This window comes from Thalassophryne amazonica, chromosome 12 (genome assembly GCF_902500255.1).
Source record: "Thalassophryne amazonica chromosome 12, fThaAma1.1, whole genome shotgun sequence".
Classification (NCBI taxonomy): domain Eukaryota; kingdom Metazoa; phylum Chordata; class Actinopteri; order Batrachoidiformes; family Batrachoididae; genus Thalassophryne; species Thalassophryne amazonica.
In genome coordinates, this window is record NC_047114.1 from 30,529,387 (window position 1) to 30,673,565 (window position 144,179).

A 144,179-nucleotide genomic window follows, 5' to 3' on the forward strand; every position below is an offset into this window, starting at 1 on the left:
TCAGGTTGTGAGCTGTGATCACGTCCTGTTTTTTTTTGTGCCATTTACGATTTGTGTCTTCATCTACCATAGAGCTGTCAGATTCATTAGCATCCAACTAGTATCGCAACTCTTAAGCAAATTTTCTTTAATGCAGCAAAAGGAAGAGTGTATTTGTGCGCTTTTCCATCCACTTGTTATGCGCTTTTGTTTCACAATTCTTTGGAATTTAGAAGCATCATTTCATGCTTCAGTCATTTGTGGTGTCTGTATTTCACAAAGTAAGGCTGCACCACATCGCAAAATTAACTACACTTACAGAGTCCCAGCACACACAAGAAGCTGTGCAAAACAGTTCTTTTTCGAGGGTTTGAACTCTCCAGCCCCACTTGCAAACCTAACAAGGTAGTTTAAGACCCTGGAATGACTTGGATTTTCTTTTCCTGGCCTTGACAAAAATGTTCATCTTTGTGTAGCGGGATGAAAGTCCCGGGTCCCAATTGAAAAGACGTTCCCGCTAGCTTGGCTAACGGGGAGTTCCCCTTTGGCTGACATGGTAGAGGAACGGTCTTTTGGTGCGAGCCACGTGGGTTCAATCCCCCACCGTCGTCCCGGCCACGAAGGTCCTGCTGCTTCGATCTGGCATCACGAACAGGATGTGGGTCACAGAGTATGCTAACATGCACCTGTGACTTCAGGACGAAGTCAAAAATGGTGGGGAGATGTGTAGCGGGATGAAAGTCCCGGGTCCCAATTGAAAAGACGTTCCCGCTAGCTTGGCTAACGGGAAGTTCCCCTTTGGCTGACCTGGTAGAGGAATGGTCTTTTGTGCGAGCCGCGTGGGTTCGATCCCCACCGTCGTCCCGGCCATGAAGGTCCTGCTGCTTCATTTGTAACAAAACCAGGTCCGCGAAGCAGAGGAAATTAAAGTGATGTCCCCTATGTGTGTGTGAGATAGAGAGAGAAATTCAAATGAACAATCCAAGCTTGTTTCTTTACTAAATTATGAATCAATTAATTTATACAGTTATCTATATGCAGGGGTGCACATAACTGGTAATCAAGGTGCTTGTGTGTGCTAAACATCATTGATGCACAGCAGAGGAAAACACTTTTCCTACAATCCATAATTGCTTTCCTCTTATGAAGCACTTCCCTTTGTTTTCTGCTGCGCATCATTTGCTTTTAGCATGCACACACACCATGAGTACCAGTTATGTGCATGCCTATATATATATATATATATATATATATATATATATATATATATATATATATGCATGTCATTTTTTTCAATTCAATTTATTTTCATTTATATAGCACCATCACAACAAAGTTGCCTCATGGTGCTTCTCACAAGTCTATGTCTTTGTTAAAGAGCATAAGACAAAGTCTTTCAGCAAAAAAGTATGTATTTTAAATGTGTGACAGCATCCTGTATCGTAAATGAATCTCTGCTGGTTCTAACAAACCAAACCGTGGGAAAATCAGGTAAAAGTTACGGATTATTGCACTGGGAAAGCAACAGGGAACCCATCCAAGATGGCGCCGTGTCTACGTATATAATCTCTATGCTCAGGAGTGCCACTTGCTTAGTTTATGGCAAGCTAAAAGTGGACGCTCTCGTTTGGGCCGAACAACTAACCAGTTTTTGGGTATTCTGTGTTAGTATGCGCCAGCGGCCGACGTGCTTGATGAATTCCTGCGCAAAGAGTAGTTCCCAGACCTGTGATGACACTGACAGTGAATTTTCATGGGTAACAAAAACACCAGGCGTGTATTTGGCGCAAGAACTTGTGTATCTCGTGTGTTTTTACGCCTAAATGATCGTTAGTCAATGCTCACACTCATCCAGCAGCATCTTCTCATGTCGGCAAATTCAGCGCTGGGTCAGGCGAAAGTAGTCCGGCGAGCTATCCCACAATGCCAAAGTAGCAGAGATGTTGCTCCCATAGACATCCGTTTGCTCCAACGAGAGCGACACGCTGAGCAGGGTGAAGAAGTGGGGATTTTTAGTCAGGCGCCAGGGGCGGTCTCGGGGTCCTAGCAATCGAGTTCATACAGATCAGTGGTGCTCCAAAATGTCGGTAGAGGTTTACCTTTTGTGGCTTATGTTGCTTTTACATATGGTAAGTTTATTAAGTTCACATGCTACAGTTGTTATTGACGTGCTTCTGGGGTTATTTGATCATTAATAGCAGCTGCGGTGAGCAGACGGTGTCTTGTGAGTCGTTTCCTGTTTTGTTTTTTTTTTTGTTCGCTTCGGAATGAGTAAAATGACGACGTGGCTTTAGTTTAACCAGCGAGCCGGAAAAGTGAAATAAATGGAATGTTAATATGTGGTGAAGCTATTCGACCGTTTCTGTTTAGTTAGTACTTGTTACATGGAATAATGTAATGAAGGCAAAGCCTTTGACCGAGCAGCGTTTTTCTGTATGGAAAAATATTGAAGTTGTTTGATAGAAATACTGTAAAAAAAATTTGAAGATTCAATTGCTCCATATTAATAATTTTCTTCAGGGGTTGATGGTTTCATTAAAAAAGTGATGTTTACACAACAAAAGATATTTGTTCTCCTGACTTATTTGGCGCTGACAACATGTATAACGTATTAAATTGCAATTATAAATATGCTGAGAGATATTTGATGACTAGCATTCTGTGTGTATTTGTTGACCCATAACTAACTGAAGGAAAAAAAAAAATCTCGTTTCTATGAACCTCACCTTCATATCAGTGCTGGTAGCAACATTTCCTGTTGGTAATAAAGTGATGCTCCTCATGACGTGTCACTTCTGAAACAGATCATAGATGGATCAGAGGGAAACGTGTTTAATAAAGCAGATTTGATTGGCCCAAAAAATACCTTGATCGGGTAGCGATACCAATCTGTGAGATTGGATTGAGACATCCTTATTAACAAGTGATTCTGTTAAACATAAGTGCCAGCTCTGCTACATACTGGTTAGAGGTGGGCGGATCGATCCTAATATTGATACCAACGTTGGTATTGATATTGAACGATCCTCATGTAAAAAGATCGTTACTCAAGCTTTTTTTTTTCTCTCCCGCACGCACTGACTGCTGCGCACGCAGATTCATCAAAGTCTACTCTCTGTAAGAGCAGTACTGCGCTGTGTCAGACAACACGGAGCAGCGCACCCTTGTATTGTGGTTTGTCAGCCCTCTACCTCAGGCGATTTTGTTTGAAGTTCTGTTGAGTGATATTTTTTTGACAAAATGTTGATTGTGATAATAAAATATTCTGTTGTCATGTACAATGTTTGGCAAAATTCTATCCTAGGTCTTTTGGATCCTTTGGATCTATGAAGCTTAAATATGAAATGGTATCGATATCGGCGATACTGGGCTTGTATTTACTTAATATCGGATCAATACCAAAATTCCCGGTATCGCCCAACTCTAATACTGGTGTCCTGTTGGGTATACACTGCCTCAGGCCTGTGACTGCTGGGATATGCTCCCAGCAGCATAAACAAGTGGGTCTTTTGCTTTGATTTAAAAACATCCACAGAGCCTGCCAGTCTAATGTCCACAGGAAGATCATTCCACAGATCATTCCACAGCCTGGAAGGCAAAAGCTCGTTCACCAACAGTCTTTTTCTTGACCTTCAGAACAACCAAAATGCCAGTTCCCTGAGAACGGGGGTTATGGGAAGGTTTATAAGTGTTCACAAGAGCCTTTAGATAAGAAGGTGCAAGTCCATTTACAATTTTATAAGTTAGCGAAAGCACCTTTAAAATCAGCATGAAACTGACAAGGAAGCCAATGGAGAGAGGCCAGTACCATGGTAATATGCTCATATTTCCCCACTCTTGTCAGAATATGAACAGCAGCATTTTGAACCATCTGCAAGGCACAAAAGCTTTTCTTCTGGAGTCCTGACAGAATCACATTGCAATAGTCCAGACAAGATGTCACAAAAGCGTTAATGAGGACTTCTGCATTCCTGTCAGACAGGATTGATCTAACCTTAGAGATCCTAAAATGAAAGGATGCTTTTGACACCTCCTTGATGTGTTTGTCAAACACAAGAGTCTGGTCAAATGTAACCCCAAGATTTTTTTTTTTTTTTTGACTGCAATGAGCCACACAATCATCCAGAGAAAGAGTAACATTTTCAAACTAGAAGCATTCAGAGAGTGCAAACCTCCGCCAAGGCCATGGGATCACTGACGCCATAACATCTACACGCCGTGGAATCATTGAACCTAAAAAAGTCTAACAATGATGTTTGCTCGGTAGTAAAAAAAAGTTTCATCTGCTGTGACTGGATAGCATGTATTCTTAGTGCTTGGCATCACAGTTTATTGCAACTTGCACCTTTCCCAGAAGCTACTGTCATCTGAGCACTGATGTGCTTATAGACAAAAACAAACAAGAGACAAAATTCAATTTATTATTCAGCTAAACTGCAAATATATGAATTTTTTAACATTTGTGAAACACTTCTCTAAACAAGGCAATAGGGTCACTGACCCTAAAGAGATTCCCTCCTTGGCACAGTGATCTATTCAACAATTCAGTGTTACAACCAAAACTATGATACATACACTTTTCTTTCCTTTATATTTGACATCCTTGACCATGAAAACATACCACTAGAACTTGGAATCACTTTTATTCTTTATTAGTTCAAAAGTTATTGTATAAAAACGATTTTTCGGTAATGGCGGTTTTCTTCTGGATCTAGCTCCATAACATTTGAAGCTACATCAAATCTGACACCTTACTGAATCAGTACAGATTCAGCTACAATTTGGTGTTAGTTGTGCATCTCTAGCTTCATTTGTCACCTCACACTGACACATTTTCTATTTTCCCTATATTTTTGCATATTCTGGATCACCAGATCCAGAATCCGGATCCGATCATCACCAAACTTTGTTGTTTGATAGAACATTTGACTATGTTACACCCTAATTTTTTTCCAAGCCTTTCTGCCTTGTTTTTGTGGAGTTAGAAACTAGAATGTCAAAATTTCCCCTATCCCGCAATGGTGAAGAATCCTTAAAAAAAATTCCTGGATCCGGATGGTGATCTGGATCACCACTAAAATTTAATCACTTGTTCCTCTTTTCATTTCCAACCACTCCACAAAATTTCATCAAAATCCGTTCAAAACTTTTTGAGTTATCCTGCTGACAAACAGACAGACAAACGCGACAAATGCGACTAAAAACATAACCTCCTTGGCGGAGGTAATAAATTTAAGAAATATTACAATTTGAAAACAAATGCACCCGAACATGATGACAGCTGCAACTGCTTAATGCTAACTTTTAACATTGAAAATGCCATAGACATGCTAACGCATTAGCATCGGGATCCGGATTGTGATCCGGATCACCACTAAAATTTAATCACTTGTTCCTCTTGTAATTTCCAACCACTCCACAAAATTTCTATAAACAAAACTAAATTTAAGAAATATTACAATTTGAAAACAAATCACCTGAACGTGATGACAGCTGCAACTGCTTAATGCTAACTTTTAACATTGAAAATGCCATAGACATGCTAACGCGTTAGCATCGTGATCCGGATAATCACTCGTTCCTCTTATCATTTCCAACCACTCCACAAAATTTCATCAAAATCCGTTCAAACCTTTTGAGTTATCCTGCTGACAGACAGACAAACAAACAAACAAACGTGACCGAAAACATAACCTCCTTGGCGGAGGTAATAAATGATGTCAATTCTGAGGTGCAGTGATCGTCATTTCAGTCTTTGTAGAGTCAAGGAGCAAAAAATTGTTAGAAAACCAGCTCCTGACAGCCAAAAGACAAAGCTCAAGTTTGGACAAGTTAGACCTGTTTTCACGACTTACAGGCATATATAGTTGCAAATCATCAGCATAACAGTGAAAACCAAAACCAAAAGAATGTAATAATTGACCTAAGTGGTGCGAGATAAGAGAGAAAAGCCGTGGACCCTTGCCTTGAGAAACCCCATGACTGACTGCGTAAGGCTCAGACAGAACATTATTAAATAGAACACATTGAGATCTGTTTGACAAGGAAGATTTCAACCACATCAGCACCTTGCCCAAGATGCAGAACCCTTGTTGTAATCTATCCATGAGAATACAATGATCGACAAAAGAACAGGTTGTTGAGCATGCTGATGTAACAATCTTTGACCATCCCGGTAATGAAGGGAGCTGGAAATATGTCAGTCCTCATCCACTAGTAATAGGAGGAGCAGCATCACATGGTATGTCTTAGTTTAGCGACTGGGGTATTTGCAGTCTGATGTCCTCAACCCTGTCATTTAAAAAAAAAAATGAAAAAGTTGTGCGCTGTCAGTTGAGAGCAGCTGGCCACCTGATTGGTCTGGTTGAGCTTTGATACTGTATCAAACAGCAGCTTTGAATCATGCCTATCACTCTCAATTAGATGAGAATAGAATGATGCCATTGTAGCTGACATGGCAGACTGATATGCAATCAGACTATCCTTCCAGGTTTGATAAAATACACACACTGACGCCTCTGACGCTCAGTCTTCCTGCATTTTTTTAACGACAATATTCTGCTTTAAAGACAGTGTGTACATGCAAATCTTAACTTTTTTAAATTGAAAAGACACTTATAACTATATTTCAACGTAAAGACAAAACTTGCGTGGGTTTTCTTCGGTGGTGGAGCTCAACTTGATGGGTGAGGTTAGAGAGAGATGTAGACAAGTGCTGAATGTCTAACACTTTAGTTCATAGTCATTAGGAAAAGTGTGGAGCAACGTATAACGTGTAAAATTCAAGTGTATTTTTGTTGTGTATTTAAACCCCCCCCCCCAAATCTCACCCTTTCTTTCTCCAGCTGTCAGCATATGGAACTGAGTTGTCATCAGAGGTCTGCAGGGAACTGGGCTTTTCCAGCAACCTGCTGTGCAGCTCCTGTGATCTGCTTGGAGAGTTCAGCCTCAACCAGCTGCAGCCGGACTGCCGGCACTGCTGCCAACAGGAGGCTCAAATGGAAGCTCGCAAGGTAGGACCACCAGCGGGAAAATCAAACATAACTGTACATCCATGTTCATCTGTAGTGTGGAACACATGAAAAACACATACTAATAGGACATCCTAGAACAGATTGTAACCACAAACGTAGCTGTGGCTGAACAACAGAATGCAACTCACCTACAGTTACTGCATCTAGACTTAGAGAAATGTTGACACAAAATTTACAACAAACAGTTTGTCCTTTGTGTGTTTGAGCTCATCTACATGACGTCTGTAGTCATTTGCTGTCAGTTTCCTTAGTGGGTCATGGTACAATTAGCATGGTACAATTAATGGGTGCAGTTAGCTAAACTTAGCTGCTAATGTTAGCTTAACGAGCTGGTTACAGCACCATCTGTCATTGCTAACCACCAGTGGTGGGCACAGTTCCGCTAACCGCTAATTATTGAAGCTAATGTTTTCATTGTCGGATTAGCTTTTCAGATAACTTTGAAAATCATCGGACCAATTATCTTCCAATAAGTTTAGACCGCTAACATATGTTTGCAGGCATGGTGAAGAAAGGCTTAACAGTTACAAACATTTATGAAGTCTAAAATCAGTTGAGTACCTACCTGTTAAATGTTTTGTAGTAGATGTGTAGTTCTATCCTCTGCAAACAGAGGAGAGCTGGTTCCAGAAGAAACTCCTCTATCCTCTGCAGGCAAAGGAGAACTGGCCACAGTAAAGAAAAAGCTAATTTCTTTGACCCCATACTGATATGCTGGCAATATCACCCAAGTCATCCAGAGGCATACAGTTTTAACTTATGGTTAAAATTTTAACCAAACTAATTTTGGACAAGTTATTTAAATTAACATCACATCTGAAGTTTTATAAAGTTTTCCATGCATCTTAAACATCACAGACATGAATTATCTGGAATTTTGTTTTGGCAAGTTTTCACAGTCTCTACTACCATCTACTGGCCAGTAGTGTTCATGGCACTATGAGTGTCTGGATGCCAGTAGATGGCAGTATTCTATTTGTTTTGACCCCGGTTATATCAGACGGTTGTCAATAACAACTTGAATTTTTGGCTTTTTGCACACATTAACTTGTTGGTTTTTACATAGAATGAATGAGTCAACCAATCAGTGTTAGTGGAGGCTCATTTACTCATAATCCCTTTGACATCTGTCTGATATTGTTACAAAACTTCAAAATTAGTCCATTATTTAAAATTAAAAGATATGTGTTATATTTTAACTTTGTACAAATGACAGAATTGACATTGAGTTATTCTATCCAGAATAATTTGATGATTTTAAATCAAAACCATAACTCAAAGCTGCTTTGTTTTCCGAGACCTCTGCCTCACTGCGACATGGCTGTATTCGGTTAAGGAATAATGATTGTTTTGTGTGTGTAGAGTTGAGATTAGCTCCTCTGAGCCGCTTCACTGCTGCAAAATATGTATTAAGCAGGAGCTTCCAGCAGTGGGCAGGGTGCACAAAGACAGAAGTGCTGACTCATTGTTTGGGTCTGTGGTCGCCTTTGATGCTACCAGAAGCAATCGTGGTGTTAAAACTCAAAATCAGCTTATTAGTAGTTGCAAGTGTATTGGAAGCAATACTGAAAGTTATCGGTTAGCTGTAGCTTCTGATAAATATTTTGGTGGTTTATCGGTTTAGCTTTATAAAAGATAACTTTTCAGGTAACCGATTAGCTGTTATCGAAGCTAACTTTTTGGTTAGCTGTGCCCACCACTGCTAACCGCATAGCTGGTTCTCTTTAAGTTAACATTAATAGACACTTGTTTACGTTTGTTGTTATATGTACGTATTGGTTGTTACAATTGTTTGGTGTAGTATTGTAGGGTGTAGTGACACTATTGTGCTTTATACTCTAGTTATCGGCTTTATTTAGCTTTCTTGCTTAGCAAGGTGTGCTAGGCTAGTTATAGGCTAAATTATGGTAGCTCCTCTGGCTATAGTTAGCCAACTTTCGGGATTTATACTCTTTTACAATGATATAGATTTTTAGTGGTTCTTCAGTTTAAACGGTTCTTTAATAGATATCAATAGATAGTATCTAAGTTTGGGGTGTCCATTAGAAAGCATGTAGAGTATGGAATTTGTCTTTCTATAGTAACTGTCCATAACTTGGCTAGCAGGGTGAACTTTAGATAGGAACCTAATACATATTATATCATAGCTTTTGTTTCTATAATAACATAACCAGATTTATATCTTAGCCTACTAGCCATAACTTTGTTTTACAACAAGTCTGCAGACTAAGTAGATGTATATTTCAATCTTTTCTGTAGGAACACTTAGGTTTCAGGTTCTAACTCCTATAATATTATGTAGTCATTATATTACTTGTATATGTTGTTTACTGCCCTGTTTGTGTAAATGTCACTTATATATATGCTGTCCATATTCTTGAGCCGCTTGGGTGAGTTGGGAGAGTTCCCATGGGATTAAAAAAAAGCTTTTAAACCTACCATCCCTGGTTCTCAAGACCAGGCACCTAGGTGGCTCTGTCCTTTCTTCTTTCTGCCTCTTTTTCATGGAAGATCCTGATGACCTTGTTAAAGTCCCACAGATGTTATCAGGATTATGTGTGAAATATCTGAACTAGAAAGAGAAGCAGCCTTGATTTAGGGTCCTGGCTTCTACCCAGTTCCCAGCAAGGCACAGCACAGTGCAAGTGTCCTTGCTGTTTCCAAATAGTGCAATTGTCATTTTTGTTTCCACTTTCTTTGAATAGCAAGTGCACATGCACCCAGCAGCGTGTGGTCTTAAAATGAGATGTGGTCATACACTGTGCTAGTATGTGCTATTGCAATTAAGCAGAAAGCGATTGCACCATAAACCACCAACAACCTGCCCTGAAGCAGAGCACATAGTTTTCCTGCTGTTTAGCAAAATTTAGGTTCACCAAACACAAGCATATTTGCACAATGTATGTACACTCTGGTTGTACACACAGGTATTCACATAGAAAACAAAAATTACAAATGAGTATATGCAGTAACAGGGGAGATAAAAAACATAACTTTCATCACTGCGGTTTATATTCTATTTTTACGCTGGTTGACAGGACTGCCTTACGGGATCGTGCAGGTGCAACAGGGTGGAGGGTGGGGGTCAGATGTTTGGGTGAGTCGCATTGTGCTTCTCCACAGGAAGCTGTGGTAAATGATTGCTTGTCCCGCTCACACACGTTCATCCTTTGTGCACAGAAACTTTTCCTCACCAGAAAACCTGTGGATTTGGACCCCCCCCCCCCCCCCCGCCATGCATTTTGCTTTAAAATGTACATGCTTTAAAATGTATATTATCATTCATCGTCGTCTTTTTGGCACTCATCTGTTGCATAATTTCGCAGAGCCACTGTTGCGTTGCCTCGAATCTTCCACTCAAACAACCCACAGCCATGTTACGACGTTTAGAGTTGGAGCTGTGCTGGTGTAGCTCAACGTGCCATACAACCTTTCACTGCGCCAGCATTGCAGTGGTGATTAAAGAAGAATCAAAAGATCTCCCTACTGTGCTGTGACAGAGACACCGACTCAAGTGATGATGGAAAAACATTGTCATCTTTCTTTGTTTAGGCAAAGCCCCCCAGAGCGCGTGTGGTATCCTAGCAACATCACCTCGAATAATGAAGAAGTGCACGCCTCATTACACGTCTTAATGATAACTGTGTTTCAGACAGACACTTAAGAGAAAGATTATTTTACTTCACAGTCGGTGGGAGAATGTCACTAAGGAGACCAGTTGCACGTCTGAAGCTGTTCTGAGGACACCAGAAGCAGCAGCAGCATCGTGACTTCGAATGCTCGCTCAGCCAGCAGTAATTATTTGCTTTAAGAGTTCTTTCAGCCTCACAACTGAGTAAACTCTCTGAGGAGATTATTATGCAGCCAAGTTGGACAGTAAGAGTTGATTGTGGCCAGTGGGGTTGGGGTAATTATTCACATTTGAACATGCTCCTCTGCACAGCACCTTTGTGCAGCCTCCGGTGTCACAGTGTCTCTGTGGAACAGACTATCTTATCTGTGAGCAGCTTTGAACTGTACACTTAATGAAAACACAGCAAGCTTCCATTTCAGGTCTCTTCAAGCCACCAGTTTAGTGGATACAGAATACATAATTGTGCCTGCATGGTGTGTCATTAAAGGTTTGTATTAGGGCTGTCAATCGGAAAAATACTTACTCACGCTTAATTGCATGATTGTCCATAGTTAACTTGCTATTAATTACACATTGACCTTCAGTACTATGCGGCTTATAAATATTTGTAATGATTTATTTTTTAGAAATTAAAAACTTATTTTTTGTGTCTCATCAGTTCCAGTTTGTGCAGAATTGTAGTAGTAAAACTAGGACACTCAGTAATAGTGACTGATGTTGTAGTTGTTAAAATATGTCTATTGTCATTGTTGTATGTAAAAAGTTGTTTAAAGTGTCTTCAGAAGTGGACCTTTACTCTAACAGGGATGGGCAGGGTCCTTTCGACTCGTATGTGTGGCTCCACACCTGTGTATTTTCTGTAAAATGGTTAAGAGGATGACAGAGGAAAAAACGTACCCATTTTTTGTGGAAATTGCCGCATGATTGGTGGCGTAGAAGGTCATGAGACACATGCTGTCAGTCTTAGACTTTCTGTCACTTGTGTTTTATTAAACTTTGTAACACAGTTATACAAAACAACTTCAACATGAACACGTCTGGGTAGCATATAATTATTAATTATTTTTGCTTCAACACTGTCTTTTTTTTTTTTTTTTTTTTTTTCCATTTTCCTGTAGTCTCAGTCTGTTAGTTTTTCCATTAAGAAGATGGCCTCTATTGTAACTATCCATTTGATGGGGCATCTGTCTCCCCCCACTTCCTTGTTATACTTTTTTTTTTTTTAAGTTGCTATTAGCATTATCTTTGCCAAATACTCATCACATTTATGAGAAGTGACATCCCAAAAATTATTCAATTAAAGAAGTTCGGGTTTCAGTGGAATTGTATAAATCCAAAAACTTGGCACAGGACATTCCAAATGTTTCCAAATGACATTCCAAATTCTAAGAGTTTTGGACATTTCCAAAACATATGAGACTGGTCATCAGCCATCATCCCACATTTTCTCCAGCATTTCTGGCACATCTGTAACTACTTACTTTTTTTTTACTTAGGCGTAATAAAGAATCGACTAAGATTTTTCCAGGCAAACGCCCTCCATGTCTGAGAGCTAGTAGATGTATGATGAACTTTGCACGTCTGGTCAATCCATATGATCAGTTTCTGTGTTTTCCCATTTTATTTTCAGTTCTTGGGTTGTGTGCTTATCAGCATTCATTATTGCTTTATATAATGCTAGGATTATCTTAATATTACTCTCAATGAAGTAAATTACTGTCTGTAAACTTGCCATTGAAAATGGTCATGTCTCATGTCATGTACAGTCTACCACGACAGATAAAAAGAATTCTGATATAATGACCATTACGAGTGTTTTTCTAATGCTGACATGTGAACACAGTATTACTCCTATGGGGGGGCCTTCTATCGTGTGCCCACCATTTTGGGGGCGGCACTGCAGTTGGATACAGACGAGTACTGAAAATATTTATTTTGTCATATTTAAACATTTGTTTGTGATTGATGTGATTAAAGTAAATCTGAATTAGAGACATGTTGATGCAGAAGAAATAACTGAAAACATGTCAGATGTCTTGCATCTTGTAATCATTTTATGGTTGCAAGATTATTTATAATTTCAACGCAACAAAGTTGTGGCTGGGTGTTCGATGGAAGAGTTGTTTCAGAGGGATTGTCATTCAGTTATTTTCTCTGTGGTTCAGTGAATCCACCATGTGATTAATACTGCTAATAATGAAGCTCTCGTTGGTATAGTCATTCATACAGGTACCATTTTCTTGCTCAGATAAGCCTATAAAACTATATAAGAGCACAATGTAATTGTTACAACCCCTGGCAAAAATTATGGAATCACCGGCCTCGGAGGATGTTCATTCAGTTATTTAATTTTGTAGAAAAACAGATCACAGACATGACACAAAACTAAAATAATTTCAAATGGCAACTTTCTGGCTTTAAGAAACACTATAAGAAATCAAGAAAAAAAATTGTGGCAGTCAGTAACGGTTACTTTTTTAGACTAAGCAGAGGGAAAAAAATATGGACTCACTCAATTCTGAGGAATAAATTATGGAACCACCCTGCAAATTTTCATCCCCAAAACTAACACCTGCATCAAATCAGATCTGCTCGTTAGTCTGCATCTAAAAAGGAGTGATCACACCTTGGAGAGCTGTTGTACCAAGTGGGCTGACATGAATCATGGCTCCAACATGAGAGATGTCAATTGAAACAAAGGAGAGGATTATCAAACTCTTAAGAGGGTAAATCATCACACAATGTTGCAAAAGATGTTGTTCACAGTCAGCTGTATCTAAACTCTGGACCAAATACAAACAACATGGGAAGGTTGTTAAAGGCAAACATACTGGTAGACCAAGGAAGACATCAAAGCGTCAAGACAGAAAATTTAAAGTAATATGTCTCAAAAATCGAAAATGCACAGCAAAACAAATGAGGAACGAATGGGAGGAAACTGGAGTCAACATCTGTGACCGAACTGTAAGAAACCGCCTAAAGGAAATGGAATTTACATACAGAAAAGCTATACGAAAGCCATCATTAACACCTAAACAGAAAAAAACAAGGTTACAATGGGCTAAGGAAAAGCAATCGTGGACTGTGGATGACTGGATGAAAGTCATATTCAGTGATGAATCTCGAATCTGCATTGGGCAAGGTGATAATGCTTTGAACTTTTGTTTGGTGCCATTCCAATGTTATTTATAAAGATGACTGCCTGAAGAGAACATGTAAATTTCCACAGTCATTGATGATATGGGGCTGCATGTCAGGTAAAGGCACTGGGGAGATGGCTGTCATTGCATCATCAATAAATGCACAAGTTTACGTTGATATTTTGGACACTTTTCTTATCCCATCAATTGAAAGGATGTTTGGGGATGATGAAATAATTTTTCAAGATGATAATGCATCTTGCCATAGAGCAAAAACTGTGAAAACATTCCTTGCAAAAAGACACATAGGGTCAATGTCATGGCCTGCAAATAGTCCAGATCTTAATCCAATTGAAAATCTTTGGTGGAAGTTGAAGAAAATGGTCCATGACAAGGCTCCAACCTGCAAAGCTGATCAGGCAGCAGCAATCAGAGAAAGTTGGAGCCAGATTGATGAAGAATACTGTTTGTCACTCATTAAGTCCATGCCTCAGAGACTGCAAGCTGTTATAAAAGCCAGAGGTGGTGCAACAAAATACTAGTGATGTGTTGGAGCGATCGTTTGTTTTTCATGATTCCATAATTTTTTCCTCAGAATTGAGTGATTCCATATTTTTTTCCCTCTGTTTGGTCTAAAAAAGTAACCGTTACTGACTGCCACAATTTTTTTCCTGATTTCTTATAGTGTTTCTTAAAGCCAGAAAGTTGCCATTTGAAATGACTTCAGTTTTCTGTCATGTCTGTGATCTGCTTTTTTTCTACAAAATTAAACAACTGAATGAACATCCTCCAAGGCCGGTGATTCCATAATTTTTGCCAGGGGTTGTATTCATTAGCCTGTTGAAAACCATCACAAATAAAGAAGTGAACAGCCTCCATGCCCAGATTACAGTACTCACGCTTTCATTAATTTGGCAGCGGAATCAGAATATTTGCACAACTTTTGCTCTGCCTTCTGTACGCACAGTTGTTGACATTCCAATCCTAGTGCTGCCCTAGTTTTAGCTCTCTTTGAATTGAATACTTTCTTTAATTGTAAACACATGATCTCAGACAACAGAACAACATTCACATCTGTACATCATGGAAATACATGTTGGGGCTGATCAGAGTGCTGCAGATCTACCAAAATGAACATTGATGATAATTACAGATGAACTGTCAGGAAAATGATGGTCTGAGATGATGGACAGAGAGGTATTTACTGGTTGTTTAAACTGTGCACATTCAAGTGGTCGGGAAGGTGGTGCTCATTTAACAAGTGGAGACTGTGTGTGTGTGTGTGTGTGTGTGTGTGTGTGTGTGTGTGTGTGTGTGTGTGTGTGTGTGTGTGTGTGTGTGTGTGTGTGTGTGTGTGTGTGTGTGTGTGTGTGTGTGTGTGCGCAGCTCTACGCTGGAGCCATCCTTGAGGTCTGTGGATGAAAATTGGGGAGGTTCCCTCAAGTTCAAGGTGAGTCATCTTGAGAACATGTTGGTGTTTTTTGTTTTATTTGTTTTTTGGTCCGCAGTGATATGTTTATTTGAGATCCCAGCTTTGTAGCAAACAAACACCTGCTTCCTGTGAATCCACACCAGTCAGAGGAATATGTTTAAAATTTGACCTTTGACGTCAGGAGGGGCTGAGATTACTTTTTGCAGTAGATGGTCTGAGACAGCCTGAGGTCCAATTTGGAAACAAGCCTTTGTAATTTGGCACCCTGCAGGTTTCAGGGGTAGACCTCCCATCTTTGAGGGTAACCATTGCGTCTCTGAGAGTCGGGTTACGTTTATGGCAGTAGGTTGCAGCCTCGTTTGTGCCTCACGGCTGTTTCATTACTGCGGCCGTCCTGTGTTGTCAGCTGTCTCCTGGTGACACTGTGTCCTCAGGTGGCCGCTGCAGTCATCACTAATTACTCAGTAGTGATGTTTATTTGGTGACATTTGTCTTTATCTCCACAGCTTTTGTCAGGAGTGAAAAGCCGAAGACATTTCGAGGTCTTCAGATCAAGGTTTGAATCACTGATGTCCAAATGTCTGCCAACTTCTAATGATGAGACATGTTTAATAGACCTCTCCTTAATAGACCTTAGTTATAAAATGAATGCACATGCTCAGATGTCTGTAAATCTCACACAACTAATGCCTCGTTAAGATTCCATGTTGCATGTACAGCTAAGAGCCTCATGAAAGGTATTGAGTCTATTGAAATTGAACAGACCCCCCCCCACCCTGGTTTCACCCTACAGTGCATTCAGAAAGTATTCACAACCCTTCACTTTCTCCACATTTTATGTTACAGCATTATTCAGAAATGATGAAATCCAGTTTTTCTTTCAAAATTCTACATACAATTCCTCATAATGACGATGTGAAAAATGTTTGAGAATTTTAGAAAATTTATTACAAATTTAAAAATAAACTAAGAAATCACATGTACAACCCCAATTCCAATGAAGTTGGGACGTTGTGTAAAATGTAAATAAAAACAGAATGCAGTGATTTGCAAAACCTCTTCAACCTATATTCAGTTGAATACACCACAAATACAAGATACTTAATGTTCAAACTGATAAACTTTGTTTTTGTGCAAATATTTGTTCATTTTGGAATGGATGCCTGCAACACGTTTCAAAAAAGCTGGGACAGTGGTATGTTTACCACTGTGTTGCATCACCTTTCCTTCTAACAACACTCAATAACCATTTGGGAACTGAGGACACTAATTGCTGAAGCTTTGTATGTGGAATTCTTTCCCATTCTTTCTTTATGTACGACTTCAGTTGTTCAACAGTCCGGGGTCTCAGTTGTCATATTTTGCACTTCATAATGCGTCACACATTTTCAATGGGCGACAGGTCTGGACTGCAGGCAGGCCAGTCTAGTACCCGCACTCTTTTACTATGAAGCCACGCTGTTGTAACACGTGCAGAATGTAGCTTGGCATTGTCTTGCTGAAATACACAGGGACGTTCCTGAAAAAGACAATCCTTGGATGGCAGCATGTGTTGCTCCAAAACTTGGATGTACCTTTCAGCACTCCACCAGGTGATTTCACTGATAAACTTCACAGTGAGCAGATGGAATCAGTTGATCACTTTCACCAAAAGGAGTTTTTCTGTTATGATTGGTGACCTCTCCTTCAACTTCTCCTCTTTGTTGTGGAGTGCCACAGGGTTCCTTTCTTGGGCATATTCTAATTTCTTTGTACATTTTACCATTGGGGTCAATTATAGCTCAGCACACCCTGTCCTTTCATTGCTATGTGGATGATCTGCAAATCTATCTTCCTATGAGGACTAATGAGTGATGCATTGTCATCATTATTTAATTGTACTTGTGATGTAAAGCAGTGCCTGTCCCAAAACCTCCTTTACCTGAAAGATAGTAAAACTGAGATCATTGTGTTTGAGGGGTCTGGCATACCGAATGCGGTAACGCCAAACTTTGGGTGCTCTGGCTAATTATGTAGAACCACCTGTCAAGAATTTGGGAGTGATATTTGACAGCTGCTTGAGGTTTGATCAACAGATAAACTCTGTTGTCAAAGCAAGTTTTTTCCAGCTTCGTCTTCTGGTTAAAATAAAGCACTTCCTCAGTAGACGTGATTTTGAGACAGCCATTCATGCTTTCATCAGCTCCAGACTTGATTATTGTAATGCACTTTATTCTGGCATTAATCAGTCTTCTCTTGCACGTCTCCAATTGTTGCAGAATGCTGCTGCTCATCTTTTAGCAAACACTTCTAGATGTGAGCATATTACATTTGTCCTGTACTCACTCCACTGACTTCTAGTTCATTTTAGAATTGATTTTAAGATTTTAATGTTTGTTTTTAAAGCTATTTATGGCTTTGCACCTCCTTACCTGTCTGAACTTTTAACTTTGCACACTTACAGTAGGACATTACGGGTGTCTGACCAGCTTTACTTAGATGTTCTGAGGTCGAAATATAAATTCTGGGGTGATCGTGCTTTTGCGTTAGCCCGCCCCAGACTGTGGAACAAGCTACCTCTCGACTTACGCTGTTCCTGTTCTAGCAGTTTTTAAAGCTAAGTTAGAGAGTTATTTATTTAAGCTGGCTTTTAACACCTAGTGGGGAGGTGACATGTTCTGTTTTAATGTGCCGTTTTAAATTTTATTGTATATGTGTTTTATTTTTGTGAATCTGTGTTTTTACTGTTAAGCACTTTGAACACCATCTGGTGCTGTAAAGCCTTTTATAAATAAGTGTTGATGGCAACACTGTACACCTTTCCTTGTGTCATAGAGTTCATTAACTTTAGATTTCATAAGGCACTTTTTTCCATCACTGCGTTGAAACTAGATCTTGTGCACATAGCTTTCACAGAAGAACTTGTAGTCTCATATGCATGAACCAGTAATCCATCAAACATTTTTATCTGTGTTCTCCATGACGTATTAGTTTATTGTTGTCATCGTGCTATATGGGTCACCCCTACATTCAGTCATGTTGGTGTAGCCTACACAGAGAACTCATCTGACAGCTTACTTTAATGCTTTACACCCCAAGATGTTCCACCCTCGTGCCTATCAGAGTGCTTATCGTGCATGTGCCAAACAGTACAACAGCCAGGGGCGTAGCACCAAATTCTGGGCCCTAGGTACTGGCCATATTTAAGACACACACACACACACTATGTTCTTTTTTTATTAATGCAAACACCAAAAGTGTGTAGTCAAACCAGGTCTAAATCATGTATACCTTCAATCACACCTGGGAGTCAGAACCCGTTTTAAAGTTGGGGGAGCAATATTGAGTTGGGGGGTCTGGGGGACCAAATTGCACCATTAGCTTTCAAGCTCACCTCTCTTTTCAAATAATTTGGTTAGCAGCTGCTTTCCCTCATTTAGTTTTCTTTCCCTGTCCCTTTTTTCCTCTTCTTTTTAGAAATCCGGACTTTGATTTTTTTTTTTTTTTTTTTAGGAAAGACATATTTTATTTCAGCCTAAACACTATGGGTGCAACTAACGATTTTAGCAATCAATTCATCAGTCAATTATTTTTTAGATTAATCTTACTTGCATGTGAGTTTTGCCGTTATTTCTTTGAGTTATTATTAAAAGGCCTTTATCACGCAACATCGTTTGAGCTTGTAACATAGTTATGTTATATTCTCATTAAAAACATACCTGGAGGAGTGTTTTGTTTTATTTTGCACATATATACATCACCGACCACAAAGAGATTTCCCTCAGGTTTCACCCGATTATGAGCATTTTTAGATGCCTACAGCAACTATCTCAACCACTGACAACATATTACAGCAAGAGTCCACTAAACTATTTTAAAGGCCTGACTAAACTGTAATATGCAATCTTTAAAAACATATTTTCATGAAAAAAGACACGTGCAGTTTACTGCATTTTATTTTTTCTTGTGTAAAAACACAGCTTAGATGTGGTTTGACCTAAACAAATTGTCATTAAACTTAAATAAAACAGGGGTGAAGTAGAGGTTTAAGAGTCACTAGGTGTTCACAGGAAACAGTTATTTATTTCTACATTTATTTATTTATGTTCATTGTCGGTTTATCTTTTCTGTTGTGTTTAATCGGGTTCTTTTCTTTCTTTCTCTAAAATTGTATTGTAGCATTACTGGTTATTATTACTATTATTGTTGTTGCTATTATTACTAATATATAAATAAAAAATAAATTAAAAAAATATTACAATTTGTAATACATTTGACTCTTAGCACACAAATGTGCTGACAGCTGCAACAGCTTAATGCTAACTTTAACATTGAAAACGCCATAGACATGCTAATGTGTTAGCATCTGTCCCGTTTTTAAGTTATAAAATACATCGATCAACTGTTTCAGAAGACCATAACAGCTCAGATTAACATAAAAAGGTAAATATTACTCATACACATATGCTCTTTGGGTTTTAGTGGGGAAAATTAAGCTAAAGTGAAATAAAAAAATGGAATGAATCAACAAAGCAGCAGCTTCGATCTGCGAATCATTGCTTTGATTGGTTCAATGTTCAAAGCAAAGCTGCGCTGTAGAAACGGTTGATTTATATGGAAGAAACAAAACATATGCGGTAAAACAAAGTTATTTAACAACTAATCGATGACTAAATTAGTTGACAACTATTTTAATAATCGATTAAATCGATTACTTGTTTCAACTCTACTAAACACCTCCTCTTTCTGTGAGATCCCGTGTGTGTGTGTGTGTGTGTGTGTGTGTGTGTGTGTGTGTGTGTGTGTGTGTGTGTGTGTGTGTGTGTGTGTGTGTGTGTGTGTGCGCGCGCTCACGCGCGCACCAGAGTGCTGCCTGTGCACCTGGACTAAACCATTGTACAACTGCGCAGGGGTGGGAAGGGCCCTTAGAGATCTTTCAATATTATTGTTAGAGCAGAATTATGTTTCACAACATTTATACCTTCATTCTAATTCTATTCTTTTACAAAATGAGTTGTATGAACATTAATGACATGCAACACAAAAATGTATTGAATGCCAGTTTTTTGTGGGCCCCCCCATGCTCTGGGCCCTGGGTACATAGCACCCTTTACCCCCCAGTCCGATGCCCCTGACAACAGCTGTAAATGAAACTTGTTAAAGCTCATCATGGATAGTGCTATGAAAAATAAAGATTTTTTTCCATCATAGTGGAGATTAACTTTAATGAATGTTGTTCATTTTCTCTTCAGTACGTCAGAGGCTCTGATCCTGTGCTAAAGCTTTTGGACGATAACGGGAACATCGCTGAAGAACTCAGCATCCTGAAGTGGAACACTGACAGCGTGGAGGAATTCCTGAGTGAGAGGTTGGAACGGATATAGAGGAGAAACAGCCAATCCTTTTTGGGGAAAGGGGTGGGGGGGTGTCAGGGTGTTGGTTTGTTTGTAGCCAGACGGGTGTCATAGCATTTGTTGAATAACCGCTCTGTGCCATCATAGAAAGTAAGCCCAGGAAATCAACATGCCTGAAGCTGTGAATGTTGGTTTTCAGAGGGCGATGATTTGCTGATTAGTTTTCTATGTGTGGAAGTGTCCTTCCCCACCTGTCTGACATGGTGTTTTTGTTTAAAGCTTGTCGTCTGTGATTTGCATAAGGAGGAATGCTTTCTAGTTTCACATTAAATGCAGATGAGCTGAAGCGCACATTAATGACGACCCCACAGTAAACCAGTTCTGGGATGTCGGGTCTGATGCACATTTGGGTTTTTGCTTTTCCTGCTTTGAAGAGAAACTGGATTTGCTTTGGAGGCTGCTTTTGATGGTTTAAATATGCAACAATAAACATTTGTTTTTCCATTAATGGAGTGTTGTTTGTGATTCTTAACACAGTGAAGTAAAAGCACACACTTCTGTTTATTTATATAAATTGCAAAACACTTCATACTGTAATTTGACTGCAGGCTGAATAGAAAGCAAAGAGTTTGCTGCCACCTAGAGGTGTTAAATGCTTTTGATGGGCTCAGCGTTTCTGAACATGATGCTGATGGAAATAACATTTTCCTGTTCACCATATTCAGATGAATTAATTTTATCTGCAGTATTTGTTAATGATTGGGATCCCACCACCACCACCACAAGGATTAGATCCATCAAAGAAACCTGTTTTTAAATTTCTGTCAATCAGTGGAAAATAATAGACAAAACCGAATTCTGTACAATGTTATATTTGATTTTTGGAGAACTCTCAAAGTAGCCTGTGAAAAATTGATTCAACTGGAAACAATTTCTGAGCTTTTCTAGAATACGTATTTACTTCTTCAGCTTTTGTTTTTATTCTCACTTTGAATTTCATGTGTGTTCTGTTATTCCAAAATGAAAATAAATGTCAGTATGATCTAAATCTTAATAAAGATCAGTACTGAGCTTTTGTAAGATCACATTTCCATGTGAACTCTGTGGAATCTGGATACTCTTCGTGCCGCACAGAAGCTGAGTGAGGAATGTGTCTGGCTTTGCAGATTGTCTAGGATCAAGACAAGTGATTTCTTGCACTCCGCCTTCAGAAGTGTATCTGTGTGCGGTAAAAGTCAGTTTAATACACTGTCACTTCTTCCAAGTTTGTGTGGGTTGTCTTTCGGAATAGACAGTGTTCAGCACAAGCTCTTAAATTCTTGTCCTCACAGTTTATGCGCTTAAAGACAAATAATTTCCTTGTTGGTAAACAATTCTGAAATACAGTTTAAATTATTCATCGTACAGTGTATTAATTAAATGCATGTCTGGGGCCAAAATGACCCTAAAGGGCAGATTTGGCGTATTGGTCACATACTGTAGGTCATTGAGTGTGTGCGTGTAGCATTGTGCTCGTGAAGCACTGTGGGGATGCTTCTCCACTGTAGCTTTGTTGGACAGATGGTAATATGCAGCAAAACATAAAAATCCTACAGGAAACCTAGAAATGGTCTACATGACACATGAAGATGACTGGAAAGAATATCTGCTTTCCAACAAGAAGAAGAAGAATGGCCTAACAACATCCAAAAACCTAACGACTAAGACTTCCAGACACCATCATTCAGCACTGAGGCACAAATTAACACTTTTTAAAAAGTCCAACAGGGCCACATGGTCAAAACAAAGGAACTGACCAATCGTCTGAAAGAAATGTGACATCCATCAAATAGCACCCTCTATCACCTTGATCTGGATGATCTGCCAAGAAGGAAACCACTTATCAATCAATTCAATCAATTTTTTTTTTTATATAGCGCCAAATCACAACAAACAGTTGCCCCAAGGCGCTTTATATTGTAAGGCAAGGCCATACAATAATTATGTGAAACCCCAACGGTCAAAACGACCCCCTGTGAGCAAGCACTTGGCTACAGTGGGAAGGAAAAACTCCCTTTTAACAGGAAGAAACCTCCAGCAGAACCAGGCTCAGGGAGGGGCAGTCTTCTGCTGGGACTGGTTGGGGCTGAGGGAGAGAACCAGGAAAAAGACATGCTGTGGAGGGAAGCAGAGATCGATCACTAATGATTAAATGCAGAGTGGTGCATACAGAGCAAAAAGAGAAAGAAACAGTGCATCATGGGAACCCCCCAGCAGTCTACGTCTATAGCAGCATAACTAAGGGATGGTTCAGGGTCGCCTGATCCAGCCCTAACTATAAGCTTTAGCAAAAAGGAAAGTTTTAAGCCTAATCTTAAAAGTAGAGAGGGTGTCTGTCTCCCTGATCTGAATTGGGAGCTGGTTCCACAGGAGAGGAGCCTGAAAGCTGAAGGCTCTGCCTCCCATTCTACTCTTACAAACCCTAGGAACTACAAGTAAGCCTGCAGTCTGAGAGCGAAGCGCTCTATTGAGGTGATATGGTACTACGAGGTCCCTAAGATAAGATGGGACCTGATTATTTAAAACCTTATAAGTAAGAAGAAGAATTTTAAATTCTATTCTAGAATTAACAGGAAGCCAATGAAGAGAGGCCAATATGGGTGAGATATGCTCTATCCTTCTAGTCCCCGTTAGTACTCTAGCTGCAGCATTTTGAATTAACTGAAGGCTTTTTAGGGAACTTTTAAGACAACCTGATAATAATGAATTACAATAGTCCAGCCTAGAGGAAATAAATGCATGAATTAGTTTTTCAGCATCACTCTGAGACAAGACCTTTCTAATTTTAGAGATATTGCGTAAATTAAAAAAAGCAGTCCTACATATTTGTTTAATATGCGCTTTGAATGACATATCCTGATTAAAAATGACTCCAAGATTTCTCACAGTATTACTAGAGGTCAGGGTAATGCCATCCAGAGTAAGGATCTGGTTAGACACCATGTTTCTAAGATTTGTGGGGCCAAGTACAATAATTTCAGTTTTATCTGAGTTTAAAAGCAGGAAATTAGAGGTCATCCATGTCTTTATGTCTGTAAGACAATCCTGCAGTTTAGCTAATTGGTGTGTGTCCTCTGGCTTCATGGATAGATAAAGCTGGGTATCATCTGCGTAACAATGAAAATTTAAGCAATACCGTCTAATAATACTGCCTAAGGGAAGCATGTATAAAGTGAATAAAATTGGTCCTAGCACAGAACCTTGTGGAACTCCATAATTAACTTTAGTCTGTGAAGAAGATTCCCCATTTACATGAACAAATTGTAATCTATTAGACAAATATGATTCAAACCACCGCAGCGCAGTGCCTTTAATACCTATGGCATGCTCTAATCTCTGTAATACAATTTTATGGTCAACAGTATCAAAAGCAGCACTGAGGTCTAACAGAACAAGCACAGAGATGAGTCCACTGTCCGAAGCCATAAGAAGATCATTTGTAACCTTCACTAATGCTGTTTCTGTACTATGATGAATTCTAAAACCTGACTGAAACTCTTCAAATAGACCATTCCTCTGCAGATGATCAGTTAGCTGTTTTACACCTACCCTTTCAAAAAATTTTGAGAGAAAAGGAAGGTTGGAGATTGGCCTATAATTAGCTAAGATAGCTGGGTCAAGTGATGGCTTTTTAAGTAATGGTTTAATTACTGCCACCTTAAAAGCCTGTGGTACATAGCCAACTAACAAAGATAGATTGATCATATTTAAGATCGAAGCATTAAATAATGGTAGGGCTTCCTTGAGCAGCCTGGTAGGAATGGGGTCTAATAGACATGTTGATGGTTTGGATGAAGTAACTAATGAAAATAACTCAGACAGAACAATCGGAGAGAAAGAGTCTAACCAAATACTGGCATCACTGAAAGCAGCCAAAGATAACGATACGTCTTTGGGATGGTTATGAGTAATTTTTTCTCTAATAGTTAAAATTTTGTTAGCAAAGAAAGTCATGAAGTCATTACTAGTTAAAGTTAATGGAATACTCAGCTCAATAGAGTTCTGACTCTTTGTCAGCCTGGCTACAGTGCTGAAAAGAAACCTGGGGTTGTTCTTATTTTCTTCAATTAGTGATGAGTAGAAAGATGTCCTAGCTTTACGGAGGGCTTTTTTTATAGAGCAACAGACTCTTTTTCCAGGCTAAGTGAAGATCTTCTAAATTAGTGAGACGCCATTTCCTCTCCAACTTACGGGTTATCTGCTTTAAGCTACGAGTTTGTGAGTTATACCACGGAGTCAGGCACTTCTGATTTAAAGCTCTCTTTCTCAGAGGAGCTACAGCATCCAAAGTTGTCTTCAATGAGGATGTAAAACTATTGACGAGATACTCTATCTCATTTACAGAGTTTAGGTAGCTACTCTGCACTGTGTTGGTATATGGCATTAGAGAACATAAAGAAGGAATCATATCCTTAAACCTAGTTACAGCGCTTTCTGAAAGACTTCTAGTGTAATGAAACTTATTCCCCACTGCTGGGTAGTCCATCAGAGTAAATGTAAATGTTATTAAGAAATGATCAGACAGAAGGGAGTTTTCAGGGAATACTGTTAAGTCTTCTATTTCTATACCATAAGTCAGAACAAGATCTAAGATATGATTAAAGTGGTGGGTGGACTCATTTACATTTTGAGCAAAGCCAATAGAGTCTAATAATAGATTAAATGCAGTGTTGAGGCTGTCATTCTCAGCATCTGTGTGGATGTTAAAATCGCCCACTATAATTATCTAATCTGAGCTAAGCACTAAGTCAGACAAAAGGTCTGAAAATTCACAGAGAAACTCACAGTAACGACCAGGTGGACTATTTGTTGACCTCTTATACAGAAGAGGTCAACAAATAGTCACCAGGACAAAGGCTGGGCCTTCTAGAGGAATCTTCTCTGGTCTGGTCACATGGTTTGCCCATCATGATCAAGCTAAAAACACTAAGCTCAGCCTGAAGCGTGGGGTCAGAGCACCAAACACAGAACTGAAGGTCCCTCACAGGTTTCCTAACTGGACAACGATCACAAACGTGCCTCTTTCAGATAGAGTGGCAGTGAGTCACCACTCCAAAGCCCTGACCTAAGTCCCACCAAAGTAGAAAATAATAATGTCCACATAAACTCACAATCATAACTCATTAAAATCAGCTCTGTTAGAAGAAATGGGCTAAAATACTGAGAAATTAATGCTCAGGAATTAACCAATACAGTATACTGTACAATCAAATGCTAACTAATGGATGTGAAGTTTTTGCGGTAGTTTAAATAAATCTCTTAATCAGTATTTGGACATTGACACAACATAATTGTGCCTCGACAACACCACAATGGATTTAAAATGAACCAAATGAGATGTGCTTGGAGTGTAGTGTGTAAATCAAGGGGTTTAACAAAAAAGAGTGAGGGAAGCCACAAGATCACCCAGACAACCCTGAAGGAGCTTTAAGCTTATGTGGCGGTTACTGGAGAAATTGTGGATAATGTAAAATTTGTCTGATGTATCACCAGTTACATTTTTATGGTGGAGTGGCAGAGAGGATATTACTTTAAAAAAAGAAAACATGAACTTCAGCCCCAGTTTGAAGAAGGCACATGGGAAATTCAAGTCTGTTACATCTGTTTTTGGGCCGTGACACCATGAAATTGTGAGTGATTACACAACAGACAGGCTGCACTTTGCACCATTTCTTCAGTCACGGCCACTGAAGCCTATAACTCTTTCAGATATGTCATTGGTGTGTTGATTGCTTCCCTCACTAGTCTCCTTGTTGAACAGTTGGTTTTTGAATACTGCCTACTTGGTTTGTATTGTACTTTCCACCATCTGTCCCAAGAAAAGTGTTTGTAAAAGTGATGATTTGTGTAAAAGAAGGAAAATCCTTATATTTAATTACTCAAACCACTTATGGCCCCTGAAAATAGAGGAATTGTGTCTAAAAAAGGCTGTAAATATGAAATAGGTAGTGTTATATTTCACTGGTCTACAGCCAAAATGCTTATGAAATAAAGATAGCCAAAGTTTACTAATCTTGGGCCACCGAGAATGAAACTGTTGTTTGAAGTTGTTGATTGGCTGTAGTTTTAAGAAATGCTACTACTGTGCTACTAAGGATTAATATATAACCCTTTTGCTGATTTTAAAAGTGTTACAAAAAGAGAACAGGTAAAATATTATACAAACAGTCAGAGAAACATAAAAAAGAACTCTGTTTATGATTTTTCATGAATACTCTACTGTTAACACAATATAATTATGTAGACGCAAAATGTAATGTTATTGCCATATTTGAATTCAACATGCCAAAATCCAAATAAATAGCACATTTTATTTCTGAAGGAGACAACGTTTAAATATTTGTATACCAGTGTTTTTGTTAAACCCTTTGAATTAGCCTTAAGCTACATAACAAACAATGTTTCATTAAAAGGATAAATTATAAAGATTGTTAATACTTGAGGGAAAATATAAAGTAGGCACCTGTGGAGTCTGGAAAATCAGGTTTGAAAGGAGCTAACGTTAAGAAAGTAATTTGTTTTTGTTGTTGTTTGTTTTAAGAAGTACAAATGCAACAATTGAGCAAAATGTGTAAAAAAAATTTATCTTGGGTTGCCAGTTTGGAGCATTTATGAATATGTAGTAAGCACTGACATGCACGTGCAAACTGAAGCCGGTGTGACTGCTCCTGTGGCTCCCCTCATCCCCTCAGTAAGCAGCTTGGAAGGTCAAGACTGGAACAGTTAAAGCAGGCTGCTTGTGTGAAGGTAAAAGCTCAGACATAGTTGTGGTCTTTCTTTGCACCCACTGAATGGTGATCATCTTGGTCGACTTTACCGCGAGCCTGCGCTTTGTAAGCCACGCCTGGGTACCTACAAGACAAAAAACACAGAGTGTGGCTGTGACTGGAGACCTAAAAACTACATAGCTGACAACAAATGAGACAGTTGGAGTTGCTTGTCTTCAGGCACTATTCTCCTTCCCGCTTTCCAAATGCTGTATGTCCAGTTTTGACCTGCAACTAGTGGGCACTGCCCCTCCAAACCCCACCTTATAGCCGCCTGTGCTTTTGTTTCTCTTTCATTGTTTTGCAGTTCTGTGAAAGACTCACTGTGACTTTTCATCTTTCATTATTTCTCTGAAAGCCAAAGATTTCAGGATGCCTCCGACAAGGAGGATCCCTCCTCCAATCCAAGCCACAAAAAGGGCCGGGCCAAATGTGTATCTATGGAGACGGAAATGCAACAACATTCAAGTCAATGAAAAAAGGTCTAACATATGAATAATTACAAATTCACATAACTATATGTAATACCGCTGTGCCCCCATTCCTCCTCCCATTCCTCCTCCCATTCCTCCTCCATAGTTTCCTCCGTAGTTTCCTCCGTAGTTGATGGACATTTGGAAAGAAGCCACAATCTGGTTGGCATAGATAGAAGCTCCTGCAATGCCACACACACCTGTGGAAGGAGTTCAAAGTGAATATGGTTGAATCTCCAAACAATTTGTTCAACAATAATGCCTGGAAAAAGTCCACCCCTTCCCCCCTGGATATCCAACCATGAGTTAGGTCAACTGATGAAGCTTTTCTGGATGAAGAGGGAATAAACTAAACATATTTATTTGACCTGACTGAACCTACTGGATACCATCAATCAATCAATCAATCAATCAATCAATCAATATTCATTTCTATAGCCCTTTACAGCAACCAAAAGGTGACCAAAGTGCTTTAAAGTAAAAATCAAGGAACAAAATTCACAGAATTCAAAGCAAACATACAATAGAATTAAAAAGGCACATAAACACAAGACATGTCACAGCAACAAATAAGACTTGAGCTTTGATTTAAAAATGTTTGATCAGAAATAGTGCATAAATCAGGGGATAACTTGTACCACAGTTTGGGCCCAGCTACCACAAATGCTTGATAACCCCAGACCTTGTATTCTGACCTTGGGACTTCTAAATAAATTTGACCAGATGACTGCGGTACCCTTCTGCAGCTGCAGATAGATACAATTTATGACTACTAAGATGAGGTAAAACCATTAATGGCTTTAAAAACAAACATTAAAATTGATTCTAAAGCAACCTGGAAGCCAGCGGAGTGAGTAAAGTACAAGTGTAATATGCTCACGTCTGGAAGTGTTCATTACAACATGAGCAGCAGTATTTTTGCACAAGTTGGAGATGTGCAAGAGAAGACTGGTTAATACCAGCATAAAGTGCATCACAGAAATCAAATGTGGAGCTGATGAAAGCATGAATGGCCATCTGAAGATCACTTCTACTGAGAAAGGGCTTTACTTTAGCCAGACGTAGCTGGAAAAAACTTGCTTTGACAACAGAGTTGATCTGTTGATCGAACCTCAGACAGCTGTCAAATATCACTCCCAAATTCTTAATAGCTGGTTTAAAAAGATTAGCCAGAACACCAGTTTTACAGTACCGCATTCATCATTCCAGAATGTCCAAACAAAATTATCTCAGTTTTACTGTTATACAGGTAAAGTAAATTTTGAGACAGCTACTGCTTTACATCATGAACACAATTAAATTATGAATTCAATGCGTCTCTTCCATTAGTCCTTATAGGCAGATAGCTTTGCAGATCATCTATGTAACAATACAAATAAAAGGACAGATTGTACGTGATTTATGATTAACCCTAAAGGCAACACATACATGAAAACAGAATAGGGCCAAGAATATAATGAAAATAGAATAGGGCCAAGAATAGAACCCTGTGGTACTCCACTAGAAAGAGGGCCATCTGATGATGACAAGTCACCAATTACGTATAACAGAACAAAACTCCTCTCAGCCAAATAGGATTAAAACTAGATGACTGAAAATGTCCATAGACATCTCCCACTTGGAATTGATCAGACTAACATCTTCTGGCTAAGCAAAGCTTTACATTCAAGTTGTAGAATATCCCCTATTAAAAACACAATTTAGGCTTTGACCATCTCAATTAGACTTCTCTAACAGTATGTCATATATAGTTTACGTTTGGTGGGCCTACCTACCTATGTAGACATTTGTTTTCATTTTAAGGCTCAAAGGCACAGTCTTTACATTTTGTGCAGTGTGTGTCTGTGTATGTCTCAGAAAAGTCTGAGATATGTTAATAACAATTAAGGTGAACTTTGACTTAGTACATAGAAAATATTTATCATCCCACATCTTTTAAATGTGGTTTTAACATTTCTGCAGAAATGTAGGACATCAATATTAAAGAAAAAAAAAGAAGTTGTGTACCAGCTATGATGAACATGATTCCAGCAGTGAGGCTCATCTTGGCCTTGGTGGTGTCTCCCATGCTGGTCATTGTGAGGCACTTTAAGGAGAAAACTGAAATCAAAGTTCCAAGGATGCTGAGCACCACGCCCACGATCATCAGCGCCCTCACAGCCTGGAAGGAACCTGATACACACACACACACACACACACACACACACACACACACACACACACACACACACACACACACACACACACACACACACACACACACACCTTCAGACTCAAACAAAACACAACTCACTTCTCTTTTGAATACTCTTTGAAGGGAATCATATGGCAAATGATATAGACCAAAATGACCTTACGTCTCCATGACAATGCTTTAAACCTGCACAGAAGATGTGTGGTGTGAGTATGCTGTTGGAACCTGCCCTCTGCTTATTGTTTCTTCCCTTTCTGATAACACTATTGACTGTGGACCCACAATGCACTGCTGCTAGAACAAATACTGATACTGTGCCTGATGCAAGAACAGGAATTAGTGTGAAGATGACAGAATCTGACATACAAGAAAATTTGAAAGCAATATCATTGAAAATTAGATTTAAGATGATTTGTACAAAACCAGTGTGAAGAGATTTGTGTTTGATGCCCCATTTTAAATTAATGTTCTCACACACATTTGCTCGTCACAAAAAACAAATGTGTCAAATTGCTTAAATACTTGTAATCAAAGTCAGTGTGATCTGTATGACTGAAATATTCAAATCTAAAGCCTCAGGGTTTTTTCTGTTGTGGCACCAATAAACAAAAAACTAATACATTTCCATTTGTACATATCACTTTGTTTCCTTACTATATCTTCAAATCTGGCTAGACTTCAAGATCAGGAGTGTGTAAACAACTGGGGGTGGAGAACTTAAAGATGTGGACACAAGTGGTGACCTAAATCAAATGTGGCAGGTTTTTTTTTCCACAGAAAGACCCTGAAAATTGCCAGATATTGAATTGTTGTCACCAATATCGTCACGAAGAGATGTTTAATCTCTGAGGGGACTCTGAATATCACCCAAAGTAGTCATAGTGTATGCCTTGGTGAACATTCCAAACTACAAAGTACCTGAGACGGTGACCAGTGATGGCACTGAAGGTAGACAAAAGAAGATTTGTTAGAGGAATCAGGGAGCCAGTGACACACCATCTGTGGTCTAGTGTCCCTTAGTCTGCTTACAGAGGAATCAAAGCACTATAATGTTCTTCCAAACGTACAGCTGTGAACCACTAAGGATGAACCAGGTAACAGTGAGTAAATTTTGATGAATCTGTGGGATCAGGACTAAACCTCCTGCTAGGTGGAGATGCTGTTTTCATGGTGTTGCAAACAATCATTGCTTCCATTTTGGAGACAGCTGTCATTCCTAGACTGGAAGAACTGCAAGGGATTCATTGGGATGGTGGATACAGTGACACACCACACCAACACATGCTTCTGGACCTGACCTGTTTACCAGAAAGCACATTGAAGACTCATATTGGTTCCACAACATCAGGAAGCTGTGATTGCACTATGCACAGTTTTTCCTGGTAAGGCTACAGATACAGCTGTTCAAACCACTAGAGAGCTGCGTGTCGTCAGAGCGAGCTGCAAAAAGTTTGTACCTGAGTTTTCTGAGGTGGTGTTTGTAGTTGCCATCTGCCACGCCGGTGTTTGCCAACCCGGACAGTGGGAATACCACCTCAACCGGCAACTTAGCCCCGTGACTGGACAGCAACAACGTCCGAGGCCCGCCCAACGTGGTGAATTCACTGAGGCCGCGCGCTGCGTCATTAAAGCCGCGCGTCACGAGTGCTGCTTCCCCGAGGCCTCGTGCAGCCACCGCGGATCCATCAGCGCGGAAACACCGAGGCCGCGCGGCACCAGCGCAGTGCAGATCCATCTCGGTGACAAACAACGCAGGCTGTTAACATCGGCGATCGTCAAGCTGCCCATAAGCCGACCATGGGGCCTAAGAAGGTTCTGACAGCGGAGGAAGGTGACGATATTAAAAAATCTCTGGACTTTCTATCAGAGGAGATTTTTGTTGTGAAGCAGCAACAGAAATCAATTATGGATCTGGTGGAGGAGGTGAAGGCATTACGGCTCCAGAACGCCGAGAAAGACCGGCATCTGGTGCAGCTGGAAAATAGAGTGGCTGAATTGGAGCAGTACACCAGAATTAACGACGTCATCATCACAGGTCTTCACATCAAACCACGGTCCTACGCACGGGCGGTAACAGATGAGAGCGGAGGGGATCCCAGTGAACAGGAGGTCAGCTCTGTGGAAAAACAGGTTGCTGATTTCCTCCTATCTAAAGGTATAGAAATGGATTTAAATAACATTGAAGCGTGCCACCCTCTGCCCCGGAGAAATGACGGTGATAAACGAACCGTCATCATGAGATTCATCAACAGAAAACACAAAACAGCACTGTTAAAACAAGGAAGAAAACTGAAAGGGATAAACGTATTCATCAATGAACATCTCACCAAACGGAATGCCGACATCGCCAGGAAAGCACGCTTCTTAAAGAAACAGGGAAAAATCCAGCACACATGGACTTCAAACTGTAAAATATTCATCAAACTGAACGGATCACCAGAACAAGCAAAGGTTATGGCAATAAGGAACATCGAGGAGCTGGACAAATATGGACAATAGGTATGAGGACTCAAACACATCACAGCACCATGATGCAGACTGGAGCAACCCACTCATCCACATCATCTACACCCGGAGACAAGAGAGACATAATGACTAAGGATAATGATCCGTTTATTTCTGCCCAGGAGCTCTGTCTAGATACATTTAATTATAATAACTCTGCTAACCACCCCTTCGAATCTGAAAATGATCCTGATACCTTTTTCAGTGAGAATATTGTGAGACAGTGCAAATATTTTACAGAAGAACAATTCAAAAATTATAAAATCAATGATGAAAATTTTTCAATTATACATTTCAACAGCAGAAGTCTTTCTCGTAATCTGTCCACTATTAATGATTGTTTGAAAACATCCAAAAAACGTTTTTCAGTTATTGCAATTTCAGAAACATGGTTAAATGAGGATAATAAAGATCTGGTATATCTTGATGGTTATGAATTGTTCCTGGTTAATAGGCAGATGAGAAGGGGCGGAGGCGTTGCATTGTTTGTAAGGTCAGATTATAACTGTAAACTCATTAACAACATGTCATTTACAGTGGACAACATCATGGAATGTGTTACCATAGAAATGACATCTATAAACTCCAAAAACATAGTTGTTAGTTGCATTTACAGAGCTCCTGGGACAAATATTGACACCTTTGAAGACATTATCTTAGGAATGTACAACAAAATCAACAGAAATAAGCATTTATTTGTCTGTGGAGATTTCAATATAGATTTTTTAAACCCTCACAATCATCCACAAATTACCTCATTTATAAACACCTTGTACTGTTTAGGACTGTTTCCAACCATCATTCATCCTAGCAGAATAACTATGGATACAACAACTCTCATTGACAATATTTTAACTAACATTATATCCAGTAATCTTAGTGGGGGACTACTGGTCAGTGATATCAGTGATCACTTGCCAGTTTTCTCAGTCTTTGCATTGGAGGGTTGTTGTATGTATCGAAGCAATATCAAATTCATGAGTAGAAAAGTAACACCTGAAACAATTGATAATTTAAGGGAGGATTTATCAAGTCAGAATTGGTCAGATGTTTTTGTTGATGATGTTGACAGGTCATATGATGCTTTCATTTCCATTTTTTCCAGTTTGTATAATAAACACTGTCCATTTGTTGACAAAATATATAGAAATCAATATAGCAACAAACCATGGATAACTAAGGGGCTTCAGAGGGCATGTAAAAAGAAAAACGTACTATATAAACAATTCATAAAACTACGAACTAAGGAAGCTGAAAGTAAGTATAAAAAATATAAGAATAAGTTAATCAATATCACGAGACTCAGTAAAAAAATATATTATAATGAGTTACTTGTCAAAAATAGAAATAACATCAAAAACACATGGAACATATTAAATGAAATAGTAAAAAAGAATAGAGTAACTAGAGATTATCCTTCATTTTTTCAGAGTAACAACTACATCACGACTGATAACGAGTCTATTGCTGAACACTTTAATGAATACTTCGTTAATGTGGGTAAAAATCTTGCCAGTAAAATTGACTCATCAACTAATAACTTCTGGGTAAATAATTCAATGTTTAACAAATCTGTTTCAATGTTCATTGGTGGTACTCATGAAAGGGAAATACTTGATCTGGTTCATGGTTCAAAAAGTAAGAAATCAACTGATTTTAATAATTTGGATATGGCTTTATTAAAAAAAGTTATTGATTATATAGTAAAACCGTTCAATTATACCGTTCAGTACCACAAGTACTGGTACATTTCCTTCTCAAATGAAAATAGCCAAAGTAATTCCTCTGTTTAAAACTGGTGACAAACACACATTTTCTAATTATAGACCTATATCACTCCTGCCACAATTTTCCAAAATTTTGGAAAAAATATTTGCTAAAAGATGAAATGATTATTTACTGAAGCATAACATCATTTGTGAAAAACAATATGGATTCAGAAGGTCTCGAACTACATCACATGCTTTGATGGACTTTGTGGAAAGTATAGCAACTGCAATTGACAATAAACAATACACAATAGGTGTTTTTTTTTTTTTTTTTTACAGAAAGCGTTTGACACAATTAACCATGGAATACTATTAATTAAACTGCAGAAATATGGAATCAGAGGTCTGGCATATGAATGGATAGCTAGTTATTTACAAGGCAGATTTCAGTATGTTCAATTCAATAATACAAATTCTGAACTCAGGGATGTCACATGTGGGGTGCCGCAGGGCTCAGTGCTGGGTCCTTTGTTGTTTATAATCTATATAAATGATATAAGTTGGGTGTCGAGTTCACTGAGATGTGTCCTTTTTGCGGATGATACAACTGTGTTCTGTAGCGGTGAAAATCTTGAACAGCTTCTGGACATAGTAGAGCAAGAACTGGAAAAATTTAAGGTTTGGTTTGACGCTAATAAGTTGTCACTCAACCTTGGGAAAACTAAATGTATTATATTTGGAAATAGGCACCCAAATGTAAAAATTTAACTATAAACAATAAGGAAACTGAGTTAGTATCAGAGAATAAATTTTTAGGTGTTATAATTGATAATAAACTTAGCTGGAAACCACATATAAATTATGTGAAATCAAAATTGTCAAAAACTATAGCCATTTTGTATAAAGCCAAAGACCTACTGCCACAAGAAGGGTTACTTACTTTATATCATTCTCTGATGGTACCATATATGACATATTGTGTTGAGTCATGGGGAAACACTTACAAATCAAATACAAATCCAATATTCCTTTTGCAAAAACGAGCCATATGAATCATCTGCAATAAACAATATCGTGAACCAACTCATTCTCTATTTGTGTCTTTAAATTTATTAAAATTCATAGATTTGGTCGATTACATTACAATTCAAACTTTATTTCGAGCGAAAAACCAAGCCTTACTGAGACATGTCCAGAGTCCGATTGAGGGAATCCAGATATAGTTTAAGAGGTTGTGCAATTTTTATGAAACCACCAGTAAGAACAAATGTAAAGGGTTTTTGTGTGTCTGTGGTTGGGGTGAGGAAATGGAACAAATGTTCAACAGAGGTTAGAATGAGTAGTACCTTAGTAAGATTTAAGAAACTACTCAAAAAGAACATTATGTCTAAGTATCATAAAGAAGCAAATATAATTTGATTTATATAGAATGTTCAATTTATAAGTGGGACTTACTGTATATTTGAATGTGTGGGTATGTATATGCGTATGTAGATATATAGATATATACATATACATATACACCTACCCATAAGTGACTGTGTATATGTATGTATATATTTATGTTTGTAAAGTATATACGTATGTATATAGGTATATATGGCACAGCCCAAGCAGAGGGTCACCCCCAAGAGCCTGGTCTGCTTGAGGTTTCTTCCTTATAGGGAGTTTTTCCTCACCACAGTTGCCTAGTGCTTGCTCTGGGGGTTGGTAAGGTTAGTCCTTACTGGCGTAAAGTGCCTTGATTCGACTTTCTTGTGATCTGGTACTATATAAATATAATTATAAGTGAATAGTATATTGATGTGTATGTCTGTGTGTCGACATGTAGTAGTGAATTTGTATTTATGTAAATATGACTGATTAGAATTGTTGGACTTGTACTAGCAGGGGTGGGCGCTAATAAGCTTTGCTTCAGCCCACACCCTTTCGGACTCACTAGTTTTGTCTGTGTTTGTTTGTGGAATTGTTCATTTTTTTTCTATTTGAATATTTTGTGTGCCGAATAAAAAAACTTTGTCACTTGTCACTTTGTCCTATCGCAGCCATAGAAGACAAACTCCTTCAGTGCTGTCTTGATGGCTTCCCCCACTAGTCTCCTTTTTGCACGGGTAATCTAAATTTTTGAAGAACTGCCTACTTCAGATAGATTTGCCAAACATTTAGGAATTACAGCCATTTACAGCACAATGCACCGGTTGTCCAATCACAAAGAAGCCAAGAACTCCCTCAGAGTAATTTGAACATTTTGATGGCTTCCCTCACTAGTTTCCTTCTTGCACAGTCATTCAAGATTTGGGAACAGTCTACTCCAGACAGATTAACCATACAGTGCTAGTGACTTGAAATGTTCATGTATTCTTCCCCTGATTTGTCTCAAGAAAAATGGCTGTAAATGTGATGATTTGGATTAACAATATTTCTTAAATTTAATATGACCAATTGCTTACGTTCCCTGAAGCAGGGTGGTGGCCAACTAGTTAGGTTCTCTTGTCTCTGGTGTGGAGGTTTCCACCCCTGCCCATTCTCCATGTAATATTTAGTTGCATCCTGAAGGGCATCTGGCAAAAAACGTGCTAAATCTACATGCATATCTGCTGTGGCGACCCCGAAACAAGGGACCAGCCGAAAGGACTTACTTGAATGAGTGAATGAATCTATTTATTCGGCACACACATACTCAAAAATAGCAAGAAAAAGCTCATAAAAAAAAAAATAATAATTTAACAACGTACCCATGTGCCCGAAAGGGTGTAAGCAGAAGCAAAAGCTTATGAATGTCCACCCCTTTAACCATAAAAACAAAAATGTACATATACGTATAGAAATATACATATACCCATGATAACAAATACAAAGTATAAATTAATCACCAAACTAAAATTTCAAAACACAGCCATGCAAACAACAGTACAGAATGCACAAACCCAAAAACAAAACAAAATCAATACATCTAATTCATCTTGCTATAACATGTAATTAAATGTTTTTTATAAAGCCTTTATGGCCTTATTTATGGGCTCTGAAAATAGAAACACAGTTTATGGACCCACATCCTGGTAATTTATTTTTATTATTATTATTATTATTATTATTATTATCGCTGCACCTTATAAAGGGCTGTGTCCTCAGAGTGGGAAAGAGGTTTTCGAGCTTTCAAAAATCCAGTCACTTCTTAGTGCTGTGTCTTTGACAGAGTTCAGTCAGAGATCACTCTTAAAAGGACAAAAAAAAAGGAGGGTTTGTAAATTTTCTCTGATACAAACATCTTAAAACTGATGTTTTATTATTAGCAGCAAATAAAATCTATATATTAAAAGTGAGTGGCCTCTGTGCACATGTATGTGTATTTGTGTGTGTAACTTTGATCATGCACAAACTGGGGAGAGCTGACATTAGCCGTTTGGTATGCTTATGTATTTTGGATCAAGGATGAATGCCGTGATTACAGAAAGTTGATAGGACTAATATTTTTTGGAGAAAGTAGGGATTTTAGCTAACACCAGTGAACAATGGACGTTGATCTCACCATTAATCAGTCCCTGGTAACCAGACAAGCTCTGAACAAAGGAAATACGTATCTCAACCTTGCCCGTTGTAAAACATGACATCAACTAAATGTGCCAAATAATAAATTGAATTATTCACAAAGCTTTCTCATTTTAATTTCCTGCACCTTCAGTTAAAATAATTATAGAAACTTTGCACAATTTATCTACTTATTTTATAAACACTACCCAATCTAGAACCCATGGATCCCCACGGGCAACGCATTAGGTAGCTTCAAAATGAATGTGTGCAAGAGAAAAAATAGAGCCAACAGAGTTTGTTCCTTATCAAAAGCAAACTTCAGGCACTGCCACATGGCTGATGTGTTTTTCTGAGTGTGTGTCTGTGGCGTAGCTGTCACACTGCGGGTCTACTTACTTGAAAATCCCAGCATGCCGTAGAGCGGGCGGCACTCAGTCATTCCCGACGAGGCGGTCTGGCAGTCCTGCCACAGACCTTTGTTGATGTAGACGGAAGTCACCACGTCTCCCTGTCTGTCCTTCACACTCCAATTGTTCATCCCAGTTGTAGCGATGAGACCTGCTGCCCCAATCAGGCCCAGAATGAATCCGCCGTTCTGCAGAACTGAAGGCGCCATGGTGCTCCCCTCTTTCAGGCCGAAGGACACTCACAGTTTGGTGTATGAAGGCGTTTGGTGGTGATACTGAGAATGCCTGTGGAGCAGGGGTGATGTTGGGTGTGGCGCTGGGCTGTAGGTTGGGCCTCACACCTGTTCCAGGTTGGTCTGTGAGGTGTGGACACTGATAGGAGTACCTGGCACCACAACTGGAACCAATCAGACTTTAAATGTAAACACGGGAGTCTGAGTCAGGGAGTCCGTAGGGTGCTGGATAAAACACCAACAGTTTCACTCGGAGGTGTGAGTCATACGTGAACTGGTCAGGCTGCAGGTCAGCCATTCTTTACAGGACTGGGTTTTTTGTTCTGTTGGATTTTCAGAGAACCAGCAGATATCACCAACATCTTTGAAACAGCACCACACGTGACCATGTGTAGGCGGAGCCTATCATCAACAGGTGTCCTGCAAATGTTGAGATATCTCACCTTCAGACCACAGAACACATAAGCTCCGCCTCTCCAGTAATACATCATAAAGGGAAGGTGGTTGACTTTGATCAGACTGTGAGTTTAATCAGGACGATTCAGGTAGGATGAGCTGGAAGGTCAGAGGTCAGGTTTGAATGTTCTAACTGAAACCTGGCAATTCATCTGAATAACTTAACGAACACACCCAGTTGTTCTGTAACGCCGACGGCTGATTGTGTGTCGCTAACGGCAACACAAATCCTGCCTCACACATTTCCGTGATTCAGACTTTTGCCTTATCGTTTTGTCAACAGTCAGGGAGAAGTTTCTGTTCTTCTATTATCATCAGTCTCAAACTCATTACTTCTCACAAACACACAAAAACCTGCAGTCACTGACCACAAGGAACCTAAGAAGAAGAAGAAAAAAATTCAAACTTCACTTTATATACCAAGTCCTGCTGGAGAATCAGGAACTCAACAACATGAACTGGAAACATCTCCAATCCAAGTTAGTGCAACTCTTCTCTGACACAAATCCACATCATCAACATATTTTAGTGACGTATTTTTGTGATCAATCTCTCAGCTGTTTAATTAATAAAGCATCAGAAAACTGACAAATATCCAAAACAGTTATTTTCCCAGAATTCAAGTCTTCAAATTACTTGTTTTGACCCAACAACAGTCCAAACCGAACACCTGTTTAAACCATTTAAACCAGGGAACTGCTAATTTACATTCATCTAGTTTCACAGTCTCAGAACATCTGGTCAGTTCTTCTGACTGCCTCTTTGTATGTTAGCAAGATATCTGTAGACTGACTAATCCTATTTTGATCAAACTCGGCAGGTACTTTCAGCTGAATGATGGGAAAAAGTTCACTAATTTGGTTAGGATCAGTCAGCTATCAAATGTCCAGCCTCATGCTATGATATAAAAAGGGGACTATTTTCATGGAAATTAGTTCAGATATTTTATTGTTAGTGAATCTGACTGGTTAAAAGCCAATGTATATTGCTTTTTTCCAATCAAGCCTGATATTTTGAAATATGCATGTGACCACGCTGTCTTCGCTGAGCACTATAGATCCAGGTTAAATTATTTAAAACTGCTTTTAAACACTCTTAATTTCAGCCATAGAACGTTATTTCAATCTACAGTAAATTGTTGTATTCAGTTGCAAATTTATTCTTTAGTAATCCAGTTTATTTTTGTAATTTCTAAACAATGTGTAGAAATATTTCAAATGAATTATACATCATATAAATATGTAAAATGCATTTAAAACTGGAATACTAAAGATACATAAAGATCTATTCTTTCATAATCTGATTTCTCTTTAGCAAATTCTAACAATGTCTAGAAATAAAGACCTTAGCAACAATTGAAATTAATAATCATCAAATTAAAATAAGAAGAACGATAAGGTAAGAAAAGCCTTTTTACCGCTTTGTGTATCATTTATTTCATACTTTAAGTGAGGTTTTGATGTTGTTTTTTTAAGCATTTCATTTGGGGCCCCAATGTGACTTTTTGAGGGGGATCAGAAACATCTCACTGACTGCAGTCATAAACACTGTTGGCATCAAAAACTATGAATTATGGAGTAAATAACACATGTAAAACATAAAACAAGCGTATGAACACACAATGGTCCCTCATGGACGCGTCGACTGTTCCCTCTATGACGTCAAACGGTTTAGGATCAACAAGTGAATGAAATGGTACTTACAGCTATTTTATGGTCATAATTAGGATTTTCAGACGTAAGCTAATCTTCCATTACTCCTATTTGAAGAATGCATTAATAGAAAGAAAATGATAAAAACCATGAAACAAGGTCTGATAACTTTCATTCCTAAATTTTATCAAGACAATTTATTAATCAAAAACTCACATCTCTTTAAAACACTGACTATGAAATGATGAAAAATTAATCTTGAAGAGATAATAAGTAAAAAGTAAGTCCCTTCAGCTGCTCCCTTGTTTGCACTCGGGGTCGCCACAGCAAATCCAAGGTGGATCTGCATGTTGAATTGGCACAGGTTTTACGCCGGATGCCCTTCCTGACGCAATTCCACATTGCATGGAGAAATGTGGCAGGGGTGGGATTTGAACCCGGAACCTTCTGCACTGAAACCAAGCGCATTAACCACTTGGCCACCATAATAAGTAAGAACCAAAATGGTTTTATGGTTAAACACTATATTCGTTCAGCTTCTCCCTTGTTTGCCTCGAGGTCGCCACAGCAGATCTGACGTGGAGCTGCATGTTGATTTGGCACAAGTTTGATGCCGGATGCATTTCCTGAGGCAACTCCATAACTTGGAGAATAATATCAGGCTAAAATTTGATCTAATGGATTATTTAAAATTTATCAATTCAGAGGGATTATTTCATTTTACTGATTTATTTAGATTGGTGCTTGTGATGGCATTACGATACTGTCACGAAAATGGGGTGCTATTCGTGATGGGAGGCACGAATGTATTTCGTGTTGGGGGTGACGGGGGAGGGGGTGTATGGTTAGGGTTAGGAGAAGGGAGACACTTAGGTTATGGTTACGGTTAGAATTAGGAGACGGGGAAGATTATAACTAGTAAAATCAATCAATCGATAAATAAATAAATAACAGAGTCATGAAAATTGGGTGCTTTTTAGGGATGGGTATCGAGAACGCCGTTTAAATCAAATGATGCTTCTTTCCAAACTTTGGAATACGAACAAACTGCAATCGATCTAAACGTTTTTTCCTTCCAAAATGAGACGTCCTGCACTGATGTGCAGCAGCCGGCTGGGCTCAGCTCAGAGGTATGGAGGGACATTCATGCCAGAATGTCTTAAAGGAAATGCTTTTGACAAACACTACAGATTTTATTTATGTCCAGAGATCAAGGATCGAGTGACCAATTTAAAATTTTGTGTTGACATAGAAAACCTGTAACGCCTACTTTTAGTACACAGAAATTCACAAGAGTTATCGATAACGGAATCGGTAAGGAACCGGATCGATAATGGCATCGATATTGATAAAATCTTATCAATACCCATCCCTAGTGCTATATATATAGATATATATATATATGTGTGTGTGTGTTCTCTCCAAGAACATTAAAAAAATATTATAATAGATAACAAGCAGCCAGCTGCTAAACACAATATAACAAAAGAAACCCAGAAAAAAATATGAAATGAATAGAAATAAATATAGATATAAAATATAAGGGGGTATAAGGGCTAGGAGATAGGGATAGGGGAATCAGTGGGCTACTTGGAGGCAGTAGTCGTGAATCCTGAAAAGGACGCCACAACTTATAAAAATTGTTTTGAGATCCGCCAATTGAATAAAATAGCTCTGAACATGTGTTTTTAAATATTTCACACAGCCCAGATGTATTTTGCATTTTTTCATCTGGATGTCTAACCTTAATCGACCTAGAGATGGTTGTGGGTGAAAATCCCACCAGATCGACAGTTTCTGAAACACTCAGACCAGCCCATCTGGCAACAACCACCATGCCAAAATGCACTGAGTTGCTGCCATGTGATTGGCTGATTAACTTTGTGTTAACAACAATTAAACAGGTGTACCTAATAAAGTTGCCGGTGAGTGTATATACAAAGACAGCTGGAATGAAAGAGGCAACATTCTTGAAAAGTTAAATCTTTTGAATTATTTTTAAATAAATAAACAGACAAAATTGTTTATGTAATAAAAACTGTCCCCACAGTGTAACTAAGTTGACAAAATGTCACCTCAGATATGAAGACATTAATATCCAAATACCTTCTTTAAAGTTGATGCGATGGAATTTAACAGACATGGAATGCACCTAACATATAAGAAAATACTTCAAGATTTGTCTCAAAGGAATTTTTTTTCTGGAAAATGACAATTTGATCATATTAATGCATGTAATGCCTGACTTTGCTCTTTTCTCCTTTGTATCTTAAACAAGATAAAAGAAAAGCAATCCAAACTTACAAAAACAGATGATAAATGCACATTTTTGTAACAGTTACCCATTTGTTTTGTTAATGCTCCTTCTCAATTCTCTTATGTTTTGGAGAAAATTTGTTGTAACCCACACCTAAATTACTAAATTTTAATCCAATAATAAAATGCTAAGAATTTGAGCTTCATCACAAGCTCATAATTATAACTGGTTAAATTCTACAGAATTCTACAGAATTTGAATTTGCATATAAAACAGGTAGAAATTTGGCGTTGATTATGCTGTTAGTGGTGTATTACTCTGTTTAATTGGATGCATCTTGCATGCCTCTTTCCTTCTTCATTAGGTTTTTTCAAGTGCAGCCCAAATGTTTGATACAAATTGAAATACAATTCATTTTTTCTGCGCGTCAGAAAAAAATAATAATGAAGAGTTTTGTGTGAGTCAGTTTGCGTGCAGATATTTTTTTTATTGCGTCGTTTGTGAACTTTATTTTCTTTATTTCAAAACAGTATCAAAATACCATCTTCAGGAAAAAAGTAGTTTTCCACTCTGTTCATCTTTTGTGCTCTGTTGATCTTTGGAAACACGTTTTCCCTTTTTTCCCCCACTCTCAAACAGGATATTTGGCGTTTTTTTTTTTTTTAAGTTTTTACGCACGCTTCTGCGCAAAGCTCCCCTGGGATCGCGCGCAGTTCTTGGACACGTGGGGTCCCCCTGCGATCCTGCGTGTCACACGCCGGAATCCAAGCCGGCTTTGCCGATGCCTCCGGGAAAGACGATGTAAGCCAGCTGAGGCTGGCTGACCGCGGACCAGGCGCTGCACGCGCACGGCACCACGCACCCGGGACTGGCGTGGGGCGCGTGGGCGTGCTGTCCGGGGCAGGCTAGTCCCCCGATCCCACCTCCACTCTGGTATCCAAAAGCGTGGTAGTGCAAAGCACCGACGGCCAGCGTGTGCGGGACCTCCGCCATCCGAGGGACAGTTCCGGTGCCGAACGGTGCCACCGGCTCCAGCATAGAGAACGACGACGAGGCCGGAGCGAGGAGCGCTCTGGCTCTGTCCCCGTGGACCAGAAAAGAGTCGGCGGAGAAACCTTTCAGCTGTTCCGCTGCGTCTCTGTACAAAGGGAAGAGGAACCGGTCCCGCTTCAGGAGGTTCTTGGCTTTGCGCCGCGGTCGGTACTTGTAGTCCGGGTGTTCCAACATGTGCTGAGCGCGCAGTCTTTTGGCCTCGTCGATGTACGGACGCTTCTCAGGGTCGGACAGCAGCTTCCACTCCGCGCCCAGCCGCCTGCTGATTTCTGAGTTGTGCATCTTTGGGTTCTCCTGGGCCATCTTCCGCCTCTGGCCTCTGGACCAAACCATGAAGGCGTTCATGGGCCTCTTCACGTGATCTAAAGCTTTGGACATTTCACACACCTGCGTTTAAAGCCACTTCTCCAAACAGCTCATGGTCCCTCTGGCGTGTAAAAAGTGAAGAAAAGATAAATCTCTGAGAGATATGTGGTCTGTAAGTCCAGCCTGAAGAGTCCAGACTGAAGAGAAAACCTGAAGACCGGTGAATAAAAGTCACACAATAAGCTGGGGAGCTTCTTTTTGGGAAGATGCTGGTGCTAGACATGTGAAGCAAACATCAGCACGCGCTGTCACAGAGAGCCAATGGGAACAGAGCGCACTAACCTCTACACAAAACCTGTCAGGAAGCCCCTCCTGTCCCTGCCATGTGCCCCCCCACCCCAAACCTCACATCAGAAAACACACATTAAACAAACAAAAAACACATTCACTTGGACACTTTAGAAGACTTCAGAGGTCATATGTGCTGCTGCTGCTCAAACCTAAACACTTTATTTAAATTATATCCCAGTGCACACAATCAGCTACAAAGGTCACTCAGAGGGCAACACGTGCACCTTGCCCTTTTGAAACAGAGGCAAATTAATTTTTTGGGATTCAGTGATTCCATGGTATCTGATTCTGTGTGGCCTTTACATTTGATACATTATTATTATTATTATTACTGTTGTTTCATTATTATTATTATTATTTAGAAAAAAATTTCATCTAACTTTGAATTTCCATTAATTCATTGCTTTTTTAATGATAGAAATATAGAGATCAGTGCTAACACTTGCTGCTAGTGTGGCTAAAAATACAGACAGAAAAACATACAAGTAAAAAAAAAAAAACATGAACAGGAATTAATATTTATTTATTTGTTTACCTATTTACCATGTATTCTCATACATCCCAACATAATCTGCTGAGGGTTTGGTGTCAGTGTTTGGACTTGTGATTTTTAAAAGAAGGTGCAACCCTTACAAATTTCATTGTTTCAAAGAACATTAAATAAGTGAAGTGTGTGCCTTGAGAAGATATAAAATTGGTCTTTTATTACACATAATTTAACTCAGTTTTTAACTTTATGGCAGATGTTCCCAGAGGCACCAAATTCCAAATTTTGACCGGCAAAAGCAGAGAATTTGTTATGTGGGCCGCTGAAGAGGAGGTACTGCTGGCCCACCACCACCAGAGGGCGCCCTGCTTGGAGTGCGGGCTCCAAGCACGAGAGGGCGCCAGACCCAGAAGAAGTGACAGCTGTCATTCATCCTCTGCACCAGCTGTCACTCGTTCATCATCATCATCACCACCATAAAAACCGGACTGCAACCCCACCTCCTCGCCGAGAAATCGCAACTACTGAAGAGGTAATTTCTCTGCTGACTGACACTTTGTGTGTAATAACCTGAACTTCTGTTGCAGCCGTTTTCCTGGAGTGTTGCCTTGTCTGGGGGATTGGCGTTTGGTGTGACAGCGACGGCTTCGCCTCACACCCCAACCCAGATAAGTGGTTAACCAGGAGCTGCACAAGTGTGTGATTGGAGGTGGAGGTGCTCCCTCCGGACTCACACTCATTCATCTTATCTCTGCTTTCTGCCAGCAGTACCAGGGTCGACAGCCGAAGACAGAGGCCACCTGGGGACTCGGGACTTGGCGGCTCCGGTGTTCTTCAGACCGTTGGTGGTGGAAGCCGTGTGGGACGCGGCTTCTCTCTCGTCGGGGGTCTTCTATCTTCGAGCCTGCCCACACGTCACCTGGTGTCAATTGACTGTGCAAATTTCTGTGAATTTAGTTGTGTATTATCACAACATTAAATTGTTACTTTTTGGCTTATTCATTGTCCGTTCATTTGCTCCCCCTGTTGTGGGTCCGTGCTACGACACCTTCCCAACAGGATTTCTCGGCCATCGTCATGGATTCCGAGGGGCGTCAACCCGAGCTTGAACGGCAAATGGAAGAGCCAGGAGCGCAGGCGTCAGCGGGAGGCGTGTTGAGTGAGCTGCAGCAGATCTTAACCGCCTTCACGGCTCGGTTAGATTTAGTGACCGAGCAGAATGTTCTCCTTAACCGGAGGGTGAGGCTCTCACCGCCAGGGTGGAAGCGCGCGATCAGGGCGCTGCTGCAGCCACTCCTCTGGCTGGTCCTGGGCCTGTAACAGACGTTCCACTGGTCGTTCAACGACCCCCCCCACCGTCCCCTGAAGCATACATAAGCCCTCTGGAACCGTACGGGGGCTGTGTTGAGACGTGCGCAGACTTCCTCATGCAGTGTTCACTCGTCTTTTCACAGCGCCCTGTCATGTACGCGTCAGACGCCAGCCGGGTGGCTTATGTTATTAATCTGCTTCGAGAAGAGGCACACGCCTGGGCTACGGCGCTTTGGGAGCAGAATTCACGGCTCCTAACGTCTTATACTGGGTTTGTACGGGAGTTCAAACAAGTGTTTGACCATCCCAACAGAGGCGAGACCGCTTCGAGCGTGCTGCTGTCAATGAGACAGGGGCGCCGTAGCGCAGCCGAGTATGCAGTCGACTTCCGCATCGCGGCAGCGAGGTCCGGCTGGAATAACGTTGTGCTCCGCGCCGCCTTCGTAAATGGACTGTCTCCGGTCCTGAAGGAGCACCTGCTGGCTAAGGAGGAACCGCGGGATTTTGACGGGCTTGTCGATTTAGTTATACGCTTAGACAACCGTTTAAACGAGCATCGTCGGGAGCAGGCCGGGGGGCGTGACCGGGCACGAGCTGTCCCTCCCCCTTCCGGTTCCGAAAAGGTGATGTCGTCCCCACGCTTCACTGCCAGAGAGCTCCGTGTGGCTACAGCTCCCCCTGCTGAGGAGGCTATGGACACGAGCAGGGCCAAAGTGAAAACAAACATCAGACAAAGGAGGCTGGCCCGCGGGGAGTGTTTTACCTGCGGCTCTTGTGAGCACCGGCAGAAGGACTGCCCCAAACGGTCAAACTACAATGCCCGTCCTTAGAAACTGGGCTAAAGGTGGGCCATAACACGCACGCGGGGAAACCCCGCAAATCTGCACGAATCCCAGTAACGATCCTTTGTGGTGATTTAACCCTTCACGCCCCAGCACTGGTAGACACGGGGTCGGAAGGGAATCTGCTAGATAGCAGATGGGCAAAGGAAGTAGGGCTCCCCCTGGTGGCTCTGCCGGCACCATTGCAGGTGCGAGCACTAGATGGCACCCTGCTTCCATTAATCACACATCAGACACAGCCAGTGACCTTGGTTGTGTCTGGGAATCACAGGGAGGAGATCGTGTTCCATGTAATACCTTCTACCTCCCGAGTGATTTTGGGATTTCCATGGATGGTGAAGCACAATCCCCGGATAGATTGGCCGTCCGTGGGTTGTGACGCAGTGGAGCGAAACCTGCCACCGGGAGTGTTTAGGGTCCTCGGTTCCTCCCGGCACGACGGCTAATGAGGAGGTTAAAGTCCCCCCCAATCTATCGGCGGTGCCAAGGAGTACCATGATCTTGCTGACGTTTTCAGCAAAGATCTGGCGCTCACTCTTCCCCCGCACCGACCGTACAATTGTGCCATCGATTTGGTCCCGGGCGCTGAGTACCCGTCCAGTAGGTTGTACAACCTCTCACGTCCGGAACGCGAATCAATGGAGACCTACATCCGGGACTCTTTAGCTGCCGGGTTGATCCGGAACTCCACCTCCCCGATGGGTGCTGGTTTCTTTTTTGTGGGTAAAAGGACGGCGGACTCCGTCCATGCATTGATACAGAGGGCTGACGAGATCACGGTTCGCAACCGATACCCGTTACCTCTGTTGGATTCAGTGTTCACGCCCCTGCATGGAGCCCAAATTTTCACTAAATTGGATCTTAGAAACGCGTACCACCTGGTTCGGATCCGGAAGGGAGATGAATGGAAGACGGCATTCAACACCCCGTTAGGTCACTTTGAGTACCTGGTCATGCCGTTCGGCCTCACTAACGCCCCTGCGACGTTCCAAGCTTTGGTAAATGACGTCTTGCGGGACTTCCTGCACCGGTTCGTCTTCGTATATCTGGACGATATACTCATCTTTTCCCCGGACCCTGAGACCCATGTCCAGCATGTACGTCAGGTCCTACAGCGGTTGTTGGAGAACCGGCTGTTTGTGAAGAGCGAGAAGTGCGAGTTCCACTGCACCTCTTTGTCCTTCCTGGGGTTCATCATCTCCTCCAACTCCGTCGCCCCTGATCTGGCCAAGGTTGCGGCGGTGAGAGATTGGCCCCAACCAACAAGCCGCAGGAAATTGCAGCAGTTCCTCGGCTTTGCAAATTTCTACAGGAGGTTCATTAAAGGTTACAGTCAGGTAGTTAGCCCCCTGACTGCCCTGACCTCCACCAAGGTCCCCTTCGCCTGGTCGGATCGGTGCGAAGCCGCGTTCCAGGAGTTGAAACGCCGGTTCTCGACTGCACCAGTTCTGGTGCAGCCTGATCCTGATCGCCAGTACATAGTGGAAGTGGATGCCTCTGACTCAGGGATAGGAGCCGTGCTGTCCCAGAGCGTGGAGGCTGATAAGGTTCTCCATCCTTGTGCCTATTTTTCCCGCAGGTTGACCCCAGCTGAACGGAACTATGACGTCGGCAATCGGGAGCTCCTCGCGGTGAAGGAGGCTCTTGAAGAGTGGAGACACCTGCTGGAGGGGGCATCGTTGCCTTTCACGGTTTTCACGGACCATCGGAACCTGGAGTACATCCCGCTCTGCCCTGTTAAAGGCCCGGACAAGGGCCAAGGCCCATGCGGACCGCCGGCGTTCCCCGGCCCCCACATACCAGCCCGGGCAGGAGGTGTGGCTCTCGACCAAGGACATCCCTCTGTGTGTCGACTCCCCGAAACTGAAAGACAGGTTCATTGGTCCATTTCGTGATCTCCAGATCATCAACCCGGCTGCAGTGAAGCTCCAACTCCCGGCTTCACTGCGGATTCACCCTGTTTTTCACGTTTCCCGTCTAAAGCCACACCACACCTCACCCCTCTGTGCTCCGGGACCTACGCCGCCTCCTGCCCGGCTCATTGACGGGGAGCCTGCCTGGACAGTCCGCAGGCTCCTGGACGTCCGTCGTAAGGGCCAGGGGTTCCAATATCTGGTGGACTGGGAGGGGTATGGACCTGAAGAACGCTCCTGGGTGAAGAGGAGCTTCATCCTGGACCCGGCCCTCCTGGCTGATTTCTACACAAGACATCCGGACAAGCCTGGTCGGACGCCAGGAGGCGCCCGTTGAGGGGGGGGTCCTGTTATGTGGGCCGCTGAAGAGGAGGTACTGCTGGCCCACCACCACCAGAGGGCGCCCTGCTTGGAGTGCGGGCTCCAAGCACGAGAGGGTGCCAGACCCAGAAGAAGTGACAGCTGTCATTCATCCTCTGCACCAGCTGTCACTCGTTCATCATCATCATCACCACCATAAAAGCCGGACTGCAACTCCACCTCCTCGCCGAGAAATCGCAACTACTGAAGAGGTAATTTCTCTGCTGACTGACACTTTGTGTGTAATAACCTGAACTTCTGTTGCAGCCATTTTCCTGGAGTGTTGCCTTGTCTGGGGGATTGGCGTTTGGTGTGACAGCGACGGCTTCGCCTCACACCCCAACCCAGATAAGTGGTTAACCAGGAGCTGCACGAGTGTGTGATTGGAGGTGGAGGTGCTCCCTCCTAACTGTGTATGGACTGTGGATTACTGAGTGTGCGGACTCACACTCATTCATCTTATCTCTGCTTTCTGCCAGCAGTACCAGGGTCGACAGCCGAAGACAGAGGCCACCTGAGGACTCGGGACTTGGCGGCTCCGGTGTTCTTCAGACCGTTGGTGGTGGAAGCCGTGTGGGACGCGGCTTCTCTCTCGTCGGGGGTCTTCTATCTTCGAGCCTGCCCACACGTCACCTGGTGTCAATTGACTGTGCAAATTTCTATGAATTTAGTTGTGTATTATCACAACATTAAATTGTTACTTTTTGGCTTATTCATTGTCCGTTCATTTGCGCCCCCTGTTGTGGGTCCGTGCTACGACACCTTCCCAACAGAATTAATGGATTCTCAAAAGTCAAAGTTGAACAAAAATACATTTGAATGTCAAAAATGCTCAGAGACACTTAGAATTTTGGGTTTGTCCCTGAAGCCACATGTGCACCTCTGACGTTTGTTTGTCTTACACATTGTGAGGATGACCTGGGAGGTTTGTTTGTTTTCACATGGAGTAAGTCATCGGTACTTTTTATAGGCACTACATGTCTCACATAAAGGATCTTTTTGGGTGGAGTTTGGTGGCTAAGTCCAGTTTTCCAGCTTTCTATAAAATAGATTATTATCCTGATATAAGTTCAGACCCTCGGTGCTCAGGTGAAGCTGGGGGTCAGGTTGGGTAACAGTGACGGTTGTAGATGTCACAGACATAAACGGTCCAGGAGTGTCACCGTCTGTGGGGATGATAAAAGGTCTTGCAGGGTAAGAACAGAGCTGTGATTTCTGTGCTGTTTTCAGTGTGAATGCTCAGACAGAGGCAGACATCGTTACCTGATGACTGCCATAAAGTCATTGTAAAGGTTGATTTTTTTTACTCGACACAATGCCCTGAGCTGTTTGAGCAGAATAAACTGTTGTCCCTGTTGTGTGGGCCGCTGAAGAGGAGGTACTGCTGGCCCACCACCACCAGAGGGCGCCCTGCCTGGAGTGCGGGCTCCAGGCACCAGAGGGCGCTGCCGCCTCACGAGAGCAGCCAGGGTGACAGCTGTCACCCATCACTGGACACAGCTGTTCCACTCAGCACGGAGGTATATCAGCAGGACAGCGTCTCCACCTCAGTGCCGAGATATCGCCTTGAGATAGAGGTAACCTTCTCTGCAGCATATTCTGTGTTATCTGATAATACTTGTTAAACCTTTCAGGACAGCTGACTACCGAAAGCCGATTGCTTGGATAAGTACTCACCTTCCTGCTTTATTGTGACGAGAGGTGGAGGCGGCTTCTCCCCTCTCCGTGTTACTGGGTGCAGCCGCATCCACACCTGTGTGTTTGTTGCTCTCTCTTGCCAGCAGTACCGGATCCGACGAGCGGAGGCAGTGGCCACCTGGGAATTCGGGACTTGGCGGTTCCAGTACTTCCAGGGTTCGGTGGCAGAGGAGATCTGGGTGGTTCCGGTTCGACTTGGACGGACGTCTCCTACCTTCGAGCCTGCCCACACGACACCAGCAGAATTCGGCTTAACCCCAAATTGTTGAATGTTGTATTGGTTGTGCTCGTTTCACAACAGTAAAACTTGTTATTTACCTTCTCCATTGTCCGTTCATTTGCGCCCCCTGTTGTGGGTCCGTGTTCCTACACTTTCACAACAGTCCCAGTGTTTGAGGTCACTTCTAAGGCAGACTTTCAGCTCTGGAGAGATAAAGAGTAAAAAAAAGGTCTCATAAGAAAAAATGCCAGCAGCACTAAAACGGCTGTGGTAATCCGGTTATCCTTGGGTCCTCTCCTTAGACGTCTAACTTTTCTTCTTATGTCAAAACTGTCCTCCGTGAGCTCAGGTGGATTAAGGAGTCAGACCATAGGCACACACTGACAGGTACAGAAAGACCTGAGGGTGAAAGAGAAATGAAAGGCAACACTAAAAGGCCAGCTGGCCAAAAAAGAATCCATGCAATCAGCTCTACCCCTCACTTATTTCGTATTACCTTATTTAACTGAACAACTAAACACAGGTGCAAAACCCACTCTCATAGAGATACTGTGTCAGTGGCGAAGGTATCTTCTGCTTCATTACAACAACCTGGGTCTGACCTTGAAAATGTTCAAAGTCACTTGAGGTGAAATATACGAGGTCTATTAGAAAAGTATCCGACCTTATTATTTTTTTCAAAAACCATATGGATTTGAATCACGTGTGATTGCGTCAGCCAAGCTTGAACCTTTGTGCGCATGCGTGAGTTTTTTCACGCTTGTCGGTTGCGTCATTCGCCTGTGAGCAGGCTTTGAGTGAGGAGTGGTCCACCCCTCTCGTCGTTTTTTCATTGTTTAGGAATGGCTCAGAGACTGCCACTTTGCTTGATCAAAATTTTTTCAGAAACTGTGAGGGACATCAAAGTGGACACCAATCGAGAAATTCAGATGGTTTTTGGTGAAAATTTTATGGGCTTCAAAGAGATTACGGAGTGTTACTGTCACTTTAAGGATGGCCCAGAGCGACTGGTGGTGCGCCGCGCTCCAAAGCCGCCATCGACAGGCTGAGCGACCATTTCATTTCTAAACGGATGGCTGTATGGATCCGTGACCATCGTGTGCAATTTCTCTGGTTATCACAAGAGCTGGACATCAACCATTTTCCGGCAGATTTCACTTTTAACAAGAGATTTTGTCATGGAAAGCCGAGCGGAGGCTTCGCGCATCACGATGGATTCGCTACTGGAGCGAGCCAAAACCACCTCCGTTTTGGTCTCACAGGACGGCTTTGAGATGGCGTTCAGACAGCTGTCGGTGGTTTTTCCATCGAGTGATTATCCGAGAAATTGTGGATGTGCCTGGACATGCCAGAACATGTCCTGTGAGGCTTCATCACGGCGTTGCTTTGCGCCATGCGGCACCACCGCGACGCGCGGAATTCCTCCGCACGTCTGTCTCAATGTGACGAAAAAGTGCTGATGTCCACGTCGTTTCACAATTCCTGTGCTAGCCAGATGACATCCCGGATAAAACACAGCGTCCAGTTTGGAAATGAACGGCACATTCCACTGTTACAGGAGTTTTTGTCATGGAAAGAGGAGCGGAGGCTTTGCGCATCGCGGCGGTGCCGCATGGTGCAAAGCAACGCCGTGATGAAGCCTCACAGGACATGTTCTGGCATGTCTAGGCACATCCACAATTTCTCGGATAATCACTTGATGGAAAAACCACCGACGGCTGTCTGAACGCCATCTCAAAGCCGTCCTGTGAGACCAAAATGGAGCTGGTTTTGTCTCGTTCCAGTAGCGAATCCATCGTCATGCGTGAAGCCTCCGCTCGGCTTTCCATGCCAAAATCTCTTGTTAAAAGTGAAATCTGCTGGAAAATGGTTGATGTCCAGCTCTTGTGATAACCAGAGAAATTGCACACGATGGTCACGGATCCATACAGCCATCCGTTTAGAAATGAAATGGTCGCTCAGCCTGTCGATGGCTGCTTCGGAGCGCGGCGCACCACCAGTCGCTCTGAGCCGTCCTTAAAGCGACAGTAACACTCCATAATCTCTTTGAAGCCCATAAAAGTTTCACCAAAAACCATCTGAATTTCTCGAATGGTGTCCACTTTGATGTCCCTCACAGTTTCTGAAAAAATTTTGATCAAGCAAAGTGGCAGTCTCTGAGCCATTCCTAAACAATGAAAAAAATGACGAGAGGGGTGGACCACTCCTCACTCAAGGCCTGCTCACAGGTGAATGACGTAACCGACAGGCGTGAAAAAACTCACGCATGTGCACAAAGGTTCAAGCTTGGCTGACGCAATCACACGTGATTCAAATCCATATGGTTTTTGAAAAAAATAATAAGATCGGATGCTTTTCTAATAGACCTCGTAGTGGTATATTTTGAAAAACCACATGTGATTTCCTGTTCATGTATAATAATGATGATGGCTCTGTCACCTTTCATTCATGAGTAATGACCATAACAGATCTGTCTCTGAAGTTTCATTATATTCTATATAACAAAACGTCAGAGACAGATTGCATTATTTTTGCTGACACGAAAAGTTGTACTTTGCTGTATAAACAATGCAGGAAACAGTTTGGGTTTGGAAATGGTGTCACTATATATAGGGCACTCTGATGGAATTGTTTACAATGCTGTCAAGTATGGCTGGGACGGTCATCACCTCTTGATCACATTAGCTTCAAGTGAAAGAGGCAAAGCGGCCAGCTGCCATTAATTTTCTATTAGAGGAAATGTTTTATAGCGACAAGAGTCACTATGCCGCTAGCTAGGCGGGACCAAAATAGACAGGTTGTTCAATTTATGCAAATGCTAACTGTTTTTTGTGCATATGCATCAAACAGCAGTTCTGTTTATTTGGCCTTCTTGTAGTCCCTGGCTGGTGTCCTGACAGAGACACCTGGAGAGGTGTGATTGGGAGGAACGGCCTCCCTGCGCTAAACCCGAGCAGTTGTTTGTTATTGGACTTCTGTGCTAGTCATAGACTGTCTATAACAAACACCATGTTCAAACATAAGGATGCCCATAAGTGTACATGGTACCAGAACACCCTAGGCCGAAGGTTGATGATTGATTTTGTGATAGTATCATGTGATCTGAGGCCACATGTTCTGGACACTTGGGTGAAGAGAGGGGCAGAGCTGTCAAATGATCAGCATCTGGTGGTGAGTTGGATCAGAAGATGGGAAGGACTTTGGATAGACCTGTAAGCCCAAACGGATTGTGCCGGTGAACTGGGAACATCTGGAGGAGCCGATTCTCCAAGAGATCTTTAGTTCACACCTCCGGCGGAACTTTTCTGGCATCCCTGTGGAGGTTGAGGGCATTGAATCAGAATGGGCAATGTTCAAACTTCCATTGCTGAAGCTGCAGCTTCCTGTAGCATGCAGCAGGGAGCTGTGGAGTGATGGTCTTAGGTGTACCTCATGGGCAGTAACCCTTGAACACTGTGGTGGACACCGGTGGCCGGGAAGCCATCCAACTGAAGAAGGAGTCTTTCCAGTATATATTATCTTGGAGGACTCTGGAGGCACTTGCAATGCATCGACAGGCCCGAATGGAGGCATGCTCTGTTGTGGGGAGGCAAAGTAGCAGGTGTGGGAGGAGTTTGGAGCAACCGTAGAGAAGGACTTTCAATTGGCGCCAAGGTGCTTCTCCAGGACTGTGTGGCAAGTCAAGAGAGGAAAATAGGGAACCATCCAAACTGTATACAGTAAGGATGGGACTCTGTTGACTTCAACTGAGGAGGTAATCAGTTGCTGGAAAAAGCATTTTAAGTAGGTAAGTAGGAGACAAAAAACAATAATGCGTGAGCAAAACAAAAAGGGGCTGAACTAAGAAACACCGTGACTAGTCTAAAGAGGGAAAAAACAAGGAACTTAACATTAAACCAAACTAGGACGAAACAGATACTAGCTGAGACAAAAGAGAATACAATAACTGATGAAGGCAAAACAAACTATTGGTTAAACTGCAAATAAACAAAACCTGGTGAATACAGAATAATGCAATAAATAAAACCAGATAAATGATAAACAGAAAATGCAATGAATAACAAATGGAACATAATCTGATGAGCAACACCAAAGATAAATAATAACAAAACCTGTGACTAAGCATTATACAATAAATGTGATGAACAGAACTAAACTAAGACTAAAGTAACTTAAAAGACCCAGAGTGAACAAATACAAACTACACAATAAATGATAAGTAAAGAATGAACCAGTGACGAAAGTGTAACACAAGGAAAGGCAATGAATAACTGAATGACTGCAAACTAAATGATGAGGTGCTGAATGAAACCAGTGACTAAATAATAAAAAAAGCAAAACAATAAACAGAACCAAACTGAGACTAACATGATAAAGTATGAACTAATGAAAATATAAAATAACTGTGCACCGACGCTCCCCATCCAACCTGATGGAGCTTGAGAGGTGTTGCAAAGAGGAAAGGGCAAAACTGCCCAAAGATAGGTGCACCAAGCTTGTGACATCATATTCAAGAAGACTTGAGGCTGTAATTGCTGCCAAATATGCATCAACAAAGCATTGAGCAAAGGGTATGAATACTTATGTGTACGTGATTTCTTAGTTTTTTAGTTTTAACAGTTCACACACACACACACACAGAGAACTTTTTCATGTTGTCATTATGGGGTGTTGTGAGTAGAATTTTGAGGGAAAAAAATAATCCATTTTGGAATAAGGCTGTAACATAACAAAATGTGGACAAAGTGAAGCACTGTGAGCACTTTCCGGATGCACTGTAGGCTGCTCTCACTCTGATTTTAACTTGGAACATACAGACGTTATTTGAATTTTCATTGTTTGAATTTGAATCCACTGGTCTTCAAACAGAAACTGCAGATTTACCAACACAGAAATTCCCCATGCCAACTCCAGAAACCAATTACGGTGAGACACGAGGAAGACCAGGCGTGGATTAGTTTTGCTTTGGTATACATCACCATAACCCCATGACTTCAGAAGAAACTTGTACTTGTTAAAAGCGCAAATTATTTCACCTGATGAAAAGTATTCAATTGAAATGAGTGCAGTCTCTCTCACTGAGTGTATAATTATTATTGTGTGTATGTGAAAGGTTTTCCAGCTGATTCTGTGTGTAAAGTTAAGAAGCTCTGCACTTCAAATTTTGTCACTTCAGCTACATGTAAATACGCTGAAATCCGAAGCAGAGGAAGAGTCCTAAACATCTTAACAACATTCCAGTGTGACGAGAGTTTGTGACACTTCTGAGCCGTCTATTAGGAAATGATTTCTGTGCTCCCGGGAGGATTTCACTTAATCTCCTGCTTATTCGCAGGCTACTTAGGAAAAGCAAGGCTGGTTTGATTGCTTCCCCCCGACACGTTGTTGGTGGAAAATATTTCAGCACACACAGATTCATTGGAACAGAGGTTGCTGGCTGCTGCCCACTGCTTCATTTTCACCAGTGTTTGAGGGTAAATCTGAGGGCCGCGGTAATGTGGCGCTCACTATCAGCCTGTAATACATCTGAGTCAGCAGTCAAGGAGACACATTTGCAACCAGGCATTTGTCAGCAACTCAGCTAGAAGATTTAAAATGTTCTGGAGTAAATTAAGCACTGGTTCCAAAGTGAAAAGTGCCAACGAAGCAGCCAGACGCTTATGTTGAAGGCTGGATGACGGTGCTCTGATGGAGGTCCACTGAAATGGCTCTTTCAGGTTCCCACATCTAAATGATGTTGGCATGAAGGTGGAAAGAAGAAAAAATAAGCACAAACAGGTCTTTCGTGGCTACACAAAGTTACAAGTATATGAAAAGAGAGACCAACTTAATAAAGTGGGCAGTGCGGTTGCTTAGTGTTTAGCACTGTTGCCTCACAGCAAGAAGGTAGTAGGATCGCCTCCCACCTGGGATCTTTCTGTATGGAGTTTGCATGTTCTCGCTGTGTGGTTCCCTCCATGTACTCTGGCTTCCTTCCACATCCAAAATCATGCAGGTTAGATGAATGGGAAACTTTAAATAGACTGTGAATGTATTTGTTTGTGGCCCAGTGGCAAAGTCTTGTCCTGTCCAGGACGTACTTCACCTCATCCCCCATGACTGCTGAGATTAGCTCCGGCTCCCCTGCGTCCTTTTCTATACCCAAAGCAGGTATAGAAAACGGATGGATTTAATAAACTGCTTACACTGGTTACACTTAAATTAATTAATCTGATTCACAGCTGTTTTTTATCCAAAAATCCGAAGCATCAAACTTCACCACAAACTAACTTCACTGTCATTATGAGCCCTTTCAATCTGGGGAGTTACAAGATTGTGGTGTTTGTTGTTTTTGAGCTATTTTCTACACAACCTGGGTGGATCTAGTTTCAGATGAAGTGTGTGTGTGTGTGTGTGTGTGTGTGTGTGTGTGTGTGTGTGTGTGTGTGTGTGTGTGTGTGTGTGTGTGTGTGTGTGTGTGTGTGTTGGGGGTTGTGTCTTGGTTTGGTGTTCCCCTGAAAATTCAAAAAATCTATAGCCCTTTTCCTGCATTTATTTGAAGGGCATCTGGAAAGCTAATTTTACTGACTCAATAGTCATTGTTTTTTTCCTTTTTTAAAAATTATACATCATTTCATTTTAATCACTGAAAATTTTTCAAATTCTGCTTCCAGCACCATTCACCAATCAGCCTTTGCTTTCCCATATTTATCGCACCTTTGCTCAGTGGATGAGGAGCAACTAGAGTGCCTTGATTAGAGAGAGTGGTGTCAACTCAGAACATGGCGCCATTTTTGGTTCCAACTGTGCTGAACTACTGAATGAACCGTTAATGTTTTCAATATTTTTTAAAATCCTTTAACCACATACAGCAACATGGATGAATTATTTAATTACTTTAAAGCCTGATTTATGCTTCTGCAGCTCTGTAACTCCGTGTCATGCAATGACGTGCGTGACAGTTTTAAAGTTCTCTGTCTCTGGATTATGCTTTATTATGGATTAATTTGACCCTCAACAAGCTTTTCTTTCTACAATCATCACCGCCAAATCAAAGTTAAGCTAAACATTTTCCTCTTTTACTGACTTTGTGTTGTAAATGTGTGGACTTTTTTGATCCATTTGTAATCACACTGCATTAGAATATAATGGCAGATGAAGGAGTAAAAGCAGAAAAGTGTCAAATTACAGTCTTTTGTGTCTGATTTAACAGGTGCACGTCAGGCTTCAGGTCCCAGTCTGAACAAGGTTGTTATATGGCTGGGGGGGGCCTGGCTGCCGGTTTGTTTGTCTGTTTGTTTCCTCCCAGGTGGCGTGCATTTGGGACTGAGTGGCTGTGTTGCTGAGGCTGTCAGGACCTCACCCTGATCACCTGCGACTCGTCAGGACTCACAGCTGAGGTGCATCTGGATGGATTGGAGCATGTTGGCATTTAAGACTGGAGTGCACAGTGTGTATTTGCCAGAGACTCGACCTTGTGACCAGACGGGTGAGATCGTCGTCTTGGGAGCCATCTCATCAGCAGCGGACGCTGAGAATGTCCAGGTTTGATGCACGGTCTGTGAAAGAGGAGGGGGTGAGGTCTCACGCTCGTCAGCACACTTCCTGAGGTACGTTGGATTTTGTGACTAACAGTTATACAGTCAGTAAATGTGGTGTCCCTCACACCTTATTGTATTGAGCTGTATGTTAGTCATGTATCAGCTTCCACTGCGGTGGAGTTTTGTGAACGGGATGTTCCATGCCTGCAGGTTGGGAAGCTGATCAGTAATCAAGCCAGGAAGTGTTTGCTGTTTGTACACCTTTAAGTGTTCTGTGTGTAGAGTGTGGACTCACATAATGGTTCCTTCTTTCACAGACTCGGTTGTTGCGGCCACCTGGGGGGTGTCGGCGGGGTCCTTGGGTCCGAAACAGCTTCTGGCTCCGGACCGTTAGCGCTGCTGGGAGCGCACCACGCCAGGCCGCACCTTTCTGTTATTACATTTTCACTGTTATGTATTAAATTCAGTTAGCCTTTGTACCGTGCTCTGCTTATTTCATACTGGGTCCTTCAAACGCTGGTCGGTTCTCCGAGCTGCGTCCGACACATAACAAAGGTGTGAAAAAAATAAACGGTCGGACTTTTAATCACAGAAATGACTCCGGTCCCACATGCAAGGGGTTTAATGGAAATACATTTTGATCAGATGGGACATTTTATCCGATGTGAGCGAAAAATCTGCTGTACAAAATCTGTTATATACAGTGCTTATTACATGGAAAACAATACAGAAACATTGGGACTTTTTTGTCAGGTGACTGTGAATATCTGGTTTATACGATGACTGTTTAGGTGAGCTTTACTGTACACGTGACTGAACAATAAATTTACCTCTCAAAACTTTGATGATGAAGTCGCTTCCATCTCACACAGCTGACTTTATTTTCTCAAATGTTTCTTCTGTTTGGATGTGAAGGGAATCTGTGCATCTTGAAGCCCTTGCTGTCTATTTGTGCCTCCAAATGCACAACAACCTGGCATTTTCAGATGATACTTGCAATACGTACAGTGAGGAAAATAAGTATTTGAACACCCTGTGATTTTGCAAGTTCTCCCACTTAGAAATCATGGAGGGGTCTGAAATTTTCATCTTAGGTGCATGTCCACTATGAGAGACATAATCTAAAAAAAATAAAAATATATATATATATATACGAGGGCTGTCAATAAAGTAACGGTCCTTTTTATTTTTTTCAAAAACTATATGGATTTCATTCATATGTTTTTATGTCAGACATGCTTGAACCCTCGTGCGCATCCGTGAGTTTTTCCACGCCTGTCGGTGACGTCATTCGCCTGTGAGCACTCCTTGTGGGAGGAGTCATCCAGCCCCTCGTCGGAATTCCTTTGTCTGAGAAGTTGCTGAGAGACTGGCGCGTTGTTTGATCAATATTTTTTCTAAACCTGTGAGACACATCGAAGTGGACACGGTTCGAAAAATTAAGCTGGTTTTCAGTGAAAATTTTAACGGCTGATGAGAGATTTTGAGGTGATTCTGTCGCTTTAAGGACTTTTCACGGTGCGAGACGTCGCGCAGCGCTCTCAGGCGGCGTCATCAGCCTGTTCAAGCTGAAAACCTCCACATTTCAGGCTCTGTTGATCCAGGACGTCGTGAGAGAACAGAGAAGTTTCAGAAGAAGTCGGTTTCAGCATTTTATCCGGATATTCCACTGTTAAAGGAGATTTTTTTAATGAAAGACGTGCGGACGGATCCGCGCGTCGGGACACAGCCGACACGGTGCGGCGGCACAGGAAAAACACCTCCGTGTTGATAACCATTTGTAAAATCCAGGCGGCTTTTGATGGCTTTCAGTGGAGTGAGTATATGAGAAATTGTTTAACAGGCAGGACATGTTCCAACTTGTCCTTAAGGCTTTCAACAGAGGTGTTTTTCCTGTGGCGGAGCGTCGCGGCGGCTGTGTCCCGACGCGCGGACCCGTCCGCACGTCTTTCATTAAAAAAATCTCCTTTAACAGTGGAATATCCAGATAAAATGCTGAAACCGACTTCTTCTGAAACTTCTCTGTTCTCTCACGACGTCCTGGATCAACAGAGCCTGAAATGTGGAGGTTTTCAGCTTGAAACAGGCTGATGACGCCGCCTGAGAGCGCAGCGCGACGTCTCGCACCGTGAAAAGTCCTTAAAGCGACAGTCTCACCTCAAAATCTCTCATCAGCCGTTAAAATTTTCACTGAAAACCAGCTTAATTTTTCGAACCGTGTCCACTTCGATGTGTCTCACAGGCTTAGAAAAAATTTTGATCAAACAACGCGCCAGTCTCTCAGCAACTTCTCAGACAAAGGAATTCCGACGAGGGGCTGGACGACTCCTCCCACAAGGAGTGCTCACAGGCGAATGACGTCACCGACAGGCGTGGAAAAACTCACGCATGCGCACGTGCGAATGACGTGCGATTACACCAGTCATGCTTGAACCCTCGTGCGCATGCGTGAGTTTTTTCACGCGTCTCGGTGACGTCATTTCCCTGTGGGCAGGCCTTGAGTGAGATGTGGTCCTGCCCTCTCGGCTGAATTCCTTTGTTTCACACGCTGCTCGAGACGGCGCGCGTTGCTTTATCAACATTTTTTCTGGACCTGTGAGGAATATCCGAGTGGACACTATTCGAGAAATTAAGCTGGTTTTCGGTGAAAAGTTAAACGGCTGATGAGAGATTATGGGGTGTTTCTGTCGCTGTAAGGACTTCCCACAGAGCAGGACGTCGCGCAGCGCTTCCAGGCGCCGTCGTCGGCCTGTTTCGACCTGAAAACATCCTAATTTAAGGCTTAATTCACCCAGGGCGTCGTGAGAGAACAGAGAAGATTCAGAAGAGGCCGGCATGAGGACTTTATGTGGACATTCCACTGTTTAAGGACAATTCGCCGCGTCGTTTCCGTGACGACTCAGCAAATCTGTGTGCGCCGCGACAGGAAAAACACCTCCGTGTTGAAAACCATTTGTAAAATTCAGGCGGCTTTTGATGGCTTTCAACAAGTGAGTAACTGAGAAATTGTTTAACAGCTTGGGCATGTTCCAACTTGCCCGTTAAGGTTTCCAACGGAGGTGTTTTTCCTATCGCGACCCCCGCGGTCGGGTCCGGCCCGACATGCGACTCTGCCCGCACGTTCTTTCATTACAAAATGTCCGTTAACAATGGAATGTACGAATAAACTCCTCATGCCGACTTCTTCTGAAAGTTCTCTGTTCTCTGACGACTTCCTGGATCAACAGAGCCTGAAATGTGGAAGTTTTCAACTTGAAACGGTGAGACGCTGCCGCCTCGAAGCGCAGATCGCCGTCAGGCGTCATGGGCCGTCCTTACGGCGACACTACCAGACCAAAATCTCTCATCAGCCGTTAAAATTTTTACCGAAAACCAGCTGAATTTATCGAATGGTGTCCACTCAGTTGTGCCTTACAGTTTTGAAAAATTTTGATCAAACAAAGCAGCAGTCTCTGAGCCATTCCTAAACAATGAAAAAATCGACGAGAGGGTGGACGACTCCTCACTCAAAGACTGCCCACAGGTGAATGACGTAACCGACAGGCGTGAAAACTCTCGCATGCCCACGAGGGTTCAAGCATGTCTGATGTAATCACACGTGATTCAAATCCATATGGTTTTTGAAAAAAATAATAAGGTCGGATACTTTTCTAATAGACCTCGTATATATATATATATATATATATATATATATATATATATATATATATATATATATATATATATATATATATATATATATATATATATATATATATATATATATATATATCCGGAAATCACAATGTATGATTTTTTAATAATTTATTTGTATGTTACTGCTGCAAATAAGTATTTCAACACCTGTGAAAATCAAAGTTAATATTTGGTACAGTAGTCTTTGTTTGCAATTACAGAGGTCAGACGTTTCCTGTGGTTCTAGACCAGGTTTTCACCCACTGCAGCAGGGATTTTGGTCCGCTCCTCCATACAGATCTTCTCCAAATCTTTAAGGTTTGGAGTTTCAGCTCCCTCCAAAGATTTTCTATTGAGTCCTGGTCTGGAGACTGGCCAGGCCACTCCAGGATCTTGACATGCTTCTTACACCCTGGCTGCGTGTTTGGGGTCATTGTCTTGCTGGAAGACCCAGCCATGACTCATCTTCAATGTTCTTACTGGGGGAAGGAGGTTGTTTGCCAAAATCTCGCAATACATGACCCCATCCAACCTCCCTTCAGTACGGTGCAGTCGTCCTGTCCCCTTTGCAGAAGAGCACCCCCAGAGTATGATGTTTCCACCCCCATGCTTCACAGTTGGGATGGTTTTCTTGGGGTTGCTCTCATCCTCTAAACATGGTAAGTGGAGTTGATTCCAAAAAGCTCTATTCTGGTCTCATCTGACCACATGACCTTCTCCCATGCCTCCTCTGGATCATCCAGATGGTCACTGGTGAACTTCAAATGGGCCTGGACATGTGCTGGCTTGAGCAGGGGGACCTTGCTGCCCTGCAGGATTTTAAACTATGACAGCATCATGTGTTACTAATGTAATCTTTGTGACTGTGGTCCCAGCTCTCTTCAGGTCATTGACCAGGTCCTCCTGTGTAGTTCTGAGCTTTCTCAGAATCATCCTTACTCCACAAAGTGAGATCTTGCATGAAATCCCAGACCGAGGGAGATTGACAGTCATCTTATGTTTCTTCCACTTTCTAATAAATAATCATAACAGTTGTTGTCTTCTACCAAGCTGCTTGCCTGTTGTCCTGTAGTCCATCCCAGCCTTGTGCAGGTCTACAGTTTTGTCCCTGGTGTCCTTAGACAGCTCTTTAGTCTTGGTTATGGTGGACAGGTTGGAGTGTGATTGACTGAATGTGTGAACAGGTGTCTTTTATACAGGTAACAAGTTCAAACAGGTGCAATTAATACAGGTAAAGAGTGCAGAATAAGAGGCCTTCTTAAAGAAAAATTAACAGATCTGTGAGAGCCAGAATTCTTGCTGGTTGGTAGGGGATCAAATACTTATTTGAATGAAAACTGTTTATTTTGAACATTTGATACAACAACAATTACAAGATAGATCAGTAAAGACAACAACAAAAAAGTTCCTACTGTGTACCCAACATGTCCGAAAAGGGGTAGGGTGAAGCATCAGCTTATTTATCCCTACCCCTTCTTCCCCACAACCAGTAATACCCTTTGCCACATATACACATAGATTCCTACACACCTAAACCAATATCAATATCAATATCAATATCAATATATATATATATATATATATATATATATATATACACATATATATATATATATATATACACATATATATATATATATATATATATATATATATATATATATATATATATATATACACATATATATATACATACACACATCAACATACATACACATATACATATATATACACATACATATACACAAACATAAATATACACCTACACATACCTACTTACATATAAAATACTATATATTTACAAGCCGAAGCAAAAAACAAAAACACCCTAACCCTCATTACCCTTCCTCCTCCCTATACCTAGAAAAAACATATTTTTGTACCGCTGTTTGAACTGGTTCATGCTTGGACATTGCTTGAGCCCCACTCCCAATCTGTTCCACATCCTCACCCCACAGACAGAAATACAGAAACCTTTTAATGTTGTTCGTGCCCACTGATGCTTTAAATTAAATTCCCCCCTCAGACTGTAATCCCCTGATCTGTTAAAAAACATATTTTTAATATTTGCTGGAAGTAAATTGTTTATTGCTTTATACACAATTTGTACTGTTTGAAAATGAACCAAGTCTGTGAATTTTAAGAATTTGGATTGTAAAAATAGTGGATTTGTATGATCTCTATAGCCAGTATTATGAATAATTCTTATAGCTCTTTTCTGCATTACTGATAGTGATTGTGTTGTACCTTTATAAGTATTACCCCATACCTCTGCACAGTACTGTAAATATGGTAAAACCAGTGAGCAGTAAAGAATGCGGAGTGAGTTGTGGTCCAGAATATGTTTCGCTTTGTTTAGAACTGAAATGCTTCTTGACAGTTTACTTTGTATATGTTTTATATGAGTCTTCCAGTTTATCTTATCATCTATTATCACCCCCAGAAACTTATTTTCATGTACCCTTTCAATATCTACCCCCTCAACTTGTAACTGAACCTGTATGTCTGTATTACAATAGCCAAATAACATGTATTTTGTTTTACTTAAGTTTAATGATAATTTGTTTCTGTCAAACCATATTTTCAATTTTCCCATTTCTATACTGATCCTCCTCAGTAACTCCTGCAAATCCCCCCCTGAACAAAAAATGCTTGTGTCATCTGCAAATAATACTAATGTTAATATTTTGGAAACATTGACAATATCATTTATATAAATTAGAAACAGTTTTGGACCCAATACTGACCCCTGTGGGACGCCACAAGCATTGTCCAAGCATGATGATGTATATTCCCCCAACTTCACAAACTGTTTTCTGTTACTTAAGTAGCTTCTCACCCAGTGCAACACCAACCCCCTAATCCCATACTGTTCAAGTTTATTGATTAATATGTCATGATTGATTGTATCAAAAGCCTTTTTAAGGTCTATAAATATTCCAACTGAATGTAATTTGTGGTCTATGGCGTTTGTAATCTCAACTGATTCTATTAATGCAAGTGATGTTGAACTATGTGCTCTGAATCCATATTGACTATCAGTAAGTAATTTATGTTTATTTATGAATTTGTCTAATCTATTATTGAATAACTTTTCTAATAATTTGGAAAATTGTGGAAGCAAAGAAACAGGTCTATAATTTGTGAAGTGGTGTCTATCCCCAGTCTTATACAGCGTCACAACCTTAGCTATTTTCATTTGATTGGGAAATTTACCGGTTTGAAATGATAAGTTACAGATGTATGTTAATGGTTCTACAATCCATTCAATGACCTGTTTTACCACCACCATATCAATTTCATTTAAATCGGTAGATGTTTTATATTTACAATTATTCACAATGTCTATAATTTCTTTTCCATCCACTGCTGTGAGGAACATTGAACAGGGATTTCTTTCTATGAGATTATTATCCCAATCCTCAGGTTGGGAATCGGGAATTTTTTCTGCCAAGCTTGGTCCAATATTTACAAAAAAATTATTAAAACCGTTGACTACCTCATCCTTATTTTCCTTCTTGACATTATTATCAATGAAATACTGAGGGTAACTCTGTTTTTTATTACCATTTTTGATAATGCTATTTAATATATCCCATATTCCTTTAATATTGTTTTTGTTATTATATAATATGTTACTATAATATTCCTTCCTACATACCCGTATAATATTAGTTAATCTATTTTTGTATTTCTTATATCTATTTTCTGCCTCTTTAGTCTTTAGTTTTATGAATTCTCTATACAGTGTATTTTTCTTATTACATGCATTTCGTAACCCTTTCGTCATCCATGGTCGAGCTTGGATTTTTTGTTTTCTGTAGTCTTGTTTAATTGGACAATTTTTATCATATAATGATGTAAATATTTGTAAAAAAGTTTCATATGTTTCAACATCACTTTCACTGTATACCTTTTCCCAGTTTTGCTCCTGTAAATCCTTCTTTAGTGTGTTCATGTTTTCCTCTGTCCGCACTCGCCTGTATTTTATTTTCTCCTCTGGCTGATTCCGCCGATGGTTTCTATTATAAACGATGAAAACTGGTAGATGATCACTAATGTCATTGATTAATAATCCACTCACAGTGTTATTCTCAATATCATTGCTGAATATATTATCAATTAAGGTAGCACTATGGGATGTAATTCTGCTTGGCCTGGTGATTTTTGGATATAAACTCATACTGTACATTATACTGATAAATTCATCTGTTATTTTATGCTTATTTGGATTGAGCAGATCAATATTTAAGTCACCACAAATGAACACAGTTTTTTGATTAGTTTTTGAGAACGTTTTTTCCATACAGTCAGTGAATGTTTCAATACTAGATCCTGGTGCTCTATATATACAGCTGACTAATACATTTTTGCTTTTTTCTTCACATATTTCAATAGTTATACATTCTAATAAATTATCAATCACAGTTGTCATATTGTCTACTATTTTATAATCCATGTTCTTATCCACATACACAGCCACTCCTCCTCCACTCTTATTCTTTCTGTTTACACAATTAAATTCATATCCATCCAGTTCAAAATCCATTCCTTTATCTTCATTGATCCATGTTTCTGATATAGCAATTATGTTAAATATTTTTTTTAAATTGACTTAAATATTCTTTAATGTTGTTAAAGTTTGCATATAGACTTCTGCTGTTGAAATGGATTATTGATAATTTGTTATCCGTTCTAATGATCCGATTAAACTGTTCATCTGTATAATAGCAACAACTGTCATTGATATTTGAGAAGAAATTATTGTCCGGGTCTATATCGTGCTCCAAGTCCAGTACATTGTGGTCTGTGTATTTAAATGTTCTCAGTTCTACTTTTCCATGATCAGCAATCCTTTGAGTTATATCCTTCTTGTCTCCAGATGTAGATGAATAGGTAGTAGATGAATAGGTTCCTCTGGTCTGTGTCATGGTGTTGTGATGTGTTTGTGTCCTCATACCTTATTGGTCATATTTGTCCAGATCCTCGATGTTCCTGATTACCATAACCTAGTAGCATAACCTGCAGCAGTAACATACAAATAAATGATTAAAAAATCCTACATTGTGATTTCCGGATTTTTTTTTTTTTTTTTTTTTTTTTTTTTTTTGATTATGTCTCTCACAGGGGACATGCACCTAAGATGAAAATTTCAGACCCCTCCATGATTTCTAAGTGGGAGAACTTGCAAAATCGCAGGGTGTTCAAATACTTATTTTCCTCACTGTATGTAAAACTCAGTCCAGTCACACATTTTTTTTCATGTTCCCATCACAAACTGTCACATTTTCGTAATGCATTTTCTAAATTTTACTATTTCTAACCCTATCCCTTCACCCCCTAACCCCCACCCCACACCCCCGCGTCACCCCGCATTTCGTGCTCCCATCACGAAATTAATTTGTGATACCTGCGCGAAAATGCGGTATCACGTGATGCCATCGCAAAATGATGAGATTGGGACCATGTGGTCAGGTCCTGCAAATAGAACAGATAAACAGGCTTTACAGTAGAGCAGGTTAGTGTTTAAACCTGTTTGGAGTTATACAACGGAGTTTTATAGTTGGCAGCATAGTCAGTAGTGATTTATATTTCAGTTACTGCTTGTATGTTAACTAAAAAGAAAAAATTGGGCTCGTCCGGGAGTTGAACCCGGGACCTCTCGCACCCAAAGCGAGAATCATACCCCTAGACCAACGAGCCACAAGTACAAATAACTGATCGCGTCCTTTTTCATCTTTGTGATATGTCGTCAGTCTTTATTTTTTTTTTTAATTGGGTGGCGAGGACTTTTCCCAGACATTTACCGGTAATGTAACTTTTGTTCATTACCACACGTCATAAAAAAGGAATGAATACATGACACACCTATGCATTTATGTTATGTGAAAGCACTGAATACGTATCCAAAATATTGTTTAAATAACAAACACACAACATATTTAACAATCTCATCTTGGTCATGTCCGGCTATATGGTCTATGACATCATAAGATTTTATTAGCGTTGGTGGTATAGTGGTTAGCATAGCTGCCTTCCAAGCAGTTGACCCGGGTTCGATTCCCGGCCAACGCAGTTTTTTTTCCTCTTCTATGACTGTATCCGTTTACATTACACGAATCTTTTTGGTCTCGAAGTCTTTTGCTTTCGGGATACAAGGAACGGGAACAGTGTTCGCTTGATAATTATTATTTTAACCCACATCTATACAATGTTACTAGCATCCAGACAAATGCCACGTTATGTGATTGTGTGCTAAAGGAGATGTTAAGATACATCAGCGTTGGTGGTATAGTGGTTAGCATAGCTGCCTTCCAAGCAGTTGACCCGGGTTCGATTCCCGGCCAACGCAATTTTTTTTTTAAGATTAAAATAGCATTTCTGAAATTATTTATGACTACTAGAAATTATCTTTCTCTGTCACTAGATGTTACACTAACGTCGGTCACCAGCATTAAAACCTAAACAAGCTTCCCTACTAACAACTCTTATCGCAATTGTAATTCGTAGCTACCGTAATAGCAGTTTTGCATAAAAATATGTTTGTCGCATTTCTACTTTGTTCCTCAATCCTGATAGATACGACAGAAGTACTCTTTTATCACGTGATACGGCACAACAACGGGGTTGTCATGGAAACAAGATCCTAATTCAACAGCGTCCATTCGTGCTGCTGCAGCAAACAGTCCGGAGAAATCGAGGGTTATTTTTAACACACTGAGGTCATTTTAGCAGCGGTGAGTCATTCCTTGTGTTCGTAAAATGATAGTAAATCATGTGACATGACGAAAAGGTGTTTCTGTTTTGAGATGACGTTGTAGATTGGTCGAATATCTTTCTCTTCCTAATGTGTCAAAGTCATTAAAATAAAAAAAGGCCCATTTGTATTGAGGATCATCAAAATAAAAGCGCCTGTAACAGCCACTGCTTTCATAACGACATGGCAAACGCACAGGAAGTCGTTACTAAAAACAACATCCATAAAAGTACTTTAAGCCGTATGACCGAAATCTACTTCACGGCTTTGACAGTTCTAGTTATGGACAGAAAAATAATGCTTTTATTTTGAAGTCTGGTTTCATTCTGTATAATGATGATGTTGCAGTTGCATTTGCATGATGTAATACAGAAATTGTGCCTATTATTTTTTACCTTGACCTGCCCAAAGGTTAAACTTAAGACCCGTGAGTGTGTGTGTGTGTGTGTGTGTGTGTATGCACGCGCGCGCAAATAAAAAAATAAATACATCTGTCAATCGTGGGCAAGACCTCAAGGTTACTTATGAAGTTATTTAGACATTTGGATATTTGCCATTTTCATTCAGTGTTTTTGGCAGGCAACCCAGGGGCCATCAATAAATTAAGGTCGGAATTAAACTTTTTTTTTTTCAATGGCTTCCATGCCATGACCATGACCATGACCTAGACACCCCAAATCAAAGCGTGAGATGTGGGACCACAGACACACCTGAAGTTAAAGATTTCCTTGCACCTTTTATTTCTAAAAGTCATTTTTGTCTTCAATAGCTTCCATATAATTGGACCCAGAGGCCAATGTTCACAGCTACGTAGTTTACAAAATTAATGTGTGCCAGAAATTTTGAGCATTTCAAATTTTTCTTTGCACACTGGAACACAGCCGCACACACTTCACGCACAGTTTACAATAGTTTACAACACTTTTACTCATTGGCACGCAAGATTGCATTCTAGTGCGTGGATCAGATTCATGCAAGTGTCAAGGTGCCTTAACTTCTTCTTCTTTGTCTTTCGGCTGTTCCTGTTAGGGGTCGCCACAGCAGATCAATCGTTTCCATGTCACCCTGTCCTCTGTATCTTCCTCTGTCACACCAACCACCTGCATGTCCTCCCTTAGCACATCCATAAACCTCCTCTTTGGCCTCCCTCTTCTCCTCCTGCCTGGCTGCTCCATCCTCAGCGTCCTTCTCCCTATATACCCTGGGTCCCTCCTCTGCACATGTCCAAACCATCTCAATCTCGCCTCTCTGACTTTGTCTCCAAACCGTCCCACCTGAGCTGTCCCTCTGATATGTTCGTTCCTAATCTTGTCCATTCTCGTTGCTCCCAAAGAGAATCTCAACATCTTCAGCTCTGCCACCTCCAGCTCCGCCTCCTGTCTTTTTGTTAGTGCCACCTTCTCTAAACCGTACAACATAGCTGGTCTCACTACTGTTTTGTAAACTTTCCCCTTCACTCTTGCTGATATTCTTCAGTCACAAATCACTCCTGCCACCTTTCTCCACCCACTCCACCCTGCCTGCACTCTCTTCTTTATCTCTTTACCACATTTTCCATTACTTTGAACAGTTGACCCCAAATATTTAAACTCATCTACTTTCACCACTTCTATTCCTTGTAACTGCACTATTCCACTGGGCTCCCTCCCATTCACACACATGTACTCAGTCTTGCTTCTACTGACTTTCATTCCCCTTCTCTCCAAAGCATATCTCCACCTCTCCAGACTAGACTCAACTTGCTCTCTACTCTCACTGCAGATCACAATGTCATCTGCAAACATCATAGTCCATGGGAACTCCTGTCTGATCTCATCCATCAACCTGTCCATCACCACTGCAGACATTTTCTTCATTCATCAGCTCCTCAAAATATTCCCTCCACCTTCTCAACACACACTCCTCACTTGTCAGCACATTACCATGTGCATCTTTTACCACCCTAGCCTGCTGCACATCCTTTCCAGCTCTGTCCCTTTGTCTGGCCATTCGGTGCAAGTCCTTTTCTCCTTCCTTACTATTCAACTTCTTGTACAGCTCGCAATGTGCCTTTTCCTTCGCTTTTGTCACTTCTCTTTTTGCCTCACGCCGCATCTCCTTGTACTCCTGTCTACTTTCTTCATCTCTCCGACTATCCCAAAACCTTTTCGCCAACCTCTTTCTCCTTATGCTTTCCTGGACCTCTTCATTCCACCACCAAGTCTCCTTGTCTTCCTTCCACTGTCCAGATGTCATACCCAGTACTGTCCTAGCTGTCTCCCTCACCACATCTGCAGTACTTTTCCAGTTGTCCAAAATTGCTTCTCCTCCAACCAGTGCTTCTCTCACCTGCTCGCTAAATTTCATACAACAGTCTTCCTCCTTCAGCTTCCACCATCTGATCCTTTGTTGAGCTCTCACTTTCTTCTTCTTCTTTACCTCTAAAGTCATCTTACAAACAACCATCCTTATGCTGCCTAACAACACTCTCTCCTGCCACCACCTTACAGTCTCTGATTTCTTTTAGCTTGCATCTCCTATAAAGAATGTAGTCCACCTGTGTGCACCTTCCTCCACTCTTATATGTTACCCTGTGCTACTCCCTGTTCTTAAAGTAGGTGTTCACCACAGCTATCTCCATCCTTTTTGCAAAATCAACTACCATCTATCCTTCCCCATTCCTATCCTTGATACCATATCTACTCATTACTTCTTCATCACCTCTGTTCCCTTCACCAACATGCCCATTGAAGTCTGCTCCTATCACCACTCTTTCATGCTTGGGCACACTCTCCACCACCTCATCTAACACACTCCAGAAATCTTCGTTCTCCTTCATCTCACAACCTACCTGTGGGGCATATGTACTGATGATATTCATCATCACCCCTTCAATTTCCAACTTCACACTCATCACCCTGTCAGACACTCGCTGAACCTCTGACACACTTTTAACGTACTCTTCCTTTAAAATGACCCCAACACCATTTCTCTTCCTGTCCTCACCATGGTACAACAACTTGTACCCACCGCCAATGCTCCTGCTCTTTCTTCCCTTCCACTTGGTCTCTTGCACACACAATATGTCTACCTTTCTCCTCTCATCATATCAGCCAGCTCTCTCCCTTTACCAGTCATACTACCAACATTCACTCTCATTTCCACCCTTCTAGTTTTCTTCTTCTCCCGCTGTTTGTGGAAACGTTCTCCTCCCCTTCTTCATCATCTTCGCCCAGCAGTAGCCCAATTTCCACTGGCACCCTGTTGGGCAACAGCCCCGGTGGCGGACGTTGTTAACCCGGGCCTCGACCAATCCGGTATGGAAATTCAATTCTTAGTCTGCATAGTTGGGTTGGCTTGTTTTACACCGGATGCCCTTCCTGACGCAATCCTCCTCATTTATCTGGGCTTGGGACCGGCACTCAGAATGTACTGGCTGCACACCACATGTGGCTGAGTTGTCAAGGTGCCTTAACATTAATTTGAAATTTGACACTAAGTACCCTGACTAATAGGTGCTGAGAGATGACAACCATTTTTGATTTCTGTCTGCTCTTACTGATTGACCCCTTGATTTGTCCAAAAGTATTGCCTGGTGTCAATAACTTCTGCCATTTCCTTACAGTTATGATGCAAAACAGCACAAATGGCGTGAAACTCTTTCTAGCATCCGTCAACAAAGACAGGATCATCTGGGAATTCCCAAAGGTAATCAGAGTCAGTCACAGACTGTTTATGTAGTTATTATCTACTGTGATATGAGGTTTGTTTTTCCATCCATGTTCACCACAACTGTACTTACATGGGTTTCCATGAATTAGAAACACTGGGGAAGAGGCAGTGGTGGGCACAGATAACCAAAAAATTTACTTCGATAACAGATAATCAGATAACTGAAAAGTTATCTTCGATAAAGATAAAACAATAAACCACCTAAAAATGTATCGGAAGTTACAGATAACCAGTAAATTCCAATATTGTCTCTGGTACATTTACAACTACTAATAAAACGAATTTAAGTTTTAATGACACAATAGCTTCTAGTAATATTAAAAGTAACAACAGACCCAAACAATGAGACCACACTTTTGTCTTTGAGCATTCTGCCCCTGCTGGAAGCGCTTGTTTACTACAGCGCTCCCAGCACAGAGGCACTCTGAGAGCAGCCACATAGCCAACTCTCTATCAATCACAATGCTCCGGTCAGGCGGAGGTCTTGAAAAATAAAGTCATGCTGACTTATGGTTTTGATTTATAAATAACATTAATACCGATAGAATAACTCCATTAATGTCAATTCTGTCATTTGTACAAAGTTAAAATATAGCATATATCTTTTAATGTTGAATAATGCACTAATTCTGAGGTTTTGTAACAAACACAGACAGATCGCAAAGGATTCTGGGTAAAAGTGCCTCTGCTAAACACTGATTGGTTCAGTCATTCATTATGTAAACCAACACGTTAATGTGACATCTGTCATGTGTTGGTGTTTACAGATAAATGTGCTTTTGTAAAATATTCCATTTTTTTTAATTTGTAAAAACAGGCATTTTTATGGAGCCCTGGAAGTGTCATCGCAAAATGTTTTGCATGTGGAGAGAGTTTTATGATGTTGTAAAACGTGCTTTACACTGTGCGAGATGATTTTTCATGCAGGAATTTTTTGTACCGAGTTTCAGGTTAATCGCACGTCCTGCATCGTGTAGTGTACATGGAGTAACAAGCTACGTTTAACATTCAGGACCACCTCCTGATCGCCGATCGTATGGTCCAATGAAAATCAAACCTGTTTGATATTATTCTGGTTGGCCGTCGTGAGGGTATTCTGCTGCTGAAGAGCTACAAGCATCTAACCGCTCGCACTGTGCCTGTGCAAACACCGCAGAGCTGTCTTGTAATGTTATTTATTTATTTTGCTGTTGTTTTGTTTTTAAACTTCATTTGTAAAAAAAAAAAAAAAAAAGCCATTTGCAAAGCCAAAAAGTTGAATTGGTGCCCAGACACTTAATACTTAGGGCGAATACTGCCATGAACACTACTGGCCAGTAGATGGCAGTAGAGGCCTTGAAAACAAAATTCCAGATAATCCCTGTCTGCTACATTTAAAATGCGTGGAATTTAACAAACGCAAATACAATAACATCTATAAACCCAGAGAATATATTCACGAGAGTTTTAGGCACTAGAGTTTAATGCTGTTGTCCGTGGAGCCTGAACAGAGTGTCTGAAATGCAATTGTCCTGTCGTGATCGTGCTGAGATTACATCATTCTACCCATAATGCACTGGCGGGCACAGCATGTGCTCACAAAACCTTAAAAATTAGCACATTACTTTAAAACTAAACCATATATCTGATATTTTCACTTTATAAAACTTCAGACATGACAGTCATTTTAAATAACTTGTCCAAAATTAGTTTGGTTAAAATTTGAACCATAAGTTAAAAATGTATGCCTCTGGATGACTTAGGTGATATTGCCAGCATATCGGTATGGGGTTAAAGGAAATGATTGTTTTTTGTGTTTTTTTTTTGCTATTTCGCTGTCGCTGTTCAACTTTGTTTATTGGTTTAAAAGTTACCGGACAAAAATTAATTGGTCCGATAATGGTTTTTAAAGTTATCTAAAAAGATAATCCGATAATGAAAACATTATCTTTGATAATTATCTGTTATCGGATTATCGGAAGTGTGCCCACCACTGGGAAGAGGATATATCTATGTGTGTTAGAGGACATAATTATTTTAAAAAGGATTGATCATTTTGACTCAAGATGTAAACTTGAACACCAGGCACTTCAGGCGCTCACTGATGAACTCAGCTGTTCGGTCTTGCACCCTGAAGAAGGCATGCGTAGAAGGTTATAAAGTAATAATTTAGGATTAACAAGAGTTGTGTTGTAATATAGTGTCCCAAGGTATTTAAAAGTAGCCATGGTACCCTTTGAATAATTTTTTTTTTAAATCTGCTGTGTAATGTAAGATGAATAAATGGCTGAAGAATGTGTTGATGTCCAGCAGCAGTACCACTGCCTGTTTTAAGGGAATAACAGAACTCCAGTAAATGAGCTATCAAACAAACAAACTGTCAAAAAACCAGAATAAAATAAAAGCAGCTGTCATACCTCACTGCTGGGACAGGCTCCAGCACCCCCCCCCCCCCCCCCCCAGGGGGATATATATGCATATCCCAAGGAAGCTATTCTGATAGGGCATCCAGCTTCTTCCAAATAAGGTAAACAGACAAGATATTAGAAAGATATCCTTCAAGTACAACAACATAGAGACATATATCTGACACACAACAGACAATCACAGCATCCTGATTGCACGAGATTAGTAGGTACACCCAATATCTAATTAATGAAGAAAGAGCAATGATCAGTAAATTAATGATACAATGACAAGAGTTGCATTTTTATTTTTTATTTTTTCCTTGAAAATGGAGGTGGAATGAGACGTTTTTAGCTTCTCATCAAGCTTAATCCAAATCTACATTCCTCTGCACGCAATTCTAAAGCCTTTGGGTTTTTTTTCCCAGTAATTAGGTTTTTAGTCCTGGTGGCATAGATGTGCGCATACATAGGAAGAAAGACTGGAATGAGTTCACACAGTTTATGGTTGAGTTTGTAGACAACCTGGAACATTATACATGCCTTCTGGAGGTAATTATACTCACCAAACCTGAGAAGATTGTATTGGTGGAAAAGCATTCTGGTAGAACATTAAAAATCAGACCATCACGAGGCATGTATGACTTTCTTATGAAGGGTTTCTAACTTTCCTAGGTGACTTGGAAATGTTACACCATATCAGTGGTGGCACAGTTCCGCTAATCTGCTAACTATCAAAGATATTTTTTTCATTATCAGATTATTTTTTCAGATAACTTTGGAAACCATCATCGGACCAATTGTCTTCCGATAAGTTTTGGTCCGATAACTTTTAGACCGCAAACATTTTTGCAGACGTAGCTTTTTGAAGTAGATGTGCAGTTCTATCCTCTACAAACAGAGAAGAGCTGGTTCTGAAAGAAACTGCTCTATCCTCTGCAGGCAACGGAGAACTGGTCATAGAAAAGAAAAAAACTAATTTCTTTTGACCCTATATGAATAGGCTGGCAATAGCACCCAAGTCATCCAGAGGCATACAGTTTTAACTTATGGTTAAAATTTTAACCAAACTAATTTCGGACAAGTTATTTAAGTTAACGTCACGGCTGAAGTTTTACAAAGTAAAAATATCAGATACAAGGTCTGTTAGAAAAGTATCTGACCTTTTTATTTTTTTCAAAAACCTGATGGATTTGAATCATGTGTGCTTGCATGAGCCAACCTTGAACCTTCGTGCGCATGCATGAATTTTTCACGCCTGTCGATTGCGTCATTTGCTTGTAAGCAGCCTTTGTGAGGATGGGTGTAGTCACTTGTCGTTTTTTCTTTGCAAGGAAATGGCGGAACAACTGGAGCAGCGCGACTGCATCAGATTTTGCCAGAAACTGGGCAACAGCCAGGTGGAAACCATTTGGATTATTCAGACGGCTTTCGGTGACGATGCTATGGGCATCACACAGATTAAGGAGCAGTACAACCGGTTTAAAGACGGCTGCACAACAGTGGAGAGCGAGCCATGCTCCGGGCGGCCATCAACATGCTGAAATGACCGGATGATTTCCAAAGTGAACACTGTGGTGATGCGGGACTGTCGTGTGACTGTCCGAGAAATTGTGGAAGAGGTGGACATCAGCACTTTTTTGGCACATTCCACTGTGACAGAAGATTTGGCCATGAAAAGGAGTGGCGACGAATCCATCAGGTTTTTGAAAAAAATAAAAAGGTCTGATATTTTTCTAACAGACCTCGTATATGTTTTAAAGTAATGCACTAATTTTGAAGGTTTTAGTGTGGACATGCAGCTGTGCCCAGTGCATTATGGGTGTTCACAACAGAAGAACTGCATTTGAAATGCTCTGATCAGGCTCGACAGGGAGAAAGCATTAAACTCTTTGTTTATTGTGCCTCAAACTCTTGTGAATATATTCTCTGGGTTTATAGACATTGTTATTGTATTTGTTTTATGTAAAAATGCCAGAAGAAGCCCAGGTTGCTTCTCAAAGCCGAAAAGTCTGTTGTGATTCAGGCCATGTGATATAACCAGCGTCAAAATGCATAGAACACTGCCATCTATTGGCGACCAGTTATATCACAGTGTTGTTGACTGCAGGATTTTAAAATTATCTGTAGGTTTCAAAAACCTGAGAGACCCCACACGTGGAGATAAAAAAAAGTCAGATCTAACAGGTTTACGAGGTCTGTTAGAAAAGTATCCAACCTTTTTATTTTTTTCAAAAACCATATGGATTTGAATCACGTGTGATTGCATCAGCCAAGCTTGAACCTTCGTGCACATGCGTGAGTTTTTTCACGCCTGTTGGTTGCGTCATTCGCCTGTGAGCAGGCTTTGTGTGAGCACTGGTCCACCCCTCTCGTCGTTTTTTTATTGCAAATAAATGTCTGAACAATTTGGAGCTTTGCTGCATCAATTTTTTTCCAGAAACTGTGAGAGACCTCCAGGTGGACACCGTTCGGAAAATTAATATGGCTTTCAGGGACGATTTTATGGGGATTATACAGATTAAGGAGTGTTACTGCCGCTTTAAGGATGGCCCACAGCTGCTGAGAGCACGGCGCGCTCCCAGCGCCGATCGACATGCTCAGACCCCGCTGAAACAACCAGATCATTTCCAACGTGAAGGCTTTGTTGATCCGGGACCTCGTCTGACTTTCACAAAAAGGCAGAAGTCGTGGACATCAGCACTTTTTCGGCACATTCCACTGTTACAGGAGTTTTTTTCATGGAAAGAAAAGCAGAGGGACGCGCCACGGAGCCGTTCATTACGCGGGACAAAACCACCTCGGTGTTGGTCTCACAGGACAGCTTAAAGGTGGATTTCAGATGGATTCCGGTTGCTTTTCAGTCGTGTGATTATCCAATTGTGATTGTGCATGAGCTGGACATGCCCGAACATGTCCTGGAAGGCTTCATCACGACGTTGCTTTGCGCCATGCAGCTCCACCGTGACGCGCGGAACTCCTCTGCATGTCTGTCTCAATGTGCCGAAAAAATGCTGATGTCCACATCTTTTCACAATTTCTGTGCTAGTCAGACGACATACCGGATCAAGACAGCATCCAGTTTAGAAATGAACGGCACATTCCACTGTTACAGGAGTTTTTGTTGCGGTGGAGCTGCATGGTGCAAAGCAACGCCGTGATGAAGCCTTCCAGGACATGTTGGGGCAGGTCCAGCTCATGCACAATCACAATCGGATAATCACACGACTGAAAAGCAACCGACAGCCATCTGAAATCCACCTTTAAGCCGTCCTGTGAGACCAACACCGAGGTGGTTTTGTCCCGCGTAATGAACGGCTCCATGGCGCGTCCCTCCTCTCCTCTTTCCATGACAAAAACTCCTGTAACAATATTAATTTTCTGAAAGCCATATTAATTTTCCGAACGGTGTCCACTTGGAGGTCTCTCACAGTTTCTGGAAAAAAATTGATGCAGCAAAGCTCCAAATCGTTCAGATATTTATTCACAATAAAAAAAACGATGACAGGGTGGACCAGTGCTCACACAAAGCCTGCTCACAGGCAAATGACGCAACCGACAGGTGTGAAAAAACTCACGCATGCGCACGAAGGTTCAAGCTTGGCTGATGCAATCACACGTGATTCAAATCCATATGGTTTTTGATAAAAATAAAAAGGTCGGATACTTTTCTAACAGACCTCGTAGTTGTACAGTGTGTGGTGTCCGGCACACGGTAAAAACAACACACAAACATTCCCAGGTCAGACACTTCGCTTTCTGATTGGCTGCATGTCACATTTGGCTCCTCACGTCCTTCTGAGCAGATCAGAGTGCTCTTACAAACCACACACGGCAGGAATATCTGATAAGATTATTTAGCGTCATCACGATTGTCGGGGCGTCCTTAAGATTGTCGGAAGGGGAAGATCGGATCCGATATCAGCCTAATTATTTTGCCATGTGAACCAGGCTTGATGTTATGACGCTTCACGGAGCGACTGATTGATCTGTTATAACACCGCACCAAACATGTTTTCATGATTGATTTCTTTGTGCGACTGACATCGTTATTCAAGCATTCAAACAGTGATTCCTATCACCACACAACTCCAACCACACATGATAAAGTTATTTGACAGTTCTTGTTATTGAAAGAAACCTTGTTGTTGGGAAAGTGTAGTGACACGGACCCACAACAGGGGGCGTAAATGAACGGACAATGGATGAGCCAAAAAGATAACAATTTACTGTTGTGAATGTGCACAATGGAATACAGACAATCACAGATTTAGAATCCACTCAAATATACAAAGGTGACGTGCGGGCAGGCTCGAGGATAGAAGACGTCTGTCCAGAGAAGAGCCGGGTCCCACACGATTTCCACTGCCGACGGATCTGGAGCACATTGGAGCCGCCAAGTCCAGAGTCCCCAGGTGGCCACCGTCTCCTAGCTGTCAGACCTGGTACTGCTGGCAGGAAGCAGAAACAGTTTATGGTGGGTGTGTGCACACCCAGTAAAACAGTCAGCAAACAGTTCAGTTCCTTTTGAGGGTAAATCTCCACCTCCAACACAGGAACACAGTTCGTGCAGAGCCTGAAAGTGCTACTTATCTGGTTTGGAGTGAGGGGTGAAGAGCGTCACTCCTCTACTAACCACAAACCCAGCTCCCAGCTGAAAGTAGGCAACAGGTACTCCTGCAAAAAAACTCAGAGAAAAACACGTGCGTTCGGCACAGAAAAACGGCTGAGGGTTTTACCTGATGGGTAGAACGATATCTCGGCAGGGAGGTGGAGTTGCTGTCCGGCTTTTATAGATGGATGGAATGATGAGATGATGAGTGGCACCTGCCACTCCCGGCTGTTTCCTCGAGGCGGCTGCGCCCTCTCGTGCCTGAAGCCCACACTTCAGGCAGGGTGTCCTCTGGTGGTGGACCAGCAGTACCTCCTCTTCAGCGGTCCACACAACCACTTGTCCTCCCTAACTGGATAGAGTTGTGATGTCATCACGCCTGTGCTTAGGCACTTTCTAGCGGGAAATTATTATTTTTTTTTTTATATACAAATGAAAAAAATGACATATTTTACAAAAGCACATTTATTTGTAAACACCAACATGTTACATTGATTTACTTGTGTTGGTTTTTACATAGAGTGGAAGGAAATGTCTCAACTTAAACTTATTTTGTTATTTTACAGCCTTATTCCAAAATGGAGTAAATTAATTTTTTCCCCTCAAAATTCTACTAAAAACATCCCATAATGACAACATGAAAAAGTAAAAAAAAAAAAATTCCCAAATTTATTAAAAATAAAAAAACTAAGAAATCACATGTACATAAGTATTCACACCCTTCCTCAGTACTTTGTTGATGCCCCTTTGGCAGGTCTTCTTGAATATGATGCCACAAGCTTGGTGCACCTATCTTTGGGCAGTTTTGCCCATTCCTTTTTGTAGCACCTCTCAAGCTCCATCAGGTTGGATGGGGAGCGTCGGTGCACAGCCATTTTCAGAACTCTCCAGAAATGTTAAATCAGGTCTGGGCTCTGGCTGGGCCACTCAAGGACATTCACTGAGTTGTCCTGAATCCACTCCTTTGAAATCTTGGCTGCGTGCTTAGGGTCATTGTCCTGCTGAAAGATGAACCGTCTCCCCAGTCTGAGGTCAATAGCGCTCTGGAACAGGTTTTCTTCCAGGATGTCTCTGTACATTGCTGCATTCATCTTTCCCTCAATCCTGACTAGTCTCCCAGTTCCTGCCACTGAAAAACAACACCAATGATGCTGCCACCATTGTGCTTCACTGTAGGGATGGTGCCTGGTTTCCTCCAAACATGCACCTGGCTTTCAGGCCAAATAGTTCAATCTTTGTCTCATCAGACTGGAGAATTTTGTTTCTCATGGTCTTAGAGTCCTCCAGGTGCCTTTTGGCAAACTCCAGGTGGCTGCCATATGCCTTTTACTAAGGAGTGGCTTACATCTGGCCACTCTACCATACAGGCAGATTGATGAATTGCTGCAGAGATGGTTGTTCTTTTGGAAAGTTCTCCTCTCTCCACAGAGGAATGCTGGAGCTCTGACAGCATGGCCATCAGGTTCTGGGTCACCTCCATAACTAAGGCTCTTCTCCCCCGATTGCTCAGATTAGACAGGTGGCCAACTCGTGGAAGAGTCTTGGTTGATCTGAACTGCTTCCATTTATGGATGATGGAGGCCGCTGTGTTCATTGGGACCTTCAAAGCAGTGGAAATGTTTCTGCATCCTTACCCAGATTTGTGCCTCGAGACAGTCCTGTCTCGCACGTCTACAGACAATTACTTTGACTTCATGCTTGTTTGTGCTCTGACATGCACTGTCAAGTGTTCAACTGTTCAACCTGTCAACCCTATATGTAGATAGGTGTGTGCTTTTCCAAATCAAGTGGTCTCCAATTAAGCTGTATAACATCTCAAGGATGATCAGTGGATGTACCTGAGCTCAAGTGTGATCTTCATGGCAAAGGCTATGAACCCTTATGTACATGTGATTTCTTAGTTGTTGTTTTTTTTAATTTTTAATATATTTTCAAAAATTAAAAAAAAAAAAAAAAAACAAAACTTTTTTCACATTGTCATTGTGGGGTATTGTGTGTCTAATTTTGAGGGGAAATGAATTTCATCCAATTTGGAATAAGGCTGTAACATAACAAAATGTGGAAAAGTGAAGTGCTGTGAATACTTTCGTATGCATTACGAGCATACACACAATGCAGTTTTTTTGTAGGTGCATACATAATAAATGTGTCATATGTCAGCATTTAGAACCTTTTCCATGTACAGTTTGATAATTGATGGCCCAGAACTGTCCAGCAGCCAGCAGTACATTATGTGCTGTGTACTACATAATGCAGGCAGTGTGTTTTAAAAAAGGGGCTAGTTTATTCATGCACAACTGTAAATGTTTGCAGACGAAAGTAAGGAAAATTAAGTTGTTGCTGTTTTCAGTGTTACAGACCCGAGGCTTGCCTGCAAATGAAGGAGGACTGGGCCATTAAGACTAAACTTGGATGCAAAGACAGAACCATCAGCCATCAGCCGTGAGGCCCTCACTATGTTTGAAATCAAAGTCAAATTCAAATGATAAAAAATGTGTTTCTGGAATTAGCAATGGGAATAAAATTCTATTTTTTAAAGGTGGGATCACCAGAAAATGGCAAAAGTAGTGGTTGTTGGTGACTTCAACGTGGGAAAGACTTGTCTCATTAATAGGTATGGTATCAACAAGTCTTTCATTAATTTCTATACACACTTATTCCACTTAAGGATCATAGGGGAGATGGAGCCTATCCCAGCGAGAGGAACCTGGACAGGCTGCAAATCCATTGCAGGACTGACACACAGAGACAGACACTTTCGTACTGGAGGGAACTCATGCAAACTGTATGGTTGTTGTCAAGGTTCATGTTTCCTCACGTCTTTTGTTTTATGTGCTTTGGGCAGTGGTGGGCACAGTTCCGCTAATCCACTAATTATCGAAGCTAATGTTTTCGTTAGTGGATTAGCTTTTCAGATAACTTTGAAAACCATCAGCAGGACCAATTAGCTTCCGATAAATTTAGTTCCAGTAACTTTAGACCACTAACATATTTTTGCGGGCATAGTGAATAAAGCTTAACATTTAAAAAACATTTATATAGTCCGAAATCATAGATTTTAGTGCCTGCCTGTTACATGTTTTGCAGCAGACAGACATCTATGAGAGGTAGCGCTGACTAGGAGCTGACTACCAGAGAGAAAGGAAGAGAGAGAGAGAGAGAAAAGATAATTTACTTTCACCGCACACAGACTTGCAGGCGTATCACACGACTCACGCACAGGCAGACAGTTTTGACTTATGGTTCAAATTATAAACAAACTAATTTTGGGCAAGTTATTGAAATTAATGTCACCTCTGTCATTTTACAAAGTGAAAATATCAGCTATATGTTTTTAGTTTTAATGTAATGCACTAATTTTGATGGTTTTAGCATTTACAGACGCCCATGCCGCAATGCATTATGGGAAAATTAGTTTCCTGTCATCAGTGGTTGGTCGGTATAACACACAAGTTACTGAAATGTGTGTGGTGGGTTTTACAGATAAATCTGTATTTGCAAATATGTCATTTTTTTAAATTAGTATAAAAGGTAATTTGAAAACTGAAAATTCTGTTAAGTGATTCTGCACTTTTAGCGAATGTGTGGAAATTGCTATTCACACTGCCATGAACACTGCCATCTACTGGATGGCCAGTAGATGGCAATTTTCCCATAATGTACTGCTGCTTGAGTGACACACCATTCAACTGTCCATAGTCCATCACTCCAGTGCCAGATTGTCTTGCTTCTGTGCCTTATTTCTCATGTTCACGCTTCGTGTTTGATCTCCAGTTGCCGACCCACAGTGTCTCCTTGTGTTTCTTGAGCCTAGGCTGCCATTTCCTGATTCATCTACCTGGTGTGATTCACTGTGTTTTGACCATCTGCCTCTTTCTCTAGACTCTGTGTTTGCTGCTACCTACACTGACACTGTTGTCCATCTTCTTGTGCACTGAACTTCTGCCTGTGTCCTTGACCATTCTATCAGCCTGTTCCATATGGACTGTGTTGTACAACCCCAATTCCATTGAAGTTGGGACATTGTTGTAAAATGTAAATATAAACAGAATACAATGATTTGAAAATCCTCTTCAACCTTTATTCAAATGAATACGCCACAGAGACAAGATATTTAATGTTCAGACTGATAAACTTTATTGTTTTTGTGCAAATATGTGCTCATTTTGAAATGCATGCCTGCAAGACGTTTTAAAAAAGCTGGGACAGTGGTATGTTCAAGGGCGCAATTTAGAACTAGAAATTGGGGGGGACAAAGTGCGAGGCCCACAGGGCCGAAGCCCATAGGCCGGGGGTCTGAAGCCAACGGTGTCTAGATGAGCCCAGATGCATTCTGAGCATCCAGAACAGTAATTTTAATGTTTTGAAAAGGCCATAAAGTGGACACCATTTGACTTATGCAATTTGAAACTGTGGATATAAGTACTTTATTCTGAGAATAGCCAGCACTGATTTTATTAACATCCTGGTGTAAATAAGGTATCACCACATGTGTAGAACTCAAAAAGAATGATAGGTTGAGTTTTCATTAAAAAAAACAACTGCAATGTGGTAAAATGTATTCATAAATATGAAAGAGCAGGCTCTTAATAATTATTAACTATCGCATACTGTATTTTTTTTCCTCAAGATTTGTTTTTGCATAAGTTTGAAAAAACAACAGATCATAAGTTTAGGATAAATTACTTATCATGAATTTAATTTTCGAAGTGGCACTAATGACAACACATACTGAACATAATTTCGCTTGCATAGACTGATTTTGGAGATAAAGCAATAATTGCAGATGGGCTTTCTGAGGTCCCAGATAGTTTTTCTGATTTCCTTTTCTAACTTTCAGAATTTAGTAAATTAGCATATGGTCCATTGATACTTATGTGTAGACACTAGTGTTGTGTGGGCCGCTGAAGAGGAGGTACTGCTGGCCCACCACCACCAGAGGGCACCCTGCCTGGAGTGCGGGCTCCAGGCACCAGAGGGCACTGCCACCTCACAGGAGCACGGGTGGTGACAGCTGTCACCTACGACAGCTGTTACCAATCATCTGATCCGCAGCGGTATATCTGCAAGACGTCATCTCCACTTCTTTGCCGAGATATCGCTCTACCAAGGAGGTAACGTTCTCAGCTGACTGTGTTTCTGACAGGAATATCTGTTGCTTGTGTGTGTTGGACAGCAGATATTCTGTTTCTTTTTTCGACGAGAGGTGGAGGTGGTTTTCCCACCATACGTGTTGCTGGGTGCACACGCACCCACATCTAACTGTTTTTGTTCCTCGCCAGCAGTACCAGATCCGACAAGCGGAGGCAGTGGCCACCTGGGTGTTCGGACTTGGCGGCTCCAGTATTCCCGGGGTTCGGTGGCGGAGGGAAATCGTGTGGTTCCGGTTCTGCTTTGACGGACGTCTCTTATCTTCGAGCCTGCCCCACGTGACACATTTTTTGTGAATTGACTACTTGTCTACAATTGTAATTCGCCGTGTTGGTTGTGCTTCTTCACAACAGTAAAGTGTTGTTATTTGACTTCCTCCATTGTCCGTTCATTTGCGCCCCTGTTGTGGGTCCGTGTTCCTACACTTTCACAACAGGATATCTCGGCCAACGTCATGGACCCCGAGGGGCGTCAACCGGCTGTTGAACGGCCAATGGAAGAACAGGGCACACAGGCGTCTGCAGGAGGAATGATCGGTGAGTTGCAGCGAATCCTCACCGCCTTTACGGCTCGGTTGGATCTAATGACCGAGCAGAACGTCCTCCTTAACCGCAGGGTGGAGGCTCTCGCCGCTCAGGTGGAAGCGCGCCCTCAGGGCGCTGCTGCGGCTCTCCCTCCTGTCGATTCTGTGCGCAACGTTGACATTCCACAGGTCGTTCAACGACCCCTCCCACCTTCCCCTGAAGCATACATAAGCCCTCCAGAGCCGTACGGGGGTTGTGTGGAGACGTGCGCGGACTTTCTTATGCAGTGTTCGCTCGTCTTCGCACAACGTCCCGTCATGTACGCGACTGATGCTAGCAAGATAGCTTATGTTATAACTCTGCTTCGCGGTGAGGCACGCGCTTGGGCTACAGCGCTCTGGGAGCAAAATTCACGGCTCCTTCAGACATATGATGGGTTTGTGAGGGAGTTCAGAACAGTGTTCGATCACCCAAATAGAGGAGAGACCGCTTCAGCGTGCTGCTGTCAATGAGACAGGGGCGCCGGAGCGCAGCTGCTTATGCAGTCGACTTCCGCATCACGGCGGCGAGGTCCGGCTGGAATAGCACTGCCCTCCGTGCCGCCTTCGTAAACGGACTGTCGTTGGTCCTGAAGGAGCACCTGGTGGCTAAGGACGAACCGCGGGATTTAGACGGCTTATTGATCTGGTTATACGATTAGACAATCGGTTAGAAGAACGCCGTCGGGAACGAGACGAAGGGCGTGGCCGGGCACGCGCCGTCCCTCTCCCTTCCGGTTCCAACCGAGCTCCGCCCCCACGCTCCACGGCCTCTACGCTCCGTGTGGTTACAGCTCCCCCTGCTGTTGAAGCTATGGACACGAGCAGGGCCACATTTAGACCACCGGATAGACAGAGGAGGCTGGTCCGCGGAGCGTGCTTTGTTTGTGGCTCGATAGCATCAAGTGAGGGACTGCCCCGAGTGGTTAAACACCAACGCCCGCCCCTAGAAACGGGCGAGGGGTGGGCCAAGACATTCACGTGGGACACACCCATATTGCCACACGACTCCCGGTTACAATCCTTTATGAGGATTTAACCCTTCAGGCCCCAGCACTGGTGGACACGGGCTCTGAAGGGAATTTGCTAGACAGCAAATGGGCCAGGGAGGCAGGGCTCCCTCTGGTGCACTTACTTCACCTGTGCAAGTACGGGCACTAGATGGCTCCCTACTGTTGGGTTTTCTCCTCCAAACATTCTTAAAACCTTTAACAAGACAAACAGAGTCAAGAAACACCAGTGAGACAGAAAGTCAAATATTACGCGCGGAGTGCGGCCAGGCTGTACACCAAGGCTACACTAAGTCTGGCCTGCTTTCCGCTCTTTTATTAAGAGACGCCCTCATCACATAAACAAGAAACTTGTCCTAAGGGTGGGGGTAATGACGCAAGACAAGTTTCTTCCCATAACATAAACGCATACGTCAATAAGTGCAGCTGTAAGGAAGAACACTTCAGGTCAGCACATCTCGTTCGTCTGTTGCAGGTATCAGCTGTTCTGCATCTGCCTGAAGTGTCCTGTCTTCCACACTCCTTCACACTAAACACCACATCACAAACGTCAAAAACAAAATTGAATTCTCAGGATTGCATTAAGACAGGTGCAAAACAGCACATCTCCGTTCTCATGAGAAAGAAGACAAAGCTAAACAAGGTTGAATAACACGTACGTTCTCAGGGTGAAGTGCAAAACAGCACAACACCGTTCCATGAGAAAGAAGGCAAATGTACAAACGTTTAACAGTGATAACTATATACAAAATCTTTAACATTCCCCTCCTGTTTATCGCCTGTTAAAACATACAGTAGGCATCACTCAGCTTAGCACTTCTTTTGAGATTTTCACTAAGAGGTTCATCATGGTATGTTTTCTCTAGGCTTACACCCCAGAGGTGATGTCATCATTGTCACCATCATCGGTGTCTGGGTCATCATACTTCCATTGGTCTGGGTACAGGTCAGGAGAGCCATCGTCCTCCTTGTCGTCATCTGTCCCCAGAAGTGGATATGATGCTGGACCCCCTCCTGGTCCTGGACTTATTGCTGTGGTTATCATTCTATTTACAAGGCCTCGGAGACATGGAATACAACAACATCCACACAGTTAGAATTGCAGCAAATACTGCTATAGACACTAATAGTGAAGAAATCAAAGACCTCCATTTTCCATCCCTTCCACACCAATCCCAGCCTTCGGTGTTTACTCCACTGTGCTCTTTCATCTTCCTGTTTCAACTCCTCAGCCCGTCAATGGCTTGAGTGAGACTGCCGTCTGCAGCTGTGTTGTTGGGAATGAATGTGCAGCATTGTTCTCCGAACATGGCACAAACACCTCCTTTCTCTGCCAAAACATGTCCAGAGCAATGCGATTCTGGAAGGCCATAAGGGACGTGCTTCTAACTGTGAATGGACAGCCTTAAATCCTTCCTCAGTCCAATTTCCTAATTTCTGTACATTGTAGTGGATGTAGTTTATTCTGTCCCGTTTTATTAATTGAGCACCACCAACAGATGGAAGATTCGAATCCAGCTGCGATTTGGATTAACCAGGTTATACTCGTCAGGCACTCCCCTGGGGACTCCTATTGCGTCAATATATGTGGATTTCCCACTCCTTTCCAATCTCTTTTCACTCTATGTCTGGCTACGCCTTTCTGCCAATCTTCAGGAATAAGAGAGGCTGCATATGTCGTAACGTCTTCAGGGGTATGGTATGGCTTCAACTGGTAACAATAATGATATTAATGCACAATAACCTGACACATTTCGTGGCAGTCCTGTCAAAGATTCTGTTATCCCCACACCACCACCATACGTCACTCCTCCCGACAGGTTTGAATGGGGAGCACTATGGACCACATTCTTACACCAGGCGGTGTGGTTTAAGCTACCCAAGTCTTACTTGTCCCTGTCAAGTGTACACATGTATGGGTAGCATTGCCCAACTTTGCTTGAGAATAAGGTTTGATCTTAGTAATTTGGTCACTGGATAGATCTTGTCCACTTAAAACATTTTGTTGTTTACCGCAATGTATGTCTGTGTCATAGCAGTCAGTAGACAGTCTTTGGTAATGCTGCCGGTATTACCTGTAATACAGGTCTGGGTCCCATACACACAACACAGTCCTTCTTGCTGCTAGTCCTGCTTGTTCTGCCATTAAAAGCCAATTGTTATTTTGTCCACTAATTCCTGTAGTTACTAGGAACCAGTCATCTGCCTTCATGTCTTTTGTGCCATTGTACAGACACCCCCTTTGCTTGTATGGACACCCCCTTTGACGTACTTAATTCGGTCAATATGGTTGCTGTACTCTATCTGTCTCACAGAGGAAGAAATGGAAATACGGGTCTTTTCCTTGTTTGTATACCCAAAGGAGGAACAACCAACAGTCTCCCTCTATATCAGGTGGGAATATGGTTCCTTTTTCTGTGGTATTCACCACTATAGACAGCTTATCATCTGTTTGATACATTGTGAGACTTTGACTCTGGTACTTAGCCCCACTCGGTTTGTGCCCATCTTGGTGTCCATCTACTCCTTCATCGGCTACCAACGTTTCCCCATCTCCTATCGTGTGACGTTGGTCATATACCATGAGAAAAACTTTCCGTAATTAGTCCCTCTGTCACCATCCGGCATTCCATGGGTAAGAGCACTATATGGTACAGAGATGATCACAGAAGTCTTTCTAGGAATGCAGGCCTGTACACCAAATCGGTATGCATTATCCCATCACAGCTATGTACTGTGGCATTGATTATCGGACTGGGGTCTTTGTTACTTCTTTTTGTCTCTGCAATCTGCGGATGTGATCCTTATTATCATGTCCCGTGCTCATGGCTTTTAATATACTCCCAATTCAAAAAAGAAAAGTAGCATAACAAGGACTGTCCGTGGGGTCCAGAAACCCCCGTTCTTTTTATTTTTTCTTTCGCCATTTCTGCACACTACAGCACACCTATGTGTCAGAAACAGTGGCCTTCTTAATGTCTTCTGCTAGCTTTCGTGTCTAACCTGGATCTTAACACCAAGCTCACACACTATTACTAGTCTTGTCTACTGTTTACTGTTTGTCTGTGTCTGCAGAAATGACTTTCTTACAGTGAGTTAAATGAATCCATGTACTTCTTTCCCCAATTTTCAAAGCTGTGGGTGTTGTGAGTAGTACTTGATAGGGCCCTTCCCATTTAGGTGAATGCCAGTGTTTTCTCTTGATGCTTCTTATCAACACCCAGTCTCCAGGTACCACTTTAGGGTCCTCCTGTGGAGAAATGGGATCATCAGTGTTGGAACTCTCCCTCGTTGTCCTTCTAACATTTTTCTCATGTAATCCGCCAAATTGGCTTCCTCAGGTACATTCCAAATTTGTCCATAATATGGCAGTCGATATTTTCTGCCAAACAATGTTCATACGGTGTCAACCCCATGGTACTAGTTATGTTTATATAACATTTTTACCAAATCTACACAATGCGTCCATGGTCTGCCTGTTTCCTCCATTGTCTTTCTAAGTCTGTTTTTTACTGTTCCATTCATCCTTTCCACTAATCCGGCACTTTGTGGATGATAAGAACAATGATTTTTTAGATTAACCTGTAGTGCTTCTCCCACGTATTGCACTATTGCATTAACAAAATGCGCTCCGTTATCTGAAAGACTGTTTCTGGTATTCCAAATCGTGGGATGATGTCTTTGCATAATGCTTTAGCCACTGTAAGTGAATCTGCATGTTTTGTAGGGAACAATTCTACCCATTTTGAGAAGGCATCAATTATGACTAAACAAAATTCCTTCCCTTCATGTTTACTCAGCTGTATATAATCCATATGAATCACTTGAAAGGGATATTGTGGTGTGGAAATTTACCTCTTTGGGGTCTCAAATTGCCTTGTGAGTTGTGTCAACTCTGCATAGCAAGGAATCCCATGCCCTGCAGTAATTTGTCCAGTCCAAGAAATGACATCATCTGCTTTTTGGTTTGTGGTTTTGGAGCGTGCAAAATTGCTTCCTTCCTGTCAGACAGGATCGTGCGCCCTGTGGCTGATAACTCATGTCCTAAATATTTTACTTTATCCCTACACAACTGAACTTTGTTTCTACTCACTCTGTGGCCATTGTCAATAAGAAACATATAATGCTACTGTGTCAGGTTATGCAGTTTTCTCGTGTGTCAGGGGCAATCAAAATGTCATCAACATACACTAACAGTTGGCTATCTGCCGGTGGAACGAAATTGGCTAAACATGCTGACATGACTTGAGAATAAATAGTTGGGCTCTCTGCGTAACCCTGCGGTAATCTGGTGAATGTATATCGTTGTCCTTTAAAGGTAAAAGCAAACCAGAATTGACTATCTGGATGCACTGGCACAGAGAAAAATGCATTACTTATGTCAATTACTGATAAACTATTAGAATTTGGTCTCAGCGAATTTAACAAGGTATGGGGATCTGGGACACATGGTGCTCTTTTAATCACAGCAGCATTACTGCCTGCAGATCTTGAATCATTCTCCACCCCACCTGAGGGCGGAGCCTTTTTCACAGGAAATATGGGTGTGTTACATGGTGAATCTGGACATGGCACTATTACTCCTGCTGTTAATAAATCCTCTATTACTGGCCTGATTCCGTCAATTGCATCAGGTTCAATGGATACTGTCTTACACATGGTCTGTATTCTGTTTTTGGGCCTTATAACTACAGGTTGTGCATTTTTAATCAGTCCTACGTCTGAAGGACCTGTTGTCCACAATCCTGACGGTACTGAAGAGAGAAGAGCATCCTCTTCAGGACTCAACTGAAACACTCAGGATTGTGAAGTGGACGCATCAATGTGTGTTCCAGCTGTCAGCACCAATGAGACATTAACTGGCACTTTATACAACTTGGTTGATGGACTGAACTCCGTTCGTGGGCCAACTCTACTCCAATCAGAGGCTGACAAAGCTGTTATGACTGTCAGTCCCAATTCTTGCCATTCTGTCAAATATGGCTTACAAAGTGACATATGTAATGGCATACCTGTGAATTTCAATTTTGATACATCTTCAGTGGCGCCTGTTACTGTTATGACGGCTATTGTGTTGCCATCATGAATCAAATCGGTCATTGTCAGTTTCACAGGTGAAACATTTTTCAATTTAGTTTCATAGTCACCATCCGGACCCTGGAGGATCTTTATGCCACATTGTGACATGCAGGTCAGGTGGTGACATCTGTTGTTCAGGATTTTTTAGTAGGGCTGTCGCTTGCAAGACGACATCTTTACCCCATCCTGCAGCATCTTCTTCTGAGATGTCAAATGTATAGTAATAGTGGAATGTGGGGTCAGCGCTTTCTTCTCTTACCATGTTAACGCCTCCTGTGCGTTCAACAACTAATTTCCCTTGTTCCACAATTATGGACAAACCCAATGCAGTCAATCCGTCTCGTCCTAGGAGGTTAACTGGACATTGTGGCATGCTCAACACTGACATAGTACACGTCAGGCCAAATGGATCTGTCAACGTTATGGGTTTGGTGATAGGGACGTCTGATGTTTGTCCATTTGCAGAGCGAACCCTAAAGAGTTCGTTGCTTAATTGATGGACAGGTATGTTGTCATTACATGTGGTTCTACATGCTCCTGTATCACAAAGGAATGTCACTGGTCGTCCATTTACCAACAAAGTCACTTCTGGTTTTTGGTACCGGATTTCCCAGCAAGGCACACAGATCCATACATACAGATTCAGACTGCCTATCTGATATGGAATCATGGATTATGGATTCTAGTCATTGTGGATACTGTGGCTGCGGAGGATTATTCCGTTGTGGAATTCTCCCTGCTGCTCCCTCAGTAGGTGGATTTGGACAATTTCTATACATATGTCCCTCTCTTCCACAGTTCCAACAAATCAGGGGACCACGTGGTGGCCCTCCCTGCTGTTGTGGTTGCCATGGTCCTTGACGTTGTGGCTGTCCACCTTGTCTATTTTGCCATGGCTTTTTGGGGCGTTTGCACTGCTTCTGCTGTCTTAAGTTGCCTGCTGGTAACTATATTTCATCATCTCCATGTGCTACATACACTCCTTTGTCGCTGTTTCTTGGTCTTTTTCTGTTTTAAGACTTCTTCTGCATGACAGCAGTGTGTATGTGTGTCTTCCAATGTGCCTGTAGGCAATCCAATCCAATGTTTCTGTATCCAAGCTTTTATATCCTTATTGGAATGTTGGATCAGAGCGTTTTTCAATTGTTGTTCATACACAGGTGTTTCTGGCAATATGCCACTATGGACCCTAAACACATTCTCAAATCTGCACCTAAACTCTGTCCATGGCTCTCCTTCTTTCTGAGTTGTCCTGGTAATTTCAGTATAATTTATCTTTGGTCCTAACACTCCTTTTGCACGTGTAATCATAGCTTCCACTCTTGTTTTCAAGACTAGATCATCATGTGTCAGTGGTACGCCTTGTTGATCTGCAGGATTCCAGTCTCCGCGTACCTGACTCCATTTAGGGCCACATGCTTTCATCCACACCTGTTGGACTTCAGGTCCATTAAGGTGGTAAGATGTTCTAATGTTTTCTATATCCTGCATAAATCCCTCAATATCGACATGTGGCGATGGTATCATGTCGACTGCTGCTTTGATATCATCAGCATTCCATGTCCGATAAACGAGCATGGTTGGTAGCTGTCCCTGCTGTTCCTGCACGAGGATTTGGTACTTCTATCATAGGATAGGCACCTCCCTGATCACTATGTTCCACCATGGGAGGGGCTGTAGGCACTTTCGCTTGACTGCGTGTTTGTGGTTTTTCTGGTTTTTCTCTTTTTACCTTAGGTTTTACTGCCAAATCATACTGTGGTGGCGGTACATCGTCATCCTCTGGTAGAGGAGATAAAGGTCTCTTTGTCACCGACGAACCAGCCGGCGGTGATTGTTGAGGCTGTTCTGGCTCTCTGTGCTGAATTATCACATCTTCTTCTGCCTTACCTACAGCTTTCTTTTTCCTTGCTTTCTCTAATCGTCGCTTCTCTGCTCCTTTCTGTCTGTCTCCTGCTTCTTCCTCCCAAATGCCACTAAATCTGCCCATACTTTCTGCATCTTTTTCTCATCACCTTTATGTTCCCGTTCTAACTCCTCTCCAGCTTTTGTATGCTGATCAGGTTCAGTCGTCCGTCAAAGTCATGTTTATTTATCCAGGTCTCCAATTTCTTTGTTGCTTTTGGATTTTTTTCCTCCATAACTTTCCAGTCGTCAGTTGATAAATTTCCTTATTTTTAGACGTTTTACCCCCCCATTTTTATTATATTTTTTTATCCCTTGTTATACTTTGGACTTCAGACGGGGGCACACCTAGGGTGTTCTAAATCTGAAGTTTCACACTTTCTTTGGACGTGACAATTAATTTACCGTCGTGTGGTTGATCCTTTCACCTCCCCGTAGGAAGCGGAATCACTTGCCTGCTGCTTCACACGCACGGTTGTCACTAACGTTGTCCAAAGTATTACACTTTCACACAGTTATTTACACTTGCGCAAAACACTATTTACACATAGAAACACTCCTAATAATCGTACGCGTATTCTTATGTCAGGGGAGCTCACCCTCCCGTGAAATTTAACTAATGTCCTGCCTTAGGGGACTCCGCCGTCCCTGCCAAATTTAACTGCCTTTTTACAGTGCACATATTTCTACCCGGGATTTCCTGTACGTATTAAAACAGAGGAGTCCGTATCCTCCTTCCGGAATTTAACTACTCGCGTCCCTCGCAACCGTAAAGGAGTCCGCCCTCCTTACAGAGTTTAACTGTGTTTCATTAACAGACGATTCTGTATCATCGCTTACGGAGTTTAACTGTTTTATGTGATCACTTTTATCCCCTACCGGTACGCGTATATAAACAGAGGAGTCCGCACCCTCCTTACAGAGTTTAACTGCTTTGCATTAACAGGCGATTCTGTATCATCGCTTGCGGAATTTAACTGTTTTATGTGATCTGATCACCACTCACTCAGTACTGTTTACAAAGAAATTTTACTCACTGACTCGACTTCCTGTCTGTCTTCTTCGGGAAAATCTCGTCAACCAGACGATGCCAGCGGTGGTCGACAATTGCAGACACGATCAATCGATCGATCAGACCTTGGCCAAGGATTTACGTCTGGACTTGACGACCTCCGCCGGACACCTCCGGTGTTGTTGAGATCCCGGACGAGCCCACAGTCAATGTTGGGTATTTTCTCCTCCAAACATTCTTAAAACCTTTAACAAGACAAACAGAGTCAAGAAACACCAGTGAGACAGAAAGTCAAATATTACGCGCGGAGTGCGGCCAGGCTGTACACCAAGGCTACACTAAAGTCTGGCCTGCTTTTCCGCTCTTTTTATTAAGAGACGCCCTCATCACATAAACAAGAAACTTGTCCTAAGGGTGGGGGTAATGACGCAAGACAAGTTTCTTCCCATAACATAAACGCATACGTCAATAAGTGCAGCTGTAAGGAAGAACACTTCAGGTCAGCACATCTCGTTCGTCTGTTGCAGGTATCAGCTGTTCTGCATCTGCCTGAAGTGGTCCTGTCTTCCACACTCCTTCACACTAAACACCACATCACAAACGTCAAAACAAAATTGAATTCTCAGGATTGCATTAAGACAGGTGCAAAACAGCACATCTCCGTTCTCATGAGAAAGAAGACAAAGCTAAACAAGGTTGAATAACATGTACGTTCTCAGGGTGAAGTGCAAAAACAGCACAACACCGTTTCTCATGAGAAAGAAGACAAAGCTAAACAAGGTTGAATAACACGTACGTTCTCAGGGTGAAGTGCAAAACAGCACAACACCGTTCTCATGAGAAAGAAGGCAAATGTACAAACGTTTAACAGTGATAACATATATACAAAATCTTTAACACCTACTCCCTTTAATCACACATAAGACACCTCCAGTAACTCTGGTGGTGTCAGGGAACCACCGGAGGAGATCGAGTTTTTTGTGACTCCTGCCACCTCCCGCGTGATTCTAGGGTTCCCCTGGATGTTAAAACACAATCCCCGGATCGATTGGCCGTCCGGGGTAGTGGTTCAGTGGAGCGAGACCTGCCATCGGGTATGTTTAGGTTCCTCGGTTCCTCCCGGTTCCCAGGCTAAGGAGGAGGTCAGAGTCCCGCCCAATCTCGGGACAGTGCCGGTGGAGTACCATGACCTTGTGGACGTGTTCAGCAAGGATCTGGCGCTCACCCTTTCCCCCGCACCGCCCGTACGATTGTGCCATTGATTGGTCCAGGCGTTGAGTTCCCGTCCCGCAGGCTGTACAACCTCTCACGACCTGAGCGCGAATCAATGGAGACCTACATCCGGGACTACTCTAGCTGCCGGGTTGATCCGGAATTCCACCTCCCCGATGGGTGCAGGTTTCTTTTTTGTGGGGAAAAAGGATGGCGGACTGCGTCCATGCATTGAGTACAGGGGGCTGAACGAAATCACGGTTCGTAACCGATACCCATTGCCCTTGTTGGATTCAGTGTTCACGCCCCTGCAGGGAGCCCAAATGTTCACTAAGCTAGATCTTAGAAATGCGTAATCACCTGGTTCGGATCCGGAAGGGAGACGAGTGGGAAGACGGCATTTAACACCCCCTTAGGTCATTTTGAGTACCTGGTCATGCCGTTCGGTCTTACAAACGCCCCCGCGACGTTCCAAGCATTGGTTAATTATGTCTTGCGGGATTTCCTGCACCGATTCGTCTTCGTATATCTGGACGATATACTCATCTTTTCTCCGGATCCTGAGACTCATGTCCGGCATGTACGTCAGGTCCTGCAGCGGTTGATTGGAGAACCGGCTGTTTGTGAAGGGCTAGAAGTGCGAGTTCCACCGCACTTCTTTGTCCTTCCTGGGGTTTATCATCTCCCCTAACTCCGTCGCTCCTGATCCGGCCAAGGTCGCGGCGGTGAGAGACTGGCCCCAACCCACCAGCCGTAGGAAGCTGCAACAGTTCCTCTGCTTTGCTAATTTCTACAGGAGGTTCATTAAGGGCTACAGTCAGGTAGTTAGCCCCCTGACAGCCCTGACCTCACCAAAAGTCCCCTTCACCTGGTCGGATCGTTGCGATGCCGCGTTCAAGGAGTTGAAACGCGCTTCTCGTCTGCACCCGTTCTGGTGCAGCCCGATCCTAGTCGCCAGTTAGTGGTTGAAGTGGAGGCCTCGGACTCAGGGATAGGAGCTGTGCTTTCCCAGAGCGGGAAGACCGATAAGGTCCTTCACCCGTGTGCCTATTTTTCCCGCAGGTTGACCCCGGCCGAACGTAACTATGACGTCAGCCATCGAGAACTCCTTGCGGTGAAAGAGGCTCTTGAAGAGTGGAGACATCTGTTGGAGGGAACGTCCGTGCCATTCACGGTTTTCACTGACCACCGGAACTGGAGTATATCAGACCGCAAGCGGCTGAACCCCAGGCAAGCCCGCTGGTCACTGTTCTGCGGCGTTTTGACTTCCGGATCACCTACCGTCCCGGGACCAAAACCAGAGATCGGATGCCTTGTCCTGGGTACCATGAAGATGAAGTCAAAGCGGAGTTGTCGGATCCACCGGAACTCATCATCCCGGAGTCCACTATCGTTGGCCACCCTCACCTGGGACGTAGAGGAGAACCGTCGGGAGGCCCGGGCACGAAGCCCGGACCCCGGAACTGGGCCGAAGAACAGACTCTACGTCCCACCAGAGGCTAGGGCTGCAGTCCTGGACTTCTGTCACGGCTCCAAGCTCTCCTGTCACCCAGGGGTGCGAAGAACCATGGGCAGTTGTCCGGCAGCGCTTCTGGTGGGCGTCCCTAGAGGCCGACGTCGGGATTATATCCAGGCCTGCACCACCTGCGCCAGGGGCAAGGCTGATCATCGCAGGGCTTCGGGACTGCTCCAGCCGCTACCCGTGCCTCATCGCCCCTGGTCCCACATCGGCCTGGATTTTGTCACGGGCCTCCCACCGTCCCAGGGCAACACCACCGTCCTCACGATAGTGGACCGATTCTCCAAGGCGACCCACTTTGTGGCCCTCCCGAAGCTCCCGACTGCCCAGGAGACAGCGGACCTCCTGGTCCACGACGTCGTCCGGCTGCATGGGATTCCAACAGACATCGTCTCCGATCGCGGGTCCCCAGTTCTCCTCGCAAGTCTGGAGGGCTTCTGCGGGAACTGGGGGCCACGGTATGTCTCTCATCCGGGTATCATCCCCAGACCAACGGGCAAGCAGAACGGGCCAATCAGGAGGTGGAACAGGCCCATGCGTTGCATGACGGCCGCGCACCCGGCGGCCTGGAGTACCCATTTGGCCTGGATCGGGTATGCCCATAACAGCCAGGTGTCGTCAGCCACCGGCCTCTCCCCTTTTGAGGTGTGTCTGGGGTACCAGCCTCCTTTGTTTCCGGTGGTTGAGGGAGAGGTCCGGTGTGCCCTCGGTCCTGGCCCACCTGCGGAAGTGCCGTCGGGTGTGGCGTGCCGCCCGTTCTGCTTTGCTGAGGGCCCGGATGAGGACGAAAGCCCATGCAGACCGTCGGCGGACCCCGGCCCCTACGTATCGGCCAGGGCAGGAAGTGTGGTTGTCAACAAAGGACATTCCCCTCCAAGTGGTCTCCCCTAAACTGCAGGATCGGTACATCGGTCCATTTAAAATCCTCAAGGCCATCAGTCCAGCCGCGGTGAGCTTCAGCTTCCGGCCTCACTGCGGATCCATCCCGTTTTCCATGTGTCCCGGATTAAGCCACATCACACCTCACCCCTCTGTACTCCGGGGTCCGGCACCACCTCCTGCCCGGATCATCGATGGCGAGCCGGCTTGGACTGTGCGCCGGCTCTTGGATGTCCGAGGATGGGCCGGGGCTTCCAGTATTTGGTGGACTGGGAGGGGTACGGCCCCGAAGAACGCTCCTGGGTGAAGAGGAGCTTCATCCTGGACCCGGCCCTCCTGGCCGATTTCTACCGCCGCCACCCGGACAAGCCTGGTCGGGCGCCAGGAGGCGCCCGTTGAGGGGGGGGTCCTGTTGTGTGGGCCGCTGAAGAGGAGGTACTGCTGGCCCACCACCACCAGAGGGCACCCTGCCTGGAGTGCGGGCTCCAGGCACCAGAGGGCACTGCCACCTCACAGGAGCAGCCGGGGTGACAGCTGTCACCTACGACAGCTGTTACCAATCATCTGATCCGCAGCGGTATATCTGCAAGACGTCATCTCCACTTCTTTGCCGAGATATCGCTCTACCAAGGAGGTAACTTTCTCAGCTGACTGTGTTCTGACAGGAATATCTGTTGCTTTGTGTGTGTTGGACAGCAGATATTCTGTTTCTTTTTTCGACGAGAGGTGGAGGTGGTTTTCCCACCATACGTGTTGCTGGGTGCACACGCACCCACATCTAACTGTTTTTGTTCCTCGCCAGCAGTACCAGATCCGACAAGCGGAGGCAGTGGCCACCTGGGTGTTCGGGACTTGGCGGCTCCAGTATTCCCGGGGTTCGGTGGCGGAGGAAATCGTGTGGTTCCGGTTCTGCTTTGGACCGGACGTCTCTTATCTTCGAGCCTGCCCACGTGACACATTTTTTGTGAATTGACTACTTGTCTACAATTGTAATTCGCCGTGTTGGTTGTGCTTCTTCACAACAGTAAAGTGTTGTTATTTGACTTCCTCCATTGTCCGTTCATTTGCGCCCCTGTTGTGGGTCCGTGTCCTACACTTTCACAACAACTAGTCCCTAAAGGCAACTATTTTTGGTTTCAAATTTGGGCAAATGCAAGTCCCAGAAAATCCCGAATGTGACAAACAAGAAACCGGTGTTGTAAACAAGTCAATGCTGCTAAAAATACAAACTTGCAGAAACAAAGATACTATTCTGACATGGTTTGCACATAAGACTGGCATAGCATGTTTCAAGTACACACATATATGTCAGAAGGTGGGGGGGGGGGGGGGGACATACCATATTCTGTCCCCCCTGGTTGAAAGGTAGGGGGGACATGTCTCCCCATCTCCCACCAAATTGCGCCCATGGTTATGTTTACCACTGTGTTACATAACCTTTTCTTTCTGGCAACACTCAATAAGCATTTGGGAACTGAGGACACTAATTGTTGAAGCTTTGTAGGTGGAATTGTTTCGCATTCTTGCTTGATGTACGACTTCAGTTGTTCAACAGTCCAGGGTCTCAGTTGTCGTATTTTGCGCTTCATAATGCGCCACCACATTTTTCAATGGGTGACAGGTCTGGACTGCAGGCAGGCCAGTCTAGTACCCGTACTCTTTTACTATGAAGCCATGCTGTTTGTAACACGTGCAGAATGTGGCTCGGCATTGTCTTGCTGAAATAAGCAGGGACGTCCCTGAAAAAGACGTTGCTGGATGGCAGCATGTGTGCTCCAAAACCTGGATGTACCTTTCAGCATTGATGGTGCCATCACAGATGTGTAAGTTGCCCATGCCATGGGCACTAACACACCCCATACCATCACAGATGCTGGCTTTTGAACTTTGCGGTTGGTAACAATCTCGATGTTCCTTATCCTCTTTGGTCCGGAGGACACGACGTCCATGATTTCCAAAAACAGTTTGAAATGTGGACAACGCCTCATTTTTCGTCACAGCAGCACAAATTCATTCTAATTCATTCCGTGATGGCTGCACGAAATTAAAAGTGAAGTGAGGGGGGGTCGGGGTGGGTATGGTTACAGTGGGGGGAAGGAGTTGGATTAGGTTATGGTTAAGGTTAGGGTTGGAGGTAGGAGTAGGGTTAGTAATAGTGAGTTTAAAAAAACCCTGTCACGAAAATTTGACTAATTTCGTGACAGGAGCACAAAAAAACAAAAAACAAAACGTGAGACTGAACTGTTTATACCCAATCATGACACTCATAGTTAGTGTCCTCAGTTCCCAAACGCTTATTGAGTGTTGTTAGAAGGAAAGGTGATGTAACACAGTGGTAAACATAACACTGTCCCAGCTTTTTTGAAATGTGTTGCAGGCATCCATTTCAAAATGAGCAAATATTGCACAAAAACAATAAAGTTTATCAGTTTGAAACATTAAATATCTTGTCTTTGTGGTTGTATTCAATTGAATATAGGCTGAAGAGGATTTGAAAATCATTGTTATCTGTTTTTTATTTTCATTTGACACAACGTCCCACTTAATTGGAATTGGGGTTGTAGAATGGTCTGTTGACGCTGTGTGTTTTTGCTACACTAGTTCCATCAGCCACAAATAAAGTCTGTTTAGACTTCATTTAGACAATCATGATTTTCTTCTCAGGGGCTCTCTGATTACAGCTGAGAGAACCCCTGGACACTAACCAGTGACCTAAGACAATGGCCAGATGTCTTTAGTACTAGGTCTCTCTGGGAATCTTTGTGCACCACTAGAATGAATTTCTGTCAAACGAAGCAGTTACTTAGGGGGACTCAGATAAGGAGTATCACTTACATGGTGGTGGAATGTCAGCTATGATATTTTGTTCATGTGGCATGTTTCTCTGGGAATGATACAGTATGCAAGTATCCTAGTTTTGAGGATCCCAGCGGCTGGTGAAGGCCAAGGTGATGCATGTCCATGTGTCACATCCCTGTGACAGATACAGAACTACTTTCAAGATGTGGGGATGGACCAGTTGTTTGCCTGAATGGTTACCACCCTGTGGTTTACTTGTTATTAAGCATTAAATGTAGATTTCAGACCTTTGACAAACATTTTATGCCATTTCCAACAGCTGAGTTGTTGCTTGATAGACAAATCAAATGTGAAGCATCACACTGTCTGATGTCTGTCAAAATAACAAATTCTGTTTCACACAACATTTTAGTTGCACTGTTGGTATTTTTTAGGGGACTATTTACTGTGTAAATTTCTCACTTCAAATTCAGATAGCCATAAACCAATACAATGTGCAAGCTTTCTTTTTCTGTTTTTAGGTTTTGTAAAGATGCATTTGAAAGAGACTACAAGGCCACCATAGGAGTGGATTTTGAATTGAGAGGTTTGAAATCTGTGGAGTACCCTTCTCTCTTCAGATGTGAGTATTTTGAATTAATCATACTTTAAAGTCTTTGAGTTTTTTTTGCCATGTGTGTAATCACTTCCTTTTAAAATGTATAGCTGGGACACAGCTGGGCAGGAAAAATTCAAATGCATAGCTTCAGCATACTATAGAGGTGCTCAGGGTAAGACAGTAAAATAATTTTGGTGTAGGTCTCATCTAACACATTTTACAGTGAATAAATTAATAACAAAAATGTCTTGTTTATCTTTTACAGTCATCGTCACAGTTTTTGACATGGCAGATATTCAGTCACTGGACCACACATGGTAGGTTTCTGAGATTAGAACATTAGGATAAGTTGTGTTTCCAAAGTGTCTTGTTTCACTACTGCAGGGCCTTCTCAATGGTGCTAAATGTTTTGTATTTTGGACCTTTTATCAATGTTTCCATCAAGACGAAATTAAAATTAAAAGTGAAGTTGGGGGGAGGGGGGTGGTTATGGTTAGGATTGAAGGAAGGAGTAGGGTTAGTAATAGTGAGTAAAAAAAAAAAAAACCCTGCCAAGAAAATTTGACTCATGACGGGAGCATGACAAAAAAAAACGTGAGACTGGGCTGTCCATCGCTGGCGTGAAGTGCATATACGTATACACTCAACAAAAATATAAACGCAACACTTTTGGTTTTGCTCCATTTGTATGAGATGAACTCAAAGATCTAAAACTTTTTCCACATACACAATATCACCATTTCCCTCAAATATTGTTCACAAACCAGTCTAAATCTGTGATAGTGAGCACTTCTCCTTTGCTGAGATAATCCATCCCACCTCACAGGTGTGCCATATCAAGATGCTGATTAGACACCATGATTAGTGCACAGGTGTGCCTTAGACTGCCCACAATAAAGGCCACTCTGAAAGGTGCAGTTTTATCACACAGCACAATGCCACAGATGTCGCAAGATTGAGGGAGCGTGCAATTGGCATGCTGACAGGAGGAATGTCAACCAGAGCTGTAAGCAAAAAACAAAAACACCCTAACCCTCATTACCCTTCCTCCTCCCTATACCTAGAAAAAAACATATTTTTGTACCGCTGTTTGAACTGGTTCATGCTTGGACATTGCTTGAGCCCCACTCCCAATCTGTTCCACATCCTCACCCCACAGACAGAAATACAGAAACCTTTTAATGTTGTTCGTGCCCACTGATGCTTTAAATTAAATTCCCCCCTCAGACTGTAATCCCCTGATCTGTTAAAAAACATATTTTTAATATTTGCTGGAAGTAAATTGTTTATTGCTTTATACACAATTTGTACTGTTTGAAAATGAACCAAGTCTGTGAATTTTAAGAATTTGGATTGTAAAAATAGTGGATTTGTATGATCTCTATAGCCAGTATTATGAATAATTCTTATAGCTCTTTTCTGCATTACTGATAGTGATTGTGTTGTACCTTTATAAGTATTACCCCATACCTCTGCACAGTACTGTAAATATGGTAAAACCAGTGAGCAGTAAAGAATGCGGAGTGAGTTGTGGTCCAGAATATGTTTCGCTTTGTTTAGAACTGAAATGCTTCTTGACAGTTTACTTTGTATATGTTTTATATGAGTCTTCCAGTTTATCTTATCATCTATTATCACCCCCAGAAACTTATTTTCATGTACCCTTTCAATATCTACCCCCTCAACTTGTAACTGAACCTGTATGTCTGTATTACAATAGCCAAATAACATGTATTTTGTTTTACTTAAGTTTAATGATAATTTGTTTCTGTCAAACCATATTTTCAATTTTCCCATTTCTATACTGATCCTCCTCAGTAACTCCTGCAAATCCCCCCCTGAACAAAAAATGCTTGTGTCATCTGCAAATAATACTAATGTTAATATTTTGGAAACATTGACAATATCATTTATATAAATTAGAAACAGTTTTGGACCCAATACTGACCCCTGTGGGACGCCACAAGCATTGTCCAAGCATGATGATGTATATTCCCCCAACTTCACAAACTGTTTTCTGTTACTTAAGTAGCTTCTCACCCAGTGCAACACCAACCCCCTAATCCCATACTGTTCAAGTTTATTGATTAATATGTCATGATTGATTGTATCAAAAGCCTTTTTAAGGTCTATAAATATTCCAACTGAATGTAATTTGTGGTCTATGGCGTTTGTAATCTCAACTGATTCTATTAATGCAAGTGATGTTGAACTATGTGCTCTGAATCCATATTGACTATCAGTAAGTAATTTATGTTTATTTATGAATTTGTCTAATCTATTATTGAATAACTTTTCTAATAATTTGGAAAATTGTGGAAGCAAAGAAACAGGTCTATAATTTGTGAAGTGGTGTCTATCCCCAGTCTTATACAGCGTCACAACCTTAGCTATTTTCATTTGATTGGGAAATTTACCGGTTTGAAATGATAAGTTACAGATGTATGTTAATGGTTCTACAATCCATTCAATGACCTGTTTTACCACCACCATATCAATTTCATTTAAATCGGTAGATGTTTTATATTTACAATTATTCACAATGTCTATAATTTCATTTCCATCCACTGCTGTGAGGAACATTGAACAGGGATTTCTTTCTATGAGATTATTATCCCAATCCTCAGGTTGGGAATCGGGAATTTTTTCTGCCAAGCTTGGTCCATATTTACAAAAAAATTATTAAAACCGTTGACTACCTCATCCTTTTTCCTTCTTGACATTATTATCAATGAAATACTGAGGGTAACTCTGTTTTTATTACCATTTTTGATAATGCTATTTAATATATCCCATATTCCTTTAATATTGTTTTTGTTATTATAATATGTTACTATATATTCCTTCCTACATACCCGTATAATATTAGTTAATCTATTTTTGTATTTTTATATCTATTTTCTGCCTCTTTAGTCTTTAGTTTTATGAATTCTCTATACAGTGTATTTTTCTTATTACATGCATTTCGTAACCCTTTCGTCATCCATGGTCGAGCTTGGATTTTTGTTTTCTGTAGTCTTGTTTAATTGGACAATTTTTATCATATAATGATGTAAATATTTGTAAAAAAGTTTCATATGTTTCAACATCACTTTCACTGTATACCTTTTCCCAGTTTGCTCCTGTAAATCCTTCTTAGTGTGTTCATGTTTTCCTCTGTCCGCACTCGCCTGTATTTTATTTTCTCCTCTGGCTGATTCCGCCGATGGTTTCTATTATAAACGATGAAAACTGGTAGATGATCACTAATGTCATTGATTAATAATCCACTCACAGTGTTATTCTCAATATCATTGCTGAATATATTATCAATTAAGGTAGCACTAGGGATGTAATTCTGCTTGGCCTGGTGATTTTTGGATATAAACTCATACTGTACATTATACTGATAAATTCATCTGTTTTTTATGCTTATTTGGATTGAGCAGATCAATATTTAAGTCACCACAAATGACACAGTTTTTGATTAGTTTTTGAGAACGTTTTTTCCATACAGTCAGTGAATGTTTCAATACTAGATCCTGGTGCTCTATATAACAGCTGACTAATACATTTTGCTTTTTTCTTCACATTTCAATAGTTATACATTCTAATAAATTATCAATCACAGTTGTCATATTGTCTACTATTTTATAATCCATGTTCTTATCCACATACACAGCCACTCCTCCTCCACTCTTATTCTTTCTGTTTACACAATTAAATTCATATCCATCCAGTTCAAAATCCATTCCTTTATCTTCATTGATCCATGTTTCTGATATAGCAATTATGTTAAATATTTTTTTAAATTGACTTAAATATTCTTTAATGTTGTTAAAGTTTGCATATAGACTTCTGCTGTTGAAATGGATTATTGATAATTTGTTATCCGTTCTAATGATCCGATTAAACTGTTCATCTGTATAATAGCAACAACTGTCATTGATATTTGAGAAGAAATTATTGTCCGGGTCTATATCGTGCTCCAAGTCCAGTACATTGTGGTCTGTGTATTTAAATGTTCTCAGTTCTACTTTTCCATGATCAGCAATCCTTTGAGTTATATCCTTCTTGTCTCCAGATGTAGATGAATAGGTAGTAGATGAATAGGTTCCTCTGGTCTGTGTCATGGTGTTGTGATGTGTTTGTGTCCTCATACCTTATTGGTCATATTTGTCCAGATCCTCGATGTTCCTGATTACCATAACCTAGTAGCATAACCTGCAGCAGTAACATACAAATAAATGATTAAAAAATCCTACATTGTGATTTCCGGATTTTTTTTTTTTTTTTTTTTTTTTTTTTTTTTTTGATTATGTCTCTCACAGGGGACATGCACCTAAGATGAAAATTTCAGACCCCTCCATGATTTCTAAGTGGGAGAACTTGCAAAGTCGCAGGGTGTTCAAATACTTATTTCCTCACTGTATGTAAAACTCAGTCCAGTCACACATTTTTTTTCATGTTCCCATCTCAAACTGTCACATTTTCGTAATGCATTTTCTAAATTTTACTATTTCTAACCCTACCTTCACCCCCTAACCCCCACCCCACACCCCCGCGTCACCCCGCATTTCGTGCTCCCATCACGAAATTAATTTGTGATACCTGCGCGAAAATGCGGTATCACGTGATGCCATCGCAAAATGATGAGATTGGGACCATGTGGTCAGGTCCTGCAAATAGAACAGATAAACAGGCTTTACAGTAGAGCAGGTTAGTGTTTAAACCTGTTTGGAGTATACAACGGAGTTTTATAGTTGGCAGCATAGTCAGTAGTGATTTATATTTCAGTTACTGCTTGTATGTTAACTAAAAAGAAAAATTGGGCTCGTCCGGGAGTTGAACCCGGGACCTCTCGCACCCAAAGCGAGAATCATACCCCTAGACCAACGAGCCACAAGTACAAATAACTGATCGCGTCCTTTTTCATCTTTGTGATATGTCGTCAGTCTTTTTTTTTTTTTAATTGGGTGGCGAGGACTTTCCCAGACATTTCCGGTAATGTAACTTTTGTTCATTACCACACGTCATAAAAAAGGAATGAATACATGACACACCTATGCATTTATGTTATGTGAAAGCACTGAATACGTATCCAAAATATTGTTTAAATACAAACACACAACATATTTAACAATCTCATCTTGGTCATGTCCGGCTATATGGTCTATGACATCATAAGATTTTATTAGCGTTGGTGGTATAGTGGTTAGCATAGCTGCCTTCCAAGCAGTTGACCCGGGTTCGATTCCCGGCCAACGCAGTTTTTTTTCCTCTTCTATGACTGTATCCGTTTACATTACACGAATCTTTTGGTCTCGAAGTCTTTTGCTTTCGGGATACAAGGAACGGGAACAGTGTTCGCTTGATAATTATTATTTTAACCCACATCTATACAATGTTACTAGCATCCAGACAAATGCCACGTTATGTGATTGTGTGCTAAAGGAGATGTTAAGATACATCAGCGTTGGTGGTATAGTGGTTAGCATAGCTGCCTTCCAAGCAGTTGACCCGGGTTCGATTCCCGGCCAACGCAATTTTTTTTTAAGATTAAAATAGCATTTCTGAAATTATTTATGACTACTAGAAATTATCTTTCTCTGTCACTAGATGTTACACTAACGTCGGTCACCAGCATTAAAACCTAAACAAGCTTCCCTACTAACAACTCTTCGCAATTGTAATTCGTAGCTACCGTAATAGCAGTTTTGCATAAAAATATGTTTGTCGCATTTCTACTTTGTTCCTCAATCCTGATAGATACGACAGAAGTACTCTTTTATCACGTGATACGGCACAACAACGGGGTTGTCATGGAAACAAGATCCTAATTCAACAGCGTCCATTCGTGCTGCTGCAGCAAACAGTCCGGAGAAATCGAGGGTTATTTTAACACACTGAGGTCATTTTAGCAGCGGTGAGTCATTCCTTGTGTTCGTAAAATGATAGTAAATCATGTGACATGACGAAAAGGTGTTTCTGTTTTGAGATGACGTTGTAGATTGGTCGAATATCTTTCTCTTCCTAATGTGTCAAAGTCATTAAAATAAAAAAAGGCCCATTTGTATTGAGGATCATCAAAATAAAAGCGCCTGTAACAGCCACTGCTTTCATAACGACATGGCAAACGCACAGGAAGTCGTTACTAAAAACAACATCCATAAAAGTACTTTAAGCCGTATGACCGAAATCTACTTCACGGCTTTGACAGTTCTAGTTATGGACAGAAAAATAATGCTTTTATTTTGAAGTCTGGTTTCATTCTGTATAATGATGATGTTGCAGTTGCATTTGCATGATGTAATACAGAAATTGTGCCTATTATTTTTTACCTTGACCTGCCCAAAGGTTAAACTTAAGACCCGTGAGTGTGTGTGTGTGTGTGTGTGTGTGTATGCACGCGCGCGCAAATAAAAAAATAAATACATCTGTCAATCGTGGGCAAGACCTCAAGGTTACTTATGAAGTTATTTAGACATTTGGATATTTGCCATTTTCATTCAGTGTTTTTGGCAGGCAACCCAGGGGCCATCAATAAATTAAGGTCGGAATTAAACTTTTTTTTTTCAATGGCTTCCATGCCATGACCATGACCATGACCTAGACACCCCAAATCAAAGCGTGAGATGTGGGACCACAGACACACCTGAAGTTAAAAGATTTCCTTGCACCTTTTATTTCTAAAAGTCATTTTTGTCTTCAATAGCTTCCATATAATTGGACCCAGAGGCCAATGTTCACAGCTACGTAGTTTACAAAATTAATGTGTGCCAGAAATTTTGAGCATTTCAAATTTTTCTTTGCACACTGGAACACAGCCGCACACACTTCACGCACAGTTTACAATAGTTTACAACACTTTTACTCATTGGCACGCAAGATTGCATTCTAGTGCGTGGATCAGATTCATGCAAGTGTCAAGGTGCCTTAACTTCTTCTTCTTTGTCTTTCGGCTGTTCCTGTTAGGGGTCGCCACAGCAGATCAATCGTTTCCATGTCACCCTGTCCTCTGTATCTTCCTCTGTCACACCAACCACCTGCATGTCCTCCTTAGCACATCCATAAACCTCCTCTTTGGCCTCCCTCTTCTCCTCCTGCCTGGCTGCTCCATCCTCAGCGTCCTTCTCCCTATATACCCTGGGTCCCTCCTCTGCACATGTCCAAACCATCTCAATCTCGCCTCTCTGACTTTGTCTCCAAACCGTCCCACCTGAGCTGTCCCTCTGATATGTTCGTTCCTAATCTTGTCCATTCTCGTTGCTCCCAAAGAGAATCTCAACATCTTCAGCTCTGCCACCTCCAGCTCCGCCTCCTGTCTTTTTGTTAGTGCCACCTTCTCTAAACCGTACAACATAGCTGGTCTCACTACTGTTTTGTAAACTTTCCCCTTCACTCTTGCTGATATTCTTCAGTCACAAATCACTCCTGCCACCTTTCTCCACCCACTCCACCCTGCCTGCACTCTCTTCTTTATCTCTTTACCACATTTTCCATTACTTTGAACAGTTGACCCCAAATATTTAAACTCATCTACTTTCACCACTTCTATTCCTTGTAACTGCACTATTCCACTGGGCTCCCTCCCATTCACACATGTACTCAGTCTTGCTTCTACTGACTTTCATTCCCCTTCTCTCCAAAGCATATCTCCACCTCTCCAGACTAGACTCAAACTTGCTCTCTACTCTCACTGCAGATCACAATGTCATCTGCAAACATCATAGTCCATGGGAACTCCTGTCTGATCTCATCCATCAACCTGTCCATCACCACTGCAGACATTTTCTTCATTCATCAGCTCCTCAAAATATTCCCTCCACCTTCTCACACACACTCCTCACTTGTCAGCACATTACCATGTGCATCTTTTACCACCCTAGCCTGCTGCACATCCTTTCCAGCTCTGTCCCTTTGTCTGGCCATTCGGTGCAAGTCCTTTTCTCTCCTTCTACTTCACTTCTTGTACAGCTCGCAATGTGCCTTTTCCTTCGCTTTTGTCACTTCTCTTTTTGCCTCACGCCGCATCTCCTTGTACTCCTGTCTACTTTCTTCATCTCTCCGACTATCCCAAAACCTTTTCGCCAACCTCTTTCTCCTTATGCTTTCCTGGACCTCTTCATTCCACCACCAAGTCTCCTTGTCTTCCTTCCACTGTCCAGATGTCATACCCAGTACTGTCCTAGCTGTCTCCCTCACCATCTGCAGTACTTTTCCAGTTGTCCAAAATTGCTTCTCCTCCAACCAGTGCTTCTCTCACCTGCTCGCTAAATTTCATACAACAGTCTTCCTCCTTCAGCTTCCACCATCTGATCCTTTGTTGAGCTCTCACTTTCTTCTTCTTCTTTACCTCTAAAGTCATCTTACAAACAACCATCCTTATGCTGCCTAACAACACTCTCTCCTGCCACCACCTTACAGTCTCTGATTTCTTTTAGCTTGCATCTCCTATAAAGAATGTAGTCCACCTGTGTGCACCTTCCTCCACTCTTATATGTTACCCTGTGCTACTCCCTGTTCTTAAAGTAGGTGTTCACCACAGCTATCTCCATCCTTTTTGCAAAATCAACTACCATCTATCCTTCCCCATTCCTATCCTTGATACCATATCTACCATTACTTCTTCATCACCTCTGTTCCCTTCACCAACATGCCCATTGAAGTCTGCTCCTATCACCACTCTTTCATGCTTGGGCACACTCTCCACCACCTCATCTAACACACTCCAGAATCTTCGTTCTCCTTCATCTCACAACCTACCTGTGGGGCATATGTACTGATGATATTCATCATCACCCCTTCAATTTCCAACTTCACACTCATCACCCTGTCAGACACTCGCTGAACCTCTGACACACTTTTAACGTACTCTTCCTTTAAAATGACCCCAACACCATTTCTCTTCCTGTCCTCACCATGGTACAACAACTTGTACCCACCGCCAATGCTCCTGCTCTTTCTTCCCTTCCACTTGGTCTCTTGCACACACAATATGTCTACCTTTCTCCTCTCATCATATCAGCCAGCTCTCTCCCTTTACCAGTCATACTACCACATTCACTCTCATTTCCACCCTTCTAGTTTTCTTCTTCTCCGCTGTTTGTGGAAACGTTCTCCTCCCCTTCTTCATCATCTTCGCCCAGCAGTAGCCCAATTTCCACTGGCACCCTGTTGGGCAACAGCCCCGGTGGCGGACGTTGTTAACCCGGGCCTCGACCAATCCGGTATGGAAATTCAATTCTTAGTCTGCATAGTTGGGTTGGCTTGTTTTACACCGGATGCCCTTCCTGACGCAATCCTCCTCATTTATCTGGGCTTGGGACCGGCACTCAGAATGTACTGGCTGCACACCACAGTGGCTGAGTTGTCAAGGTGCCTTAACATTAATTTGAAATTTGACACTAAGTACCCTGACTAATAGGTGCTGAGAGATGACAACCATTTTGATTTCTGTCTGCTCTTACTGATTGACCCCTTGATTTGTCCAAAAGTATTGCCTGGTGTCAATAACTTCTGCCATTTCCTTACAGTTATGATGCAAAACAGCACAAATGGCGTGAAACTCTTTCTAGCATCCGTCAACAAAGACAGGATCATCTGGGAATTCCCAAAGGTAATCAGAGTCAGTCACAGACTGTTTATGTAGTTATTATCTACTGTGATATGAGGTTTGTTTTTCCATCCATGTTCACCACAACTGTACTTACATGGGTTTCCATGAATTAGAAACACTGGGGAAGAGGCAGTGGTGGGCACAGATAACCAAAAAATTTACTTCGATAACAGATAATCAGATAACTGAAAAGTTATCTTCGATAAAGATAAAACAATAACCACCTAAAAATGTATCGGAAGTTACAGATAACCAGTAAATTCCAATATTGTCTCTGGTACATTTACAACTACTAATAAAACGAATTTAAGTTTTAATGACACAATAGCTTCTAGTAATATTAAAAGTAACAACAGACCCAAACAATGAGACCACACTTTTGTCTTTGAGCATTCTGCCCCTGCTGGAAGCGCTTGTTTACTACAGCGCTCCCAGCACAGAGGCACTCTGAGAGCAGCCACATAGCCAACTCTCTATCAATCACAATGCTCCGGTCAGGCGGAGGTCTTGAAAAATAAAGTCATGCTGACTTATGGTTTTGATTTATAATAACATTAATACCGATAGAATAACTCCATTAATGTCAATTCTGTCATTTGTACAAAGTTAAAATATAGCATATATCTTTTAATGTTGAATAATGCACTAATTCTGAGGTTTTGTAACAAACACAGACAGATCGCAAAGGATTCTGGGTAAAAGTGCCTCTGCTAAACACTGATTGGTTCAGTCATTCATTATGTAAACCAACACGTTAATGTGACATCTGTCATGTGTTGGTGTTTACAGATAAATGTGCTTTTGTAAAATATTCCATTTTTTTAATTTGTAAAAACAGGCATTTTTATGGAGCCCTGGAAGTGTCATCGCAAAATGTTTTGCATGTGGAGAGAGTTTTTGATGTTGTAAAACGTGCTTTACACTGTGCGAGATGATTTTTCATGCAGGAATTTTTTACCGAGTTTCAGGTTAATCGCACGTCCTGCATCGTGTAGTGTACATGGAGTAACAAGCTACGTTTAACATTCAGGACCACCTCCTGATCGCCGATCGTATGGTCCAATGAAAATCAAACCTGTTTGATATTATTCTGGTTGGCCGTCGTGAGGGTATTCTGCTGCTGAAGAGCTACAAGCATCTAACCGCTCGCACTGTGCCTGTGCAAACACCGCAGAGCTGTCTTGTAATGTTATTTATTTATTTTGCTGTTGTTTTGTTTTTAAACTTCATTTGTAAAAAAAAAAAAAAAAGCCATTTGCAAAGCCAAAAAGTTGAATTGGTGCCCAGACACTTAATACTTAGGGCGAATACTGCCATGAACACTACTGGCCAGTAGATGGCAGTAGAGGCCTTGAAAACAAAATTCCAGATAATCCCTGTCTGCTACATTTAAAATGCGTGGAATTTAACAAACGCAAATACAATAACATCTATAAACCCAGAGAATATATTCACGAGAGTTTTAGGCACTAGAGTTTAATGCTGTTGTCCGTGGAGCCTGAACAGAGTGTCTGAAATGCAATTGTCCTGTCGTGATCGTGCTGAGATTACATCATTCTACCCATAATGCACTGGCGGGCACAGCATGTGCTCACAAAACCTTAAAAATTAGCACATTACTTTAAAACTAAACCAATATCTGATATTTTCACTTTATAAAACTTCAGACATGACAGTCATTTTAAATAACTTGTCCAAAATTAGTTTGGTTAAAATTTGAACCATAAGTTAAAAATGTATGCCTCTGGATGACTTAGGTGATATTGCCAGCATATCGTATGGGGTTAAAGGAAATTATTGTTTTTTGTGTTTTTTTTTTTGCTATTTCGCTGTCGCTGTTCAACTTTGTTTATTGGTTTAAAAGTTACCGGACAAAAATTAATTGGTCCGATAATGGTTTTTAAAGTTATCTAAAAAGATAATCCGATAATGAAAACATTATCTTTGATAATTATCTGTTATCGGATTATCGGAAGTGTGCCCACCACTGGGAAGAGGATATACTATGTGTGTTAGAGGACATAATTATTTTAAAAAGGATTGATCATTTTGACTCAAGATGTAAACTTGAACACCAGGCACTTCAGGCGCTCACTGATGAACTCAGCTGTTCGGTCTTGCACCCTGAAGAAGGCATGCGTAGAAGGTTATAAAGTAATAATTTAGGATTAACAAGAGTTGTGTTGTAATATAGTGTCCCAAGGTATTTAAAAGTAGCCATGGTACCCTTTGAATAATTTTTTTTTTAAATCTGCTGTGTAATGTAAGATGAATAAATGGCTGAAGAATGTGTTGATGTCCAGCCAGTACCACTGCCTGTTTTAAGGGAATAACAGAACTCCAGTAAATGAGCTATCAAACAAACAAACTGTCAAAAAACCAGAATAAAATAAAAGCAGCTGTCATACCTCACTGCTGGGACAGGCTCCAGCCCCCCCCCCCCCCCCCGGGGGGATATATGCATATCCCAAGGAAGCTATTCTGATAGGGCATCCAGCTTCTTCCAAATAAGGTAAACAGACAAGATATTAGAAAGATATCCTTCAAGTACAACAACATAGAGACATATATCTGACACACAACAGACAATCACAGCATCCTGATTGCACGAGATTAGTAGGTACACCCAATATCTAATTAATGAAGAAAGAGCAATGATCAGTAAATTAATGATACAATGACAAGAGTTGCATTTTTATTTTATTTTTTCCTTGAAAATGGAGGTGGAATGAGACGTTTTTAGCTTCTCATCAAGCTTAATCCAAATCTACATTCCTCTGCACGCAATTCTAAAGCCTTTGGGTTTTTTTTCCCAGTAATTAGGTTTTTAGTCCTGGTGGCATAGATGTGCGCATACATAGGAAGAAACTGGAATGAGTTCACACAGTTTATGGTTGAGTTTGTAGACAACCTGGAACATTATACATGCCTTCTGGAGGTAATTATACTCACCAAACCTGAGAAGATTGTATTGGTGGAAAAGCATTCTGGTAGAACATTAAAAATCAGACCATCACGAGGCATGTATGACTTTCTTATGAAGGGTTTCTAACTTTCCTAGGTGACTTGGAAATGTTACACCATATCAGTGGTGGCACAGTTCCGCTAATCTGCTAACTATCAAAGATATTTTTTTCATTATCAGATTATTTTTTCAGATAACTTTGGAAACCATCATCGGACCAATTGTCTTCCGATAAGTTTTGGTCCGATAACTTTTAGACCGCAAACATTTTTGCAGACGTAGCTTTTTGAAGTAGATGTGCAGTTCTATCCTCTACAAACAGAGAAGAGCTGGTTCTGAAAGAAACTGCTCTATCCTCTGCAGGCAACGGAGAACTGGTCATAGAAAAGAAAAAACTAATTTCTTTTGACCCTATATGAATAGGCTGGCAATAGCACCCAAGTCATCCAGAGGCATACAGTTTTAACTTATGGTTAAAATTTTAACCAAACTAATTTCGGACAAGTTATTTAAGTTAACGTCACGGCTGAAGTTTTACAAAGTAAAAATATCAGATACAAGGTCTGTTAGAAAAGTATCTGACCTTTTTATTTTTTTCAAAAACCTGATGGATTTGAATCATGTGTGCTTGCATGAGCCAACCTTGAACCTTCGTGCGCATGCATGAATTTTTCACGCCTGTCGATTGCGTCATTTGCTTGTAAGCAGCCTTTGTGAGGATGGGTGTAGTCACTTGTCGTTTTTTCTTTGCAAGGAAATGGCGGAACAACTGGAGCAGCGCGACTGCATCAGATTTTGCCAGAAACTGGGCAACAGCCAGGTGGAAACCATTTGGATTATTCAGACGGCTTTCGGTGACGATGCTATGGGCATCACACAGATTAAGGAGCAGTACAACCGGTTTAAAGACGGCTGCACAACAGTGGAGAGCGAGCCATGCTCCGGGCGGCCATCAACATGCTGAAATGACCGGATGATTTCCAAAGTGAACACTGTGGTGATGCGGGACTGTCGTGTGACTGTCCGAGAAATTGTGGAAGAGGTGGACATCAGCACTTTTTTGGCACATTCCACTGTGACAGAAGATTTGGCCATGAAAAGGAGTGGCGACGAATCCATCAGGTTTTTGAAAAAAATAAAAAGGTCTGATATTTTTCTAACAGACCTCGTATATGTTTTAAAGTAATGCACTAATTTTGAAGGTTTTAGTGTGGACATGCAGCTGTGCCCAGTGCATTATGGGTGTTCACACAAAGAACTGCATTTGAAATGCTCTGATCAGGCTCGACAGGGAGAAAGCATTAAACACTTTGTTTATTGTGCCTCAAACTCTTGTGAATATATTCTCTGGGTTTATAGACATTGTTATTGTATTTGTTTTATGTAAAAATGCCAGAAGAAGCCCAGGTTGCTTCTCAAAGCCGAAAAGTCTGTTGTGATTCAGGCCATGTGATATAACCAGCGTCAAAATGCATAGAACACTGCCATCTATTGGCGACCAGTTATATCACAGTGTTGTTGTGACTGCAGGATTTTAAAATTATCTGTAGGTTTCAAAAACCTGAGAGACCCCACACGTGGAGATAAAAAAAAGTCAGATCTAACAGGTTTACGAGGTCTGTTAGAAAAGTATCCAACCTTTTATTTTTTTCAAAAACCATATGGATTTGAATCACGTGTGATTGCATCAGCCAAGCTTGAACCTTCGTGCACATGCGTGAGTTTTTTCACGCCTGTTGGTTGCGTCATTCGCCTGTGAGCAGGCTTTGTGTGAGCACTGGTCCACCCCTCTCGTCGTTTTTTTATTGCAAATAAATGTCTGAACAATTTGGAGCTTTGCTGCATCAATTTTTTTCCAGAAACTGTGAGAGACCTCCAGGTGGACACCGTTCGGAAAATTAATATGGCTTTCAGGGACGATTTTATGGGGATTATACAGATTAAGGAGTGTTACTGCCGCTTTAAGGATGGCCCACAGCTGCTGAGAGCACGGCGCGCTCCCAGCGCCGATCGACATGCTCAGACCCCGCTGAAACAACCAGATCATTTCCAACGTGAAGGCTTTGTTGATCCGGGACCTCGTCTGACTTTCACAAAAAGGCAGAAGTCGTGGACATCAGCACTTTTTCGGCACATTCCACGTTACAGGAGTTTTTTCATGGAAAGAAAAGCAGAGGGACGCGCCACGGAGCCGTTCATTACGCGGGACAAAACCACCTCGGTGTTGGTCTCACAGGACAGCTTAAAGGTGGATTTCAGATGGATTCCGGTTGCTTTTCAGTCGTGTGATTATCCAATTGTGATTGTGCATGAGCTGGACATGCCCGAACATGTCCTGGAAGGCTTCATCACGACGTTGCTTTGCGCCATGCAGCTCCACCGTGACGCGCGGAACTCCTCTGCATGTCTGTCTCAATGTGCCGAAAAAATGCTGATGTCCACATCTTTTCACAATTTCTGTGCTAGTCAGACGACATACCGGATCAAGACAGCATCCAGTTTAGAAATGAACGGCACATTCCACTGTTACAGGAGTTTTTGTTGCGGTGGAGCTGCATGGTGCAAAGCAACGCCGTGATGAAGCCTTCCAGGACATGTTGGGGCAGGTCCAGCTCATGCACAATCACAATCGGATAATCACACGACTGAAAAGCAACCGACAGCCATCTGAAATCCACCTTTAAGCCGTCCTGTGAGACCAACACCGAGGTGGTTTTGTCCCGCGTAATGAACGGCTCCATGGCGCGTCCCTCCTCTCCTCTTTCCATGACAAAAACTCCTGTAACAATATTAATTTTCTGAAAGCCATATTAATTTTCCGAACGGTGTCCACTTGGAGGTCTCTCACAGTTTCTGGAAAAAAATTGATGCAGCAAAGCTCCAAATCGTTCAGATATTTATTCACAATAAAAAAAACGATGACAGGGTGGACCAGTGCTCACACAAAGCCTGCTCACAGGCAAATGACGCAACCGACAGGTGTGAAAAAACTCACGCATGCGCACGAAGGTTCAAGCTTGGCTGATGCAATCACACGTGATTCAAATCCATATGGTTTTTGATAAAAATAAAAGGTCGGATACTTTTCTAACAGACCTCGTAGTTGTACAGTGTGTGGTGTCCGGCACACGGTAAAAACAACACACAAACATTCCCAGGTCAGACACTTCGCTTTCTGATTGGCTGCATGTCACATTTGGCTCCTCACGTCCTTCTGAGCAGATCAGAGTGCTCTTACAAACCACCACGGCAGGAATATCTGATAAGATTATTTAGCGTCATCACGATTGTCGGGGCGTCCTTAAGATTGTCGGAAGGGGAAGATCGGATCCGATATCAGCCTAATTATTTTGCCATGTGAACCAGGCTTGATGTTATGACGCTTCACGGAGCGACTGATTGATCTGTTATAACACCGCACCAAACATGTTTTCATGATTGATTTCTTTGTGCGACTGACATCGTTATTCAAGCATTCAAACAGTGATTCCTATCACCACACAACTCCAACCACACATGATAAAGTTATTTGACAGTTCTTGTTATTGAAAGAAACCTTGTTGTTGGGAAAGTGTAGTGACACGGACCCACAACAGGGGGCGTAAATGAACGGACAATGGATGAGCCAAAAAGATAACAATTTACTGTTGTGAATGTGCACAATGGAATACAGACAATCACAGATTTAGAATCCACTCAAATATACAAAGGTGACGTGCGGGCAGGCTCGAGGATAGAAGACGTCTGTCCAGAGAAGAGCCGGGTCCCACACGATTTCCACTGCCGACGGATCTGGAGCACATTGGAGCCGCCAAGTCCAGAGTCCCCAGGTGGCCACCGTCTCCTAGCTGTCAGACCTGGTACTGCTGGCAGGAAGCAGAAACAGTTTATGGTGGGTGTGTGCACACCCAGTAAAACAGTCAGCAAACAGTTCAGTTCCTTTTGAGGGTAAATCTCCACCTCCAACACAGGAACACAGTTCGTGCAGAGCCTGAAAGTGCTACTTATCTGGTTTGGAGTGAGGGGTGAAGAGCGTCACTCCTCTACTAACCACAAACCCAGCTCCCAGCTGAAAGTAGGCAACAGGTACTCCTGCAAAAAAACTCAGAGAAAAACACGTGCGTTCGGCACAGAAAAACGGCTGAGGGTTTTACCTGATGGGTAGAACGATATCTCGGCAGGGAGGTGGAGTTGCTGTCCGGCTTTTATAGATGGATGGAATGATGAGATGATGAGTGGCACCTGCCACTCCCGGCTGTTTCCTCGAGGCGGCTGCGCCCTCTCGTGCCTGAAGCCCACACTTCAGGCAGGGTGTCCTCTGGTGGTGGACCAGCAGTACCTCCTCTTCAGCGGTCCACACAACACTTGTCTCCCTAACTGGATAGAGTTGTGATGTCATCACGCCTGTGCTTAGGCACTTTCTAGCGGGAAATTATTATTTTTTTTTATATACAAATGAAAAAAATGACATATTTTACAAAAGCACATTTATTTGTAAACACCAACATGTTACATTGATTACTTGTGTTGGTTTTTACATAGAGTGGAAGGAAATGTCTCAACTTAAACTTATTTTGTTATTTTACAGCCTTATTCCAAAATGGAGTAAATTAATTTTTTCCCCTCAAAATTCTACTAAAAACATCCCATAATGACAACATGAAAAAGTAAAAAAAAAAAAAATTCCCAAATTTATTAAAAATAAAAAAACTAAGAAATCACATGTACATAAGTATTCACACCCTTCCTCAGTACTTTGTTGATGCCCCTTTGGCAGGTCTTCTTGAATATGATGCCACAAGCTTGGTGCACCTATCTTTGGGCAGTTTTGCCCATTCCTTTTTGTAGCACCTCTCAAGCTCCATCAGGTTGGATGGGGAGCGTCGGTGCACAGCCATTTTCAGAACTCTCCAGAAATGTTAAATCAGGTCTGGGCTCTGGCTGGGCCACTCAAGGACATTCACTGAGTTGTCCTGAATCCACTCCTTTGAAATCTTGGCTGCGTGCTTAGGGTCATTGTCCTGCTGAAAGATGAACCGTTCCCCAGTCTGAGGTCAATAGCGCTCTGGAACAGGTTTTCTTCCAGGATGTCTCTGTACATTGCTGCATTCATCTTTCCCTCAATCCTGACTAGTCTCCCAGTTCCTGCCACTGAAAAACAACACCAATGATGCTGCCACCATTGTGCTTCACTGTAGGGATGGTGCCTGGTTTCCTCCAAACATGCACCTGGCTTTCAGGCCAAATAGTTCAATCTTTGTCTCATCAGACTGGAGAATTTTGTTTCTCATGGTCTTAGAGTCCTCCAGGTGCCTTTTGGCAAACTCCAGGTGGCTGCCATATGCCTTTTACTAAGGAGTGGCTTACATCTGGCCACTCTACCATACAGGCAGATTGATGAATTGCTGCAGAGATGGTTGTTCTTTTGGAAAGTTCTCCTCTCTCCACAGAGGAATGCTGGAGCTCTGACAGCATGGCCATCAGGTTCTGGGTCACCTCCATAACTAAGGCTCTTCTCCCCCGATTGCTCAGATTAGACAGGTGGCCAACTCGTGGAAGAGTCTTGGTTGATCTGAACTGCTTCCATTTATGGATGATGGAGGCCGCTGTGTTCATTGGGACCTTCAAAGCAGTGGAAATGTTTCTGCATCCTTACCCAGATTTGTGCCTCGAGACAGTCCTGTCTCGCACGTCTACAGACAATTACTTTGACTTCATGCTTGTTTGTGCTCTGACATGCACTGTCAAGTGTTCAACTGTTCAACCTGTCAACCCTATATGTAGATAGGTGTGTGTTTTTCCAAATCAAGTGGTCTCCAATTAAGCTGTATAACATCTCAAGGATGATCAGTGGATGTACCTGAGCTCAAGTGTGATCTTCATGGCAAAGGCTATGAACCCTTATGTACATGTGATTTCTTAGTTGTTGTTTTTTTTAATTTTTAATATATTTTCAAAAATTAAAAAAAAAAAAAAAAAAAAAACTTTTTTCACATTGTCATTGTGGGGTATTGTGTGTCTAATTTTGAGGGGAAAATGAATTTCATCCAATTTGGAATAAGGCTGTAACATAACAAAATGTGGAAAAGTGAAGTGCTGTGAATACTTTCCGTATGCATTTACGAGCATACACACAATGCAGTTTTTTTGTAGGTGCATACATAATAAATGTGTCATATGTCAGCATTTAGAACCTTTTCCATGTACAGTTTGATAATTGATGGCCCAGAACTGTCCAGCAGCCAGCAGTACATTATGTGCTGTGTACTACATAATGCAGGCAGTGTGTTTTAAAAAAGGGGCTAGTTTATTCATGCACAACTGTAAATGTTTGCAGACGAAAGTAAGGAAAATTAAGTTGTTGCTGTTTTCAGTGTTACAGACCCGAGGCTTGCCTGCAAATGAAGGAGGACTGGGCCATTAAGACTAAACTTGGATGCAAAGACAGAACCATCAGCCATCAGCCGTGAGGCCCTCACTATGTTTGAAATCAAAGTCAAATTCAAATGATAAAAAAATGTGTTTCTGGAATTAGCAATGGGAATAAAATTCTATTTTTTAAAGGTGGGATCACCAGAAAATGGCAAAAGTAGTGGTTGTTGGTGACTTCAACGTGGGAAAGACTTGTCTCATTAATAGGTATGGTATCAACAAGTCTTTCATTAATTTCTATACACACTTATTCCACTTAAGGATCATAGGGGAGATGGAGCCTATCCCAGCGAGAGGAACCTGGACAGGCTGCAAATCCATTGCAGGACTGACACACAGAACAGACACTTTCGTACTGGAGGGAACTCATCAAACTGTATGGTTGTTGTCAAGGTTCATGTTTCCTCACGTCTTTTGTTTTATGTGCTTTGGGCAGTGGTGGGCACAGTTCCGCTAATCCACTAATTATCGAAGCTAATGTTTTCGTTAGTGGATTAGCTTTTCAGATAACTTTGAAAACCATCAGCAGACCAATTAGCTTCCGATAAATTTAGTTCCAGTAACTTTTAGACCACTAACATATTTTTGCGGGCATAGTGAATAAAGCTTAACATTTAAAAACATTTATATAGTCCGAAATCATAGATTTTAGTGCCTGCCTGTTACATGTTTTGCAGCAGACAGACATCTATGAGAGGTAGCGCTGACTAGGAGCTGACTACCAGAGAGAAAGGAAGAGAGAGAGAGAGAGAGAAAAGATAATTTACTTTCACCGCACACAGACTTGCAGGCGTATCACACGACTCACGCACAGGCAGACAGTTTTGACTTATGGTTCAAATTATAAACAAACTAATTTTGGGCAAGTTATTGAAATTAATGTCACCTCTGTCATTTTACAAAGTGAAAATATCAGCTATATGTTTTAGTTTTAATGTAATGCACTAATTTTGATGGTTTTAGCATTTACAGACGCCCATGCCGCAATGCATTATGGGAAAATTAGTTTCCTGTCATCAGTGGTTGGTCGGTATAACACACAAGTTACTGAAATGTGTGTGGTGGGTTTTACAGATAAATCTGTATTTGCAAATATGTCATTTTTTTAAATTAGTATAAAAGGTAATTTGAAAACTGAAATTCTGTTAAGTGATTCTGCACTTTTAGCGAATGTGTGGAAATTGCTATTCACACTGCCATGAACACTGCCATCTACTGGATGGCCAGTAGATGGCAATTTTCCCATAATGTACTGCTGCTTGAGTGACACACCATTCAACTGTCCATAGTCCATCACTCCAGTGCCAGATTGTCTTGCTTCTGTGCCTTATTTCTCATGTTCACGCTTCGTGTTTGATCTCCAGTTGCCGACCCACAGTGTCTCCTTGTGTTTCTTGAGCCTAGGCTGCCATTTCCTGATTCATCTACCTGGTGTGATTCACTGTGTTTTGACCATCTGCCTCTTTCTCTAGACTCTGTGTTTGCTGCTACCTACACTGACACTGTTGTCCATCTTCTTGTGCACTGAACTTCTGCCTGTGTCCTTGACCATTCTATCAGCCTGTTTCCATATGGACTGTGTTGTACAACCCCAATTCCATTGAAGTTGGGACATTGTGTAAAATGTAAATATAAACAGAATACAATGATTTGAAAATCCTCTTCAACCTTTATTCAAATGAATACGCCACAGAGACAAGATATTTAATGTTCAGACTGATAAACTTTATTGTTTTTGTGCAAATATGTGCTCATTTTGAAATGCATGCCTGCAAGACGTTTTAAAAAAGCTGGGACAGTGGTATGTTCAAGGGCGCAATTTAGAACTAGAAATTGGGGGGGACAAAGTGCGAGGCCCACAGGGCCGAAGCCCATAGGCCGGGGGTCTGAAGCCAACGGTGTCTAGATGAGCCCAGATGCATTCTGAGCATCCAGAACAGTAATTTTAATGTTTTGAAAAGGCCATAAAGTGGACACCATTTGACTTATGCAATTTGAAACTGTGGATATAAGTACTTTATTCTGAGAATAGCCAGCACTGATTTTATACCTGGTGTAAATAAGGTATCACCACATGTGTAGAACTCAAAAGAATGATAGGTTGAGTTTTCATTAAAAAAACAACTGCAATGTGGTAAAATGTATTCATAAATATGAAAGACAGGCTCTTAATAATTATTAACTATCGCATACTGTATTTTTTTTCCTCAAGATTTGTTTTTGCATAAGTTTGAAAAAACAACAGATCATAAGTTTAGGATAAATTACTTATCATGAATTTAATTTTCGAAGTGGCACTAATGACAACGCATACTGAACATAATTTCGCTTGCATAGACTGATTTTGGAGATAAAGCAATAATTGCAGATGGGCTTTCTGAGGTCCGATGGACTTTCAGAATTGGTAAATTAGCATATGGTCCACTGATACTTATGTGTAGACATAGTGTTGTGTGGGCCGCTGAAGAGGAGGTACTGCTGGCCCACCACCACCAGAGGGCACCCTGCCTGGAGTGTGGGCTCCAGGCACCAGAGGGCTGCCACCTCACAGGAGCAGGGGTGACAGCTGTCAGCTACGACAGCTGTTACCAATCATCTGATCCGCAGCGGTATATCTGCAAGACGTCATCTCCACTTCTTTGCCGAGATATCGCTCTACCAAGGAGGTAACGTTCTCAGCTGACTGTGTTTCTGACAGGAATATCTGTTGCTTGTGTGTGTTGGACAGCAGATATTCTGTTTCTTTTTTCGACGAGAGGTGGAGGTGGTTTTCCCACCATACTGTTGCTGGGTGCACACGCACCCACATCTAACTGTTTTTGTTCCTCGCCAGCAGTACCAGATCCGACAAGCGGAGGCAGTGGCCACCTGGGTGTTCGGGACTTGGCGGCTCCAGTATTCCCGGGGTTCGGTGGCGGAGGAAATCGTGTGGTTCCGGTTCTGCTTTGGACGGACGTCTCTTATCTTCGAGCCTGCCCACGTGACACATTTTTTGTGAATTGACTACTTGTCTATAATTGTAATTCGCCGTGTTGGTTGTGCTTCTTCACAGTAAAGTGTTGTTATTTGACTTCCTTCATTGTCCGTTCATTTGCGCCCCTGTTGTGGGTCCGTGTTCCTACACTTTCACAACAGGATATCTCGGCCAACGTCATGGACCCCGAGGGGCGTCAACCGGCTGTTGAACGGCCAATGGAAGAACAGGGCACACAGGCGTCTGCAGGAGGAATGATGGTGAGTTGCAGCGAATCCTCACCGCCTTTACGGCTCGGTTGGATCTAATGACCGAGCAGAACGTCCTCCTTAACCGCAGGGTGGAGGCTCTCGCTGCTCAGGTGGAAGCGCGCCCTCAGGGCGCTGCTGCGGCTCTCCCTCCTGTCGATCTGTGCGCAACGTTGACATTCCACAGGTCGTTCAACGACCCCTCCCACCTTCCCCTGAAGCATACATAAGCCCCTCCAGAGCCGTACGGGGGTTGTGTGGAGACGTGCGCGGACTTTCTTATGCAGTGTCTCGCTCGTCTTCGCACAACGTCCCGTCATGTAGCGACTGATGCTAGCAAGATAGCTTCTGTTATAACTCTGCTTCGCGGTGAGGCACAGCGCTTGGGCTACAGCGCTCTGGGAGCAAAATTTCACGGCTCCTTCAGGACATATGATGGGTTTGTGAGGGAGTTCAGAACAGTGTTCGATCACCCAAATAGAGGAGAGACCGCTTCAGCCGTGCTGCTGTCAATGAGACAGGGGCGCCGGAGCGCAGCTGCTATGCAGTCGACTTCCGCATCGCGGGCGGCGAGGTCCGGCTGGAATAGCACTGCCCTCCGTGCTGCCTTCGTAAACGGACTGTCGTTGGTCCTGAAGGAGCACCTGGTGGCTAAGGACGAACCGCGGGATTTAGACGGGCTTATTGACTGGTTATACGATTAGACAATCGGTTAGAAGAACGCCGTCGGGAATGAGACGAAAGGGCGGGCCGGGCACGCGCCGTCCCTCTCCCTTCCGGTTCCAACCGAGCTCCGCCCCTCCCCACGCTCCACGGCCTCTACGCTCCGTGTGGTTACAGCTCCCCCTGCTGATGAAGCTATGGACACGAGCAGGGCCACATTTAGACCACCGGATAGACAGAGGAGGCTGGTCCGCGGAGCGTGCTTTGTTTGTGGCTCGATAGAGCATCAAGTGAGGGACTGCCCCCGAGTGGTTAAACACCAACGCCCCGCCCCTAGAAAACTGGGCTAGGGGTGGGCCCATGACCTTCACGTGGGACCACCCATATTGCCAAACGACTCCCGGTGTACAATCCTTTATGAGGATTAACCCTTCAGGCCCCAGCAACTGGTGGACACGGGCTCTGAAGGGAATTTGCTAGACAGCAAATGGGCCAGGGAGGCAGGGCTCCCTCTGGTGGCACTTACTTCACCTGTGCAAGTACGGGCACTAGATGGCTCCCTACTGTTGGGTATTTTCTCCTCCAAACATTCTTAAAACCTTTAACAAGACAAACAGAGTCAAGAAACACCAGTGAGACAGAAAGTCAAATATTACGCGCGGAGTTGCGGCAGGAGCTGTACACCAAGGCTACACTAAAGTCTGGCCTGCTTTTCCGCTCTTTTTATTAAGAGACGCCCTCATCACATAAACAAGAAACTTGTCCTAAGGGTGGGGTAATGACGCAAGACAAGTTTCTTCCCATAACATAAACGCATACGTCAATAAGTGCAGCTGTAAGGAAGAACACTTCAGGTCAGCACAATCTCGTTCGTCTGTTGCAGGTATCAGCTGTTCTGCATCTGCCTGAAGTGTCCTGTCTTCCACACTCCTTCACACTAAACACCACATCACAAACGTCAAAACAAAATTGAATTCTCAGGATTGCATTAAGACAGGTGCAAAACAGCACATCTCCGTTCTCATGAGAAAGAAGACAAAGCTAAACAAGGTTGAATAACACGTACGTTCTCAGGGTGAAGTGCAAAACAGCACAACACCGTTCTCATGAGAAAGAAGGCAAATGTACAAACGTTTAACAGTGATAACATATATACAAAATCTTTAACATTCCCCTCCTGTTTATCGCCTGTTAAAACATACAGTAGGCATCACTCAGCTTAGCACTTCTTTTTGAGATTTTCACTAAGAGGTTCATCATGGTATGTTTTCCTCTAGGCTTACACCCAGAGGTGATGTCATCATTGTCACCATCATCGGTGTCTGGGTCATCATACTTCCATTGGTCTGGGTACAGGTCAGGAGAGCCATCGTCCTCCTTGTCGTCATCTGTCCCCAGAAGTGGATATGATGCTGGACCCCCTCCTGGTCCTGGACTTATTGCTGTGGTTATCATTCTATTTACAAGGCCTCGGAGACATGGAATACAACAACATCCACACAGTTAGAATTGCAGCAAATACTGCTATAGACACTAATAGTGAAGAAATCAAAGACCTCCATTTTCCCATCCCTTCCAGCCACCAATCCCAGCCTTCGGTGTTTACTCCACTGTGCTCTTTCATCTTCCTGTTCAACGTCCTCAGCCCGTCAATGGCTTGAGTGAGACTGCCGTCTGCAGCTGTGTTGTTGGGAATGAATGTGCAGCATTGTTCTCCGAACATGGCACAAACACCTCCTTTCTCTGCCAACAACATGTCCAGAGCAATGCGATTCTGGAAGGCCATAAGGGACGTGGCTTCTAACTGTGAATGGACAGCCTTAAATCCTTCCTCAGTCCAATTTCCTAATTTCTGTACATTGTAGTGGATGTAGTTTATTCTGTCCACGTTTTATTAATTGAGCACCACCAACAGATGGAAGATTCGAATCCAGCTGCTATTTGATTAACCAGTTTATACTCGTCAGGCACTCCCCTGGGGACTCCTATTGCGTCAATATATGTTGGATTTCCCACTCCTTTCCAATCTCTTTTCACTCTATGTCTGGCTACGCCTTTCTGCCAATCTTCAGGAATAAGAGAGGCTGCATATGTCGTAACGTCTTCAGGGGTCATGGGTATGGCTTCAACTGGTAACAATAATGATATTAATGCACAATAACCTGACACATTTCGTGGCAGTCTGTCAAAGATTCTGTTATCCCCACACCACCACCATACGTCACTCCTCCCGACAGGTTTGAATGTGGGAGCACTATGGACCACATTCTTACACCAGGCGGTGTGGTTTAAGCTACCCAAAGTCTTACTTGTCCCTGTCAAGTGTACACATGTATGGTTAGCATGCCCAACTTTGCTTGAGAATAAAGGTTTGATCTTAGTTAATTTGGTCACTGGATAGATCTTGTCCCACTTAAAACATTTGTTGTTTACCGCAATGTATGTCTGTGTCATAGCAGTCAGTAGACAGTCTTTGGGTAATGCTGCCGGTATTACCTGTAATACAGGTCTGGGTCCCATACACACAACACAGTCCTTCTTTGCTGCTAGTCCTGCTTGTTCTGCCATTAAAAGCCAATTGTTATTTTGTCCACTAATTCCTGTAGTTACTAGGAACCAGTCATCTGCCTTCATGTCTTTTGTGCCTTGTACAGACACCCCCTTTGCTTGTATGGACACCCCCTTTGACGTACTTAATTCGGTCAATATTGGTTGCTGTACTCTATCTGTCTCACAGAGGAAGAAATGGAAATACGGGTCTTTTCCTTGTTTGTATACCCAAAGGAGGAACAACCAACAGTCTCCCTCTATATCAGGTGGGAATATGGTTCCTTTTTCTGTGGTATTCACCACTATAGACAGCTTATCATCTGTTTGATACATTTTGAGACTTTGACTCTGGTACTTAGCCCACTCGGTTTGTGCCCATCTTGGTGTCCATCTACTCCATTCATCGGCTACCAACGTTTCCCATCTCCTATCTTGTTGATCGTTGGTCATATACCATGAGAAACTATTTCCGTAATTAGTCCCTCTGTCACCATCCGGCATTCCATGGGTAAGAGCACTATATGGTACAGAGATGATCACAGAAGTCTTTCTAGGAATGCAGGCCTGTACACCAAATCGGTATGCATTATTCCCATCACAGCTATGTACTGTGGCATTGATTATCGGACTGGGGTCTTTGTTACTTCTTTTTGGTCTCTGCAATCTGCGGATGTGATCCTTATTATCATGTCCCGTGCTCATGGCTTTTAATAATACTCCCAATTCAAAAAAGAAAAGTAGCATAACAAGGACTGTCCGTGGGGTCCAGAAACCCCCGTTCTTTTTATTTTTTTCTTTCGCCATTTCTGCACACTACAGCACACCTATGTTCAGAACAGTGGCTTCTTAATGTCTTCTGCTAGCTTTCGTGTCTAACCTGGATCTTAACACCAAGCTCACACACTATTACTAGTCTTGTCCTACTGTTCTTACTGTTTGTCTGTGTCTGCAGAAATGACTTTCTTACAGTGAGTTAAATGAATCCATGTACTTCTTTCCCCAATTTTCAAAGCTGTGGGTGTTGTGAGTAGTACTTGATAGGGCCCTTCCCATTTAGGTGAATGCCAGTGTTTTCTCTTGATGCTTCTTATCAACACCCAGTCTCCAGGTACCACTTTAGGGTCCTCCTGTGGAGAAATGGGATCATCAGTGTTTGGAACTCTCCCTCGTTGTCCTTCTAACATTTTTCTCATGTAATCCGCCAAATTGGCTTCCTCAGGTACATTCCAAATTTGTCCATAATATGGCAGTCGATATTTTCTGCCAAACAATGTTTCATACGGTGTCAACCCCATGGTACTAGTTATGTTTATATACATTTTTACCAAATCTACACAATGCGTCCATGGTCTGCCTGTTTCCTCCATTGTCTTTCTAAGTCTGTTTTTTACTGTTCCATTCATCCTTTCCACTAATCCGGCACTTTGTGGATGATAAGAACAATGATTTTTTAGATTAACCTGTAGTGCTTCTCCCACGTATTGCACTATTGCATTAACAAAATGCGCTCCGTTATCTGAATAGACTGTTTCTGGTATTCCAAATCGTGGGATGATGTCTTTGCATAATGCTTTAGCCACTGTAAGTGAATCTGCATGTTTTGTAGGGAACAATTCTACCCATTTTGAGAAGGCATCAATTATGACTAAACAAAATTCCTTCCCTTCATGTTTACTCAGCTGTATATAATCCATATGAATCACTTGAAAGGGATATTGTGGTGTTGGAAATTTACCTCTTTGGGGTCTCAAATTGCCTTGTGAGTTGTGTCAACTCTGCATAGCAAGGAATCCATGCCCTGCAGTAATTTGTCAGTCCAAGAAATGACATCATCTGCTTTTTGGTTTGTGGTTTTGGAGCGTGCAAAATTGCTTCCTTCCTGTCAGACAGGATCGTGCGCCCTGTGGCTGATAACTCATGTCCTAAATATTTTACTTTATCCCTACACAACTGAACTTTGTTTCTACTCACTCTGTGGCCATTGTCAAATAAGAAACATAATAATGCTACTGTGTCAGTTATGCAGTTTTCTCGTGTGTCAGGGGCAATCAAAATGTCATCAACATACACTAACAGTTGGCTATCTGCCGGTGGAACGAAATTGGCTAAACATGCTGACATGACTTGAGAATAAATAGTTGGGCTCTCTGCGTAACCCTGCGGTAATCTGGTGAATGTATATCGTTGTCCTTTAAAGGTAAAAGCAAACCAGAATTGACTATCTGGATGCACTGGCACAGAGAAAAATGCATTACTTATGTCAATTACTGAGAAACTATTAGAATTTGGTCTCAGCGAATTTAACAAGGTATGTGGATCTGGGACACATGGTGCTCTTTTAATCACAGCAGCATTTACTGCCTGCAGATCTTGAATCATTCTCCACCCCACTGAGGGCGGAGCCTTTTTCACAGGAAATATGGGTGTGTTACATGGTGAATCTGGACATGGCACTATTACTCCTGCTGTTAATAAATCCTCTATACTGGCCTGATTCCGTCAATTGCATCAGGTTTCAATGGATACTGTCTTACACATGGTCTGTATTCTGTTTTTGGCCTTATAACTACAGGTTGTGCATTTTTAATCAGTCCTACGTCTGAAGGACCTGTTGTCCACAATCCTGACGGTACTGAAGAGAGAAGAGCATCCTCTTCAGGACTCAACTGAAACACTCAGGATTGTGAAGTGGACGCATCAATGTGTGTTCCAGCTGTCAGCACCAATGAGACATTAACTGGCACTTTATACAACTTGGTTGATGGACTGAACTCCGTTCGTGGGCCAACTCTACTCCAATCAGAGGCTGACAAAGCTGTTATGACTGTCAGTCCCAATTCTTGCCATTCTGTCAAATATGGCTTACAAAGTGACATATGTAATGGCATACCTGTGAATTTCAATTTTGATACATCTTCAGTGGCGCCTGTTACTGTTATGACGGCTATTGTGTTGCCATCATGAATCAAATCGGTCATTGTCAGTTTCACAGGTGAAACATTTTTCAATTTAGTTCATAGTCACCATCCGGACCTGGAGGATCTTTATGCCACATTGTGACATGCAGGTCAGGTGGTGACATCTGTTGTTCAGGATTTTTTAGTAGGGCTGTCGCTTGCAAGACGACATCTTTACCCCATCCTGCAGCATCTTCTTCTGAGATGTCAAATGTATAGTAATAGTGGAATGTGGGGTCAGCGCTTTCTTCTCTTACCATGTTAACGCCTCCTGTGCGTTCAACAACTAATTTCCCTTGTTCCACAATTATGGACAAACCCAATGCAGTCAATCCGTCTCGTCCTAGGAGGTTAACTGGACATTGTGGCATGCTCAACACTGACATAGTACACGTCAGGCCAAATGGATCTGTCAACGTTATGGGTTTGGTGATAGGGACGTCTGATGTTTGTCCATTTGCAGAGCGAACCCTAAAGAGTTCGTTGCTTAATTGATGGACAGGTATGTTGTCATTACATGTGGTTCTACATGCTCCTGTATCACAAAGGAATGTCACTGGTCGTCCATTTACCAACAAAGTCACTTCTGGTTTTGGTACCGGATTTCCCAGCAAGGCACACAGATCCATACATACAGATTCAGACTGCCTATCTGATATGGAATCATGGATTATGGATTCTAGTCATTGTGGATACTGTGGCTGCGGAGGATTATTCCGTTGTGGAATTCTCCCTGCTGCTCCCTCAGTAGGTGGATTTGGACAATTTCTATACATATGTCCCTCTCTTCCACAGTTCCAACAAATCAGGGGACCACGTGGTGGCCCTCCCTGCTGTTGTGGTTGCCATGGTCCTTGACGTTGTGGCTGTCCACCTTGTCTATTTTGCCATGGCTTTTTGGGGCGTTTGCACTGCTTCTGCTGTCTTAAGTTGCCCTGCTGGTAATATATTTCATCATCTCCATGTGCTACATACACTCCTTTGTCGCTGTTTCTTGTCTTTTTCTGTTTTAAGACTTCTTCTGCATGACAGCAGTGTGTATGTGTGTCTTCCAATGTGCCTGTAGGCAATCCAATCCAATGTTTCTGTATCCAAGCTTTTATATCCTTATTGGAATGTTGGATCAGAGAATTTTCAATTGTTGTTCATACACAGGTGTTTCTGGCAATATGCCACTATGGACCCTAAACACATTCTCAAATCTGCACCTAAACTCTGTCCATGGCTCTCCTTCTTTCTGAGTTGTCCTGGTAATTTCAGTATAATTTATCTTTGGTCCTAACACTCCTTTTGCACGTGTAATCATAGCTTCCACTCTTGTTTTCAAGACTAGATCATCATGTGTCAGTGGTACGCCTTGTTGATCTGCAGGATTCCAGTCTCCGCGTACCTGACTCCATTTAGGGCCACATGCTTTCATCCACACCTGTTGGACTTCAGGTCCATTAAGGTGGTAAGATGTTCTAATGTTTTCTATATCCTGCATAAATCCCTCAATATCGACATGTGGCGATGGTATCATGTCGACTGCTGCTTTGATATCATCAGCATTCCATGTCCGATAAACGAGCATGGTTGGTAGCTGTCCTGCTGTTCCTGCACGAGGATTTGGTACTTCTATCATAGGATAGGCACCTCCCTGATCACTATGTTCCACCATGGGAGGGGCTGTAGGCACTTTCGCTTGACTGCGTGTTTGTGGTTTTTCTGGTTTTTCTCTTTTTACCTTAGGTTTTACTGCCAAATCATACTGTGGTGGCGGTACATCGTCATCCTCTGGTAGAGGAGATAAAGGTCTCTTTGTCACCGACGAACCAGCCGGCGGTGATTGTTGAGGCTGTTCTGGCTCTCTGTGCTGAATTATCACATCTTCTTCTGCCTTACCTACAGCTTTCTTTTTCCTTGCTTTCTCTAATCGTCGCTTCTCTGCTCCTTTCTGTCTGTTCTCTGCTTCTTCCTCCCAAAATGCCACTAAATCTGCCCCTACTTTCTGCATCTTTTTCTCATCACCTTTATGTTCCCGTTCTAACTCCTTCTTCAGCTTTTGTATGCTGATCAGGTTCAGTCGTCCGTCAAAGTCATGTTTATTTATCCAGGTCTCCAATTTCTTTGTTGCTTTTGGATTTTTTTCCTCCATAACTTTCCAGTCGTCAGTTGATAAATTTTCCTTATTTTTAGACGTCTTACCCCCCATTTTTATTATATTTTTTTATCCCTTGTTATAATTTGGACTTCAGACGGGGGCACACCTAGGGTGTTCTAAATCTGAAGTTTCACACTTTCTTTGGACGTGACAATTAATTTACCGTCGTGTGGTTGATTCCTTTCACCTCCCCGTAGGAAGCGGAATCACTTGCCTGCTGCTTCCACACGCACGGTTGTCACTAACGTTGTCCAAAGTATTACACTTTCACACAGTTATTTACACTTGCGCAAAACACTATTTACACATAGAAACACTCCTAATAATCGTACGCGTATTCTTATGTCAGGGGAGCTCACCCTCCCGTGAAATTTAACTAATGTCCTGCCTTAGGGGACTCCGCCGTCCCTGCCAAATTTAACTGCCTTTTTACAGTGCACATATTTCTACCCGGGATTTCCTGTACGTATTAAAACAGAGGAGTCCGTATCCTCCTTCCGGAATTTAACTACTCGCGTCCCTCGCAACCGTAAAGGAGTCCGCCCTCCTTACAGAGTTTAACTGTGTTTCATTAACAGACGATTCTGTATCATCGCTTACGGAGTTTAACTGTTTTATGTGATCACTTTTATCCCCTACCGGTACGCGTATATAAACAGAGGAGTCCGCACCCTCCTTACAGAGTTTAACTGCTTTGCATTAACAGGCGATTCTGTATCATCGCTTGCGGAATTTAACTGTTTTATGTGATCTGATCACCACTCACTCAGTACTGTTTACAAAGAAATTTTACTCACTGACTCGACTTCCTGTCTGTCTTCTTCGGGAAAATCTCGTCAACCAGACGATGCCAGCGGTGGTCGACAATTGCAGACACAATCAATCGATCGATCAGACCTTGGCCAAGGATTTACGTCTGGACTTGACGACCTCCGCCGGACACCTCCGGTGTTGTTGAGATCCCGGACGAGCCCACAGTCAATGTTGGGTATTTTCTCCTCCAAACATTCTTAAAACCTTTAACAAGACAAACAGAGTCAAGAAACACCAGTGAGACAGAAAGTCAAATATTACGCGCGGAGTGCGGCCAGGCTGTACACCAAGGCTACACTAAAGTCTGGCCTGCTTTTCCGCTCTTTTTATTAAGAGACGCCCTCATCACATAAACAAGAAACTTGTCCTAAGGGTGGGGGTAATGACGCAAGACAAGTTTCTTCCCATAACATAAACGCATACGTCAATAAGTGCAGCTGTAAGGAAGAACACTTCAGGTCAGCACATCTCGTTCGTCTGTTGCAGGTATCAGCTGTTCTGCATCTGCCTGAAGTGTCCTGTCTTCCACACTCCTTCACACTAAACACCACATCACAAACGTCAAAACAAAATTGAATTCTCAGGATTGCATTAAGACAGGTGCAAAACAGCACATCTCCGTTCTCATGAGAAAGAAGACAAAGCTAAACAAGGTTGAATAACATGTACGTTCTCAGGGTGAAGTGCAAAACAGCACAACACCGTTCTCATGAGAAAGAAGACAAAGCTAAACAAGGTTGAATAACACGTACGTTCTCAGGGTGAAGTGCAAAACAGCACAACACCGTTCTCATGAGAAAGAAGGCAAATGTACAAACGTTTAACAGTGATAACATATATACAAAATCTTTAACACCTACTCCCTTTAATCACACATAAGACACCTCCAGTAACTCTGGTGGTGTCAGGGAACCACCGGGAGGAGATCGAGTTTTTTGTGACTCCTGCCACCTCCCGCGTGATTCTAGGGTTCCCCTGGATGTTAAAACACAATCCCCGGATCGATTGGCCGTCCGGGGTAGTGGTTCAGTGGAGCGAGACCTGCCATCGGGTATGTTTAGGTTCCTCGGTTCCTCCCGGTTCCCAGGCTAAGGAGGAGGTCAGAGTCCCGCCCAATCTCGGGACAGTGCCGGTGGAGTACCATGACCTTGTGGACGTGTTCAGCAAGGATCTGGCGCTCACCCTTCCCCCGCACCGCCCGTACGATTGTGCCATTGATTTGGTTCCAGGCGTTGAGTTCCCGTCCAGCAGGCTGTACAACCTCTCACGACCTGAGCGCGAATCAATGGAGACCTACATCCGGGACTCTCTAGCTGCCGGGTTGATCCGGAATTCCACCTCCCCGATGGGTGCAGGTTTCTTTTTTGTGGGGAAAAAGGATGGCGGACTACGTCCATGCATTGATTACAGGGGGCTGAACGAAATCACGGTTCGTAACCGATACCCATTGCCCTTGTTGGATTCAGTGTTCACGCCCCTGCATGGAGCCCAAATGTTCACTAAGCTAGATCTTAGAAATGCGTATCACCTGGTTCGGATCCGGAAGGGAGACGAGTGGAAGACGGCATTTAACACCCCCTTAGGTCATTTTGAGTACCTGGTCATGCCGTTCGGTCTTACAAACGCCCCCGCGACGTTCCAAGCATTGGTTAATTATGTCTTGCGGGATTTCCTGCACCGATTCGTCTTCGTATATCTGGACGATATACTCATCTTTTCTCCGGATCCTGAGACTCATGTCCGGCATGTACGTCAGGTCCTGCAGCGGTTGTTGGAGAACCGGCTGTTTGTGAAGGGCGAGAAGTGCGAGTTCCACCGCACTTCTTTGTCCTTCCTGGGGTTTATCATCTCCCCTAACTCCGTCGCTCCTGATCCGGCCAAGGTCGCGGCGGTGAGAGACTGGCCCCAACCCACCAGCCGTAGGAAGCTGCAACAGTTCCTCTGCTTTGCTAATTTCTACAGGAGGTTCATTAAGGGCTACAGTCAGGTAGTTAGCCCCCTGACAGCCCTGACCTCACCAAAAGTCCCCTTCACCTGGTCGGATCGTTGCGATGCCGCGTTCAAGGAGTTGAAACGGCGCTTCTCGTCTGCACCCGTTCTGGTGCAGCCCGATCCTAGTCGCCAGTTAGTGGTTGAAGTGGAGGCCTCGGACTCAGGGATAGGAGCTGTGCTTTCCCAGAGCGGGAAGACCGATAAGGTCCTTCACCCGTGTGCCTATTTTTCCCGCAGGTTGACCCCGGCCGAACGGAACTATGACGTCGGCAATCGAGAACTCCTTGCGGTGAAAGAGGCTCTTGAAGAGTGGAGACATCTGTTGGAGGGAACGTCCGTGCCATTCACGGTTTTCACTGACCACCGGAACCTGGAGTATATCAGGACCGCCAAGCGGCTGAACCCCAGGCAAGCCCGCTGGTCACTGTTCTTCGGCCGTTTTGACTTCCGGATCACCTACCGTCCCGGGACCAAAAACCAGAGATCGGATGCCTTGTCCTGGGTACATGAAGATGAAGTCAAAGCGGAGTTGTCGGATCCACCGGAACTCATCATCCCGGAGTCCACTATCGTGGCCACCCTCACCTGGGACGTAGAGAGAACCGTCCGGGAGGCCCTGGCACGAAGCCCGGACCCCGGAACTGGGCCGAAGAACAGACTCTACGTCCCACCAGAGGCTAGGGCTGCAGTCCTGGACTTCTGTCACGGCTCCAAGCTCTCCTGTCACCCAGGGGTGCGAAGAACCATGGCAGTTGTCCGGCAGCGCTTCTGGTGGGCGTCCCTAGAGGCCGACGTCCGGGATTATATCCAGGCCTGCACCACCTGCGCCAGGGGCAAGGCTGATCATCGCAGGGCTTCGGGACTGCTCCAGCCGCTACCCGTGCCTCATCGCCCCTGGTCCCACATCGGCCTGGATTTTGTCACGGGCCTCCCACCGTCCCAGGGCAACACCACCGTCCTCACGATAGTGGACCGATTCTCCAAGGCGGCCCACTTTGTGGCCCTCCCGAAGCTCCCGACTGCCCAGGAGACAGCGGACCTCCTGGTCCACCACGTCGTCCGGCTGCATGGGATTCCAACAGACATCGTCTCCGATCGCGGTCCCCAGTTCTCCTCGCAAGTCTGGAGGAGCTTCTGCCGGGAACTGGGGGCCACGGTATGTCTCTCATCCGGGTATCATCCCCAGACCAACGGGCAAGCAGAACGGGCCAATCAGGAGGTGGAACAGGCCCTGCGTTGCATGACGGCCGCGCACCCGGCGGCCTGGAGTACCCATTTGGCCTGGATCGGGTATGCCCATAACAGCCAGGTGTCGTCAGCCACCGGCCTCTCCCCTTTTGAGGTGTGTCTGGGGTACCAGCCTCCTTTGTTTCCGGTGGTTGAGGGAGAGGTCGGTGTGCCCTCGGTCCTGGCCCACCTGCGGAAGTGCCGTCGGGTGTGGCGTGCCGCCCGTTCTGCTTTGCTGAGGGCCCGGATGAGGACGAAAGCCCATGCAGACCGTCGGCGGACCCCGGCCCCTACGTATCGGCCAGGGCAGGAAGTGTGGTTGTCAACAAAGGACATTCCCCTCCAAGTGGTCTCCCCTAAACTGCAGGATCGGTACATCGGTCCATTTAAAATCCTCAAGGCCATCAGTCCAGCCGCGGTGAGGCTTCAGCTTCCGGCCTCACTGCGGATCCATCCCGTTTTCCATGTGTCCCGGATTAAGCCACATCACACCTCACCCCTCTGTACTCCGGGTCCGGCACCACCTCCTGCCCGGATCATCGATGGCGAGCCGGCTTGGACTGTGCGCCGGCTCTTGGATGTCCGAAGGATGGGCCGGGGCTTCCAGTATTTGGTGGACTGGGAGGGGTACGGCCCCGAAGAACGCTCCTGGGTGAAGAGGAGCTTCATCCTGGACCCGGCCCTCCTGGCCGATTTCTACCGCCGCCACCCGGACAAGCCTGGTCGGGCGCCAGGAGGCGCCCGTTGAGGGGGGGGTCCTGTTGTGTGGGCCGCTGAAGAGGAGGTACTGCTGGCCCACCACCACCAGAGGGCACCCTGCCTGGAGTGCGGGCTCCAGGCACCAGAAGGCGTTGCCACCTCACAGGAGCAGCCGGGGTGACAGCTGTCACCTACGACAGCTGTTACCAATCATCTGATCCGCAGCGGTATATCTGCAAGACGTCATCTCCACTTCTTTGCCGAGATATCGCTCTACCAAGGAGGTAACGTTCTCAGCTGACTGTGTTTCTGACAGGAATATCTGTTGCTTGTGTGTGTTGGACAGCAGATATTCTGTTTCTTTTTTCAACGAGAGGTGGAGGTGGTTTTCCCACCATACGTGTTGCTGGGTGCACACGCACCCACATCTAACTGTTTTTGTTCCTCGCCAGCAGTACCAGATCCGACAAGCGGAGGCAGTGGCCACCTGGGTGTTCGGGACTTGGCGGCTCCAGTATTCCCGGGGTTCGGTGGCGGAGGAAATCGTGTGGTTCCGGTTCTGCTTTGGACGGACGTCTCTTATCTTCGAGCCTGCCCACGTGACACATTTTTTGTGAATTGACTACTTGTCTACAATTGTAATTCGCCGTGTTGGTTGTGCTTCTTCACAACAGTAAAGTGTTGTTATTTGACTTCCTCCATTGTCCGTTCATTTGCGCCCCTGTTGTGGGTCCGTGTTCCTACACTTTCACAACAACTAGTCCCTAAAGGCAACTATTTTTGGTTTCAAATTTGGGCAAATGCAGTCCCAGAAAATCCCGAATGTGACAAACAAGAAACCGGTGTTGTAAACAAGTCAATGCTGCTAAAAATACAAACTTGCAGAAACAAAGATACTATTCTGACATGGTTTGCACATAAGACTGGCATAGCATGTTTCAAGTACACACATATATGTCAGAAGGTGGGGGGGGGGGGGGGACATACCATATTCTGTCCCCCCTGGTTGAAAAGGTAGGGGGGACATGTCTCCCCATCTCCCACCAAATTGCGCCCATGGTTATGTTTACCACTGTGTTACATAACCTTTTCTTCTAGCAACACTCAATAAGCATTTGGGAACTGAGGACACTAATTGTTGAAGCTTTGTAGGTGGAATTGTTTCGCATTCTTGCTTGATGTACGACTTCAGTTGTTCAACAGTCCAGGGTCTCAGTTGTCGTATTTTGCGCTTCATAATGCGCCACACATTTTCAATGGGTGACAGGTCTGGACTGCAGGCAGGCCAGTCTAGTACCCGTACTCTTTTACTATGAAGCCATGCTGTTGTAACACGTGCAGAATGTGGCTCGGCATTGTCTTGCTGAAATAAGCAGGGACGTCCCTGAAAAAGACGTTGCTTGGATGGCAGCATGTGTTGCTCCAAAACCTGGATGTACCTTTCAGCATTGATGGTGCCATCACAGATGTGTAAGTTGCCCATGCCATGGGCACTAACACACCCCCATACCATCACAGATGCTGGCTTTTGAACTTTGCGGTGGTAACAATCTCGATGTTCCTTATCCTCTTTTGTCCGGAGGACACGACGTCCATGATTTCCAAAAACAGTTTGAAATGTGGACACGCCTCATTTTCGTCACAGCAGCACAAATTCATTCTAATTCATTCCGTGATGGCTGCACGAAATTAAAAGTGAAGTGAGGGGGGGTCGGGGTGGGTATGGTTACAGTGGGGGGAAGGAGTTGGATTAGGTTATGGTTAAGGTTAGGGTTGGAGGTAGGAGTAGGGTTAGTAATAGTGAGTTTAAAAAAACCCTGTCACGAAAATTTGACTAATTTCGTGACAGGAGCACAAAAAAACCCAAAACAAAACGTGAGACTGAACTGTTTATACCCAATCATGACACTCATAGTTAGTGTCCTCAGTTCCCAAACGCTTATTGAGTGTTGTTAGAAGGAAAGGTGATGTAACACAGTGGTAAACATAACACTGTCCCAGCTTTTTTGAAATGTGTTGCAGGCATCCATTTCAAAATGAGCAAATATTTGCACAAAAACAATAAAGTTTATCAGTTTGAACATTAAATATCTTGTCTTTGTGGTGTATTCAATTGAATATAGGCTGAAGAGGATTTGAAAATCATTGTATTCTGTTTTTATTTTCATTTGACACAACGTCCCAACTTAATTGGAATTGGGGTTGTAGAATGGTCTGTTGACGCTGTGTGTTTTTGCTACACTAGTTCCATCAGCCACAAATAAAGTCTGTTTAGACTTCATTTAGACAATCATGATTTTCTTCTCAGGGGCTCTCTGATTACAGCTGAGAGACCTGGACACTAACCAGTGACCTAAGACAATGGCCAGATGTCTTTAGTACTAGGTCTCTCTGGGAATCTTTGTGCACCACTAGAATGACTTTCTGTCAAACGAGCAGTTACTTAGGGGGACTCAGATAAGGAGTATCACTTACATGGTGGTGGAATGTCAGCTATGATATTTTGTTCATGTGGCATGTTTCTCTGGGAATGATACAGTATGCAAGTATCCTAGTTTTGAGGATCCCAGCGGCTGGTGAAGGCCAAGGTGATGCATGTCCATGTGTCACATCCCTGTGACAGATACAGAACTACTTTCAAGATGTGGGGATGGACCAGTTGTTTGCCTGAATGGTTACCACCCTGTGGTTTACTTGTTATTAAGCATTAAATGTAGATTTCAGACCTTTGACAAACATTTATGCCATTTCCAACAGCTGAGTTGTTGCTTGATAGACAAATCAAATGTGAAGCATCACACTGTCTGATGTCTGTCAAAATAACAAATTCTGTTTCACACAACATTTTAGTTGCACTGTTGGTATTTTTTAGGGGACTATTTACTGTGTAAATTTCTCACTTCAAATTCAGATAGCCATAAACCAATACAATGTGCAAGCTTTCTTTTTCTGTTTTTAGGTTTTGTAAAGATGCATTTGAAAGAGACTACAAGGCCACCATAGGAGTGGATTTTGAAATTGAGAGGTTTGAAATCTGTGGAGTACCCTTCTCTCTTCAGATGTGAGTATTTTGAATTAATCATACTTTAAAGTCTTTGAGTTTTTTTTGCCATGTGTGTAATCACTTCCTTTTAAAATGTATAGCTGGGACACAGCTGGGCAGGAAAAATTCAAATGCATAGCTTCAGCATACTATAGAGGTGCTCAGGGTAAGACAGTAAAATAATTTTGGTGTAGGTCTCATCTAACACATTTTACAGTGAATAAATTAATAACAAAAATGTCTTGTTTATCTTTTACAGTCATCGTCACAGTTTTTGACATGGCAGATATTCAGTCACTGGACCACACATGGTAGGTTTCTGAGATTAGAACATTAGGATAAGTTGTGTTTCCAAAGTGTCTTGTTTCACTACTGCAGGGCCTTCTCAATGGTGCTAAATGTTTTGTATTTTGGACCTTTTATCAATGTTTCCATCAAGACGAAATTAAAATTAAAAGTGAAGTTGGGGGGAGGGGGGTGGTTATGGTTAGGATTGAAGGAAGGAGTAGGGTTAGTAATAGTGAGTAAAAAAAAAAAAAACCCTGCCAAGAAAATTTGACTCATGACGGGAGCATGACAAAAAAAACGTGAGACTGGGCTGTCCATCGCTGGCGTGAAGTGCATATACGTATACACTCAACAAAAATATAAACGCAACACTTTTGGTTTTGCTCCCATTTTGTATGAGATGAACTCAAAGATCTAAAACTTTTTCCACATACACAATATCACCATTTCCCTCAAATATTGTTCACAAACCAGTCTAAATCTGTGATAGTGAGCACTTCTCCTTTGCTGAGATAATCCATCCCACCTCACAGGTGTGCCATATCAAGATGCTGATTAGACACCATGATTAGTGCACAGGTGTGCCTTAGACTGCCCACAATAAAAGGCCACTCTGAAAGGTGCAGTTTTATCACACAGCACAATGCCACAGATGTCGCAAGATTTGAGGGAGCGTGCAATTGGCATGCTGACAGGAGGAATGTCAACCAGAGCTGTTGCTCATGTATTGAATGTTCATTTCTCTACCATAAGCCGTCTCCAAAGGCGTTTCAGAGAATTTGGCAGTACATCCAACCAGCCTCACAACCGCAGACCACGTGTAATCACACCAGCCCAGGACCTCCACATCCAGCATGTTAACCTCCAAGATCGTCTGAGACCAGCCACTCGGACAGGTGCTGAAACAGTTGGTTTGCATAACCAAAGAATTTCTGCACAGACTGTCAGAAACCGTCTCAGGGAAGCTCATCTGCATGCTCGTTGTCCTCATCGGGGTCTCGACCTGACTCCAGTTCGTCTTCGTAACCGACTTGAGTGGGCAAATGCTCACATTCGCTGGTGTTTGGCACGTTGGAGAGGTGTTCTCTTCACGGATGAATCCCGGTTCACACTGTCCAGGGCAGATGGCAGACAGCGTGTGTGACGTCGTGTGGGTGAGCGGCTTTCTGATGTCAATGTTGTGGATCGAGTGGCCCATGGTGGCGGTGGGGTTATGGTATGGGCAGGCATCTGTTATGGACGAAGAACACAGGTGCATTTTATTGATGGCATTTTGAATGCACAGAGATACCGTGACGAGATCCTGAGGCCCATTGTTGTGCCATACATCCAAGAACATCACCTCATGTTGCAGCAGGATAATGCACGGCCCCATGTTGCAAGGATCTGTACACAATTCTTGGAAGCTGAAAATGTCCCAGTTCTTGCATGGCCGGCATAGTCACCGGACATGTCACCCATTGAGCATGTTTGGGATGCTCTGGACCGGCGTATACAACAGCGTGTACCAGTTCCTGCCAATATCCAGCAACTTCGCACAGCCATTGAAGAGGAGTGGACCAACATTCCACAGGCCACAACTGACAACCTGATCAACTCTATGCGAAGGAGATGTGTTGCACTGCATGAGGCAAATGGTGGTCACACCAGATACTGACTGGTATCCCCCCCCAATAAAACAAAACTGCACCTTTCAGAGTGGCCTTTTATTGTGGGCAGTCTAAGGCACACCTGTGCACTAATCATGGTGTCTAATCAGCATCTTGATATGGCACACCTGTGAGGTGGGATGGATTATCTCAGCAAAGGAGAAGTGCTCACTATCACAGATTTAGACTGGTTGTGAACAATATTTGAGGAAAATGGTGATATTGTGTATGTGGAAAAGTTTTAGATCTTTGAGTTCATCTCATACAAAATGGGAGCAAAACCAAAAGTGTTGCATTTATATTTTTGTTGAGTGTATAAACTCAACACTTTTGGTTTTGCTCCCATTTTGTATGAGATGAACTCAAAGATCTAAAACTTTTTCCACATACACAATATCACCATTTTCCTCAAATATTGTTCACAAGCCAGTCTAAATCTGTGATAGTGAGCACTTCTCCTTTGCTGAGATAATCCATCCCACCTCACAGGTGTGCCATACCAAGATGCTGATTAGACACCATGATTAGTGCACAGGTGTGCCTTAGACTGTCCACAATAAAAGGCCACTCTGAAAGGTGCAGTTTTGTTTTATTGGGGGGGGGGGGATACCAGTCAGTATCTGGTGTGACCACCATTTGCCTCATGCAGTGCAACACATCTCCTTCGCATAGAGTTGATCAGGTTGTTAATTGTGGCCTGTGGAATGTTGGTCCACTCCTCTTCAATGGCTGTGCGAAGTTGCTGGATATTGGCAGGAACTGGTACACGCTGTCGTATACGCCGGTCCAGAGCATCCCAAACATGCTCAGTGGGTGACATGTCCGGTGAGTATGCCGGCCATGCAAGAATTGGGACATTTTCAGCTTCCAAGAATTGTGTACAGATCCTTGCAACATGGGGCCGTGCATTATCCTGCTGCAACATGAGGTGATGTTCTTGGATGTATGGCACAACAATGGGCCTCAGGATCCTCGTCACGGTATCTCTGTGCATTCAAAATGTCATCAATAAAATGCACCTGTGTTCTTCGACCATAACAGACGCCTGCCCATACCATAACCCCACCGCCACCATGGGCCACTCGATCCACAAAATTGACATCAGAAAACCGCTCACCCACACGACGCCACACACGCTGTCTGCCATCTGCCCTGGACAGTGTGAACCGGGATTCATCCGTGAAGAGAACACCTCTCTAACGTGCCAAACACCAGCGAATGTGAGCATTTGCCCACTCAAGTCGGTTACGACGACGAACTGGAGTCAGGTCGAGACCCCGATGAGGACAATGAGCATGCAGATGAGCTTCCCTGAGACGGTTTCTGACAGTTTGTGCAGAAATTCTTTGGTTATACAAACTGATTGTTTCAGCAACTATCCGAGTGGCTGGTCTCAGATGATCTTGGAGGTGAACATGCTGGATGTGGAGGTCCAGGGCTGGTGTGGTTACACGTGGTCTGCGGTTGTGAGGCTGGTTGGATGTACTGCCAGATTCTCTGAAACGCCTTTGGAGACGGCTTATGGTAGAGAAATGAACATTCAATACACGAGCAACAGCTGTGGTTGACATTCCTGCTGTCAGCATGCCAATTGCACGCTCCCTCAAATCTTGCGACATCTGTGGCATTGTGCTGTGTGATAAAACTGCACCTTTCAGAGTGGCCTTTTATTGTGGGCAGTCTAAGGCACACCTGTGCACTAATCATGGTGTCTAATCAGCATCTTGATATGGCACACCTGTGAGGTGGGATGGATTATCTTAGCAAAGGAGAAGTGCTCACTATCACAGATTTAGACTGGTTTGTGAACAATATTTGAGGGAAATGGTGATATATTTTTGTTGAGTGTATATATATATGTATGTATGTATGTATGTATATCTACAAATTACTTAACATAATGCCACTCTGGGCAAAGATAACGCCCAAAAGATGTAATGGTCTCATCCTATTTTGTGCAGCTGTGATGGTGACAGAGTTAAGATTGGGTTAATGTTGACTGATTTTTTGCTGATTACTTGCATTCCCACATGTCATATTGTTAGATGATGGAAACAGTTTCAGTTTTATGTTCAGTATTATTGATGTTTGTGTTCTTTTACCATAGTCAGTGGTTGAAGGAGGCCATGAGAGAAAATGAGCCTCACTCCTGTGACATCTTCTTGGCTGGGACTAAGTGTGACTTGTTGGTGAGTACAGTGACATGCGCCAAACAAAATACAAAAGCAGGATTCAGT

General features: G+C 42.7%; 5 protein-coding genes and 6 non-coding genes across 13 annotated transcripts in view; 7 read left to right on the plus strand and 4 right to left on the minus strand.

Moving 5' to 3' along the window:
* The first annotated feature begins 1,966 nt into the window (after positions 1-1,966).
* On the plus strand, positions 1,967-27,126 carry selenof (selenoprotein F). Of its 2 annotated transcripts, XM_034183489.1 has the most exons (6): positions 1,967-2,108; positions 6,825-6,992; positions 15,174-15,237; positions 15,726-15,775; positions 20,451-20,605; positions 27,111-27,126. In XM_034183489.1, the coding sequence occupies exons 1-5, from the start codon at positions 2,061-2,063 to the stop codon at positions 20,580-20,582; spliced, it is 462 nt and encodes a 153-aa protein (XP_034039380.1). In that variant the 5' UTR covers positions 1,967-2,060; the 3' UTR covers positions 20,583-20,605; positions 27,111-27,126. The 2 variants fall into 2 exon arrangements, with proteins under 2 accessions (XP_034039380.1, XP_034039379.1); XM_034183488.1 differs by lacking the exon at positions 27,111-27,126 and having other exon boundaries at positions 20,451-21,060.
* A 9-nt stretch (positions 27,127-27,135) lies between these two features.
* On the minus strand, positions 27,136-38,408 carry cldn18 (claudin 18). 2 transcript variants are annotated; one of them, XM_034183486.1, is made up of 5 exons: positions 38,167-38,408; positions 29,839-30,003; positions 27,887-28,031; positions 27,683-27,796; positions 27,136-27,443 (listed from the first exon to the last, which is right to left on the minus strand). In XM_034183486.1, the coding sequence occupies exons 1-5, from the start codon at positions 38,384-38,386 to the stop codon at positions 27,347-27,349; spliced, it is 741 nt and encodes a 246-aa protein (XP_034039377.1). In that variant the 5' UTR covers positions 38,387-38,408; the 3' UTR covers positions 27,136-27,346. The 2 variants fall into 2 exon arrangements, with proteins under 2 accessions (XP_034039377.1, XP_034039378.1); XM_034183487.1 differs by lacking the exon at positions 29,839-30,003.
* A 5,117-nt stretch (positions 38,409-43,525) lies between these two features.
* LOC117521192 (transcription factor Sox-14-like) lies at positions 43,526-44,212 on the minus strand. Its single transcript, XM_034182541.1, has one exon. The coding sequence runs from the start codon at positions 44,204-44,206 to the stop codon at positions 43,526-43,528; it is 681 nt and encodes a 226-aa protein (XP_034038432.1). The 5' UTR covers positions 44,207-44,212.
* A 23,930-nt stretch (positions 44,213-68,142) lies between these two features.
* Positions 68,143-68,214, minus strand: trnap-ugg. Its single transcript has one exon. It is a non-coding gene; the product is annotated as a tRNA-Pro (tRNA).
* A 300-nt stretch (positions 68,215-68,514) lies between these two features.
* Positions 68,515-68,586, plus strand: trnag-ucc. Its single transcript has one exon. It is a non-coding gene; the product is annotated as a tRNA-Gly (tRNA).
* Positions 68,587-68,791: 205 nt separating this feature from the next.
* trnag-ucc lies at positions 68,792-68,863 on the plus strand. The gene has a single exon. It is a non-coding gene; the product is annotated as a tRNA-Gly (tRNA).
* A 268-nt stretch (positions 68,864-69,131) lies between these two features.
* Positions 69,132-102,132, plus strand: LOC117521970 (ras-related protein Rab-36-like). Its single transcript, XM_034183334.1, is given in 9 exon segments — positions 69,132-69,248; positions 72,873-72,955; positions 82,326-82,417; positions 82,515-82,589; positions 101,625-101,680; positions 101,683-101,725; positions 101,809-101,873; positions 101,967-102,037; positions 102,068-102,132. Coding segments are annotated over 7 exon segments (468 nt in total). The 5' UTR covers positions 69,132-69,248; positions 72,873-72,874; the 3' UTR covers positions 102,023-102,037; positions 102,068-102,132.
* Positions 102,133-106,510: 4,378 nt separating this feature from the next.
* Positions 106,511-106,582, minus strand: trnap-ugg. The gene has a single exon. It is a non-coding gene; the product is annotated as a tRNA-Pro (tRNA).
* Positions 106,583-106,877: 295 nt separating this feature from the next.
* On the plus strand, positions 106,878-106,949 carry trnag-ucc. Its single transcript has one exon. It is a non-coding gene; the product is annotated as a tRNA-Gly (tRNA).
* A 204-nt stretch (positions 106,950-107,153) lies between these two features.
* On the plus strand, positions 107,154-107,225 carry trnag-ucc. The gene has a single exon. It is a non-coding gene; the product is annotated as a tRNA-Gly (tRNA).
* Positions 107,226-107,577: 352 nt separating this feature from the next.
* Positions 107,578-144,179, plus strand: part of LOC117521193 (ras-related protein Rab-36-like) — a 40,909-nt gene continuing 4,307 nt past the window's right edge. The window contains exons 1-8 of the mRNA XM_034182542.1: positions 107,578-107,606; positions 111,217-111,299; positions 120,639-120,730; positions 120,829-120,903; positions 139,922-140,023; positions 140,107-140,171; positions 140,265-140,316; positions 144,050-144,177. Of these exons, the coding sequence (XP_034038433.1) occupies positions 111,219-111,299; positions 120,639-120,730; positions 120,829-120,903; positions 139,922-140,023; positions 140,107-140,171; positions 140,265-140,316; positions 144,050-144,177 (595 nt within the window). The 5' untranslated portion in view covers positions 107,578-107,606; positions 111,217-111,218. The remainder of the gene's footprint in view (positions 107,607-111,216; positions 111,300-120,638; positions 120,731-120,828; positions 120,904-139,921; positions 140,024-140,106; positions 140,172-140,264; positions 140,317-144,049; positions 144,178-144,179) is intronic.

What these genes read in the sequence shown, in the direction of transcription:
- cldn18 (XM_034183486.1), bottom strand. Translation starts at nt 38,386, where the DNA reads ATGGCGCCTTCAGTTCTGCAGAACGGCGGATTCATTCTGGGCCTGATT. An exon ending in CGGCATGCTGGGATTTTCAA is followed by an intron (nt 30,004 to 38,166) that starts GTAAGTAGACCC and finishes TGTGTGTATCAG; the next exon opens with GTTCCTTCCAGGCTGTGAGG. An exon ending in AATCATGTTCATCATAGCTG is followed by an intron (nt 28,032 to 29,838) that starts GTACACAACTTC and finishes CTCCTTCCACAG; the next exon opens with GTGTGTGTGGCATTGCAGGA.
- LOC117521192 (XM_034182541.1), bottom strand. Translation starts at nt 44,206, where the DNA reads ATGTCCAAAGCTTTAGATCACGTGAAGAGGCCCATGAACGCCTTCATG.